We start from the raw sequence: 142,595 nt of genomic DNA, 5'->3' as shown, positions 1-142,595 counted from the left end.
TGTAAGTTAAGAAAACTGACAGGGTGAGGGCTTCCTATTACAGTTCATGTGCCAAGCGTCCAACTACTGTTTAAATAAATAAAACTCGACAGGGGAGGGTCTGAGCTGTGGGCCCCAACAGCCCCCAGGACGGCCCCCTGGAGCCCAGGCCTGGGCCTCCTGTCACTTCCAGCCAGTTCTCTAAGGAACTTGGTCAGCGGGAAGTCTCCGAATCTCCAAAGCAGGGGAGTCACAGCTCCTGATCTGCTTCCTCCAGGGCCCCTGACCTGCCAGGGCCCTTGGTCCCCTCGTACTGGGGCCTTGAGGACCTGATGCTCCCGGTCCTCTTACTCCTGTAGTGGCCTGGGCCTCTCTCAGTCCAGGCCTCGAATCCAAAAGTCCATCTGTCTGTCTGGAGACATAGCCTCTGGGGGCTCACTTGCCCCCTCCGTCACAGGGGAGGGAGGCGGGTGGGTAGCAAGCCCACTCCGCTTGGTGTGAACGCTGAGCTGGAAACTGGTGGTCCCTAGAGTGGGGGACTCATCTTCTTCTGGTTAATGAGGTCCAAGTAGAGGTCAGAACGGAGGAAGCGAGGGTACGAGTCCTTTTCCATCAGCCCAAAGATACGTTTTTGTGCCAGGTCAAAGCAGCCTCGAGTGATGCTCTGAAGGTTTTCCTTGGTGTGTTCTCGTGTGTAGGAATCCAGGTTTACCTATGGAGTCATAGAAGGGCACGGTCAGGGATGCCTGGCTGGAGACCAAGTACCAGGGAAACAGTGGGGCCACTCCGGCCTCTTCTGTACCACATGACATTACAAGGGGCCATAGGACCTGGTTTAGCGGAGTGCTATTGGGTGGCAGGATTTATGACATCTGAAAACTCCTAGGGTCAGGCTGCCGAGGGTCACGGGATAGCAGCCTTGAAATAGTTGCTCAGGGACATTGTCCCTCCAGTTTTCTATACACAGGTGAGAAGGTGCTTTCCTCGAAGCTGTAAGAACTATACCTGAGTACCCACTCACAGAGGACACTTGAATGGGCATGCACTTCTCTGATCAAGCTAAGACCCTCTTCATTTTGTGTGTGGCCCTGCATATGCGTGTGCACGCTTGCACGTGGAGGCCAGACTATAAAGCATGGCTGTGGTTTCCTCAGATACTATCCACCTTAACCTCAGGATCTTTCACTGACTTGGGGCTCACTGATTAAGATAGACTGGCTAGCCAGTGTGCCTGAGGGAGTGAGTCCTCCTGTCTGCCTCCCCAGAGGGTATTACGAGAATACACCACAAAAACTGGCTTTTTTGTTACATGGGTTCTGGGCCTCCAATTCGGGCCTTTATGCTTGCAAAGCGAGTGTACTTGGCCCCAACTGAACTAATGCCCCAGCCCAGACTTTTAGAGTGAGGATAATATCTGGAGCTGGTTGAGCGATCATTGGTAAATTAAACACACAAGCTCACCCATAAAGAACTCAGCATGTACCAGGCACATAGTAGGGCCTAGCCAGGCCATTTTTGTTCCGGGCCAGCATGCTGTTCACTCGCTCACCTGGCTGACTAGACATTAGTTTTCCCTTCTCAACAGAAAGGTTCCTGAGTCAGGGGCCTTACCTCCTTGCAAGCCTGGATGGCGATGAATTCAGCAAAGATCTTCTTGGCTTTTGCTGCCATCTTGGACTGTGATTTGACCTTCTTGAAGTCCTCGCAAGCCAGCCAGAACTCAAGGTTCTCCTCACTGAACTCAGTGCGAAGGAAGGCCTGGAACACTTCTAAGCCATCTGTGAGAAGACCAGGTCAGGGTGAGAGGCGCAGTCAGCCTTGCCTGCCCTTAGTAACCTACAGTGTACCTCCCTCCAAGAGCCTTGACACAGTGCATGATGGGAACTTAGCAAGAGTCCCCCTCATGGACAGCAGTGGGGCACTTGGATGCGGTCCTCCCTGTGAGTGTGTTGTTTTGGGCCCTGGCCTGGCTTTCCTCCTACCCATGCCTCAGTGTCCCCCTCTGTAAACTAAGGGTTATCCATCCAATCCCTCCCAGAGCCCCGTGGAAGATGCAGTGTGTGGCAGGCACACTTGGCCCAGTGGGAGCCCTCAGTACGTGGACATGTTTGCCTTTATTCTAAGAATATGGTCTGAGCACACAGGTCTCAACGGCTTCTGGCAGGCAGGGCCAGCTCCCGCAGGCAGGGCCAGCTCCCACGGGCAGGGAGGGCCTGGCAGGAGCCAACCCAAAGCCCAACTAAGGGCCCTAGTGTGCCCTGCTGTTCTCTAACAGGAGAGACACCTCCCGGGGACCAGGAGAGACAGTAAAGGCACTTCTGGCGGACCCTCTCCAGGTTGAGTTATGGAAAGAGGGGTGGAGTAGTGAGAAAGAAGGGGGCAGGGGGGCAAGGGGGGGAGACAGGGTGGCTGGTCCCTACTCACATTTGTGAAGCAGCAGCTTTTCCAGGGACTCGCTCCACTTGAGGGCTTCCTCCGAGGTAGGCCTGAAGAGTGAGGGTAGGAATGCGTAAGGACCTCCAGCTCCCACCAACCTTGCCTGGCTTTCTCCTCAGAACCACTACTTCTGGAAGGAGTTGCTTGCTGGGCACCAGCCTCCCAGAAGCAACAGTTTGCACTGCCTCCGTAAAGTAGGATCCAGTGGACAAGGCCCCTTCCCCAACCCTGCTGCCCCATCCTACTTTTCAAAAGTCAGTGATCACCAGAGTCCCTGGATGGCAGAGGGGTACCTACTTGAAGGACTTGGTTGTCTTGTCTGTCTTGCTGGCTGGCTGGGCCCCTGGAGATTCATTCCGCCGCCTGAAGATAGCCAGCTTATTCTTCATGTCCTTAGCTCTGGGGGGGGGGGGGGGCAGAAGCAGAGAAGAGGGTTGATGAGCTTGTCCCACACAACCCGGCAAACTTGGGTTGCAGGAGGCCCGTGGGCTGGAGCGAGGGGCACCTACTCCTTCATGGTGTGCCGCCTCTGTAGGTTCCCATTGCGTGTGAGGTACATGCCTCGGAGCATCTCGGGAGAGTCCCCCACCTTGAGACTCAGGATGCTGTGAAGTGCGCACCCTCTGGCTCCTGCCTCCCCACTGGGTTCCTAGGCTTCAGCAAAAAGTGGAGACTGCAGAGGGCTGGAGCTCGCACACTCGCTGTCTCTGGAATCCTAGCTGGGATGACTGGACTCCAGCACCAGCCAGGCTGGGACTCAGACAGGCGGAGCCAGGAAATGGGAGGGACCAGAGGGGGGGGCGGGGGAGCAGAGAAAAACAGCCCTGCCGGCCAACCCTGAGAGGCAGCGTGAAAGGGGCATGTGTTTGCAAAGGACAGCCCCTGGGGCCAGCCTCCGGCAGAAAGCCAGACCCAGTTATTTGTGACCCACCTCCCTTGTTGCCATGGCAACGAGGGGGGCAAATTGTTGGGCAGGGAAAAAAAGGAGGGAAGGAGGCTCTGCCCACCAGGGTGGCAGGACTGGCTATTTTTAGCCAAAAACCATTTTTAGCCAGGCTGCTCCTCCCAGAGGCAGATTTTAGCTTTCAGGAAACTGCTGGTGAGAAAAGGGTTAAAGGCTCCTCAACTTCATAACCCTAGCCTGTGGTCTCCAGCCAGCTACTGCAAGCTTCTCACTGGTATTGGACAGGGCCATCCGTTAATATACAAGAGGCCCCAAAAGAGGCTGGGAATAACCTAAAGTGTAAATACTATAAACTTGGGGTGTGTAGGGGGAGGGCATTTGACTATTTACTTAATTTCTATACATATTTAGTTTTGTGATTGAATATTTTTCTCATTTTAACTTTGGTCTCTATCATTCTGAGATGTAAAATGCTGGCTGAAATCAAAGATTTAAATAGAGAATTCACCAAAATCGCAAAGCCAAGAGGCTTAAATAATTAAACTTTCTAGATAGTTTGTGGCATTTCTCCAGAAGCTCTTCAAGCCTAAATGCCCCTGGACCCCTGAGACCCTGTGTGGCACTATAGCTGGTGGAGGCTGGCAGCTCAGCTCTGGAGACCCACAGCCTTGAGATCAAACCCATGTTCCCCACCCCATCCCTGCCTACTGTGACTAGCCCCCAAACTGCTCTGAGGGTCAAGCTCCCTGTTCATCTAACAAGGATGATACTCCTGCCACCGGCTGGGGTGCTCAGGACTTGGGGTGAAGGGGGGGTGTAAAGATAAGGCAGCCTGTGTACAGTGCCTGGAACAAAGGTGTTAGAACCTAAGCAGCTGCAGTCACACCTGTCCTGGGGGTTAGGAACAGTTGGCCAGAGGTGGGCCCTGGCTGTAGTAGGTTCTAAACCAGTGAGAAAAGGCCACGGAGTCCAGACACCAACAGCAGGCTGGCTCTCCCATCCTGGTTCCCACTCCCTTGCTACAGGGCTTGGATGAGTAACTAAGCTCTTCATCAGTCCGTTTCCTTTTTTGTAAAGAGAGGAGATGGCACATTAAAAGGGGCTTGCAAAGTAAGACTAAATGGTAAAGCTTGAGTTGGGTCATCTACGCAATGCACACGGGAGCCAGCACAGTGAGCACCAGCTATTGTGTTCATATCAGATGCACAGAGTCCTGTCTAAGCCTTGAGGAATGCGAACACCAGACGTTCAAAAGACCACGCCGACTTTTAAAGGCAGCTACGGTGTGTGGCTGTGGGGCAGTTCCGAAACTCTGGACACCCCTCTTCCCCCCCCCCACCGTCATCTAAATGCTCTCTCCTGGGTACCACCGGCAGCAGCTCTGGCATTGTATGGACACCTCCCCCTTCCCCTCCCATCTGCCTAAACTGCAGCTAAACAGGGAGTGTCCGTGCAGAGAATTGCTGTTTGTGTGTTTCACTGTCTCTGGCTACAGACTGACAGAAGCCCACGGTTATTGCTAAAAACAGGAGAGGGCATGGAAGCTGACATAATGGGGCTCACAGACCAGTGGACTCTAGCCAAGGGCTGTGCTAGGGAAGAGGGTCACTAAAGGCATCCTGCCCCGGAAGACTGCTGTCCTCTTAGCTCAGTAGCAACTCCTTATCTGTGGGTGCTACTGAACAGAGGGGCAGCCTCCCTCTGGGTGAATGTGTTCCCACTGCAGGGGTGGGGGTGGGGGCTGCCCCACAGACGTCTCCCTGTAACTCTGCCCTCCAGTCTCCAGGGACTTAAGCCTGAAGGTTTGAGGAAACCTAATGAAAGTGAACCTCCTCCTCCCCCTCCCCCACCCCCAATCCCTCACAACCCAGAGACCTTATTAACTGGCACCAGAAATAAACCTTCACAAGGGTGGGGAGCCTGGATTGGCTTGGCCAGGAAGGCTTGCAGAGCCCCCTCCTGGCCATGCAGCAGACTATTAGCTTTCAGGAACTCCAGAGAACTGTCAGTTCAGTTCGTATGCCAAGAACTTTTCTACATTGCAGCTTGGCTCAGAGGCCAGGCTGGGCCAGGTTTACATGGTTCCTGCCTAGCTCTGAGAAAATAAACGTTCGAGACCCTGATGATTTATCCTGGGTCTTCACTATCTCACTGTTCCTTAGTATCTGTTTGGGGGTGTGGGCGGGGCTGGAGTGCAATCCTTGCTTCCTCCCATGGGGGGGATGGGGGGGAGGCCAGGCTGGGGCAGGAGAGAGGGATGCCAGGAGATTTCCTGAGCAGGGGAATGACAATCAGAGCCCTCCCAACCTACATGTTCTTGCTCTTTCTCTTCCGGGAAGCTTCGTCATCATCGCCGAGGTCAGGCCCACTCATCTGCAGAGAAAACAGAAATACACCGCTGTGTGGGTATGCAGGGGCTGTGGCCCAAACCCAGGACACGGGGCTCTCTAGCAGCCCAATAAGCCCAGCGCTCCATGCCTGGCAGAGCTCCCAGATCAAGTGGTCGGCTCCTTCCTGGTTTGCTGGGGGACAGAAGCAGAGGGACAGTTGTCACTGGGAATGGAGCATCACTTCAGATGTCCTGGCTGGCAGGTGGACAGGGGCTCCAGACGGGCTTCTGCTGGGTGGTTTTGCCAGCCACTGGCCCTTTCTGATCTTCCATTCCTCTGTTTCCACAAGCAAGACCCTGATGGCTATAGCTCAGGACTCAGGGTCTAAGAAACCTGAGAGCGCCCCCTTACCCTGAAGCATTGCAGGGCTCGCTAGTGCTCTTGGGACCACATCCAAACTCCATCACACACCAGAGTATTCATCACAGGACCTGGCACAAATTTCACGTTAACACTAGTTGCCACACTGTCACTTGATCTCCAGGCCAGCACCTGTTCTAAAAGCCTTCTCCTCTGTCCCAGCCCCGTATAATTTTTGCTCTATTGTCCTCACTCTTGGGAATTCTCCTGGCTAGCCTTCCTCTGAGATCCAGCTTAAGGTAAGATGTAAATTGAGAGGCTTTGGTCAAGCGGTTTGGATGCCTCTGCAACCCAGGACACCTGCTGTGCCCTCTATATCTCTTTTAAGGTCCCTGCCACACCCAAAGGTCCCCTCTGCTTGACTCTTGAGTTTCCCATGGGAAGGCTCAACTAGACTGGTCACCTTCGTATGGCCAGTGTGGTAGGAGCACATATTTGTCAGATGAATACATCCTAGAATGGGATGCAGCCTGGGAAAATACATCCAGGAGTCCTCTCTGCTGGATCCAGGACCTCCAATGTCATCCCTAGGTCCCATTGCTGCCTGCAGATCTCACAGCCTTTGCACAGACTCTACCTCCTGCATGAGAGGCGCTCTCTCCTTGTACCCTCCATCTCCTCGTTGCCTCATACTCTTCATCTAGCTTCTGTCCCATTTATCCTCCTAGAAAGTCTATAAGTAAACAGAGGCTCTCTGTCACGTGCCCAAAGAACACTAAGCATTTAAGTGACAGAATCCGCCTATGTAAATCAAGGCCCGTCCAGCAGAGGGCGCAGCACTCAAGTGCCAAGATGGCTCAAGATGACCGGTTCCAGGGAAAGACTCAGGAAAGGCTGCCTCCTTCCTGGATCAGTTGCCATGCCAGAGCAGGAAACTCGTGTGTGTACGTGCACCCAAGGGTACACACACCACGTGGTGTGGGGCCAGCCCCGAGCACATGTGCTGCTTCCACCAACTCAGAAGAAGATTTGTGGTTGTTTTGGTGACAACAGATCCCTAGGGTCAGTCACCAGCCAAAACAGGCAGAAGATTCACCAGGATGGAGTCTTGGTCCCCAAACATGGACAGCCTTGGTACCCAAGGGTGCTCAGTGACCTGATGTCACTGCTGTCACCCCACAGAGACATGGTCTGCAGCTGTGCTAGCCTAGCTCAGCAGTGCCTGGAGCCCCCACCCGTGGGAAAGGGCCACGGAGCTGGGTTTCCTCCGATTCTAACCTCAGCTTCCGCACTTTATCAGTCTCACACAATGGGCCTGGGGACTGCTCCCGCCAGCCACCACCTCCCAGTCTCCTCACTGCTGGGAAATGGGTTCTTCCTTCCACCACTGGAGGTGGGGTGGGGTCATCTTCCATGGGGACTCAGCCTAGCCCAGAAGCTCTGAACTAGGGTCTCTTAAGAAACCTCAGCACTAAAAGGGGCCAGGGGACTTCAATCAAGAAGACCAAACAACAACAACAACAACAACAAAAATGGAGACAGAAAGGCAGGATCGAGCTGGAGAGATGGCTCAGAGGTTAAGGGCACTGACTGCTGTTGCAGAGGTCCTGAATTCAATTCCCAGCAATCACATGGTGGCTCACAACCATCTACAATGTGATCTTCAGGCATGTAGGTGTACATGCATGCAGAACAATAAATAAATAATTCTTAAAACAAAGGCAGGATCCTCCTGGACCCTAGTGCTTCTCAGATATCCTCACCGGCTGCAGCCTTGGGTTTTTGGAGGTACCAGCATGGCCCCCAAGATCCTCTTCTTCCAGTCACAACAAAGATGGCCAGGGGCCAGCTTGCAAAGGGACAGTTCCTTCTACCTGTCTCCTACCCCTCCTCCATGACCCTGCCCTGATGAAAAGTGACAGAAGTATGACCCCAGCGTCCCTCCCTGAACTGTGGCGGGGGATCCCCAGGGTCTGCCTGGCCTCACCCTGCCACCTCTGGGACTGAGAGCTCACAGTCTCTTGGAATAATAACTATGATTCCTATTGTCATTACTACTCTAATTACTGCCATGATTAAGAGTGTAGCTTCTAAACAGCCTGGATTTGAATCCTAGCTCAATCACATATTAGCTAATTGACCTTAGATGTGTTCCGTCTGCTTCCTTTATTGGTGAGATGAGGGTCACATCTGGATACACCTCATGGGACTGCGGTGAGTCAGCAAAGGCATAGAGGTGGGCACAGGGCGTGGCTGTCGATATACATCAGCCATTGCCAGTACTATGGACCAGGCACTGTGCTGAAGTCTATAGATCTGTTTGAAGCTTCACAATTCCAAGCGCCATTTGCTACTATTTTTTCTCAGCTTCCAGATGAGGAAACTCGGGCTCAGAGCAGTATAGCTTGCCTGGGCTCTTTAAGAAGGCAACATACAGAGACATTGCAGTCTGCCATCAAAGCCTGGTGGAGTCTGAGGGCGCCTCTGTGAGCAGGGCCCCAGCTGACTTCCTCTCTTGGTCCTAGGTCTGACTCCTGGGGTCATGTGTGGCTGCCAAGCTGGGTCCTGTGTGACCATGTGGCAGCAGTAGCCTGGGTACTAAACATATTTAGACATAGGGGATTTAGACGTAGGAAATAGCTTTAGGATTTTTGAAAATAGAAGCCTAGAGAGTGTTATCCCACCCTGGAGACAAAGGACATTTTAGCATCCTTTTGTCTGACCTGTGACCTTGGCCAGAGATACCATGACAACCCTGAAAGGGGGCAGAAAGGAAGCATAGGCAGGAGAGGGCCATCGCTTCTGTTTTCCTCAATGTCAAAGAATGGCTGACGTATCTAAGTCAGTGATAGCTCCTGGGTTCACACACAGTTTACCTGGCCAGGCTTCCCTGGAAAGCAAGGAACAATACCAGAGGCCAACGGCAGCATCCACTGTGCTGGGCCTCCAGCAGGGGGCGCCATAAGCCAGCTTGGCTCCACACAGGCTAGGCCCAGTGAATGATCCAGTGGAGAGCCTCATGGTCCGCCCCCCCCACCCCTCTTCTCTGGACCTCTGTGGGCGCCTGTGAAGTCACCACAGCGGCCTGTACTTAGAGTCACACGGCTTGGCCACACAGCAGCACATGTGACGAGCCTAGGACCATGGCAGCTCTGCCTGGCCTTCCTGGTTCTCGCATCATCACAAGCTCACTGCGCTGTGACTCCCAGTCCCATTTGACTGGTGCTCCAAGAAGTGGCTTGCCCTAGGTTTCAGAGCCAGGGGAGGAGACCAAACTGAGACTAGAATGGGTCTACTTGCCTCCACAGCTGACAACGTCACCCTCTTTTCACCTTGAGAAGGAGGCCCAAGCCATGAGGAGAACACGCTGCTGCCTCTCCCTCTGTCAGCCTCCTATCAGCATGGGATGGGGGGGGGGGCAGGTGTCCATGGGTAGAGCCACATGACTCACTGTGTGCGTTGGGACAAAAGAGTTTCAGCCCCTCCCACTAACAGGAGCACCAGCAGCAGGCATAGTAGCTCAGGCCTATAATCCTTGCACTTGAAAGGCCGAGGCAGGAGAAGTGTCATGAGTTCAAGGCCAGCTTGGATCACACAGTGAGTTATATGTTATGAAATATCACCTCGGAAAAGGAATTGGCAATGCTGTGGTGTTATGACAGTGAGAAAGGCCGGTGTGCTGCTTTGCACGTTGGGGTAAGACTGTGGTCATGCTTGCACCGGCCGTCTCCCCCTCTTTCACCATCTCAGCAACATGGCTACCATTCATGGAGGACCCACCAGGAAGTGAGCGCCAGATCCTGCCTTAAGGCCCCGCATCAAGCTACTTGACCCTCCCGGCATGATGTTATTACCATGACTACCCCAGTGAGGAAACAGGCTCGGGGAAGGCAAGGGCTAGCCAAAGGCCCTCGGCTAGCGAGGGATGGTGTGACACCAGGGGCTTGTTCAGTCTGGGCTTCAAGTCTTCTTGCCCTGGGTGGGTTTCTGACTGACACTGGAGGCTGCAAGCATCAGGGATGAAGTGTTCAGAGCCTGGAGAGTGGAAGTCACATAATCTAGAGTGGCCCCCACAGGCTAGGAACAGCCCCCAACTCTAGCCTGAGAAAGGAAGTGGTAAGGAGGAAGTGACGGTGGGGGTTGGGGATGGGAAGACACCAGTGGGAACCTTGGGCAACACAAAGCTGAGGCAGGAGAGAGCTGGTACAGACCTGCCGGATTCCCGGGAGGAGGGGGGCGTCTGTCTTTGGGAACTGGGGTCCCTGAACTGAGGGGCAAGATGGAATGCATTCACGAGTATGTGTTCACTTCTCTGTAGGTGAATATTTGTGTTGGAGCAAGGATGGTGGAAGAGACAGTACAAAAAGGGAGGGAGTTAATGGGCCAAGGTAGGTGGGTGGGCCCTGGGTCCTCAGCTGTCCTCTAGAGAAGAGTGTAAGCCTGCCCTGTGTGAGCCTGAGCCCTGTATGAGCAGCCTCAGGGACTGGTTGTGGATGGCAATGGTGGCATTCAAGCTTAGGCCAATATCATAATCCCTGGAGCATTTGTTTAAAACGCAGGGTCTGGGTACTAGGCCTGGAAATTCTGATTCCAGGGAGCTAAGCTAGGCATGAGAAGTCACAAGGTAAGACCACCTCCTGGAAGCTTACAGATGAGGAGACAGAACCATCCCAAAGCTAGGGGTGTTTACTCCTGGTATCCGGGGGTGGGGTGAGGCCAAAGTCCACGGTTCTTATGGCCTGACCACCTGACCACCTTCCTGCTGAAAGAGTCTTTCAAAATGCCAGGTCTGTAGCATTGCCAGTAGTTACAAAGCTGCAAAGGCTTTAAAAGGTCATGACCCAACTTAGCAGCAGAGTAAACTGGAATCCATTGGTGATGTCTGCCATGGGTTTGGCTAAGAAATGGCAGTAAGTGTGTAGTGTGCCTGTGCTCTATCCCTTGCTCTAACCTTATCCTCAGTTTATCCTAAATGTATCTGACCTTCTAGGTCCCACTGGGGGCATCTTTTCCTAGGTTTTCTGGAAAGTCCCAGGCCCTGGGGTCTCTCCTAAACTTGTGGATCTCTGGGCATCAGCTGTGCTCCCACCCTCCCCCCACCCCCCAGGCCTCTTACAGTTGTCATAGCAACAGTTTAGCATTGCAGATGCACTTCCAGTGAAGGAGCAGAAGTGGGGCTCCCTGAGGGCCTCTTCCAAAGTTGATGTCAATCAGGGCCCCAGGCCCCAGGCTCTTCCTGTTCACCCTCACCCACTCGGGGACACAGAGTGCTTTTATGCCCTTCTGTTTAGGGAGGGAAAGCAAGTCTCAGAGGAGCTGGTGACTCACTCAAGGCCACACAATAGGTAAGGAATAGAACTTAGGTTCAAACTGACTGCTGGATTTAAAGGCCGTGGTGTGGTTTGTTCCATTAGGTTAAGTCCCCGGCCCCCACAGAGAGCCCTTTCTTTCCCCTCCTCAGCTGAGATCACTGCTCCTGCAGCCTCTGCCCTGGCACTGAGCACAGGTCCTGGCACAGAGCAGAAAACCATAAACATTGATGTGCTTGTTTATAAACATTTGCATGAGGCAAATAGCAGAGTCCTTAAGAGCACTAGTCTCAGAGACAGACTCTATCTAATTCTGGTCCAGACACTTGTAAATTGTATGATCTGGGTCGAGTTATATAGAACCTCTCTGGGACTCAGATTTCTCATCTGTGAAATGGGCACAAATACTCTCTAGAGCACAGAGCTGCTGGCAGATGAATGTACTGGTGTGAATTGCTTAGAATAAACACAAAAGATGTTGTCTTTGTTGTTAGCTAATAGATGTCTAGTCTGGCCAGGCCTGGACTGTTAGTTCATGAGGTATCCACTAGCCTGCCTCTAGGTTGCCTAGAAACCTCTGACATCATCACTTGCAGCCACCAGGTGTGTGCCAGACAATAATAAGCCACCTCATATCTCTCTCTGTCTCTCCTCCCTAATACTCTCTCTGTCTATCCCTCTAACTGTCTCTGTCATGACTCACTCTGGCTATACCTTCTCGCCTTCTCTCCCTGCCCTTCTCACAATAATAATCTTTCTTGTGCCACACCTGTCACACAGCATGTAATTTATATATCATAACATGGACCAGATCTAAATTGTAATAATGTGTGCCTGTGTGTGTGCATGTATATGTCTGTGTGTGTGTGTGTGTGTGTGTGTGCACGCGCGCACACACGCTGGGAGGGGATACGTGTATGATTAGAGGATAAGCCTGGGTATCAGGCCTCACCTACTTTGTTTGAGACAGGGTCTCTTTCATCGTTTGCTGCTGCTGCTACTGCTGCTCGTACCTGTGAGTGTCCAGCGATTCTCACACCTCTGCCTTCTGCCTTGCCTTAGATTGGGATTATAGGGGTGTATTACCTTATCTAGCTTTATGTGGGTTCTGGGGAATCAAACTCGGGTCTTTACATTTGCAAGACAAGTGCTTTACTCCCCACCCCCCACTCCCCCCACCCCCAAGCTACTGTCTCCAAATGTACAATATTCTGGGCTAAACCACACCTTCTCTGTCTTCAGCAAAGACCATAGGATGATGGAGCTAGGAGAGACAACACAATATATGAATGTATGGATTCTCCTCCTTGGTACCTTGAGGCCTTAGTTTTGTCTTCCATAAAATGAGCAGAAGGTTCACTGGGAAGGCTCTCAAGGAGCAGGAGTGGAACAGAATGGCGGCTCCTTTCCAAAGCGCTAGAACTGCCCTTCATGTGCACGCCCTCCAACTCCCCCCACCCTGGGCCCTCTCCTCACCTTCCTGTGTCCAGTGAAGAACAAAGACAGGTGATGCATGGAGCCTCCATTACGACCCAGTTCCTTTTTGAGGGTGCGGGGTGAAGGGATGGCCCAGGACGATGTGGTGCCCTCGCCATCAGAGCAGTGTAAGGTGGTGTCAGAGGAGAAGCAGGGTCCACGGGCCTCCTGCAGCAGGCTGCCCTCGCTGTGCGTCCGGCGCCGCAGCGAGTTCTGCACACGCAACGAGAGGCCGCCCTCAGCGCCTTGGCCAGTCTCGATCAGGCTGCTGCGCTTGGCCTCACTGCGTTCCGCATAGTTGTCATCGCTGGTGTCGTCCTCCTCGTCTTCCTCCCCCTCTTCCCCCTCCTCTCCATCTTCTGCATCCTCATCCTCACAAGAGCTGCCCCCATGGGCCCCATCCTGCTGACTGTAGGCACTATCTAGCCGGACCTCAGGGATCACGAAGTTAGGTCTGGAGGCTGGAGGGACAGCTACAGTGGCTGCTGGTAGCTCCCCAGAGCTGGTGCTCTGCTCAGCACTGGCCTTTTCCAGTGGGGAGCCCTGGCTGGGAGGTGACTCCTGAGACAGTGGAAGGTTCTGGACAGCGGCAGATGGTTCTGGGGTGACAGGGAGCTCTTGACTGGGCAGAGGGTCCTGCCTAGGAGTGGCTTCTTGACCAGCAGGAAGGTCCTGGCAAGACGGGAGTTCTGTGGTTGGAGGGGGTTCCTGGCCTGGTGGGGAGTCCTTGCCTGTTGAGGTTTCTGGGCTTTGAGGGGGCTCTTGGCAGGATGCTGCGTCTTCACTGGATAGTGACTCTGAGCCAAGAGCAGTTTCTTGCCCCGAATCCTTCCTGGGTGGGAGGTCTTGTCCTGCTGGAAACTCCTGGGTGGGAGAGGGGTCCTTCCTGGGTGGGAGGTCTTGCCCTGGAGGAAGCTCCTGGGTGGGAGAGGGGTCCTTCCTGGGTGGGAGGTCTTCTCCTGCTGGGAACTCCTGGGTAGGAGAGGGGTCCTTCCTGGGTGGGAGGTCTTGTCCTGGAGGAAGCTCCTGGGTGGGAGATGGGTCCTTCCTGGGTGGGAGGTCTTGTCCTGGAGGAAGCTCCTGGGTGGGAGATGGGTCCTTCCTGGGTGGGAGGTCTTGTCCTGGAGGAAGCTCCTGGCCGGGAGAGGGGTCCTTCCTGGGTGGGAGGTTTTGTCCTGCAGGAAACTCCTGGCCAGGAGAGGGGTCTTTGCTGGGTGTGGGTTCCTCAGCACCTGGCCCCTTCCCCTCGTCCAGGGGCATCTCCTTCTTCTCATCTGCCTCTGTCTCAAACATCTGCAGCACAGAAAGGAAGAAAGGATGCTCAAAGAAGGAGCCTTAGAGATGTCAGCACTACAGAGGCTGATACCAAAGCCAGAACCCCATACTCAGTCTGAGAACCAGACGCGAGACTCCCTGGGCTGGGCTGTGAAATCTTCTGGCTTGCTACTTCTACTCTATGTCCAGCACACTGGCTACCAGAGGGGAAAGAGCCTCGTCCCGAGCTATGCTGGTCTGTACGGACCTCGCCAGGCCAGACGTCCCCCTCTCTGCATTAAAAGCATCACTGCCCTCACCTGCCTGTGTGTGAAAAGGGGACACCAGGTAGTCTCTGCCTTCATGAACCAGAAGCGGACCCAAGCCACCACGCGAGAACTGTCAACATGTGGACCAATCTTGAATCTCATCAGAGGGTCACTTCACCAGAACCAGCAATTAAAACAAGAATCCAAGTGAATCATTCCAACAAGAATTTGCTCTAAATGCTAAGTATATATTTGAAACCACTCAATTGGATGAAAACCAGAGCTTTCAAACGTTGCCCAACACCTGGAATGACCAGATGTCACAAGCACATGGAACCTCCCTGAAGGGTTATCTACCTAGTGTGGAAGAACCTCAGATTAAAAAAAAAAAAAATTATGAATGAGTTAAAAAAAAAAGCAAGAAAGGCATTACTTCCTCCCTTATACCCAATGGAAGGAGCCCTAGGGGCTCCTACTTGGTTCTGACGGTAGATTGCATTTGCAAAGAAAAACACTAGCCCCTAATAGGAGTGTAAGATGTTGCTGTCTCAGAGGAAGTAATGTCCAGAGAACATAGGAAATGGCGTGTCTGACTGTCCCCAGTGCTGCAGGCACATGCAGGAGGAAGCAGGCCTCAGGCCTGGGTGAGGTTGGGTTGTACTCAAGGCCTTGGAATGCAGCAGCTAGTCCTACTTAGAGCCCAGATTTCATTCTTCAAACAGCCATATTGACACAAAACTAATGAAACAGGAAGCCACACACGTACATACCCCAGGGAGCTTTAACACATGGGAGTGGATGTTCTGAGCGCACTGGTGCAGAGCCCTGAACTGAAGGTACTCAGCAGATGAGTTCTGACCGCTTGCTGTAGAGATCATGATAGCCATTTGATGGACAAGGAAACCAAGGCTCCACAGCAATGACCTAACCACTACTGTCCATTTTCCCAGAGGCAAAAAGGCCATGTGATGAGCACAGTGAAACTCCAGCTAGGCCCTCTCTCTCTCTCTCTCTCTCTCTCTCTCTCTCTCTCTCTCTCTCTCTCTCTCTCTTTCTCTCTCACTCACTCACTCTCTGGCTCTCACGCTCTCTCGCTCTCTCTCAATTGGGAGTGAAGTGAGCCATCTGTGGTTTCAGACAGCTTCAGGGTGCTACACACGCAGGTCAGAGTTCACACTGACACCTGGGAGCATCAGAGTAGATATAAAAGCAAACTGGATGAGACCTGTGTAGGTGCATGAAAATGCAAATGTCCCACCAGGTAGAGCAAATGGAAGCCTCAGAGGACTATGAGATGACCAGGCCTCCGGTCAGGGAGGATACCCCAGGCCAAAGACAGGCAGAGACTCCACAGAGCTTCCTGTCCTGGAGAATCCTGGAACCAGCCAGGAGGTGGCCATTCAGGGACCCCTCAGAACCTAAAGCATCAGTCATCCTAAACCTCCAGCAGCTTAGACCAGTGGGTCTCAACCTGTGAGTCACGACCCCCTTGGAGTCAAAAGAGCCTTTCACAGGGGGTGCATAAGACCATTGGAAAACACGTCTTTCCAGTGCTCTTTGTAACTGAGACACTACCCCTCGATTCGTCTCCTGGCAGGATGCCCACAGCTAGGACTGCAGCACTAGGAAGGTTGAGAGCCACTGGCTTAGACAGAAAGGCTAAGTTCAGAGAGGGGCAGAGGTTTTCCTAAAATTATTTAACAGAGCAAGGTAGAGCCAGTCACTAGGCCACCAAGTGCCCACTTTAGAAATGGAATGACCACTACGCACGAGTCACAAACCAGGAGAAAACAGGACAGAGAAAGAACTGTATAGGACTAGAGCATGGTGATGACAGGTGCGGTGTTAATGATGGATCTAGAAGGAAATTCTGAACTCAAAGCATGTCTTCCCTACAGAACTATAGAAGCAAAAAACACCAAACACCCAGGATCAAAGTTTGCTTCTATGATACCAAGCCCTTCCTGCTCCAGTATGCCGAAACTACGGTGCTGAGCTTCAGCCTCTCCAGGCTCTTCCCAAGCAGAAAGAGAGACAGGGCTCAGAGGATACTAAACAGTGTGCCTCAATGACAGCCCACAGCTACTGTGTACAGTTCAGAGGCTAGGCCAGGGCCAGGGCCATGGCCTAAATCTGGTTTCATTCTCTGCAGATCTGCTTCTGATCTTAACCTGAGAAGCAAACCCATCACCAAAGCTCAGCCTGAGTACTAAACTCATCACCAAGGCTCAGTCTGAACACCAAACCCATCACCAAGGCTCAGTCTGAGAACCAAACCCATCACCATCTTCCACGCAGTATCTGTATCAGAAAAAGCAAATTCTCCTGCAGCAAGCTCATGGTACCCCACATTTACATAGGCAGTCCCTTCTGACATAAACAGACCTCCACCTGCCTCATAGTCCTGGGGAAGGAAACAGCTGCTGAGTGCCCTCAGGGCCTGGTACGGAATGACACTAACAGAAGAATCAAGTAAAGTTCCCCTGTCCTGGGGGCCTAGGCCTGTCCCACAGGTGCCTGTTAACAGAGCCCACCCTGTCCTCTTAGGGAATGTGGGGCAACAAACCCCAAACCAGAAATGCAAGTCAGCCCGCCTCCGCCTCAACTCAGCCCTAGTCTGAAGCCAAACCAAACAAAACCAGGAGGGGAAGTGCTGCTGCTGCTGCTGCTGCAGGGTTGCCAGTCCCCAGAGGGCCCTACCCTGAGGGATTAGCTGGGAAGTCACTGGAGCTGAAGGGCTTTTCAGAGAGCCTGGTGGTTATGCGCTCCAGTGCCCCCCCCCTGACTTTGGTACAATGGGGCCCACTTTGTAGCTGTGCTACTCCACTGAGCATCAACCTCTCCTTTTCTGGAGCTAAGCCTAGGGAGGTCACATGGGTCTCACAGGCTATAGTCAGCTTCTTCACAGAGCTGAGCCCGGGAGACATACTGATACAATGGAACTTATTAGTGGTCTCATTCTAGAGACGGGGAGCAGAGGCCTGAGGTGGGGAGAGAATTACTGTCCCCTGTCCCGGGTCTCTCTCACACACACAGTGAGAGTCTAGAAGAAGAGGAAGCAGCTTGAGAGTGTGCCTGAGGCCTATCTACATAAAGCTGATGCTTTGCCGACAGGGCGCAGAACTCATCATCCAATGCCAAGCTCCCAGGCAGGATCTGCATGTCCTGTGGCCACTGTGGGCAGGTTTGGTGAGGCCAATGTTCCTGGAAGAGCTAGCTGGGGTGGCAGTGGCTGGAGGGCACACTCCAGAGAAGCTTACAGGAAACCTGAGAACCCCAGAGGTGTGAAATGGCAGGAGGGGAGATAAAAAGAGGGGGTCTTGGGGGTTATGGCAGGTATGGGTTACCCTGGGAAAGAATAACATGGGCAGAGCTATCTGTGTAAAACTTGCTCCGGACAGCGCTGGGAGGACATGGAATTGGGATACATGCACTCATTTATTCACAGGTATTGGAGGGCAACAGGGAGTAAGTCATATAGACTTCAAGGAAGAAATAAAATAAACGCTAGACAAGGTGGGGGTGGAGTGCTCTAGTAAAGGAAGTACAGATAGCTGGGGACGCCTGATTTAGAAGGAGCTGCAGCAGATTGGGATCACAAGAATCCAGCCAGGGTGACGGAGGGAAGCTACCCTGCCCTGACAGGGCATTAGATCTCAAGCACCACAGGCTGTTGCTACACTGCCCCATCCCCACCCAGAGGGTGTGCATCCCTCCCGGTAGGTCCTGTAATCCCTCCATCCATCATTTCTTTGGCAAGGCTGGAGCAGGGTTAATTCTGTCCCTGTCTCGCCTGCAAGCAGCCACAGGAAATGAGCCAGGCCCTCTAAATGGAGCCATTGCCCAGGGCCTAATCAAATCCTCTCCCAAATGCGATCCAGAGCTGGGAACAGGCTGAGCAAGGGTTGGCATCAGCGATGCCCAGAAGTTCCTGCTCATAGCAGCTGTGGCTGCTGACCTCAGACCCCCACCATCTACTAGGCTTACAGGGTAGTGGCGGGCTGCTGGAAGTGACCTGCCTAGTATCATTCAGCTAGTGTCACACATGGAGCTGTCTCTGTTGACCCCAGGCAACCTGGGGTACTCACGCTGATGATTCATCAGAGCCATCAGATGCCAGGCCTGGCAAATGCCCTCAAAAACCACTTCCCGCTCTGGGAGAAGGGGCTGCTGGTGTTTGCCTCTGTCTCAGGGTGGCCCTCACATAAGACAGAATGTTTCAGAGAGAGCACGGGTTGGAAAGCCAGGAGCCGTTTAGGCGTGAGATCTCTGGCTGCCTGTTTTTCTCTGCCACGGCGCAGAGAGGCCAGGAAAGTGCTTGTGGAGCTGGAAACTTGTCCGAGACTAGGATAAGCCCACGGAACTCTAGCCAGGCCGTGGGCCTCCAGACTTCACTCTTGCCCTGTGTTCTCTCTTCAAGGGCTTTGGGTCTTTTGGGTCCCCAGCTTCTAGATCTTTGGCTTTACTCTGACTTCTTCCATCTTTAGACACTCGGCCCACATCCACCTTCCCCCATCCAGCCTCAGCCGGCTCCTCTAGGACTCGGCTTTTAGACTGCCACCAGCTCAGCCCTCCACATCACTGTCTTCCAGCACCCCCTGCCCCCCACCCCCATCATCAGCTTCATCTGGGAGGACAGTGACAAGCCAGTCCTCACAGTGGTGACGGCTTTGGATATGGAACCTGCTTCATTCTTTCTGGCTGGGGTGCCTTAGGCTTAGCCTCATTCTGCCTGTTTCCTCAGCTAATATAACAAAGGAGTGCTGCTAGAAAGATAAATGAGCTCTCATGGATCCAGAGGGTAACACTGTGTGGCCATGTAAGTAGCCCCGTAGATGGCCACCCCCAATGAGGCTGGGCTTGAAACTTGCCCTGCTCCACCATAGGCTACTCTGCCTGTCCATCAGGGTATCAGTTCCAGGCCCTTCATCTTAGCCCCACACCTCCCTAATGTACCACCCTCTGCATCTTCAGCCCCACCCACCCCAAGGCTAGATTCCACGGGTTGCTCTTACCCAAAGTCCCTCAGAGCTCTGTGGCCAAACACTGTCCCAGGCCCATTGTGCTTTCGGGGCGGGAGGGAAGGACAGACATTAGCCAGGTTGTCACTCGGAAAAGCCCAAGATCATCACCAGCCACAGCCTTCAGTGTAAAGGAGAGCTAGATCCTGCTGTGAGGAGAAGCGGGGTATTGGGAAGACCTTGTTGGTACCACAAAGGGCACAGCTCACAGGAGGAGTACCAAGCGACACGGGTGAAATGCTCCAGGGAAAGCAGGTGGCATGCAGCTCAGAGCCGGAGTTGGAGACCACTTTCCAGATCTCCATTACAGGGGGAGGAATTCCCCCTCAGTCACAGTCATAGGGGAGAGGAGTAAGGGGAAAATGGGAGGGAGGGAGGAATGGGAGGATACAAAGGATAGGATAACCGTTCAGATGTAATATGAATAAATTAATAATAATAAAATAAAGAAATAAAAAAGAATTATGTAAAAAAAAAAAAAAAAAAAAAGCTCCACCAGCTTCGTGTATCCCAGATCAGACGCATTCTGAGTGTATTCCACCTCTGGGCCCCTGTATGACACCACCGCCAGTTACTCAAACAGAGTCCTGTACAGCATTCTCTCATCTGGATCTTTCACCACCATCCCACCCCAGGGCCAGTTGCCAAGTCCTCGGGGATGGTCCCTCATCAACCCTCAGGCAATCATCAGGCAAGGGTAGGCTGAACACAGGGGACAGAGGGCAAAGCAGAACGCTCCGTGCTTTCGGCTCAATTCCCAAAACTGTGCTAGGAAACAAAACTTACCATTTTTTTTTTTTTTTAAAGAATCCTTGCACTCTCTCTGCATCCATGTAACATTCTTAACCCCCCATCCAAATTGGGGGCGGAGCTCCCAGTGGCAGGCTAGATGCCTCTGGCCATTCTCTGTGCTATGCTGAAAAAACCGTCCTTGTGCAAGCCTGAGCTTACCACATCTCTGTTTAGAACTCTCACGTGACTCCCCAGCACCTCTCTAAGACCTCCATAGGCCTGGAAGAACCTAGGAGCCTCCATTAGCTGCCCACTAGGCTTCCATGCAGGGGGCGTGGCCTATCCTTCCTTGGTGGTCAGGCAGTACTTCTTTCATTTATCAGGACCAGGCCCTGGCTCACTCTGTGTCCCCTATCCCCTAGAGTAACTTTGAAAATGCTTACAGAGCCCAGCCATGTGCCAAGGCCTCTGCCAGGTACTGGAGCCAGGACTGGAGCGGCAAGATCCATCCCTGCCTTGGAGATGCCAGCTCTGTGAAGAAGAGACCTGGACCAAGAACCAGGCCAACCTCTCCCTGCCCCGACCCTGCCCCAGGGGCTGTGGGAGCTGAGGCAGCGAGACAGGTAGGTGAGGTATATGGAGGGGGAATTGGGGGAGGCAAAGGACTGGAGACTCCAAGATGCAGCTGGAGACAGTGTAGCCTCCTGGGGAAAGGTGCTGTGCTTGATGGCACAGGGGGTTGAGTGTGCCCCGGAACCCCAACCTCACTCTGAAAGCAACACTGGGCTCGTGGGACCATATCCTAGCTTATCCACCCTCTTTCCTCAGATTCCTTCTAAGTATTTGCCTTTTAATCTTTTGCAAGTTACTTGACCTCCAGGAGCTGCTTGTTTTCAGAATGAGACTAATGATCCTGACCTCCTGGGGTTGCTGGGAGCGAGTGAATACAAGCAAAGGTAGGTAGTGGTGGCCAGTGAGCAGCAGAGCTCAATTAACAGTCCCCAGCATCCCCATCATCATCGAGATCCATTTCCACTATCTACAGACCCTGATCCCCACCTCCACCCCCACCAGACCCCCCACCCCACCCCCAGCCCCTGCCCGCTGGCACCACCACAGCCTCAGCACTCAGTAGATGCTGTTTTCAAGGTAAGGCTCTAGTTCCCATACATACCTAGGCCCTGCCGTGTAGAGCCACCGCCAGTGCCCGGAGCTGTCTCCAATTGCACCTTAGAGTCTCTTGACCCATGCCATGCCTTTATCGCTCACTACCCTAAGAGCCCTGGCCACCTCTCTCATCTACCTCTGAGCTTCCATGGCTCCTGAGGCAGGGCTGGGTAGGGAGCGACTGACCTGATCCTTCACCTATGTCTCTCCCCCAGAGACCTGGCACCTCCAGAGCAGGGATGGATCTTGTTGGTCTTTGGCACTAGTACCTGGCACAGGCCTTGGTGTGTGACTGGGCTCTGTAGGCATTAGCTTGTGGAGTAACTCTGAGAAGTGAGGGTAAGAAGTGAGGGGGCTCCCATGCTCATGTTGCCAAAGCAGGATCTGCCTGGACCACAAAGACAGCAGAGGGGAGGCCCAGGAAGGGAGCCTAGAGCAGCCTAGAGCCCTTCAGCCAGAGGGAACAATCAGCTGGGGTTCACAAGGACACACAGGAGGAGGACCTGAGGCAGTAGAGCTATAAGCATGCACTCACAGGTACACACACACACACACACACACACACACAGACACACACACACACACAGACACACACACACCCTCCAATGCTATCTCTTTCTGTTACACCATCACGGTCTTTCCTGTCCTCTTTTGCTTTCTTTCTTCCTCCCTTCCTCCCAAAAATGCTTCCTGAGTGCAAGTACCATGCCGGGCAATAGTGAGCAGTGCCACAGTCAGGGCTCGTTCCTGCTCCTGGTGACTGACTGGTCACAGAAGGGCAGACTCTGAGCCACGGACCTAGAGACTCTCCTAACCCAGCTCCTTCCCAGGATCCACTTCAAATAAGGCTTGCCTGCACCATCCTATTCCAGGTTCATTAACCAGGGATTTAAAAAAATAAAAAAAAAAAAAAAGTTCTGCCATGTCAAGAAAACCCAGGCAAGGGCACAAATAACACTGTGCTCACCAAGCTGGCAACTCGAGACTAGGTGGGGAAGTTGGGGCCAATGCCTATCACCTAACCATGTGCTGAGGCCAATGTGCTACAGTGGGGTATGTGGAGGCAGGGCCTGGCGCATGCAGTGAATGGTGCCCACTGCTCACAGGCGGGCACCATGGGCCACTCTAAACTGCGCTTCACTAAGCGATAGTTTATAGCGAACAGGGAGCACTCCAAATGCCAGGAAAGATGGAACAGAAGTTCATTGTGGTGAAGAAGTGGGACAAAGCAGGGTTCAAAATCCTCCTTCCCCCACCTCTAAGATCAGTGCGCATGTGCAGCCTATTTGACCTCTTTAAAGGCTGGGGCTACCTTGTGTGTCAACTGTAGGGACTCAAATGCCAAGGCCCCACATGTTAGCAGCGCTTGGAGACAATCCACATGAGGTATGGGGCATGAGGCATAGGCCAGACTCGTCACAGGTGCTCAGTAAGCACCTACAAACCTTGCAATCATATTCTTAGTCCTATCAGCATCACCATCACTGACACTGTCAGCTCACGACCCAACACCCAGTTCTGCAACAGACCACTTAGTACATTCTGATCCTTATAACAAGCCTAGAATAGGAGGATTTGTAGCTAACTTAGCTGAAATCAGGAAATCAAAGCCTGTATGGAAGGTACCAGAATCAAAGGAGGGCACTGGTCTATGCCCCTAGCCTTCTCCTTGGTGAGCCCAGTCACTCCTCTGCTAGGCATCACTCTCCCAGGGTGTCTTCCCACTCAGAGGGGTCACATCTTGGCCTAAGGCATGGCCAGGGCTCTGTGAGGACTAAAAGTAGGAGAAGCAGCTCCATCCTCTTTCCAAGGCACCTGCCTTATCTGTCTGCATTGCTCCTCCACCGTCAGGGCCTGCAGCGCTGGGGGCTCTGGTGAGAAATACTGGAGGTCTGGAGTGCACAACTGGACATCAGACTCAGCTGCAGCATCCCCCCCCCCAACATCCCCCTCTCCCCCCTACCAGCTGAATGTCACCTTGACTGGCCCTCAGGCACAAGCCTGCCTCACACCCTTGAGTCCCTGACAGATGCACCATCTCTGGGAGGGGGTGATGCTGGGCCCCATTTGGGTGAGTCTGCTCCAAACTCATTTTCCAGCTGTCTTCACTATGGGACTCCCACCACTTTAGTCTTACACAAACCTGAACAAGTCATTCTCCCCTTCCAAAGTCTTCAGCCCCTGGAGGCAGCTAAACCTGCTGATGCTCGAGTGCTCTGTATGAGATGGTGCGTGCCACTTCCCCTCCCCCCAGCACCACAGCCCCCAGCCAGTCCCATTTAGTTATAGTATCGCAGATGCACACTCTCTCTGGTACTCTACACCTGGGCTCACACTGTCAATCATGTCACGAACACCCACCTCCTCCCCACCAACCTGAGCAGCTCCTATCCATCTTTCCAAAGCTCAGTCTACCCGGCCACATGGCTGCATTTGATCCTCTTGACTTCTGACAGGGTGACAATGTCCCACAGTGAGAAAGGCCAGTCTCTTTGATAACTTGAGCATCTCCTCTGGGTAGATGAATCTGGACTTCTGCATCACGCTGTGCAGAAAAATCTATTCCAGATGGGTTTCGGATTTAAAAAAAAAAAAAGAAAGAAACATAAAATGAAGACCCAGCTTATCGGTGGGGCTCGTGTCTGCAGAGTCAGACAACCCACAGGTCAAAAATACCTTTAAAAATATATATTTCATCTGTAGGGAAAACATATAGATTTTTCTTCTTTGTCAATAGTCCCAGAACAATATTGCCTAACAAGTCTGATAACCAAACCTACTGATGTCCACACAGATGGGGATAACTGATGGTATCTGACCCTTACAGCAGCCCAGACTTCACATTGTATTGGGTTTCATTTATTTATATTTTTAAAATTGTTTTGAATGTGTATGTGTTTGTGGTGTGAGCACACATGAGTTCAGGTGAGCACTCACGTGTGGGTCTGTGGTGGTATCGAAGTTGACCTTGTTATGTCTCCTCAATCACTCTCCACTTTATTTATCAAGGCAGGGTCCCCCTCTCTCTGAACTTGGAGCTCATTTTCAAAAGTTACCAGATTAGACTGTCTTACAATCAAAAACCACTTTCCTTCAAATATTCCCTGACAAGAATAAAAAGATAAGCCCCAGACTCTCGGGGAATGTGTTTAGCCAATAAGGAACACACATCCAGAATATTCTTTTTAAGCTCCCCACAAACCTGGAGGGTGGGGAGAAAGACATGATCCAATAGGAAAGTGAGGAAAAGGCTTGAACAGGCAGCGCTTTGCCAGAGGGTTATCCAAATGAGCAATTAGCATATGTAAAGTCCCACCGCCTAATGAGTCATCAAGGAAATGTAAATTAAAAGCGCAATTAGATATCACCGTATCTGATACAAATAGTCTTGCTGAGCACAGGGGGCAACAGGCACTGTCATACATGGCAGGAAAGCGGATGCGCTGGCATCATGCTTTGGGAAATTGTGATGGCATCTACCCAGGCTAATTATACACAGCTCTGTGAGTCAGTTATCCAACTGCAGGTGTATGTAAGAAAGATGGATGCACTTCAAAAGACGTGTTCAAGAAGGTCCTTGCCACACTATTGACTGGAGCCTGGAACTAGAAAGACCCAAAACACTGTCAAAGGTGGGATAATGGGTAAACTGAGGTATACGTATAGAGAGGCACACTAAATAGTAACAGTGAACTAAAAGGAAACTCTGAGGTGGCACGTTGATGAATCAGCATGACAACACTCAGGGAAAAAAGTCAGCAAAAACAAACATCTACTCAAGCCCATTTATACAAAGTCCAAGGTAGGCAAGCAATTAGGGAAAGAAATCAGGACCACAGTGACTGCAGAGCACACTGGGACATTCCCAGTGTACTGGATGGGATGTTTTCCTTATGGCCCCGGGTGGGTGGGCTCATTTGGTGAAAAGCCATCAGCTGCATTCTTGTCATCTTTCTCTAGTACACTTGGCTTCTATTTAAAAGTTCACTCTTTTCCCCTCCGAGACAGGGTTTCTCTGTGCAGTCTTGGCTATCCTGGACTCACTTTGTAGACCAGGCTGGCCTTGAATTTACAGCGATCCACCTGCCTCTGCCTCCCGTGTGCTGGGATTAAGGCATGTGCCACCACTGCCCCGCTAAAAGTTCACTTTAAAGACAGAGGAGAACCCTCAACAGCGTCTTCTCTGCCAGAGACAGCAGGCCTTTCCTCTGTAGGCTTGCCACCTTGTGTGCACGTTTCAAACACAAGCCAACTATCCGCCTCCAAACAGCTGTTGCCTGTGTGCCCTCATGGCGCTCTGTGTCAGTCTCCTGTCCAAAGCAGCTCACCTACATGGCTGTACTAGCAACAGCCGCCTATGGGATAAGACACCTGGTCCTCTGTGAGATGACCTGGAATCCGTGGGCATGATTCCTCCTCCTCTGAGAGTTTCACATTTGCAGCTCATTTGACCAGTGACGTTTACCACTGCCAGAGGGACCACAGGCAAGAGAGATACATGCTGTGAAGTGAGGTCACTGCCCTTAAGTCCAGAGTCCACACCCCCTACAGGACACCTTAGATGACCTCAAGAGAGGAGGAGGAGCAGGTGGCTGGTGCTGGAGGGCAATGTGTACAATCCTGGCAGGAATCACATCTACATCAAAAAGAAGTGGAGAGACTAGGATGTACTCTTGCTCTCTGGACCTCTACGCATGTGCGTCGACAGCCTCCCCACTGCAGGAAGCTCTCCTACAGCTCCCAGGCTGTGCCAGGCATTGGCAGTGGGCAGCCACCACATCTGTCTCACTCTCCCTTTCTTACCTAGCCTGGGCCTAAGATCGCAGAATGAACCTTTTTATGTTGACACCTCCCGGATTCAGAAAGGGTGTGTTACACAGAGGCTCTTAACAGGCAGGAGAGGAGAGGAGAGCGAAGGAAGGGTTGAAAGAAGAGAGGGAGGTAGAGAAGGGGAAGATGGAAAGACAGAGACAAAAAGAACAGAACTAAGATGCTATTTGGACCAACTATAAATTATAGTCCCTTCAGGAAGGTTTTCTGTCCTGACTGGACCATGCACGGTGCCTTCCATTCTATGGCCCCTTACCTAACCTCTTCCAGCCTTGTCTCAAGGTTTCTGCCAGCCATTTGCCACCACCACCACCACCCCTGCTCCCACCAAGAGGCTCTGCATAGCTTTTCCTCTATCCCTCTTCATGTCCCCCTCACCATCTACCACCTGTCTCCAGGTGCTGCTGCTATCAGATCAAGGCTAAGCTACCAACAAGTGACCGGGCAGATGGTCAGTGCTCCATCTAGTCCCCTGTAACTCACCACACAGCCCATTTCCCTAAGCTGGCGGGCCTGGGTAGTTCTATGGCAGCAGTTTGGATCATTGTGCCCAGAAGGGTGAAATCCTGGGCCATCTGCATTAGAGGGGACCAGCTGGCAGCTCTCCACACATCTACTGTTATGACCCGGACCATCAGAGAAAAAAGGCCACTAGGGAGATTATATTCCCATCCCTCAGTGCTTTGACCCTCAGATTTCCCAAGTGGCTGATGGTGCATTCTCCTTCCATCCCACTCTATTCACTAGTGATTGTGCGGAGGGAGGATGGGGGCAGGGACGGGTGTCAGCTCCCTGGGCCTGAGCCCAGCTGGCCTGCTGTGAGTGGCTCCAGCCTCCCTGGGCTTTGAGGGCTGAGCCATAAGCAGCCTTGTTTATCCCTAGGAGGAATGATGGTTTTCCCTGAGCAATGACATCTTAGAAACGGCAGACTCCACAAACAACAACAAACCTCCCTGGGTTGCAGCTTGCATGAGAAGAAGGCTTCTACCCAGAGGCGCCTGAGTAAGAGGCAGGAAGGCCAGAGGCGGCTTCTCAGCTGAGCCTTGCCTTAACCCCCAACTCTTACACCTAGGTCTGTAGAGAACCAGAGAATCCAGTGGCTGGACCGTGCCTAGCATTATCTGATCCAGTTCCTGGTTGCTCCAAAAAGGAAACTGAGCTAGAAAAAAAAAAAAAAAAATAGGTGAATCTGCCCAAGATTCACTGATCAGGTATGAAAAGCAATTGGGTCTCTTGGGCTTTCTCTACCATACACATTGCTTTTCCAGAGATCAGCAAGCTCCATCAGTAATCCTAAGGGTGCAAAAGGAGTGTGTCACTGTCACTGGAGACTTCAAAAGAGAGAGAGAGTGCTCCAAGGTGAAGCTCCTATGCCCTGAGATATGCAATGGGGAGAGGCACGGGCTGAGCATCCAGAGTCCTGGGTTCCATGTAACCTCCTGAGACTTTCCTTTCTCCCTCAATCCCAGCTCTATCCAGAAGGTAAACAGACTCTACCAGCTCCAGATGCCCAGAGACCAAATAGGAAGCAACATTCAAGCTCCCCAGGGATCTGACTGGGCATAGGCCCTCCCTCCCAGCTGTGCATCTTTTGAGAGACCTAGGCAGATCCCTGGTGGAGAAGCAGTGTTCAAGATCTAGCCCAAGTAATGACCATTTCAAAGTGGTCCAAGAAGCTGAGCTCTAAGACCCAAAAGTCCGTGCAAAGGATCAGGAGTGTTACAATGGATCCATCCAGGGCTGTACCTTCCACCACCCAGCACAATATGACCCCTGAATAGACTCTTTCTATGAATTTAAGTAAGCTAGAGTCAAAACTCCCCCTGCCTCACTTCCCACCAAAGCCAACCTTCAACTTCTTGGCCCTCTTAATATCACACTGATATGTAGAGACTAGAGATCCTCCCAAGGGGCTCCTGGCCTGGTCCTCTCCTGGAAGCACCCACTCTCTTGCCAGGTACAGATCTAAGATGGACAGTGAGTTGACCTGGATATCGGAGCATGACCTTCGGGGCGGAGGTGAGGTGGGGGAACGACCCCTAACTCATCAGGGCATCTCACCACCTCTCTCCAACCACACCTTGGGAGAAAGCTGGGCTTGTGGTGACTAAGGGATGAATAAACCCCACATCCCGCATAAATAGGACACAGGCAGCCACCAGAGGTGCCACCAGCAGCAGATAGATGCAGTCACTGCAAGTATGGAAGTTGGGTGAGATTAAGACCTAGAGAGAACAGAAGAGCGAGGCTTTCTTGCCCTATAGAACAGCGTGCAAGAAAATTGGGAAGAAAGGCAAGTTGGGGAGTAAGGTGCTTTCATTGATAACTAGTACCTACAATCAGGAGCCCAATGGACCGTCCTAGCTCAGAGCCCTGAACAAGGAGTCACTGTCTCGGTGGTCTCTATCCTCAATATGCTCCTGTTTCTCAGATGCTAGCCTGGGCCTGAGTGTACCCCACTCTGCAGCTTGGCTCCCTAGAGGCTCCCCGCCCTGGGCTAAGCCATGCCACATGCTAGAGCCGAAGAAGAGGGGAGGTGGCCCTTGGCTGGGCACAGAGGACTCAGAGGGACTGAGTGGAAACTTTGACTCTGGCAGAGATCCTGCCAGCGTCAGAGGAGCAAGCCGCGGCAGCTCTTGCATTGGTGGGTGTGCAACCACTCCAGCCACACTAACAGGGAGCAAAGTGGCCACAGCACAAAGCCAGACAATCAGCCTGGGTAGGAAGCAGTTCTCTAGACTCGCTAAGGGGCCTGATGGCCATGCACTAAGTCAGGAGTCTTGAGCAAACAATGGCCGACTCAAAGTGGAATCCTGTAGCTTGGGGCTGGGTACCAGCTTCCCATGTGTCCTGTCCTGCCCTCGCTTTTCTGGGAGGTAGAGGTCCTGAGCCCTAGTTTGGCTCAGTCATAGAACTGCTGCTTCAACTTAGCCAGGGCTTTCCCCCTCTCTGGGCTCAGGGTGCCCTTCTAGCCCAGGACTTAGCGTTCTTCTGGGACAAGAGTAAAGACATGGACCCTCTGAGCTGAGGACAGAATTGATCTCTTCCTGCTTACTTACAGGGGCTACCTCTGCAGGTGAGTGTGTCTCAGCTGGAACCAAGGGAGCAGGTGCAGGCTCTTCCTTTGGCAGGCATTGGGGTGGGGGTGGGGGTGGCTTTGAGCTCATGGGGCATACAGCAAGCCTGCTTGTGTTTCCAGACCTCAGAGACTAGTATTAACACCCCAAGGCCAACCAGTTTAGGACTCCAGCTCTTCCTCAGACAGGGGATCTACATAAGAACTGCCATCCCCAGTGCCTGGTGTGTGGTCAGCATCCCTGACACAATACCTAATCCTGCTGGCTAAGCACTCCTTCCCCGTGTAGTGTCCCAACTGGTCACCAAACATTCCTTGTCTCTCCTAGAAAGAAAAACTAGCTGGCTGGCTCTCAAATAGAGGACCAGTACACAGTGGAAGCCTGCCCCCTACCCTTGAGGGGTTACTAGCCCGAGACAGGCAGACAGACAGACAGACAGACACACACACACACACACACACACACCTCACCACAGTACACAGAACAGAACCGGTTTGGTTGCAAGATGTCTCTCAATGGCTGCCCTGGGGAAGAAACAATAGAAGCAGGGACATAGGATGTCTTGAACAAGACGACCCTCCCACTGCCCACCACCACCACCACTACCACCACACACACACACCTTTGTCATCAAGGCACCTACCCAGCACACTCCCGGCAAGGACCCAGGCAACTCCTAGCTGCTGCAGCTTCTGCCGGCCACCCGCCCGGGGCTCCACCCCGCTCCTCCCGAGGGCGGGCGGGCAGCCGGCCGGCAGTGTCAAGCGGCTGCCTTCCCCGAGACAGAGCTCCTTTGTGTCAGTAGAGCTATTTATGGACTTACCCAAGTTCCCCAGGGGAGAGGTACCTGCTGGGAAAAGCAGAACCAAATGACCAGGTTCCACCTCCCACATGGAGGTAGTGTGCTTTTTTTTTTTTTTTTTCAAAATCCTTGCATCACCCGTCCCTCCTCCTCTTCCTCCTCCTACTTGTCCTCCTCCTCTTCCTCCTCCTCCTTCTGCAAGTGCCCTTCCCAAACACACACCCGCTCAGCCAGCCGCCGCCACTCAGAAAAGAGGCTTGACTCTAGCTTCCATCAAACAGAAAAGTCTGTGATTTTTCCTAAACCACTCCCCCCACTCCCCACCCTCCCCCACCCTCACCCCAAGGATATCACAAGGAAGAGAGTCCTCCTCTAGCCAATCCTTTGGCAGAAAGTGTGCACTAATTGGAGCCTGGCTTGTACTCTCAACTAAAATTGCCTCCCTGTGTCCCTTGCTGCCCATCCGTAGGTCCCCAGCTGATGCCTAAAGTACAACTCTTGAGGAGGGGATTCAGCCATCCTTCTCAGGGGCACCCTTGACCCTGGGGTCCTCAGTGGACTCCACCCTGAGCCCCCAGCTACACACACACATCCTGAGGTCTCCCAGGGATGGGGTAGTGCAAAGCTGAGCAATAATCAAGGCTCCCCTGCCACACCTCCCACCCCTAAACTGCCCTGCCCCAGGGGAAAGCTGCAAATTGAACTCAGGGTCTTCCAGGCAGCACAGCTGACTGACAATACAGCTGCCCTCAGGGTCAGGGAGGGGTGACTTTGGTCTTTCTAGCATCATTATAGAGCACAGCTGGAAACACGTGTTTTTATTAGGCACCTGATGCACCAAACTATGGGGAGTCTGAGATACACAGAGGCTCTGAGCTTTATCCCCGCAGCACAGTGGCCAAGAAGTGCCTGTTACAGCAGCCAAAAGAGGAGCACAATGCAGACTTCACGAGGAGACAACGCTGGTCAATTCTAGCTCCAGCCCAAACAGGTTAAGTCTCCCTGAGTAAGTCCTTGCCTCTCTCTGAGCCTTGGTTTCCTCATCTGTAAAATGGGACCGAAAGCTGCCCATCTTCAGAATCCAGAGTGTTCTAAGAGCTGACTCTGTCTGGGCTTCCCTCTTTTGAACACAGACTATGTGCCCAGGCCCTGTGCTTGTAGCTTTGCCTGTATTACTTCATTTAATCTTCATCTACATCTTGAACGGTGGGCTCTCTCTTACCCTCCTCACACAATGAAGAATCCTGGGTTCACAGCTGCTCAGAGTTGACCAGCTCAGGCTTGAAGAGTCTGAGGTGCCCACTTTTCACCATGGTGCTTCCCGCACTACTGCCAGTAGCAACCTTGCCAGCACCGAGCTAGACCCTAAAGCTTGGCCATGCTGTCTTGTGTGGGCAGTGCTCCCACAGTAAGGCTGGCAGCCCACACCATGCTGTCCCCACCTTAGCAGAAAGCTCCTAGGATGGCGGCTCAGAAAGAACTGGACAGAAGGATCTCCACCCTCCTGTCTTCTCTATGCCTCACTCCAGCACCTACAAAAGATCATGGTATGCTATCTGGGCCTCTCCCTTTCCCTGAGGTGTCTCTGATTGTGGCCCTGCCTGTCCCAGCCCCTTTCTATCTCTGCCTGCCCATCTGTCTCTCTCACCGGCACAAGCACACATGAGCACGTGGTTATGAGAAAACCCTTAGCAGGGTCAATGGTGCAGAACATCTTTTGTGGGGACTGGTCACTTAAAAACTGTACACAGTGCTCATCTGATGGGGAGTAGAAGGAGCCAAGGCCATTCTTCCAGACAACATGAGTTGGGTTCTGCACTCACAAAGCCATCATGTGAGTGAGGCCAGAATTGGACATCGTGCTGTGAGGGGCGGCACAGCTCTGCCAACCCAGGACACTCCGGCCAGAAAACATTCACTCATGGGCTGAACTGTGGCATACAGAGGTAGGAGTAGAGCCCTGAGGAGCCAGCCAAGCCAAGCTGGGGAGCATCTAGGACATGGGGAGCCTGGGGAAGCCGCCGCTCCTTGCCTCTTGCCTCTCCATTACCCTGACAGCAACAGCAGAGCCAATACCCTTCTCACAGTATAGCCAAGCACAGGACTAGGGAGTCATGCTAACTTTCTTGAGAGCCAGCCCTTGGGGATCCTTTGCCATGCCTTTCCCACTTATAGCCAGTGAAAGGGGGGTAGGAAGGGGGTAAGCAATTTTCCCTACAAAACAGAGCAACTTTGTGGCAAGGCTCAGAGAAGGGATTTCTGACTGTCTAGTGCTCCACCCACTGCACTGCATGGTAGGCATTGAAGGCTCAGGGAGCAGTGACATCTAAGTGGCCCATGGGCACAGGGGCCAGCGCCTAGACAGTCAGGGCCCAGCCCGGTCCCATTTGCTCATCCAAAGAAACTTCAGTGTGCTGTTTCAATCCTGCAGAGTCTCTCTGTTCCAGAGCCTACGCGAGGAGCCTGAACATACATGTTCTGTCTTCTCCCACCCCTTTGCCCGTGGCATGTGTCCTCCAAACAAGGCACATGCTACCAGGAAGAGCAAGCACAGGGCTTTGTAAGCAGTAGGAGAGGATGTGACCTGCTCTGCTGTTAGGGCCCTAGAGGCAAGCACATGGCAGGGCCAGCCCCAGCCTGTAGCATCAGTGCCCATATGTGTCACACCCACTGCTCAGGCCTATGTGGAACTGGTTGTTTCTGTACCTACTCCTTGGGAGGGCTGGCGTCAACAGGAAATGCAGGGTGATCATATCTGTTGAGGAGCAATAGGAGGACCTAATGCCGGAATGGCCATCATGTGGCATTTACAGAGAGCAGGCTGAGAACACTTAATGCTTCTGAGGGCTCAGGACAACGAGGCACAGAAAAGTGACATGGTATAAACTGAAGTTCAATGAAAGAAAACCAAACAAACAAACAAACAAACAAACAAACAAAAAACCTTATCTGTTTTAAAGATTCTACAAGGCTGATGACTGATTGGAACTGCCCTGGGTACAGAGATTTGGAACACTGTAGCTCTGGAGCCGAATTATCTTGGATTCCTCCCCCAAACAGCCATCCATTGTCCACTTCTATCGGGTCAAAGTTTCTGACCATCAGGTGAAACCTTTCTGAACTACTGCCTCCCACCAACTTAAAGGTTTTGCAGTAAGCTACCTGATATTTTAACCCACAAATTTGAAAAGCACTTTGATTTATGACTTTTCTTTGGTCTTTTACTGGAGGAAAAAAACAAAGCAAGCAAACAAACAAACAAAAAGCTACATGAAACTATATTGGGGGCAATCTAAATCTGTTTTCCCAGACTCTGGCCATTCATTTTTCACTCCAGGATCAACCATCTCATGCCCCTTTGAGTTGAAAGCTGGTTTTGTGTTGAGTCCAGACAGAGTGGTTCTGAGACGCAGACTGACTGCATATGCTGCCTTCTTCCTCTGCTTTCTGAATGCCTGCTTTGCCATCAGCTCTTCCTCAGCGACCTCGAGCAGCATACCAGACTCTGCCTTGCTCATGATGCCAATGCTCCCAGCCACAGAAACAAGAAGCCCATGGGCTGCAAGTAGGAAGTCAAAGGTCACCCCTGGAGCTTTCTTGGAGCATTGCCACCAGCCCCCGCGCAAGCTTCTGCATCCTGCCTGGGACATGCTTTGCTGTCACATGCACAGTATGGGCCTGACCTTGGGTGGCTGTTATGGCTCAGTGTGGCCAGGCACCGTGCCATCTCCCTCCCTGGCTCCACCCAGATTGTCCACATGCTGGCCCAAGCGTTCAGAGTTTTAGGAGCAATCCTTGACGCACTATGCTTCTGCCAGCTCCTGGGCCAGGTTGTGTCCTGATGGCCTGAATTCCTGGGAACGGAGCAGCTACAGGCTGAGCAATGGGGAGACCCAGGCCTATGGCTGCCAGTAGTTCATTTCTGCATTCCACGACCACCCCCTGGGGGAGGGGGGCTGCCCACTGCTTGGACGGTTGGGCTTGAGCTCAGGCCATCCAAACAGAAGGTCCAGGGAGGAGGGTCTACAGTGACAAGATAACTTTTGCTGCTGCCTTCAAAAGTGAAGAGGCCCCCATTCTCTGAGCCTTGGTGGTCCCGTCTCCAAGATGAGCATTGGGCTTGATCTAGGTCAGTCCTCACAAAACTTAGGCTGCACAAAGGCATGGCTTCTCACAGGTCTGCAGTGGGGTAAGCAGTAGAACTGAGAGGCTTTGGAGACTCTCATGATGACCTTTCATTGCCATGTCTGAGCATGAGCTCAAAGGGCACATCCCACTGAATGGAAGCCAGGCCGGGCCAGGTGTAACAAATCAACGCTGGGTGAACATTCTGTAGAAGCAAAGGGCCCTGACTCAAATGGTCTAAGAAGGTCTGGTTTAAACCAGCCTTGACCTGGGAGAACTCACAAAGTGGCCCCCCACTACCTCTACAGTGGGTCTTGTAAGCTGGTTGGTCATTGGAACTCTTCCTTCCTCACTGCGCCCAGAGCTCAGTGTGGCACCAGCATCCAGCTATGGCCTAAGGCAGCCTAGAGCATTAGCCCTCTCCCAAGCCCCTCCCTCCATCCATAAATCACCAAAGCATGTAGCTCTCACCTCATATCCATCTGAGACAGTGCCTCATCTCTGGACTAAGCCACCATCACCTCTCCTAGGCAAGGTGAAAGGACAATAGCTCCAAAAGGGTCCCTGGTCCTTCGTCAGGAGGCCACTGTGATCTCCCTCCCACATGAACCCAGCCCCAGTAGCTCCCACTGCCCTTGGGACAAAGTTCAAAGTCCTCGTCACAGGGCTCGAAGGGGTGGCACCATTGGCCTCACCCCAAACCCTCCTTCAGCCTTATCTCATGATGCCTTCATCTTCCTCATTCCTGCACCAACAGCAGCCTGTTTTAAGGTCCACATCTAGAACAAGCCTTCCTATAGCCTGTGCCCCTGCCCCCTTTCCCAACATCCTTGACCAGCTGGCCAGATTCTCCTACAGAGCCCTCTGCCCCAACCAATGCTGAGCCCTGGCATGCTATTCATAATTGGCTGGTGTCTGTCTCTCCTCCAACTGTCCTTTCACCACACTTGACTAGTAGCTCGCCATGGTGATGAGGACTGTGCTGGCTGATGGCTGAGAGCCTGCCTGACCAACTTTCATTCACCATTCTTTGCCGTCAAAAGCCCTCCACTTCCTTCCTTCATACTCAACTCTGGCGGTTCACGTGACTCCAGAGAAGGGCCTGTGACCCAGTCCTCAGCCAGTCTATTCACTCATCCTACATTCTTCAGTGACTGTTGTGAGCATATGAGCCTACGTGGGCCTGTGGGACTTGGGCCTAGCACTGTTGCTGAAGATCATAACCTGGCTCTCCTGGAATCTTTACTGCTACCACCGAGGCAGTGAGGGGATGAGCCAACACATAAGTAGGTAGAACCAAGCAGTGGAAAGGGGGGAAACTGGTTCTTGGTGACCCTGGTCAAGGTCCTAATTCCAACCAACTATACACAAAAGCTGCCTTCCAGAATCCAGTGGGTGCCATCTGTGGGCTGTGGCCTTGGGTCACTTGCAGCAGGTGAATTCCTGGCTGATGTATCACCAGTCTGTAGCACACCACGCACTCTAAAAGTGTTTGCTCATTCATGCAGTCACTCAACAATCACTTAGCAACAAGAAAGTGACCAGATTGGCTCAACAGAAAGAATCATCTTGGCTGTTGTTTAGAGAGATGGCCAAGGGGGGCAGGAGTAAAGAAGGGGAGATTTGCTGTAAGACCATACAGGAGTCCCAGGGACAGGGATGATGCCTGAGAAGGGAGGCTGAGACAAGAAGGATAAATGAACCTTTTGAAAGTGTGAGCAAAACACATCTCTCCTCCCTGACATTGTTTCTCTCCGTTATCTGAACAGCAACAAGAATCCTAACCCAGTGGGTATTCTTTGGGATGGGCGCTGCACAGATACTTTAACCTTTTACCCACTGAAGGGCATCTGAGCTGGTCCCAAGTTTGGGTTACTACCAATAAAACTTCTTTGAATAAAAAAATGTAATAAAGTTGGAATTAAAAAAAAAACCCAGCATTGGACAGATAACACATTACGGCAGAAGGCAGGCACACTGTGTACTTAGTGTCACTATTATTAATTATTATTTGCAGTAGAGATTTCAGGAAGTAGAAATTGAACACAGGGCACAATTCTGAAAACATTTTATGGAAACGTCTTTGATCTGAGGGAGAAATTGGGTGTCTAGACTGAAATGGCTTAAGGAGTCAGCATGAAGAACAAGTTACTTGATTCTGGGGACATTTTTCAGTTCCAAAGATTGGGAAGAGAAATGCTGGTTGTTTTCATGGCGGGATTTGAGAAAGTCAAGCCAACAGTGCCCTTTGTACAGTAGTACAGACCTGGAGAGCAGGGAGCACACTCGGGCCTCTTAGAGGAATGGACTGTTGACCAAGAGTCCTTTTTTCAAGCAAGCTCTGACTCCAGCATAGGGCCGAACATTTCCAGTCTTATGAGAACTAAGAAAGCAACACACTCACTGACCATGCTGGAAGAATGCTTTAAGAAAGTTCTCTGCACAGTGACTAGAAGCCCAGAAGTCAAGGATAAAATGGAGTGCCATTAGAAAGTGGTGAACAAGGAAGTCACCTGTGTTTATAGAGATTTTCTGATCTAAGACATAATCAAGAGTTAAAGACAGCTTAAGACTCAATGGAACTAGTGTTTTTAAAACAGTGACAATGAGGAGCAATGGATGCAAATGAGTTCAACATCACCTAGGGACTACAGAGAAAAACAAAAGGAAACTGTGGGCCAGTTGACTGGCTTAGGATTGGTTGTAGGAGGGCAATTCTTTCAGCTCTGGTGTAGTGCCTGATACAGAAATATGTAAATGAAAACAATGGGGCAAAATATTAGCGAACTAAAGTCACGGTATAGAACTTCAAAGAAAAGGCTAGTGTGCAAATATCCTTCTTATATAAAGAGCTCTTTGTGAATAAACAATTCAGCTATAAACAGTTCAATGGGGGGAAAATGGACAAAAGACTTGAAGAGACTACTAACCAAAGAGGAGATTAAGTGACCAAAGGGCATGTAGATACATGTCCAGGAATGCCAGTAATCAAAGGGAGCCTTTTTTTTTTTTTAATGGGATATAATAGAGGCTGGAGAGATGGCTCAGAAGGTAAAAGCACTTGTTGCTATTACAGGGGACTTAGGTTTGTTTCCTAGCACCCACATGGCAGCTCATAATCATCTGTAACTCTAGTCCCAGAAGGTCAGACACCCTCTTCTGCTCTCTGGGAGCATGAGGCATGCATGTGCGTACACATTCATACACACACACACACACACACACACACACACACACACAAAATCAAATAAAATAAATCTAAATTTTAATGTAATATGCAGTGCCACTGAGGGTGTATGAAAGTAGAAATTCTCTTCCTAAGATGTCTGTTTCCTGAGAAGTAGGAGGACTTCCCATATTAAAAATGGAAAATCTCACACTGGGGTGTGCCTAGTATACACAAGGCCCTGGTTTTAATGCCTAGCACGAAAGGGGGCGGGGAGGGGAGAGAAACAGACAGACAGACAGACAGACAGACAGACAGACAGAGACGGAATGCCAGCAAGATGAGCAGCTCCAATTTGGTGGCATTAGAAACAGGCACAGCCAATCTGAAGAGTGATTCAGCTACCAGAGCAAGGATCTACTTTACAGACGCACACAATTTGACCCAGAAATCCTACTGCCCCAAATTAATTCCAACAAAATCTTTGTCAACAAATCTTTATTTTTAGATTCAGACAATAAACTAGACATGAACTGGATGCCCGGAATACTCCTAAGGATTTTTATCTCAGGACTTTGTAACCAGTACAGACTGGAAATGGCCAGAGCGACCAACTCTTGGAGATGATTCAAATACTGCAGGTCTCACCTACAAAATGAAGCCTCTGAAAAGCAGTGTTGTAGAATATCAGTCATTAGCAGGAAACATGGACACACCACACTGATAAATGGGGAAAGGGAGATTAAAAAACTGCACATCGCCCAACAGAGGGAACAGCGGTGTCTCTGATTCTTCTGCCTGCCTTTGGGACCCTTTCCTTTTCTTCCTAGTAGGCTGCCTCGTCCAGCCTTGATGTGAGAATATGTGCCTGCTCTTATCGTAGCTGGTTATGTCATATTTGGTTGATGTCCTGGAAGGCCTGCGTTTTTTTGTTTGTTTGTTTGTTTTGTTTTGTTTTTGTTTTTTTTTTAGGAGAAGTGAATGTGGGGTAGATCTGGGGAAAAGGGAGGGAGGGCAAAACTGGGGGGAGGGGAGGGAGGGGAAACTGCAGTCACGATGTAACATATGAGAGAATAAAGAATTTTTTTTTTTTTTAAAAACTGCACCCGGAATTAACCCTAACTTTCAAACAAGAAGTAGGTGTGGGAAGCAAATTTCTGACAGTATACACACCAAATGTTAATAATAGTTAACAGTGAGCATTGCAAAGGGTGAACATTATCTTTTCCTGGCTCATTGGTAGTAAATGTTTTCTCCATAATAAACACCAATTACAGGAATTATAATTCTTCACAACAGTAACAAAATCAACTGCACTGCACATATCAAAACCTGGCTATGCCCCTGCAGTAGAGGGTCATGAAGAGTCCGCCATGGATCAATATTGATTCTCTCTGCATTTGCTTTCCTTACTGGGAACCAACTCCTTGTTGGGCTTGTTTGGTTGGGGGTTTTGTTTGTTTAGTTGATTTTGGTTTTTCTTTTCTTTTTTTCTTTTTTTTTTCTTTTTTCTTTCTTTTCTATGTTTTTTTTTTTTTTCTTTCTTTTTTTTTCTTCTTTTGGTTTTTCGAGACAGGGTTTCTCTGTGTAACAGCCCTGGCCGTCCTAGACTTGCTTTGTAGACCAGGCTGGCCTCCAACTCGGAGATCTGCCCACCTCTGCCTCCCGAGTGCTGGGAATTAAAGGCACGCACCACCACGCCCGGCTCGGTTTTGGTTTTTCAAGACAAGTTTTCTCTGTGTAGCCCTGACTATCCTGAAGCTTACTCTGTAGACCAGGCTGGCCTCAAACTCAGAGATCCATCTGTTTCCGCCTCCTGAGTGCAGGGATTAAAAGCACACGCCACCACCACCTGGCCGGCAACCTACTTCTTGTCAAGCTTTGTTAGAGATGTCCTGCATACACCCTCCTCCACCATCACAGGGCAGGGAAGATGCAGGCTGCATAGGATGTTGTCCTATTTTACAGCCCCTGCCTGTCTCTAGAAAGAGCAGGAAAAGTGCTAGAGCCATGAGGTCCTTTCTCCCTCAGGCTGGCTCTCTGCAGACAGTACAGGAAGTGACAAGAGGACAAGTCAGCAGGGAAGGGACACCAATAAAAGGAAGGTATGGTGCTAAAGGCCAGCTGGCTGAGGTTAGAGAGAGGGGCACACTAGCCAGGGAGCTGCTCCCCGCCTGACAGGCGGCTCTCAGGAAGGCAGACCACATCCGGTCCCAGGAGTTCCAAGGCCCTGTGCACCCAAGGAAGCAAGAGAAGCCTCGTGAGACCTGAGGTGGCCCTCAGAAGGAGCAGGAAGGAAAAGAGGCCACCTTGTGGAACCTCCTCCCCAGGCTTGGTGACTTGCAGAACAGTCTTTTTTCAGCTCTAGGCCTCTGGGGCCTGCTAGTGTGGGCAAGGAGAGAGGTGAGGACAGAAGGCTCTGGGACCCTCCCAGATCTGAATTCTGTGAATCTGTGAGACTTCCTCAGAAAGGGCCTGACAGGAAGAGGAAGGGGCGAGGCATCCCCCACCCAGCTCCCAAGGAACCCCCTTCTCTTCTCCTCAGCAATGTTCCCACTGCTATTTTTAGAACAGTCCACAGGAAGCAGAGTGTCTCTGCCAAACCCACCCCCCACCCCCCCCACCCCCGACACACTCCGCACATGGGCAGCCAGGCTCCAGGTAAAACACCCATTCATTCCCTTCCAGCCAGAACGTGCCCAGAATTTATAGACATTCCCGACGACTAGATAAACGTCCTACATTATCAGCCCATCACCACAGGAGCTACCTGCTCAATTTCCATTATAGCCCAGGATGGGGGTTGGGGATGGGGTGGGGTGGGGGACTTCCTAATGATAGCATGGTTGATGAGTGAAAAGAGAGCTGCTTTCTAAGACCGGCCACATCCCCTCTGGCAGACCTTCGAGTTACCAACTATGTGCCCTTGGCTGAGTTCTAGCCTCTATTCTGGTCTCATTCTCCCCAAATGAGCTTGCTGTTGATCTCCTTGGGAGACAAGGGAGGTTTTCCGTTCCATATGCAAGGACTCTACAGTTTGTCCAAAATTCCAGTTACTTAGCATATATACGCTATATTCTCCACATTAAGAGATAGGATAAATATTCAATCTCATTCGGAAGTTTAGACCCAACAAGACAGGAAAAACACTTGCTTCAAACGAATGCAGATGGCCAAGTCACTATGAATGTAACATGTATAGAACTCATTGTTCTCATGATTGTCACATGGTTCTCCCTGCTGTATGTAGTTTGTCTTATACATGTATAATAAAATAAAAAATTTTTAAAAAGATATATGTGTAGGGTTTATGTTCCCAAAGACTTCTGGGAGTAGAGCGTGAGTCTCCAAATACATTTACCATAGAAGATGGCCATAAGTGGTGGTCTACTGCCTAGGCCTACACAACCCATAATATTTTCCAGCCAGGGTTAAGCTGGACCACTAGAATACTGTTTTCTTGCATCAATAGCACTAAGCCCAAATGGGGAACCACTAATGTGTGAAAATTTATCTTGAGATGCTTTGTCTGAGCAGTGAATGACAGGTATCAACAGCAATGGAAAGATGTCAGCAGCCTCTGAAAGGGTCTGCAGAAGACACTGGAAACTGAAAGAGGGCTGAGTGATCACCAACAGCTCTCTGGAAGATGACCCTGCAGGTTAAAGAATGTGTGTGTGCACAAACATGCATGAAGTCAAGCAAGAGTCCAGGGTACGCTGGGAACAGTGAAGGGGCAGAGGGCTGGCGGGAAAAAAAAAAAAAAATGAGTGGGGAAGTGCACGAAGCTGCTCCCCCCACCCCCCACCCACCCCCCACCCCCGGCATGCTGGGAGAGCAGCCTTGGCATGGGGAGGAAGTACGAAAGGGTTTCTCACATAGGTCTCTGCAATTAAGACCCTTCTGGTCTGAGCCCCAAACCCAAGCTGCTTGCCTTCTTCCTTCCTTTAGCCTGTTCCCAGAGTCTGAAGGAGCTGACTCCTGCGCGTCCTTCCCTCCAGAATCCCAGCGTCAGGTGTCTGGGTGTGGGTATCCCAGGGATGGCAACCATGATAAGGAACCAGCGTGCGTCCCTGAAGGGTCTAACTGCTCTATGCCAATCACTATGGTCATTTCCTAGTAGTCTACGCCCTGGTGGACCATGGACACCTCCTATATCAGCTTCCTCTTTTGTTTGTTGTTTGTTTGCTTGTTTTGTAAGGAAACAGATGATTAGAGATGCGAAGTTATCCGTAAGTGCTAGAAAAGCCAGTGTTCAAGTCTGAGGCTTCTGAATCCCTGCTTTGGTTTTCTTGAAGGCAGGGAGCTTTTCAAGAGGCTTAGAGAACCAAGAAGTTACAATCAGGTTTTCTTTCCTGGGGGGGGAGGGGCGGTGTGATGGCTGTGTGAGCACGGGCAGAGGGTTTAACCCTGACCAGACTGCTCTGTGGATAGAGTAGGGGTGTGGGCCTGCTGGTATCTGCAAAGCTGTGAGGCAAGAGCAGAACCTCTGGGTCAAAACCTCAGCTCTGGCCCCAGGGTTCTAACACCAGTTTGCTCACGACCTGGGCAAAAAGGCCACTTCCCTTTTTAAATCTTGTTTCTCCGTCTCCACTCTGGAGCAGAAGGAAGGGCTCCACTGACCAGATGGATTCAGTTCTATGCCAACTGTTGAGCATCTATCTCCTAAGGGCCAGCCAAGAGCAGAACAGAAGATGAATTAAGCTATGGCCTCCACTTGCTCTCAAGGAGCTTGCAGGCTTGTGGGTAAGGTAGAGCCTGATGCTCCATGCTATGTACGAACACACTCCTCTGACAAGCACAGTGTGGGGGGAGGGGCAGGGGCAGCCGCCTCAGAGGCAGGCCTCAGAAAGAGGTGCTATGCTCTGATGGTCTCCCTGGGGACTGCAGCCATCAGGGACATTGAAGGTGGGCAATGCTGTCCAGGAACAGCCTGCCCATGGAAAGTCGCAAGGACTTTTGGGAGGAAGGAACACCTTCACCCACGTAGCCAGAAGAGCCTGGATAGTCAAGCTGTGACCCGGGCTTTATGTTCAAGACTACCATGGGATTGCCTTTTAACAAGATGGTGACAGGCCCAGCCTTTCCAGTCCTTCCCAACTGGATGGAAGAAAACTGAAAGTCTTTGAACCAAAGACTTAGGAATGGCTGCCAGGGAAACTGGCTGGGTGACTAGCTTGGAGGAAAAAGAAAGGTAAGATAGGGCATAGAAGCAGGTTGCTCCCTGTTCCTTAAGAGTTAAAAAATGAAGAGAAAGATGGCTGTGTCTGAGAGTCAGGCAGTGAAAAAGGCAGTGTGCTGTCAGCCAGACCAGCAGTGGAGGGAGGAAGGGCAGGAGGTCTATGGAAAATTGTGGAGCTGGAGAAAAGAATGCACTGCAGCGAAGGGGTGAAGCGAAGGGGTGAAGCGGGGGGGGGGGGGGGGGGGGGGCTGAAATCTGATCCCTTTGATTCCCAGTTACTTAGGGTTGATTTCTTAAACCAGCAGATTAGTGAAAGCCAGGCCCAGGTTCTGGCAGCGGCAGGCCCTCTCCCGCCCTCCACTGGGTTAGGGTTAAAGTCTCAGATCTTGTGCTCAGACTAGCAGGCTGCAGGCCTGAGCTACCCCTCCCTGCCTCGGGCACCATTCCTTTACTGCCAGGGTTCCCCACGATGGTGACAGTGACCTACGATGCTGCTGAAAGCCAAGCCTGAGAAGGACGGGTACATAGCTCGGAGCTCAGCTCTGCCTTTCACATCAGATTCTTGTCAAATCCTGTGGAAATAGATTTTTTTTTTTTAAATGTCCAACCTGGACCACCACTTAAGGAAACTAATGCGCTACTGAGTGGCAAATAATGCACCTCACCTAATCTGTCCCCAAAGCACCCTTCCTCAGTGGGACTGACCAAGATGTCTGAGACAGCAATAGCTGCCTCCTATCCTGCTGGAAGCTTATGAACGGCCTTTCCTAGTCTGTCCCTCAAAACACCTTTGCATCCACAAAGGACAGTGGGCTAGGCCTCTTATCAGCTGTGTGACACAGAAGTTCTCGTTGTTTCATTCACAAACTTAGTCTGTTTAGGGGAGACAAAGCTCGGGACCCCACTGCCATCTCCAAAGTACATGCTCACTGTGTGTGTGTGGGGGGGGGGGGGTGTCTCACTATGGGAGGGCATGTCTCACTGTAGGTATGCACCCACATAGCAAAACTACCTGTGCTTCTACTCTTGAAGATTCCTCTTGGTGCCTTGGAGTTGGTTGTGATTAGTAAAGGCTTGGATGGCAAAACTCAGAGGGGAAATTAATAATAATAATAATAATAATACATGTACAAATAAGTATCACCATTCTCAAAAGGTCCATGTAGTTCCAGCTCCCAAAGGGCTAAAAGACTCAGGCATGACAGCTTATATGAAAGATGAGCATCAAAGGACCCAGAGCCCGAGACAAGGAATGGGATCCAAGAACACATAGGAGACTAAAAGGGGCACTTTGTATTCAGATCTCACAGATGGCTTTTCAACAATAAAGCGGTTGTGCTCCCATCCACCCAGCTCCTGGGCCAAAGACGCCACCCAAGACAATCGGCCCATCAGGAAAGAGGTCATTGTGTGCTTCTTAGCGTGATTTATGTGGCAGGGAGGAGCTCGGCCATGTTTCCTGTGATCATGGCTTGCAGAGGCAATGTTGAGAGCTTGTTCGTTCTCTTGGACAGCCGGGATGGACTGAAGAGTGGTGGCCACCGGGTCATATTTCATCTTCTCGGGCCTGTGACACCAAATTAATTGTCACATTGATTCATGAGGCAAGAAGGCCATTGGTGCTGTGGCTCACCACAGTCACTGAGCAAGCTAGCCCAGGACCTGCCAGGAATGCCTGTTCTCTTTCCCCGTCAGCTGGCAGGCCTGGGGGCTTGATGAAAGAATCTGCTCTCCTCGGGAGCTTATGGGGAGAACAGCCCAAACCCAGCCATGAGTGTTACGTTCAGATCCTCCGTTTTTCTGAGCCAAGAGCTCTTGTCTTCTGTGCCTATCTGTTGGACAAAGGTCAGTCCTCAGACCCAGGAGAGTCAAGATGGCGGATTTCCCAGACAGACCGATTGTCCTGAGTCTCCTGGTCCCCTTAAGGTCGTGAAGTAAGAGAATCAAATGAAATCAAAGTATAGCTTGCTGTCTGCTCAGTTTTACCCTGTGGGCTGATCATTGGCTGGCAGCGTGGTGCTGCACAGCCCTTGGACCAGGCCAAGCAGGACCTTTCCTCGCTGGGTTGGGCATTACCCCATACCTGCAGATCCACCCCATGCCCCCTTAGACTGACAATGCAACATGCCTCATTTTTCCTATGTTGGAAGGAAGATACATGGAAAATAAAGGACGTACTCTCTCCTAGACCAGCATTTAGGGGTTCAGGTGGCCCGGCAGTTTAGCAAACTCACAAGAGCACAGGGCTCTCCCCTAAGGGAAGGTTGGGTGGGCGAGGGGGCAGGGCTTCTCTGGCCTTGGCCATCACTGTCACTGCAGCCTTCTGTCTCTGAGCCCCCAGTACCTGGACCTACAAATACTCTCTAGCACATGGCCTTTGTCCCTACAGCCTTGGGATTCTGTCCTGCTGGACCTCTGCAGTTAGAAAAGGCTGTGTGAGCTACCCAACCCAGCGCCCCTGCTGAGAGGACAGGTGGTGGGCCTAGCTCTTATCACTGGGCCTGTGCAGGCTTCCTTTCACCTAGTCTTTCTGAAGGTTGCTAAGTTATAGCTAGCCCTGGCCCCTGGCCTCTGGCCCTTAGAAGCCCCACAGAAAGCAAAAACAGCAGTTCGCAGAATGCAAGGCCCAGGATTCCTTCTAGACCCCTTGGCAGGAGCAGGAGCAAACACAGGGGATCTCTATAGAGCCTGGGACTGGGGAACTGTGAACTTTCCCACCTTGGGGAAACTAAGCTTCACTGTTCCAGGGCCCACAGATATACCTCAAAGCTCAGCACTGGCCCTAGCTCTGGCCTCACCAGAAGAGACTTTATGATGGAAGCCTCAAACCTCACACTACGGAGACAGGAAGACCCAGGGAGTATGAGGGCAGATGGAGGTGAGTGAATCACCATTCTTGTGAGAGCCTAGGGTTTCAGTACCTACCATCCCAGCCCCTTCTAGAACAAGTCCCTACCATCCCTCACTTGGAGGCCTGAAAGGGGACCCTGACCACTCTCACAGCCTCTTGGCCCCTTCCTCGCTGCAATCTGATCCTGTAGACATGCACCCGAGGAGGTCTGTGACACCCTTCCTCAAGCCTTTCCATGCCCCCCCTACAGTATGGCTCTATCTTTCTCCTCAGGAAGCTGCAGCCACACTGGCCTCCCTCTAGTCCTAGGCACACCATGCTGATTCCTTCTCGTCGCTTCCTGTGCTGGTTCCACGGCCAAGGACATTCTCTCCGAAGTCCTTGGTCAGCTAGCTCCTTTCCAGCCCATAGGCCTCAGCTTAAGCTGTGTCTTTTCCTCATCGTGCCTCACACAGAGCAACTAGCCAGAATGCCCTATCTGAAGACATCTGAGATGTTTCTGTACAGACTCCCCCAGTGTGTGGCTGTGTATCGGTGCTGATTTATTTAGTGTTCTCTTCCTTATGAGGATGGGAGGACTGGGATCTTGATGGGAGCATAGTATCCTCTAGCAGGGATGCTAGCTAGCACAAAGGCGATAACCCCCTCCCCCTCCAGTATCCACTGAGTGAAGTAAATGTGTCCCGATGAAACAGGAGAGGGAAGGGTGAGATATCTTCCGGCAGGATGGGTCGCAGGCATTGTCCTCCATTAGAGGGACCTCTCCCTCCTTCCTGCTGTCCCCAGCAGGTGCCCAGGTGCCATTTAGCTTCCTTCTGCTTGAAGAGAGCTTACTTCAGAGTCTTCTCCATCCAGACTTCCTGGTACCAATCTGCACAAACCCACAGGGTCTCTCACACCCACTGTTCCTCCTGTTGCCAGTCCACATACACACTTGGGACCACTCCCCTCCAGATGACCCTAGGCCCAACATCTTGTTCTTCTGGTTTGGTTTTTTGTTTTGTTTTGTTTTGTTTTGTTTTGGGTCCAGTTGAGATGAGGTTACTGTGTAGTGGGGGAAGCCCCAAAAGGGTTAAGTTGCCAGAAGCATAGTCCCGCCCTTGGACTTGCTCAGCCAATCAGAGTCTGTCCTGATGAGGTAAAGCTTCTATCCTGGGTGGCAGTGATGGAGGTGACTGGCCCCATCTCCTGCTGGAGAGAGCCGTAAGGGTGAAGTTTCTGTGGAACCAGACAGAACTGGAATTAGCTCGCTGTCCACTCTGACATGACTGCCTGAGTCCACAACCTGTCTGTGTGCTTCTTTCTAAGACACTCAAAACAGTCCCTGGCATCTCGGAGACCCATCTCTAGCTGTCTCAGAAGAGATGACAAGGTGGCACACACCTCAGTGTCCACGGCTGGAAGTCACACCACCAGAGAAAACCCAGGAGGTTTCAGTTTCCCTGCCAGGGCCCTGGAATCTGGCAGGTGGCTACCGGGAAGAGGCAGGAAACAGTTGTTATAAGAGCTCAAGCAGCGGCGGCAACTGTAATAAACAGGGATTACCAATAAATGCCCTACATAGTCACGCTGACACACGGTGATATCATCTGGGGCCCTCCTGCATGCTGCAGCACCCTAAACAGCCTCAGGCTGAGCCTTGCAGGAACTAGCCGCTACCACCACGTCTATGTTGCCGATAAGAAGCCTTCTCTCCGGGAGGCTAAGTGCTTCTCCCACTACCACATGCCTATGCAGTCATTTTGATCTATCTGTTGCCATCTCTGCCTCTATCACCAGCCTGCAATCGCAAAGGAAAGACAGTGATGAATTCCTCCATAGAGCTCAAGATCCACCTGAGACCAGGGTTGGTTGGTCCATGCACTCTTCTCATCCTCAGGCCCCTGAGGACTGAAACGAGCCTACTCTGTTCAGAAGGTTCTGGAGCCCAGCCCAGAGGCACCTAGGTGGGTGATCAGTGGGAGGTAATGGATAGTCAGCACCTACAATGGACAACTCTCAAATCTGCAGGCATGGCCTCCAATGCTTGGATCACCACTCCAGTGTCCTCACTATCTATCTCCAATTAGATGAGGCGCCAGTCATCTTTGTGACCCCAGAGAATCTAAAGCAGCCTCAGGCACAGAGGACACATCCATCATGTGTATTTGACCAAATAACCAAAACCGTATAGATGAGCCAGACGCTGGCAGCTTTAAGCCTCACTGGCCACAGCAGGGACCAGCTCTGAGTGGATCTAATGAGAAGCATCACAGTAGAGCTGAGAGTTTAGCACAGAGGGCATGGACCATGTTCTCAAAGGCAGAAGAAAGGAGGATGCCCTCCAGGGACATGTAATGAAGCAAGAGAGGAGAAGAGTTCTAAAGAAGCGCAGGTACCGAGCAGCAGGAGACAGAGGCTGGTGGAACAGGAGGCAGATCATTTATTCCCACAGAAGAAAGCCTCCCAAGGGCTGAGGACGGGACTCATTTGATAAGAGTACTTCCCTGGCCCTGGGTTCGATCCCCAGGACTGTATAACCTGAGTATAGTGGGGTCACATTAGCACTTGGGAGGTTGAAGCAAGAGTGATGGAAAGTTCAAGGTCATCTTCAGGCACATACAGGGTTTGAGGCCAGCCTAGGCTACATGCAAGCCCTGTCTCAAAAGTATGAAGGTGGAGGCTGGAGAGATGGCCCAGTCGGCAATGCTGCACAGGCATGAAGATCTGACTATGTGAAAAGCCAAGTATGGCGCTGTACTCCTGTAATCCTAGGGCTAGGCAGGCTGGAACAGGCAGATCCTTGGAGCTCGACAGCCGGCCAGCCCAGCACAGTCGGAACTCCAGTTCCAATCTCTAAAAGTAAGGTTAAAAGGAACTGAAGCGGGTGCCTGACGTAGAGCTCTGACCTGCACACAAAGACACACACACACACACACACACACACACACACACACACACACACAGTGTTAGAATCCCTACATTGCCAAAGCACAGACCTGTTCCTCCCCTTCCCACATATGTCACAGAAAGTTGGGCAGAACTCTCCAGAGTGTTTTCCTAAGAAAGGTGGCTAGCCCCAGTCCCTGTGCTCTTAGAATCACAAAGCAGAAGGGACCAAGAGGGTGACTGCCAGGAGTGGTTGCCATACATTGTGCTGCAGGTAGCGCCACACACCTGACTGGTGTTTCTTACAGGCACCTTCTCCCCTGACCCCCTACCCCTATTGCTGTCAAGGGTCAGCATTGTGATGGAGAGGAGTATGGGCTGGGGTAAGAAGCAGTTGGGGAGGGAGTATAACTGCTGCTCAATGACCCCCTTTCTCCCTGGAGAGGCCCCTGGAATGGGGCAGGTTGCCTAGGCACCGTGTCCTCAGTTCCGTGGGAGGCAGTATTCACAGAGAGAACAGAGACAGAAAGGCATGGCAGCCAGCATTGGTCCAGCAGAACCTTCCTGCCTAGAAACATAAGTTGACTTGCTTGCCTTTATTTTTTATTTTTACTTATTTTATTTTATTTATTTGTTTGTTTATTTATTTATTTTGAGACAGGGTTTCCCTGTGTAGCCTTGGCTGTCCTGAACTCGCTTTGTAGACCAGGCTGGCATCGAACTTACAGTGATCCACCTACATCTGCCTCCCAAGTGCTGGGATTAAAGGCGTACACCACCATGCCCGGCCTGCTTGCCTTTCTTGCTCCTCCCATGACGGAAAATGTCCTTCATGGCCAGGCAGGGGGGAGGCCATCCCTCTGAAAGGTCAGAAAGGACGTTTGCAGTCACCCTGGGGTTGAGTACAGGTGGAGGAGAGTCATTAAAGCTGCTGAAGCATGCCTGGACTGATAAAGGGCTGGATGGGGTCGGATTTACCAGAACTTCTTTCAAGAAGCATTCTATAAGTGACTCATGAAATTCATTGTTAAAATTCCTTAAGAGGGTATGGAGGAGGTGTGGCTGGGTAGGGTTGAGCAGTGAGTAGCAAGATACACTTCCCCCTCCCAGGAGAGGGATTGCCTCACAAAAGCCAAGTGGTCCAGTAACTGCCTCCTCTGGAGAGTAGAGATGTGTAAGTCTGGGAAGGGCCCAGGTCTCGGCCACACAACACCCTTCCAAAGCTGTTGTAGCTGCGAGGCCCTCCTCCTGCTCCCCCGACAGCCACGCCTCTAACAGCACACTCACAGAGCTGGTGTGACAAGATGTCCAGGCTGTTGCCTTCTCAGGATGTCCATGTATTAGGGGTGAGTCAGGGGCTGGCACCTTTTCAGGGTCTCAGTCAAATAAACCCAGAGCCTCTCTAAAGCTAAGCCTGCCTTAAGGCATTCCTGCATGCCTGGGTGAACCTTCCTTGGAAAGTCTCCAAGGCAGGCATTGAGAGGCTGTGGCCAATGCTCTCCAGAGCCAGAAAATTCTGGGGTCAAAGCACAAAGCATTCTTCTCCCCAGAGGAGAGGAATGAAGCCCATGGAAAGGAAACAGCAGCATGGGTGCTGGGGCTGGGGGCGGGGAGGTGCTGTCCCACTGAAGAGGAAGTGGCCTATGCTGTGACTGCCCCCAGGGCAGATCCATGGGGTAAGGTAGCCAATTTATAGTCATTGTGACGATGTGGACCAGGCAGTGTCACCTGAGATGGGGTTGGGGAAACAGCGTACTCCATTTAGTGTTTGTTAAATGAACACCTACTACACAGTTGGTGCTACACCGTGAACTGTACGTGCTCTCTCATTTTATGCTTACAGTAATTCTTAAGGGAGGAACTACTGATGGAGCCATCAAAGCATGGGGCAACACAGGGGACTTGCCCGCAGTTACACCAACCAGCAGGACACCTTTCAAAGTCTAGGATGGCGCCGTTCTCGGACCCTTGCTTCCCTTGTCGGTTTGCTGGAGGGAGGCTGTTCACCACTGAAGGCAGCTGCCAGCACCACTTCCATGTGCCTACTGCCTGCCCCCTCTGCAAGGCAGGGGCACATGGCTCGGTAGCCCAAACATGCCAAATAGCAACAAGGCCCACAGGTTGGCAAACCCCAGGCCCCTCTCATTTCCTCTTCCCCAAGAGCTGGTAGAGTGACCACCTTGGCAGCTTTTGTAGCCTCCACCCCAATTTCCAAATGTCCAGCACTTACAGTAAAAAAAGATACCCGAGTGATTCACAATAGGCAAACCACTGTGCCTTGTGGTGGGCGTCTGAGTATCAAAGAAGAAGGCTGTTGTCCGGCACCTATCTCATCTACTCCCCTGGTACACAGCTGCACTGGTCCAGCTCAGCCTTCTCTGGGCATCTCCAATCCCCCTGATGTTCCAGCTAGCCAGCCCCAGGCTTCTGCAATCCAAAGTCAGTCCCCCCTGGCTCTGGCAAGCGTCAAACTATAGCATTCTACCACATACGTCCCCTGGATTATGTTTACCATGGGCTAGTGTTCACATTAGTGTGTTGCCTCTGGATACAGCCTATCCAACAGCAGAGGGGGCAGTTAAACCTTGCCATCAGCAAACCAAAGAGTGAAGCTGAAAACTGATGGGCTGTGCTCAGTTTGGCTGCGGCTCCCATGGCACGCAGTGCCAAACCCATTCCATAGACCCATAGCAAACCGTGAAGAGAGGCATTCAAACACTGACCTTCCACCAAGCCCACTGTCCAGGTCCAGGGGCTAAATTTAGGATGGCTCCCAGCTCAGATCCAAGGCTGAAAGGCTAGAGAGGCAGAGGGGGAAAGGTGGCAGCTGGGGCTGCAGCCTCCAGTGGAGTCCTTACCTTCCTCTCTGTGGGCGAAGCCGCGGCCAGCTGTTGCTGCTTGGCGATGTTCTCGGACAGGCACCAGCACACTCTCTTCTTCTGCTCCTGCGAGTGAGCCTCCAAAGTGAATAAGCACTCTGCCTTCTGATGTCAGGGAGAACAGAGAAAGGAATGGGTGGTCAGGGCTGCTCCCTGACTCAAGGGGCTCCAGGGCCCCAGCCCATCCCCTAGGCTCCAGAGGGCGAGGCTACAGCAGGGAAGGGAGCATCGCTAAGAACAGCAAAAGCACACCAATCTCCAGTGACGCTCAGAAGAGCAGGGAAGTGGGGCCATTTAGGAGCCGTGAGGCCACGGTTTGGATAAGGGAGGGAGGTGGGGGCTCTCTACACAGTGGAAGCCTGTGGAGAGCTACAGGCCAGAGGGTGTGAGGTCACCCTTGGAGCGGGCAGCACAAGGCAGTAGCTGGGGATCACGTGGGGACGCTAAAGGACCAAGCCCTTGAGCCAATGCTCCCCTCCCCGTGGATACAGGACTCTCCCTCCAGACCACAGAACCCCCGCTCCTTTCTCGTGGCACCCTCTTGAGATCACAGGCCAAGGTTAGCTGGGTCGGATGGGCATAGAAAGAGACCTGGAGTCCCTTCCCAAGGTGGAGGACTGCCAGTCACAGGCCCTGCTACAGCCTTAACACTATCCAGCACCTAGGCAGGGGTCTCTCATCAACTGCTGGACCATATCAGTCTGTCGCTTGAATCTTGCTAATGACAAATGCCTAGAAGGCCCTTAGTGCTGTGCCAGGTTAAGTACTGGCCTTGGTGAGCTCTGGCTGCCTAGAACAACTTTCACACTGACAACAGACCCAGGGTAGCTTTGATACAACACCAGACAGTCAGCCCCTGAAGGGGTTGGGACATTCATGGGGTCGGGGGTGGGGGGATAGATCCAAGAGTGCAGGGTCTTCAGAGACTTGTTGTCACTGTCCCCCTCCCACTAGCAGGTACTGGGATCAGAAGACGACAAGTTCTTCTTCATCCTGCCGGTAATGGTATCAGCTAAAGTGCTAAGAAGCATGAGCTGAGGAGAAAGAGCGTGCATTGACCCAGTCTCTCCACATTGCAGACCTGATTTGAATGCCAGCTTTGCCACGTCCTAGCTGCCAACCCCTAGAAAGTCAGAAGCTTTCTATAAAATAATGGCACTGTATCCACACTAGAGCTATACAGCAACAAGGACTGTCATACGCCCCAGCACACAGTAGGACTGTTACTCCTCAGCATACAAACCTCAGAGATGCCACCCTGTATCCACACTAGAGCTATGCAGCAACAAGGACTGTCATACGCCCCAGCACACAGTAGGACTGTTACTCCTTGGCATCCAAACCTCAGAGATGCCACCTTACATGCACACTAGAGCTATGCAGCAACAAGGACTGTCATATGCCTCAGCACACAGTAGGGCTGTTACTCCTCAGCATACAAACCTCAGAGATGCCACCTTACATGCACACTAGAGCTATGCAGCAACAAGGACTGTCATATGCCTCAGCACACAGTAGGGCTGTTACTCCTCAGCATCTGACCCTCAGAGACGCCGCCCCTCAGGGCAGGGACACCTCCCACGCTGTGGCCTCTCATGCTGCAAAAATACTGAGAAGCTTTCTTCCTAAAAGCTGAGAGGATGAGGTGTGGCAAGCCCACACTTGCACTTAAAAGTCAGGTCGCTCCACTCCTGCCTGATGCAGGGCAAACAGAGCCTCAAGATTCCCCAAGGGGAAGCCCAGTGAGCAGTGAGCCCTCAGCTTCCTGTTTTACCCCATTTCCCTGAGGGGGCAGGGGTTCTTTCCAGCTTGGAAATGACATTGCTCTACAAACATGGCTGCACCTGAGCCTCCCAGCCTTTCTCTTACCTCACTGTGTGGGCTTCTGAGTATCCTCCACCTAATTTATTGGCTTTATAATATATTCCATTATCTATGATCTCATTTTGATCTGGGAAATTTCATGAAGAAGTAGAGAGGGTGTGGATTCTTTGTTCTTATTTTATCTTATTTTTGTGGCACTGGGGATCAAATCCAAGTTCATGTACGTGCATGCTAGGCAAGCTCTCTACAGGATCTTATGTCCCTTTAGCTCAGGCTAGCCTGGAACTCACTGTGTAGTCCAGGCTGCCCAGGAAGACGTGATCCTCCTACCACCTCTGGACTATAGACATGTACTACCATGCCTAGTTGGGGTGGGGTTGTTCGCCCCCTTTATGGAAGGGGAAAACCAAGGTTTAGAGTGGCCAAGGAGTTCTCGGAGTCTGCAACCAACAAATCAGAGAGAGATACTGAACTAGGAAGAGGCACCTGCTGCGATTTCCTCTCCAAGCTCTGGGAGATGTCATCCTGGTGAGACTTCTACATCCCGGTGCTGGCAGGACTGCTCTATCTCACGGCCTGGAGGCAGCAGGAATGCCATGCCATAAGGAGGAGCCATACTTAGGTCAGGGGGACTCTCTGGCTGTGGTGGTCGCTAGCAGCTTTTTGTACAACTGCTTACTGGGCCAGCATGGCAATTCTGTCCCTGGAAAGGCACAGGAAAGCCTCTGGGGGAAGCCAGCCTCCCCACTCCTAATTCTCAGTTGTCCTCCACAGCATCATGTTCTTCATCAGCCTTATAAGGGAGCAGCTGTGGTCACTCTAGTTCACTGACACCCTTAAAGGGCCACTTCCTAGGAAGGCCATGAGGCTCTTCTTACCCGAGAGGACCACCAGGTCATTTGTAACGATGACATAGGATTCATACTGCAGCCAGCAGCTGAGCCCAGAGCCTTCCATGGAATCTCCTTTCAAAGAATGGTGGCCCCAGATCAGGGACAAATGACCTTATTGTCAGTCTCAGCAGCAGAGGGCAGGACTGAATTTGACAGCTTGAAACTAAAACCTGCTACAATGCCTCCGACCCTAGAAGACGTCCTTGGCACCTGGGACCTAACCCTGGGTGGGGTTCTGTATTAGATAGACAAACATTTTTGGGGGGAGGAGCCTGAGTTTCCAAGACTGTCTTAGCTGACAGAGGGTGGGGGTGTGGGGGGGAAGCCAGCTCCCTGAAGAGAGGCTAAATCCTTACCTGCCCAAATCTGTCCAAACTGTGAGGCCTCATTGCCTGCCCAGCTGGCCCCACATGTGAACCATCTGTCATAATTCCGTGTGCGCTCCAAATGACCCAGTTAGTCAGTCAGTTCCAATTCTGACTTCCTCAATGGCGTCAATAGCAGACTCCAGGGTCAAATCTGTAAGCCATCCTAAAGGGACCTTCATGCCGTCCCCTCAGAGGCATGGCCTTCTGACTGTGGGGTGCTTGGCCACACACAGGCTTCTCAGTTACATAAACTTGAGCCCACAACACTAGGTGGGGGACTCCTGGACTTGACCATGACCTCAAATCCAAGCAGACTCCCTGCTCCTCTTAGCTTCTTTAAAATCCCCCACTTTCCTTAACCTCCTTGCTCCTGAAGTTATCTTTGTATAAACCCAAACAGCTTCAGCAAAAACCGAAGCCTGTTCACTTGGCCGTGGCAAACGTGTTCCATCTCATCCTCTCCCAGTGAACCGAGGAGGCAAGTGGGCGAGGAAGATCCTGCTGCCACTCTGAGCAGTCCCATCATAAGGAGAGCCCGGCTGACTCCAGAACCTGGGATCTGGCTTGGTCTGCATGATCATGCAGGTGTGCTACTTGGGAAGGGAGATAGTCCACCCGGCTGGCCTTTTAAAAGCTCAGCGAGTCATTTGTGAAACCTCTAATGGGAGGTAAATGAATGCGAATGCCAGAAGCCCTCCCTCAGTTCTAATCTAATTACCAGTTAACCGCTCACTGAGCACGCTGGGTGCCAGGGGCTCAGGGCTTGTTTTAGAGGCATTGTCTTATTGAATCTCATTTAAACATTACAACCTTTCAAGTGAGACCTTACTGCCTTGTGTCAGGAATAAACAGCCTGCCCCCAGATCACTCAAGGAATGGCAGAGCCAAGATGCAAATCCAGCTCCTCCTCGGTCACCCATTGAACCAGCTTCTTCAATGAATGGAGTCAGCCCCACCTTACAAAGGAGAGAGCGAGGCTCCTGAGGACAATCTGGCCCAGGCTCTGAAGCCAGCTGTGGGCTGCATCTGTTCCAGATTTGCAAGGACTTGGGAAATACCTGTCCTTGGGATTAAGCCTATTTAGAGCAGCCAGGAATTGTGGTGATGGTGCACACTTTTAATCCCAGCACTTGGGGAGGCAGAGGTGGGCGGATCTACAAGTTCGAGGCTAGCCTGGTCTACAGAGAGAGTTCCAGGACAGCCAAGCCTACACAGAGAAAACCTGTCTCAAAAAATCAAAATCAAAACCAAAAACCTGCTTAGGGTAACCCTACTCAGAACCAAGCCGCGTTGCTCCCCAGGGCAGTTGTGGTTTTCTGAAGGCAAAGGGGGAACCCTTCTCCAAACCTCATATCCTCTCCAAGTTTCTTATGGGGGGGCCATTTGCATATCATGCAATGAAGACTAAACTATTCCGTAGATATTCTAACTAAGATTTCCTTGGGGTTGGGGGTTGGGAGGGGCAGGATCTCCATGGGACCCAGCACCAACTGTGTCAAGAACACTCAGGGCTATGAACAAGCAAGCAGTGTGGTCCTCCCTGCATCACAGGCTTGCCCCTCATTAATAGCAGCCCATTAAGAGGAGAGGCTCCCAGTTGCCCAAGAGATGCACTCTCCTGGTCTCTCCGGGTCGGATCACCTGGTGCTTTCCGGAAATTCAAGGCCTCAGATCAATAGTCTTTCCACAGTCTTTAGAGAACTAGAAAGGAGGCCTCAGGCGCCACTGGCAGGAAAACAAAACACCAGTCTGGCAGGAAGCTCTCTTGCTGTTAGAGAACCTGGAGCTGCATTTCAGAAGCTGGTGGAGCAGACTGGAAGCCAGAGGGACCAGAGGGGCCACAGGGCCAGAGGAGCACAGCTCTGTCACCCTTTCTCCCATTTCCACTTTACTCACTTGGCTCTGTTAGAACCAAAACCCCTCCAGAACTGAAAGGGTTTTTACCAGCCACCCCTGAGCCTGGGCTGGGACCCCCACAGCCCACGGGTCTCCTTTCAGGCATCTGAGTTCCCAGCTTCTACTATGACGCCATCTACTGCCTCTTGGCCACTCTTAGCACCCCTAAAACGAAGTTGTCAGCAAACTTTCTTGCCCCTGGGCTCTGAAAGATATATACCTCACACCTTAGCCAGGAACTGAAGGATTGCTTTCAATCCCAAACGGCACAGATTCCTTCTCAGAAAGGTATATTCCCCTGGGCCAGCCCTTTAGGTCATTCCCCATCTATATAGACAGGCTTCCAGGACGGTTGGCAAGACACAAGACAGCAAAGGGCAGGGATGGGCCTTGTTTGGACAGATGCCACATGTCAGTAGAACAAGGCTGGGGACAGAAAATGGCCCTGGAAACTGAAAAGAACTTGGACGGCTTGGTGGCTCTCAAGTTTTTCATCACCCTACCAAACCGCGTCGCCGAAGCAGAAAAGCTGTTTGTTCGGTTTTGCTCCTGAAAGGTACAGTTGTCTGAGCCTGCATGAGCTTCTAGTCAGAGATCATCAAGAGTGTCAGTCCCCCTCATGGGCATTGCTCGGAGCAAAGCACAGCCATGTGGTGGTGTGGTGTTTGCATTAGCTTGCATTGTCTGGCCCAGGTGAAGGAACAATTACCGCGCGGGGCCTTTGAAACACTGACAAGCCTTGGTAGGAGGGGTGGTGGGTGGTACTTCCTGGAAAAAAGAGGGTGAAAGAGGCAGGCGTGGGAGCTGGGTGATCTCCAGAAGATCAGGCTACTAAATAAATAAGCAGGGCAGTATGCAGCTGTCGGGCCACGCCCTCAGGCCGCCTACAGGTGCAGGGACACCGGAGGTCCCAAGTAGGGTTTCTCAGGGGCCATCCCAGATACCATCTGTTTAGCTGTCCTTTTACAGAGATAAGAGCAGGGCGGGCTGAGTTCTACAGAGCAGGAAACAACCCCTGACTTTGCCTTGGGACACTGCAAGATTATAAGGAGGCCAACTTCAAGCCCGATTTCCTCAAGTACCAGGTCACGCTCTACTCTCCTCCAGTTCAGGGTGCGGGGGGGGGGGGGGGGGGGGGTACTCACCTCTGCCAGGTACAGCACGCAGAATTTCAAGTCTTCTGAAGAGCCTTTGAAGGGAAAAGAAAGGAAAAGGAAGACCCACATTAGGATTGGCTACAGAATCAAAGCCCCGCCGGGCACAGCTAGCTATCTCACCAAGGAGGTTGCCTGAGGGAGGAGAGGGCAGGCAGTGTGGGGAGCAGAGCATTCTCTAGAATGGAGCTCACTGGCTCACTGGTTCAGGTGATGGACAGTTGAAAGGCTTTTGCCTGCAAGTCAGCCTGACTCAGGTAATGCTGGAACCCCATGCCCAGAAAGAGACCCTCTGACTGCTAATGGTCAGGTGCAGGAAGCTGTCTGCACCCCAGGAGGCCTTCTGTGGCCCAGAGTCCTTGCAAAAATGGGCATAGAAGCAGCACATTTGAGGGGAGGGGGGTGGTTCTCTTAAAAAATCCACTGCCTTTGCCATTTTGAAATTGAACAGGGAGCTATTTGATTCTTGAGTAGTCCTTGTTCTCACTAAGGAAAGCACCGGTCAGGGAGGTCCAGTCTCCAATCCCATCGCCATGCATGCTGGGAGATGGCTTTTTCAACATGGCCACACTCTCTAAGGGTTTCACCCTTGGTCTAGGATTGCAAACTTAACCAGTTATAATTGGAAAGAAGAGGGAGGGACAGCGGGTTGTTCCCTTCCCTTTTTGGGAAGACTCTTACTGAGAGAGGACTCCAGGTGGGAAGGAAGGGAACTCTGGGATGTGGAGACAGAGTGGCCAAGCATGTGGAGATGGAGATGTGCCAGTGGGCCCAGAAAAGCACAAGCAGCCAACCGGGACACCTGCCCTGCTCACTTCCGCCTCTCCTCAGGCCTTGGCCACACTCTCCATGAAACACTCATCTGGACATAGGCCTAGGAAGGGTGGAAACGCCCTGCACACCCAGTTGTTGGCCTAACCAAGCAGGGTGTCATTTGTGAGGAAGGTAGCCATCCCACATATGTAACAGCAAGCACTTGGAGTGTCAGGGACCCTGGAAGTACCACAGTGACTTGAGCCAACTGCTGTACCAAATGCTTCCACCAATCAGCTCAGGGGCTAAGAGTAGCTCCCTGGGAGAGTGCTTGCTTCTGTATTCCTCCTGACAACCAATGAGGAGGCATGGCTCCCAGCATCCATGGCTCATGTGACAGCATAGGACTCAGGGGTGAAGTCACTCAGTGGTAAAGAGGAAGTGTAGCCCAGGCCTCTAGTCCACACTCCATCACTGAACGCCATGCCTCTCGAATGCCAAGCACCAGCAGGGTCCCCTTCAAAGGCAAAGGAACTGTCAAACCAAGCAAGGTCTGTCACAAAGAGAAACCTACAAGGTAAAACCACAGACTGCGCATCAAGCCAAGCTCTAAAAGTACAGGCAGTAGAGACCTAGCCAAGGGAAGCCAGACCTCTTCAAGCAAAGGAGACACTTCCTGAGAGACAAGCACCGCCAAGCAGAACCAGAACAAAATGTCCCATAATAAATGGGGGTCCACTCTGGACTAAATCTTCTCCCTGCCTGGAGATGGGTTGAAGAGGGAGAGAGCCCTGCCTCAGAAATCTGCAGTGTTTAAGAAAATGGATCCCCAGGGGCTAGAGAGCCAGCTCAGAGGTTAAGAGCCCTGTCTGCTCTTCTAAGGGTCCTGAGTTCAGTTCCCAGCAACCACATGGTGGCTCACAACCATCTATAATGAGATCTGGTGCCCTCTTCTGTCCTGCAGGCAGAACACTGTATACATAATAAATAAATAAATCTTTTTTAAAAAGGAAGGAAGGAAGAAAGAAAGAAGTGGATCCCCAATGTCTCTATGGATTCCTTGTGTTAGTGAGATGGAGAGACCAGGGAAGGGATTCATTTTGCTTAAGAAAACATACTGAGGGGTTGGAGAGATGGTTCAGCAGTTAAGAGCACCAGCCGCTCTTCCAGAGGATCTGGGTTCAATTCCCAGCACCCATTTGTCAACTCACAACTGTCTGTAACTCCAGTTCCAGAGGATCCAACAGCCTCACACTGACATACACACAGGCCAAACATTAATGCACATGAAATAAAAATAAATAAACCATTAAAAAAAAAAAAAGAAAGGAAAACATACTGAGATGTTTCCTAGCAGACCCTAGTCTATGGGAGAGCCACTGTAATCCACATAAGAAAGTAATAGAAACCTGGGTTTGGGGAGCAGGCAATGAGGGGAGCAGAGGTTCTACATGTACAGAGTAGGACAGAGAGAGGAAAAACTTGCAGAGATGGGAGCTGAGGTTGGGGTCCTTGGTCAAGAAGCCATTGATGAATGACAACTCCTCTGTGCTTTGACACCAGCCCTGCCCTCCCGCCTTGCTGCAATGCTGCAAACTCTCCCCGGCATCTGTTCCATGTCCCAGCCTTGTGCTGGCAGCAGTGTGACAGACAGCAGGACGGAATGGGACCTGTGCTAAGTATGATTCAGAGCCTTATAAACGAATGACAACCCAAGGGAGCTGAGGTGCCTGGGAGGACTGTCCACAGCTCTGGAAAACACTGTGGAGAGAACGTCCACCCAGCTGGAAGAGAGGGACACTGAGGCAGCAACACCGCAGTTTGCCTTGAACTACACGAACTGCCTCTGCTATTCTGCAATTCATTAGGGAGTCTTCGGTCCCAGAGTGGGCCTTACTTCCCACCATGTAATGCATAGACCATGTAGGAGGCTCCCTAATTATGGCTAGGTGGAGCCCAGAGAAGGCTCTCTGGTCCATGTCTGCCCATCTATCCTTTACCCAGAGAGTATCTTACTGCTGGTTTGAGATTCACCAAACCTCTAGTAGTGGAGGCAGGCCAAGAGAGCTCTTGTCATCAATCTCGACATACAAAGGCAGGGCCAGGGTGGGACAACAAACTGCATGAGCAGTAAGTGGCAGAGCTGAGATTTGAACTCAGGAAGAAAGCTACTCCCCATATCTGGGTTTCTAATCTTTTATCATACTTCTGCCCTGCCACGGGCTTTCTGCAATTCCACCCAGCTGGGAGCTCCGGAGTGGAGAGGCCTGTCCCTCAGCTCTCACTGCAGTGGCCAGAACGGAGACGGACATGGAGGACAGCTTAGAAAATGTCAAGTAAGCATTCCAGCAACTGGGGCCAAAGCAGCTGAGTTTCCAAGCTGGCAGCCTGGCTCCCCAGTGTGCCTGGAGAGCCCGTGAGTCAGATAGACATTTCCAGGTCATGTCTAAGAACAGGCCAAGCCAGAAAGATACACTGTGGGCGTGATGCTGGCCGCCTGGGAGGCAGAAACACAAAGAGTAGCAAAACTAGCAGGCAGCGGTGGCAGGAAGAGACCACAATGGGCTCCCCCTAATGCCCCCCTCCCCCGCCATTGACTGGAGATGTCCCAATTGTTAGCACCAGCTCTCCGGCCTGTCCCCATCGCATCTCCATTCGGTCCTGATGGACATTGGGAGAAGCTGGCAGGAAGAGGCTCCAGAGGAATGACCGCTAGTCTGGAGCTTTGGGGTGTGGGGAGATACCCCAGCTCCAAGCTAAGGCAGCACTCCTGGTCTTCTTTTAGCCATTCAGTGTTTACAAGAACAAGCATCTGCTGGTCACCTGATATTTGTCATGCTCCCTACTGAGTCCTGGGCAGATCCAGGCCCTAACAAACAGGTCACAAGAGAGTCAGTCCTTGGTCCCATAAGTAGGGTAGCTTCTGCCCTGCCAGGGAGCAGCACTTGTCAGCCCCAGCTTGGCCAGGAAGGCTGGATGCCTTCTTTGTCTAGTACCTTTATGGCCCTCTAAATTGGACTCTGCATACATATGACCTGATATTGAGAAGAAACCTAGGAGCCTTGTGCCATGGTTAATCAAAGACCATTCTGCCACCAGGGACTCTCTCTCTCTCTCTCTCTCTCTCTCTCTCTCTCTCTCTCTCTCTCTCTCTCTCTCTCTCTCTCTCTCTCTCTCTCTCTCCAGGGTTTCTCTGTGTAGCCTTGGCTGTCCTGGACTCACTTTGTAGATCAAGCTGGCCTTGAACTCACAAAGATCTGCCTGCTTCTGCCTCACAAGTGCTGGGATTTTAAAGGCATGTGCCACCACGCCCTGGTCCAAATGTATCTCTTAAAGGCCTCCCTTGTAGTAGTGGGCCTCTTTGCTGCATATGGGAGGAGCCAAGAGATGGGTCCCACAAGTGCGTCTGGCTGCTGCGCAAGGGACACTGGACTTTGGTAGAACATGAAACCTATCTTAGGAAAGCAGGGGCAGTGGGGGTCATGGAAGGTGGTGACACAAACACTCCATTTGGTGTCTGGAAAGAAATCTAAGCCCTGGACCATGTGGCCAGAGTGCTCCTGTCACTTAGCCATTTCCTTCCAGCTCAGCAGCTCTAGGATTCCCAGAGGTCACTCTCAAACTCTCTTAAGTCTGTGGTCTACAAAGGAAATCCCATACAGGTACACATCTTTCATGGCAACCAAGTCCATAGACTCTCTCACGTTCATAGTCACCTTGTCTGGGATGTGCTGCCTGGGCCACCCACCCTTAGCTCTCATGTAGCTGTCCGATTATCTACAGGCAGACACAGTCCCAGCCCTAGGACGCCACATCTGCATGCCCCTCAGTCTCCTGGGAGCTCCTCTCCACCCTTGACTCATATCACCCACCCAGAATATCACTACCTGGTAGAGGAGAGAGTGTCTAAACCCTTCAAGCATCAAATTCAGGCTCTGGGGGACCCATGAAGGGGAAACCCAGCCAGCCCCAGCCGGGTAATATGAATACTAGCCAACTTCTCCTAGGAGCCCCACGGGTTCCCCCTGGGGGGTGTCAGAGATGAAGAGGGAACTCAAAGGGCTAACTGAATCCTTCCTTCACAGAGAAACTACGAGGGGGAAAAAGGAAAAGGCCCGCAGAGGTTACAAACGTACTATGACAGTAGTGAAGCTAAGTCTGGGCTCCCAATGCTGAGACCACTGCTCTCTCTACCCTCCAACCCCAGATCCACCTGAAAGGCGGCCAGCTAGAACAGCCCTCACCCCGCCCCTGACCCCCACGCCCCAATTCTTTTCCCTCCTCCCATTTAGCAGGAAGCTGAGTCAGTGAGGGTCTTGGCTTATGGCCCTGGACCTTCAATGCGTATAGCAGTGAGGGCTCAGGTCCCCAGGGACCTAGTGTAGTACTGCACACTGCTCTGCTCTAGATGCACATTTAGTTTAACCAGGTACCAGGTCAGCTGAGCTGGGGGCATGGCAGGGAAGGCAGGATGAATATACTCGGCATCCACGTGTGATTATGTGCGCACAGGGGAAGGTGGGAGGGTAGCAGGAAGCCAGGACTTCCCATGGGGAGGCCAGCTCTGAGGAGGCAGACCAGCATAGTGTGGCCAGGGCGCCAAGCACATGGGATGGCTTTGCAAACAGTCAGGAAGTTGTCCTGGAGCAAAACCCGCCAAAACAGAATTCTTTCACCGCTAATATTTTCCTCCTGTGCCCCTGCTGCCCAGAGCTCACACAGGTCTGTTGTTGTTTGCATAATCTGGGAGAGGAAACCGAGCCCCTTTCGGCTGAGACCTCAGGCGCCAAAGCCCACAAGCTCGACAGATACTCCCAGCTGGCTTTCCGTTCCCTGGTTCCCAGTGGAAAGTTTGGGGTTAGAAATTCCCAGCTTGCTGCTGCTGCTGCTGCTGCTGCTGCTGCTGCTGCTGCTGCTGCTGCTGCTGCTCACCAGGCCCAACCAGGCATGCTCCAGCTTCCTGGGGGGTCTGGCCAGGCCCACACAGTCCATAGATAATTGTCAAGAAGCCCCTACTGGGGACCTGTTTGGAACCAGGCACTTCACATGAATGACCTAACTTAACCCCATAGCCTTCTCAAGTGCTATTATTTTCCTACTTAAGAGAGAGGAAATGGGCTCAGAAGTTACTTAACTTCCCAAGGCCACACTAGAACTGAGGGGCTTAAACACAGGTTCAAGAGTCCAAAATGCTCCCGAGGAGAAGGCACCTCCTACAGAGATCGAGGTATAGCGATGGTGGCTCACCATCCTAGTGTGCAACACATGACAGCACGTTCTCAGGTGCCCCGCCCCACTGAGTCCGGCAGTCAGCTCTCTAGAAACTCCCTAGCTGGACTTCAAGCGGCCCTCGGGTTGTCCAGGATCTTCTTACCCTCCTGTAGTTTCACGCTCTGGAGGTAGAGGGGGTTTCTCAGGACGTCGCAGCGGCCAGGCTCGTCCTCCTTAGTGAAGAGCAGCAGGTCCGAGTAGGCAAACAGTGTTACCTGTTCAGGGAGAGAGCAAACACAACTGTCTGCTTTGCTGTCCCAAGGATGCAGGGAACCACAAGGCCCGCTGGAGGTCCAGGAAACCCCCAATCCGTGTCAGGCAGACCCAGAAGGGACTCCAAGTGTGATCCTGCTAGTGACAGAGGCCTGCTCTGCTGTGGGGGCAGCTGGCTTTAACCCTTCGTTTTCTATACTTCCCCTGTTCAAAGTAGAAAAAAAAAAATTACAAATAAACCAGAAGAAACAATGGCTCTTGCCCTCATAGCTCTGTTGGTTTCTCTATGGCCATAGTCACCCCAGGCTCGCCTCACTTGAAGGAGCCCTACTCAGGCCCTGGGGTATCCCCAGACCACACCCCACACCTGGCTCCCTCAAGCTCCTTCTATGAGCTCTCTGTAGTGTGAAGGGAAGGAGCATGTACTATTACCAAATTTCTTGCAGCTATTTTTGTAGTGCACCAATGAGAAATCAGTTCAAGAAAACGGTGGTTACTAACATTCCGATACAGGCTTGTACATAACAGCTAGTCTCCTTTATGCTCCAAAAACAAAATAAAGGCTATTTGTAGGCATTATAGGTAAACTGACAGATGTGCTGCACATATTTTTAGGCTAAAAAAAAAAATCCACTTGGCTCTGTATGTCCACTAAGGTTTACACTGCTCTTTTCTTTGTCCTGCAGTAGCCTTTCCTTAAGGTCATAAAATCCTGCTTCAGTTTTAATAATAATAATAATAATAATAATAATAATAATAATAATAATAATAATAATAATAATAGCTGGAGAGATGGCTCAGCGGTTAAGAGCACTGACAGTTCTTCCAGAGGTTATGAGTTCAATTCCCAGCAACCACATGGGGGTTCACAACCATCTATAATGTGATCTGATACCCTCCTCTGGTCTGCAGATGTACATGCAGGCAGAGCTCTGTATACATAATAATAAATAAAATAATAATAATAATAATAGTTATTACTATTATTATTAATGATAGTAAAATAGTAATAGTTCCTCTTCAAGGGGCCAAGTTTGGCCATCTCTTCTGAAGCTAGAAGAGCCCACCAGAAGGCCTTGCCTCACCCAGAAGGCCACAGTGAGTGTATGATTTGTTAAGCATGTTTGAAAAGCCAGTGGGCTGACATTTAGCTAGCACGCTGTCAAAGGGGATCCCGCAGCCCCACCTCCGAGGCTCTTCTACAAAGATGCATGAATATATAAATACGAACATAGAAGGATGTTCCCAGCAGCACTTCTATAACTAAAAAAATAAAAGCCTGCCATGGTTGTATATATCTAAAACATGCCGACAGGCTGGTAGCCAAGCAAGAAAACTGGGCTATGTGCGCATACACACACACACACACACACACACACACACACACACACACACACACACACATACATATATACATACATATGTGTGTGTGTGTGTAGATATGTAGCTATAGATATATTCAAAGGCCCACTTGCCATCTCGAGTGTCACACAAACAGAGAAGCTGGAAATAACTGGAACCACAGAGACCATTCAGGATGTCCTTAAGCAGGGATGTCCTTAAGCAGGCTATCTTAGGGCATACCTCCCCTTCCAACAGGTCCCAAGCACAGAAGCTCTAGGATCTTTGCCAGAAGGGATCTTTATAGTGAGCCCTGCCCAGCCCAGCTCCCAGCTGCTGAGCACCTATTCCTGCACTGTAATGTCCCCACCTAAACACCATCTGTCACTGCCCCTTACTGCTCAGAGAGGCTAAGTGACTTCCCCATGGCTACACAGTGAGGGTTCATGCCCCTGCCTGCTCCTAATGTTCACGTTAGACAGAGAGCTGGTATTGTGAGTACAGCAGAGGAGACAGTACAGTCAGTGAGCGTGGGAAGGAAAATGGTGGAGTGTTTCAGAGGCTCAATGGCAATGTATTGTCTGAGGAGGGTTTGCAAAGCCCAGCAGCTGCTATTCTAGGCAAATCCTCATGTTCCCACAAAAACATGTCCCCCAGTCAGGGAAGGTCTAGCTGTCACCTCCAGACCCATTGGGAAGCTGCCAGAGGAAAGGTTAGAAGAGGTCTCTGTGAGACTAGAAAATTTAAAAAAAAAAGAAAGAAAAAAAGAAAAGCCTAGGGCTGTATTAAGACTTGTGGGAGGAGCCACAATAAGGTGAGAAAAGCCACAGGCCTCTGCCCCAGCCTGGTTCCCAGAGCTGAGAATATGGTCTAGACAGGAAGTGATTAAGGCATGAGAGAAAATTTCCCCCAAAGGTCGGTCAGGCAGAGGCCAGGCCTGGCACAGGGCTGGCGGCAAAGCAGATGGCGGACATGCCAGGGCAAAGCATGCGGACCCTGCTCTCCAGGAGTCCCACAGTCTGTGAAATAGTGACTCCCCCAATCTCCATAGTCCAGTTACCTGCTGCCTTCTACCATACCGAGGCCTTGGTGAGGCTTCCACACACTTCTAGAATACATATATGTCCCAGAGTTCCAAGACTTAGTTCCAGAATCCTTACAATACTTCTCCCAAGTGGGCCTAACTAAAGCCTTCTCCTGGGCACCCGGCCATGGGGCTGAGGCTATAGACAACACCTTGACGCTTTAGTTAATGGTAAACCTGATGAGTCAGTGTGAAAGGGAGGGTGTGGCATGAAGGACTTCGTAGTACTCCTGGAACCTAGCAAAGGTCTGGCTGAATCCTCCATGACCAGAACTGTTGTCAGGATGTGTGGATAAGAGGCTGTCATGACTGACTTTGTGGTGCATGCCTTTAATCCCAGCACTCAGGAGGCAGAGGCAGGCAGTACTCTGAGTTCAAGGCTAGCCTTTATGGAGGCCAGTCTACAAATAAGTTCCAAGTCAGATACACAGATAAAGCCCGTCTAAAAAAAGAAAGAAAAAAGAAAAAGGCTGCCGCAAAAGTTATTTCTGGATGGGAGGGGGCAAGGCAGTTTGTGCTGTGGGACTGCAGCAGCTCCCTAGCATTACCATGCTCAGAGAAGAGACGTGCTAAAGAAGCAAGAGAGAACATTCAAGAAATGCAGAGCTTCCAGCTACTTAGCATGTTCCTGCTCGAGGCTCTGCTGCGTGGAGAGGCCACGCACATCCATTCAGAAACCCATTCCCAGAAACTCTGGGAAAAGCTGTTCCCTGGAGAATGACCCAGAACTAACTAGAATCTGTGACTTCCGGGGACCAAAGGGTGCTAAGAGTCTCAGAAGCTGGCCGGATGTACAGTGGTAGCTGCTTTCCATTTTCAGTGTGAGGAACAGGAGATGGTACCAAAGCCCTCCCGGGCAGCTACTACCCTACTCGAGGAGAAGGGAGGCAGTTACTTTTCTTGCCGTCAAATTATTTCCTTCAGTGGTAAAGGGGGGAGTCTCTCTTATTTCTCAGTTTCCAAGATCCAAGAGGCAAGGATGTGTGTGTGTGTGTGTGTGTGTGTGTGTGTGTGTGTGTGTGTGTTGGGAGGAGGTGAGGGGATGCGGGGTGAACTGTGACAGCAACTATAGTTTGGTTTAACAAACATACTCAAAGTGCCAGGGATCACAGAACACATTGCCCAGTCAGAGAACCAAGTGCTAATCCTGGCTCCGTTCCCTACCAGCCTTGAGATTCTTGGGTCCTGGCTCATGGCACAGTCCCGCCTCAGTTTCCTCATTGTGCCTGCTTTTCCTCTCCTCATGTGAGGATGCTGCAGGGATAATTGGGACTGTGCATGTAGCATACATCGGCAGCGAGGATATACAGTCAATGCCTAATGTTTGTGTGTTTAATGGTGAGCAAGACAGGAGAGAGTAAGTTAGACATACAAGTATATTCTAGGTGGCTGATGCCTCTGATTGACTTCTTCCGGGCACATTAAGTATACAGTTGCACCTCTCCAGCTCTGACCCTGCATACCCTACCTGCAGCCACACGCTTAGGCACCAAACCCAGCACCAAGAGACTTCTCACTCTTACAACTGAGATCCTGTCTCCCGTTGAGATTTCTCTCCATTGAAGCAACTGGGAGGTAGATAAGCTGACGTCCAGTAAGAAAGCTCTCCAAAGAGAGGTCCAGAGTGACATCAGCAGTCCCAGAGGTACAGGAGTTGAGCTCCATGCAGTTGTAAGATGAAAAGGCCCTGGCAAAGGCCTCAAGGTGCTCACATGTGCTGCAGTGAGAACGGAGCCTGGGGTTGCAAGGAAGGTTACAAGTTAAACTAGCAGTCAGGGCTTATAGTTGGGTATGAGATAGCCAAGATGGTCAGGGAAGAGGAAGGACAGGGCTCTGGGCCACTGACAGCAGGCCACTGGCTCCAGGGACCCCTTAAAGCATGTATAAAATGGCATTGTTTTTTCATATACCATTGATTCTAACAGATTAAATTGTAAGCAAAGATGGCTTCTAACAAGAAGCTTTGACACTCTAGGCCACTCCACAGACAAGGAGGCAACCAAAAAGACTCTAACTTGGTGGCTGGGGTGGAGTTAACTCCCTTTGCCATGGTAAAGCTGCAAGCTGATCCTGCAAATGAGAGAATAATCTTAGCATAATTAACAATCCTTGAGACACAGGCAAGGTTGGAGGGTAGGTGGCCAAGTCAAGTGACTAAGAACTAGCAGAGTCAAGGTCAAAGCTAAAGGCGGAGATGAACACAGCAAGGCTTCAACCACCCATAACTGTGTGGGCAGTATATGAGCAGTCTCCCTGGTAGGCCCACGAGGACAGGCATAAAGAATGGGGGCTCTGGTTGGCTTGTCCCATGACAGCCCAGAGAATTAACCAACCTCAACAGAGACTGTGTTGGCTTCTGTCTAGTTTCTGCCATTGCTTCATAAAACCTAAACAAAGGAAAGACAATGGAGTTTCTCCTCCACTGGGACACATACACACACACACACACACACACACACACACACACACACACACACACTCGGGAGATTAGCTTCTTTTTCCTCAATTTTTCACCATTCTGAGACCTTTCTTAATAAAGCTTACATTCTGCTTTCCATGCTTTTAAGAGGCCTCATCCATTAATGTTCTTTGGCCTAAGACAACAAACACAGAGCTACTGTGCCAGGCTGATCTTTGCTGACTGACTGCACCAGCATCTCATGCCCCTGAGTCATGCACAAGACTGTGAAAAGTCCCATACCACTAAAACAATCACCAGTCATCAGCATGAGAGGCACACACACAGTCTCCCCAGGGAGCCCACGTAAAAGGGACAGTACTCACGTGGAACACAGGTGTTCCGCTCGTTTACAACGAAACAAAAGTAAAGTCAACTTCCTGTGCTAGCGCTTGTCACACTGAGGGCCCAGAATGCTGCTGCTGCTGCTGCTGCGAGGGGCTAGCCTCAGACCCTGCCCTCTGCCTCAGACACGCGCAGACCCCACTGCTCTGACGGAAAGACTGATGAGGAAGACAGAAGTCACCAGAAGCCAGTGACAGAGCTTCCTGTTTCCAAGCTTCCTGATCCTTCCAGGGATCCAAGTGGCCATTCATCCTGGCGGAGCTGCCCCACCTGAGCTGCAGCGAGCCCTGTGCCCTCACTCCAGGGCCTTCTGGTAGCACAGCCAGATGCCAGGGCTCCAAATTCTGCTAAACTGTGTCCATCTCAGGACAGAGCTGGGACCTGGCCAGTTGTCGGGATTGTGTGGGTGAGAAAAGTTCCCCAGCTAGAGATAAGCTGGCTCCCAAGAAGAATGACAGAAGGCCTACCCCTGACCCCTGACAGGGCTAGAGCTGGGGGCAGGGGGAGATATGGAGGGTGACCACACACGGAGTCCTCAGAGAGGGGTCTAGGGTTTGGGGTCATAGAGAAAGACTCCAACATTCCTGTAACAATTCTCTTTGGCTAGACTTTCGTCTTTGGGGGAAACTTCTCTCAGCTGGGATAAGCTGTTATCTTCTCTCCTCCTGAGAGGAACTCAGGATAAATAACATGTCTTTTTAGGGACTAGAGGTATGTTTTGACCATACCAATGATCACAGGCAGTGAGAGTGCCGTTTTAACTAGTAGGCAAGCAAAAAGCCAGGTGACCACTCAGTAAGGCTTTTGGAAGAGTTTCCGGTTTCCACCCACAAGGCTGTCCAGCTCACCATGAGTAAGAGAGAAACTGAGGGCAAGAGAATCCAGGAAGAAAGCCAGCAGGGCTGTGCGGGCCTTACCTGGGAAGCTTTGTTCCTCCCCTCATAGAGCAGCAGTTCTTCCGACAGCAGGAGGGTCCGGGCAGGGTTACAGAGATCTAGGGGCTGAAAGCCAATCACGCTGAGTGGGAGTGCAAAGGGCAGCTTGCCAAAGCCAGATCAGAGGGAGAAGACAAGGCTGCCCACCCCCCCCCACCTGGGACCCCACACACCCCTCACATGTACTCTGGAAACAGACTCTACCCCGGCTCTGCACACCCAGGCCTGCCAAACGCGCTGCTTCTCTCTACAGGAAGTTCAGGCACATACTCAAGGCCTTCGCAGCCCTCTGGTGCCCGCCCCCACACCAAGCTCCTGGGCCCTCCCAGCTTTCCTCTGTCCTGTATATGCCTCAGAGGAAGGTCTCTGCTGTCAGGCCCAGGAGGCATCTTGAGGGCCCTGGGCCAAGAGATTTATTTGGCCACTCAAGTCTCTTCGAGGCCAGGAAGGTTCTCTGCCTTGCCCAGGTCCCAGGCTGAACAAACTGAATCCTTCCCCTCATCTGTTTCCTCAGCAACCCAATTCCCACTTCCCACTCAAATGTCTCATCTCACCACTCTGTCTCATCCAGCTCCAAGAGCACACCCAAACTCTATCTGACCCACCCAGAAGCACCTATGCTTGAGGAACGTATATTTATCATGTGGCCCCCAAGTCCCTGACCTCAAGCAAAGGGCTGGAGAAAGATAATGAAACAAGCATCACCTGCACACCACAGAGGGGATAGAGCTTCAAAAGGAGGCAACCAACCTCTTAGGGATGTGTAAACAGATTGATGGGAAACAAAGCATGTTTAGTCATCAAGCCAGGTTGGGTGGTCTCTGGTGGTAAGGGAGGCCACCACAATGAGGAAGATGTGGGACAGCAGCCATGTGGAGAGTACTGGTTAATGCTTCATCTTGGTGGGTACTGACTCTAATTCTTTGTTTTGCACATTGTTATATCATTTTTTTTTTTAATCTTGAGTCTCTCTCCTCTCTCTGTCTCTGTCTCTATATCTGTCTCTCTCTGTCTCTGTCTCTCTGTCTCTGTCTGTCTGTCTGTCTGTCTATCTGTCTCTCTCTCTCTCTCTCTCTCTCTTTCAAGGCAGGGTTTCTCTGTGTAGCCCCAGCTGTCCTGGAACTCACTCTGTAGACCAGCTGGCCTCACACCCAGAGATCTGCCTGCCTCTGCCTCCCAAGCTGTGCACCACCATCTCCTAGCTTGAGTACGTCACAATTTAAAATTATTCCATTTTTATACTTTTAAAAACTAGTTTAAGCTGGGTGTGGTGGCACACACCTTTAATCCCAGCACTCAGAAGGCAGAGACAAACAGATCTTTGTGAATTCAAGGCCAGCTTGGTCTACATAGTGAGGTCCAGGACAGCCAGGGTTATATAGAGACCCCTCTCTCCCCCCGCAAAAAAACTCACAAAACCTAATTTAAAATATTTTTAACATTGTGTTATATTTATGTATGTGTGTGCGCACACACATATGTATATGTGGAACAGGCATGCACACAAATACACATGTGTATGTGTATATGTGGAAACAGGCATGTGCATGGCGTGGGTATGCAGGTCAGAGGACAACTTGCAGAAGTCAGCTCTCTCCTTCCACCTTATGGGTCCCAGGGATCAGACTTGGGTTGTCAGGCTTTAGCGACATACACCTTCCCCCGCTGGGGCCAGCATGCCAGCCTTAATTTGTAATAAAAATTAAAAGACAAGATCAAAAATAACCAGGCAGGTAATATGCACCTATAGTCCTGTCTTTAGGATACTGAGGAAGGAGAATGGTGAGTTGGGTCGCCCTGAGATACACAGGTATCTAGAAAGCCAAGGGCTGTGGGGATGGCTTAGTGCTAGTGTGGGCACGGCAGGAGCAAAGCCTTGAGTTGGGTCCCCAGCCCTACATGGAAAGGAAAGTGTGGGGGGGGCATGGTAGAAAATAAGAGCTTTTTACATATAAAAATGTGTAAACAACCTAAATGTTCATATAAGTGACATCTGAGTAGCAGAAATAATAAAGATTTGGAAGAAAGAAATGTAGAGCATTTTCACTACCCACTCACCATCTAATGGCTGTCTAAGCTAAGATCCTTAGTATTGTGACTACAACAGCAATGAAAATACATATGCAAGGATCTCTGTCTAGGGTATAGAGTCCTTTGAACATGTGCTCAGAAGTAGTATAGCTGGCTCACATGATAATTACATACTAATTTTTTAAAACCCTCATATTGAAAATGTGGTACATATGTGTAATGGAATTGTATTCAACCATGAAAATTAATTATAGCATTTGCATAAAAATGGGCAGGTAGGTAACCCAAACTGAGAAGACAAATAAGTATAGTACATGCTTTCTCATGTGCAGAATCTAACTTTACATGCTTTTGTGTGTTTGTGTGTGTGTGTGTGTGTGTGTGTGTGTGTGTGTGTGTGTGTCTAGGTCTAACCAGAAAAGGAACCACAAGGAGAAGAGAGTTGTAGAGGAAGGAAGGGGATAGAATATAGATGACATGAAGGTAGAAAAGAGGCTTTAATGGAAGGACAAGCACGCGAGGCAGGGGTGCAGGAGAAGAGGATGGGGAGAAGGATAAAACAATAACAACAAATTATGTTTGAAAATGCCGTAACAGAACCAAAGACTTTGTATGCTGATGAAACCACTGACAGGAACAGGGGAAGAAATGAAGATCTGAGAGAATAGAGGGAAGATGTGTGTGGCTCCTATATGCATTCGCCTGAGTAAACGGTCTAGCCACACAAGCTCTCCCTCAGTCAGTTTTAAACATAAACTGCCTCTGGATGAGGCAGCCTCCATCACTGTTAGTGCCAGACTTTGAGGTGCACCTGTCCCAGGCCCAGATAATGAGGTGGCTGGGAAGGAAAGCTAAGGACCCTCTCATGGCTCCACATTTTTCTGTACAGCCTTCTGGAAACTTCTGCTTCCCTTCTAATCTTCAGAGTATGGAGCCATTTTTCTGTCTCCGAAGGAGGCCTTGGATCCTGGATGAAGCTACACCCCCAGTCCTGGTACCAAAGCCCCTGACTAGCCTCACTTCCTCCTGGGAAGCCCTGGGGCGTGCCACAGGCTCACCTGCACAAAGACGGGGAACACCAGGACTTTGGGGGCCAGGGTGACATAGGTGCCGTAGCTTGAATGTGGAACGTGCGGTCTCAGAGCTGAGCGATCTTGGTAGCTGCTGTGGCCCTTCATTGTCTGCACTGTTTTCATAAGCCGAGACTTCTTGCCCAGGCCAGTGTACGATTTCCCTTTAGTGGTAGTCCCTGGTTCTGTGGAACAGGCAAGGGACGGTGAGGCACTTTCATTATTCCTCAAAGGATGGCCTCCATAAGAACAGGGAACAACATCCATTCAGTGAACCCCACCCCAGCCAGGCTCAGCCTCAGCCTGAAGGAATCCCGAGGCAGGGAGGGAGAGAGAAACAAGCAACCCCAGAGCTAAGATGGAGCCACCAGCCCACACCTGGGACAGGGGAAGTTACTCCCACTGACCCAGGCTCCACAACGAGGTTATCTACTTATCAGCCTTGACAACCAAAAAACTGTCTGGGCACGGTGACACATGCCAAGAATCCCACACTTCAGAAACCTGACACAGCAGGACCTGAAGGCAGAGTGACCTAGGCTATAGGACATAATCCCATCTCAAAACAACAACAACAACAACAATCACAATGCAACAAAAACTCCTGTCTAAAACTTCAGGTCTAACCTCACTGAGCCAGCAGTCTCACATGGAGCAGAGAGGTGACGTCACAAATGACAGGGCACACACGCATCCTCCTCTTGCCATACCACCCCAGATTGCCCCCTCATCGCCTCCTAAGCCTTATGGACAAAGGTCTGCTTCCTGCAGTGGCAGAGACAATGTGTTTTGCCTGTGTACATCAGGGTCCACAGCTTCCACTAACCAAGGTGGCAGGAGCCACCTGGCCACCACCATCAATTTGTCGAGAATAACAAATGGCACTTGCTGTGGGTGCTCTGGGTGCAAGAAGTGGGAGTGAGCCCTGGTGATGGGGCTCACACACACACACACACACACACACACACACACACACACACACACACACACACACACGTAGGCTCCTTCCTAGGGTTTCTGGTGCCGGGGAAAACCCTAAGGAGCTGAGCCTGGGTCTCAGAACCCAGGCTTCCTCTAGCTTTCTGCAACCAGTGAGCAGGTGGCCTGACCCAGCTACCTCTTGGGGAAGCTCCCCACCAACGCAAGGCCACTGTGCAGAGGAAACAGCCTGGAGGGTTTCACACTTGCTTCCTCTCCCCTCTCCCCCCCCTCCGCCACTGGCCCCTCATACCCCACAATGCCCCTTCTCACAGAGAGGTGAGAAAAACAAGTCGATTCTCTCGCCCCCCCCCCCCCAGAAGTGACCAGCATCACAGTCTGGCTGTGGCACTCAAACCACTTCCTGCCTGTTCAAGGGTGCCTTAGATGCTACAAAGAACAAAAACCGAGACGGGGACAGGGGGCACAGATGCAGGAAAGACGTCCCACAGCTTTTCCTGTGATCTAGCCCTGGGCGCGGGGGTGGGGGGGGTGGGGGGGGGAGCTGGGGGGAGGGGGTTGACGGGTTGTCTGTGCAGCAGCCTGGCCTTCCACTGGGATAAAATCTAACCTGTGTCTCAAGATCGACACTAGATTTAAATTGGACAAGACACCTTGAACGTGAGCGATGACTTTCTAACTCAGAAGCTGACTGTGGGGCTCCGAACGCTGTGCAGCTGGGCAACACAGAGCCTGACTTTTCCCTATCTGAGACAATTTGCTCTGCTCAGAAGCAGAGACCAGAGACCTTGCTGTCTCACTTGGTCCAGGCAAAAGTCAGATAGAAACTCACAAAAAGGTCCCATGAGAAATGGGGATTGGAGGGCCAGGCTGGTATGTGAGCGCAGGATGGGTTATCTCAGACACTAAGCCAGCCATCCCTGGTAGCATAACAGAAAAGGCCACTGGGCCTAGAAGCATACTGTGAGTGAGGACACAGGACAGTCACAGTACAAGCCTGAACCAGAGATGGTAAAACTGTGCAGGACTGACAACCAGAGTCTGAGGCTGTTTGGACCAAAATGAAATAAGGATACAGTCCACAGTGGAAAAAAAAAAATTTAGGTGCAGGCTCTAAGTCTCAGGCTTACAAGGGATTTCTTTTCTTGCCTAGGCCCAGCTGCCCAGCGCCATCAAAGAATCTTCACCTCAGACATCAAGAGTCACAAAGCAGCCACCTGACCCATCTCTGTGCTGCCAAAGAGGAGCGGACTGATTGGTCCCATTTTCCAGGGAAGCAAACAGAAGCCTACCTAGAGTGCTTGGGCGAGTTGCCCAAGGTCATTCCAGCTGGTAAACGATGCCAGGCATGACTAGCCCAATCTAGGTGACAGACACTCCCTAAAGCTACACTGCCACACACCCCTGGGGATATGGGGCAAGGGGTGTGGCTCTCCGGAACTGATTTTTCCAAGTTATTCTTTTTTAGAACAACCCAGATTGCAGCCCGGTTGCTGAGCCCCATGAAGGCAAACTTCCACCTGTCACCTCTGGTGATGACGGCTGGCCTAACCCCGTATCAGCCCCATTTCCTCCAGCACCTGTTTCGCTGACCAGACATAGTAATTACACGGTTCCGCTCCGAGCTTCCGAGGCGAGCCCTGGCAGCCCTCTGGCTCTGGCAGTGGTGAGTCTGAGGCCATTCTGCCTTCACAGGACAGCGGCCCTGGGGCATACACCAACTACAGCCAGACAGGCACTCCAGGCTCTAGAAAGGCCTCAGACCCCTGTTCGGTGCAAGATGGCTAAACTGTCCCTGTTCCTGATATTCAAAGCGGGATGGCTGAGGACTCTATCCTGAAAGGCTGCCTCCTGGCAGACTAGAGGAGTCAGATGCCAGCACCCTGGTAGCAGCAGCCTTAGCCTCCAGATAGCCCCACGTGTGTGTAAAGGAAAGCATGTGCCTGGAATTTCACTCTTTCTGAACTCAGAACTTGGGGCTGCAAAGAATTAATCCATGGGAATGGAAAAAGATATCCTTTGATACAAAAAGGATTACCGGGATGAAATATAAGTGATACAGGGACTAGGGAGATGGCTCAGTTGCTGAAGTCTTTGCTGCACTAACCGTGTGGAACCCAATCTAATCCCCAAAACCTAGGTAAAAAGCTAGGTAGGCATGGAGGCAAATCCTTGTAATCCTAACACTGAGGAGGTTGAGACCAATAGATCCCTAGGGCTCACTGGCTGGCCAGCCCTGCTTAATCAGCAAGTCTCAGGTCCCATTGAGAATCTGTCTCAATAAAATAAGGTGGATGGCTCCTGGGTTTTGACTTCTGGTCTCCATATGTGCGCGAGCGTGCGCACACATGCATGCGCACACGCATGCACACACACATACACACCCCACAGATCTGGACAGAAGGAATTCAAAACACTGCCACTGTTATTAACACCAGCTGTTATTAATCCAGTAAGTCTCTTCCTTACTTGTCCCTTCCCCTGAGGCTTAGGTGACTGTGCTATTCTTGGCACTGCATTTTCAGAGAGGAATAAAAGTCCAGACAAAGTTTGGGACAGGCCACAGAGGCTTTTGGGGAAAAGGATCCCAGCCCACAGGCATATGCCTACACAGGTGACACATCTCTCCAGGTCCCTTCCTCAGTGATTTGGCTTTAAAACCATACCAATAACCGGAGTCATTCTCCTTAGCCGCTCTGCCAAAGTTCCACCAAGTTTCTGTTGCCTGACAGGCCCTGGGTCTGATGCTGGGCCTGAAGAAACACTTCAAGCTCAGCCCTGCCCCTAATAAAGTCGCCATGTAGCAGTGACATATTTACTCCACCCTAATGTGCCCATTAAAAGCTTTTAGACACTGTTGAATCACTTTCAGGCTCCTCCCCAGAAGGAGCTCAGCTTTCATTCCGGCAGGCTAGGCCTAACTACCCACAGGAGCCAGCAGGGAGTGAAAGGTGGTGTCTTCCATCAGCAATCCTGAGCCTGTTGGGAGCCCCCTCTCCCCAAAGGCCCAAGGACCCACTTTACAAATCATACCACTAATGGAGGGAAAGAGCATAGAAACAAATCTGAGAGAAGATGGGAAAAGCCACTCTCCAGGAAGGAGGCCAAGGGTGTTCTGTAGACACAGAATGTTCGTCACAGCCAAGGTGGGCCTCGCAGGCCACATGGCTTCCCAGACGAGCTGGACTTTTGGGTCAGAGCTCTATGGCAGGTGTGTGAGGGCCTAAGGGCTGGCCCTGCCAAGTCCTGAACAGAGACCCATCTTCCAGGCTTCCTGGAGAAGTGGTTATTTTATGCCAGCTTCCATTTCTGGCCAGAATGTGCAGGCCAAAGGAGAAGAGTTGGTTAAACAGCAGTGACATCTGTGTGGCTCAGAGCCTTTCAGCATGTAGGCACCCTTACACAACTCTTTTCCCCTATACTCCTCCAGTCCCCCGACCACAACCCCGCCTGCCCCCACCCCCAAGCAGAAACAACTGATCTTATTTTATAGGTTAAGTGAGGAGGTGGTAACTTGCTCCAACCCAAGGCCTCACAGCTCAACATTCCACGACTGCATCTCGTGCAGCTTCAAGCATGGTGTCTAGAGCCCCTTATGGTTGCTTAGCAACACTGGGTAACAGCCAAAATAAATGCCAAGCACCCGTCTCTTGGATGGGTCTTACCATACTCTCTACCACCTCGGTTCGGACTTGAAGAACACACACACTCCTTCAGTGAGCGAAAGAGGGTACCAGGGAGGAGAAAGGGTCCGTATCAATATGCTAGGAAACCCCAACTCCATCAGAAAAAGCCTCTGAACTCAGACAGGAAGTCAGGTCGACCTCAGCTATCTCTCCGGGCCGAGAGGGCTTAGCCTCATGGACATCTCACCTTCAGGGATGGCATCCTCCTGGTACATAGGCCGCAGCAACTGCAAGGGAAAGACAAGAGACTCAGCTCAGTCCCAGGGATGGGACAGAGCAGACCTACAGCTAGCTGCACACAGGCCTGGGGGACAGGAAGTAGAGTGTCTCAGGGCATGAGGGAAGCATGGTGGTTCCCTTAAGGAGAAGAGGTGGAATAGAGCTGAAGGAGCTCCATGAAGCTGTGGCTCTTTGAGAGACCACAACTTCCTCCATGGCAGCTTGTTCCAACATGTATTCCATGATCACAGGACTGTGATCCGTGTGTCAGCTTGGGCGCTAGCAGCCATACCATAGAGGTCTCCTCACAACCCAGTTTTCTGCTTTGGAGACATCCTAGCCTACCACAGGGGCCACAGTGCCCTTCTACATCCAGCTGCCCCTACCTGGCTTCCAGGATTCAGTGGGGCCAAGATAATGTAGTTGGGGTCGGTGGGCGTGGTGGCCCGGGACAGCGCAGGCAGCGTGTGCTGGCCACTGAGTTTGCCGATCTCAGTGTAGCGCTCCCAGCCACCAAGCAGTAGCCCGTCAGAGTTGTCGCACACCAGGTGGCAGCTGTGGCGCTGCTCGGGTCGAGCTGGGGCCCCGTGAGTACAATTCTTCTCCCTCTTGTTAGGGGGTGACAGGAGGTCGTGTGTGGACTTGCAGGAGGCCCGCCGCAAGACTCCACCATCTGGCCCTGGCTTGATCTGGGGGACCACACGCCACACGAGCAGGATGATCTCACTAGGGCAGCTCCTAGAAATTCCACAGAGAAGTTCAGACTTGGGGAGACCAGAGTCAGTCAGGGTAGGAAGTCTGCAGGGCAGAGGACAAGCGGAAGAAGCCAAGGAGGAGCAAGCGAAATACAATTTTCATGTCATTCCAGAAGCAGACTCAAATGGACCATTATGGTGTCACCCCACAGAGTCAAGGAGTTCAGACATCTTACAGAATAAACTTGGAATTGTGCAATTGCATCTGCACCATTTGCACACCCTTAAGCAAAGGGTTTAGCCATTCAGTAGCAGGGAATAATTAGCTGAAGTGGGACCGGCTGCCCAGAACCATGGAAGGAATCGAGGGGTCTGCTCAGAGCATCTTTCCTGCTGTTTGCTGTGGGATCAAAATTCATCTGAGCCTGAACCTTCCATTTCCAGGCCAAGAAACGCATTCCCCGAGGAGCGATTGTAAATTGCTCACAGCTGGGCAGAGAGCAGAGGCGAGCAAGGCAAGGTGGTGTGCCCAGGGCTGGGTGGGGAAGATACGCCACCAGCTGAGGTTTCTGCCGCCCACTGCCCCCTGTCACCGGATCTCGTGTGCCAGCTCCACACATTTCCAGTGCTCCACGGGCCTCTCGTTCAGTTGTAGCACTGTGTCCAGCTGCTGCAGCCCTGCCCTCTCCGCTGGGCCCCCTGCAAGAACAAAGAAAAGCCACTCAAGGACCACTGAGGCCTAAGACTTCCTCAAAGAACCTGGAGTCCTTTGCTTCCCTGGTGACACTGGACAATCATTGTCCTTTTCCTCTCTATTGCTCCATCTGAGAAAAGAGGTGCTGAACTAGGTAGCTCCCAAAGGCAGCGCCCTTTGCTTTCTCCTCTCACTGTACTTGCACCTCCACCCCCACCACTGTCCCTCTCCAAGGGTTCCCTGTAACAGTAAGGAAGTAATATCTTTCTTGGCAGGGGAGGTGGCCGGGGAGAGGCCTGGAGGGAGAAGGAACATATATGCATATGAATATAGAAGCCAGAGGACAACCTTTGTACAAGTGTCTTTCCTAGGGCACTGTCTTGGCCTGTCTTGGCTTGTTTTGTTTAAACACAGGGCTTCTCACTGGCCTGGGACTCATCAAGTGGACCACTCTGGCTAGTGAGTCAGTCCAGTGATCAATGATTCCTCTTTCTCTGCCTCCCTAGTAATATAATTACAAACACAAACCACAATGTCCATAATGCCTTTTTTTTTTTTTTTTTTTTTTTTTTTTTTTTTGGTACAGAGGACCAAATTCAAGTCCTTATTCTTATTTTGTAGTTTTTGCTTTTTGTTTGTTTTGTTTGAAGGTTTTTCTTTTGCTTTGGTTTGGTTTTTGGTAGTGTATGTCTTGTCTGTCTATGCGTGCATGCGTGTGTGTGTGTGTGTGTGTGTGTGTGTGTGTGTGTGTGTGTGTGTGTATATGTGTGTGTGTGTGTGTGTGGTGTTGGGGAGGGACAGAGTCTCATGGTATAAGCCAGGCTAGCTTTGAACTCCCAGCAATCCTCCCTGCCTCTACCTCCTGAGCACAAGGGTTACAGGTATGAGCCACCACACCCAGCTAGGAATGTTCACTTCTAAGTGTTAAATGGGCTTGCAGATGGCATGGAAGCTCATGAACGGCTTTCACCTCCCTGGCAGCCATCACAACTCAAGTTTAGTTCCTCTTCAGGAATGATCAGGAACCAAAATACAAAACCTTTTTTAATTTTGATAAAACAACCCCCCCCAAAAGGCTCTATTTTCATAAACCCCAAATTCATCTGTAGGTCATTTAAAAATATTATTCTTTTCCTTTTGAAAGCCCAGGCTCTGATCCAGTGTGAGCCTCCCTGCCCCCTCTTCCCTCTCCCCCCTCCAGCTTCAAACAGTCTGCAAAGTCCAGCTGCCCAGTGGGAGGGCAGGGCTGGCATCCTGTGCCGTTCACTTACCAGAATCCACAGCCTGCACTCGGACGGGAGAGTCACAGCAGATGGTGAAGCCAAAGCCATCTTTGCCCCTCGGGATGGCGATCTAGGACACAGCCCTGTCCAGTTACTGCAGTGTTTCGAAGATGAGAAGCCTATAAACCCCACCCTGAGCCACCTTCCTCTCCATGAGAACCAGAGCTGAGAAGGAGCAGCCAGCCTCTTTCCATTCCTCCTTAAGACCCGGCATCTTAAAAATGACTTACAGGCCAAACAAACACAGCACTGAGAGCTCAAGCAGAGGGCAGAAGGGACGGAATCTGGGAAAAGGATAAACCTTTCCTGTCTTGCTCCTAACAGCCCCAGCTCTTTAGCCGACTGGAGTTGTATCTCCCCTCCCCACTGAAGACCAGCTGCCTGCCTCACACTCCCAGCTTCCTTTCCCACGGAGGTCTTGGGACTTAGCCCAGGGTTTGCCTTGTTCTACAGATCCAGAAATAAAGCCACGCCGAGTGGCTGCCCTCCCTGAGCACCAGAAAGGGAAAACTAGCACATACTCTCTCAGCCGATGGCCGAGTGTCAACGGAAGAGCACTGGGGTTCTCCGACACATACAGGCTTGATCAGAGTCTCCAGGCAGCCAGAAAGAGTTTGCAGGAGAGGAGGTAGTCATAGGTAGAGCCAAGGCCTTCTGGATAAACCTGCACTAGTCACAGCTTCAATCTGCCATAATGGGCCACTGCCCCAGTTAGAAGTTCCACCAAAGGACCCTGCAACCTGGGCACTCTTTGCAGATGAACACTCTACAGCCCAGCTCCTGCTGTGTGTCGTGTGCTGCCGAGGTACATGGGACAGGGGCCCCGAGGGGGAGTGGCACTTGGTCTCTGGCTCCTTGAGGGGACAAGCCCACACCAATCTCTTCAAAGAAAAGAAGCCCGTGGCGAGCAACAGAGAAAGTAGGGCTGTACAACAGTCAGGCCTGTGTGACCCAGACCTCATGCCTGTGCGTGACACGAGTTTAGCAAAGGCTTTGTCAGTTACGGCGGTGACGGCATCTCACCTAAAGAACGTTTCCAACTGGGGCTTTGAAGATGGCTTAGCGCACTGATTCTCAACCCTTCCTAATGCTTCGGCCCTTTAACACAGTTCCTTGTGCTGTGGTGACTCCAACTATAAAATTCCGTTGCTATTTCATAGCTGTAACTTCGCTACTTTTGTGAATCATAAGTATCTGATATTCAGGATATCTGATATGTGACCCCTGTGAGAGGGTCCCTGTGAAAGGACCCTCCTAAAGGGGTTTGCGAAGCACAGGTTGAGAACCACTGGCTTAGCAGCTACGCGCACAACCACTACTCTTGCATAGTCAGCACTATTCCCAGTTCTATTCCCAGCATCCACGTCACGTGACTCACAATCACCTGTAACTCCAGCTCCAGGGGGACCCAACACCTCTGTCCTTCATGTACATATACCAATACACACATAGAAACATAACTTTAAAAAAAAAAAAAAACTTTCGAAACAAAATCTTCAAAGAAACAAGAAGAATGATTCTGTATGAAGTGTAGCCCATCGGCTCATTCGGATTGCTAGGTCAGAAAACAGCTTCGGAGAGACATCCCTAGGGGAGAGAAAGATCAGGGTGGGTCCCAACCAGGCTCAAAGAAAAGGTGCCCTGGCCAGGGAGAGGAAGAAAACAGCTCAGCAAGCCTAGGATAGGTCAAGGGCACCAGCCCTATGCTGAGCCTGCTGTCTCTTAGAACTGAGCACCTGTATTCACCTGCTAGCACCCCAAGGCCAGGCAGGGGAGCAGGCAGGAGCCCAGGGCGGACCAAAGGTGCCTGAGGCTCTGGTTCCCACCAGGCCTGGGCCTGGATTCAAAGCAAGTTTGTAAAACAGGAAATCTGACAGACAAGGGGGAGGGAGAGGGGAGGGCAGGAAAATACCCAGTTCCCATAAGAATTCTGGGAAAACACACAGCTAAGACAGGAAGAGAAGGAAAAAAGTGGAAAGAAAGCAAAACAAAGTGGGAAGTGAATGTGGAAAGCTGGAGGGACAAGAGACCATGTACTGCTAGGCTAACAGAGGCCCAGAGAAGACAGCAGGAGCCGCTGTGTGGGATTAACAGGGGCAGTGTGTGTGTGTGGGGGGGGGGGCTTGCAACCCACCCTCCACGCCACACAGAAACCCTTCTAGCCCTGAGCCAATCCTACACACCACGGGGAGCTGAGGGTGACTCCTGCTGCCTGGAGGGTGAGCCCAGCTCCCAGGTCTGAAGATGAGTGTATCTCCACATTTTGGTGCTCTGGTCCAGGCAGGGACAGGAGCCTCTTCACCCCGCAACCCTTAGTGCGACCCCAGAGAACAATCCCAGCCTACTGGCAAGCACAGCAGTGGCAGGAGAAGGAATATTTAAAAAACAAAACAAAAACAACAAGAGCAGTTCCTGCCTTACTCTGGGCATCACGACTTCTGAGCACACAGAGGGTAGTGTACAAACAGTCCGTCCATCACTACACCCCAAGGAACACAGTTTCAGAAAACCCATTTTACAGAGGAGGTAATCAAGGCCCAAAGCGAGGGAATGCTCCCCAGGCCTCCTCTCTGACCTTGGGTTTGAGGAGGGGGACATTCCCCTCCTGACTCTGGGACTTCAGCCGTCCTGGCAGGTGATCCTTTCGCTTGCCTGTCAAGGGCAAGCTCTGCCACTGCTCCTGTGTCTCAGCCACACCAGCCGCTGCCGAGTGGACGCCTGTCCCTAATTGGCAGCGTTATTGGCCGCGCCCTAGAGGTGGACAGCAGACACAAGCCAAGCACTTCATGGGATCATCCTTTTACTCGCACAGGCTTGTTTCTGTTTCGCTACTCCTGCTTTGGGGATAGGGCACTGTGATTTTTCTCAAGGGGACCAAGATGGACTAGAGCTCTGGTCCCATAGGAGGTTTACTGCACTCAGTTCTGCCCCAGCTCCTGGTGTAGGAGCCATCTTACTCTGAGCCCAGACCTGCGGTCCAGCCCATGTGTGCACCAGGTCTCAATCTGACCACCAGCACATCCCAATCTTCTGGCTCCTTGGCCCAAGGATACCTGGGATTTCATTACCTTCTATCTAGTGCTCACCCTGCCTCACTGCCTACAAGGACTGCTCTGTCCAGCTGCAGCAAAGCAAGGAGCACACGTTAGAGCCAACAGGGCAAGACCTGAGAGCAAGGGATGTTGAAAGGAACATCTGGATACCCGAGCGATTGGGGGGTGGGGTACAGGGAACCCCCGTGGGCTTCTCCCCGGGACCTACACACTAAGGAGTTAGAACCCAGATTCTAATGAGAGCCTTCTATGTATTTTAAATGCTCCCTCCAGCTTGGACACTACCCAAATCTGGGTATCTTTTAGCTTTATCCCTACCCCTGACCCCTATTCCTATTTTATAAGAAAGAAACGTCTAGTTCTAGAAGAGTCTTAGGGATAAGCGTGACCATCACTCCCGGCTCTGCCCTGCCTCCCAGCCCAGGAGCTAAGAGACAGACTCAGTGAAGTCAGACTCCAAAGCCACAGGAATAGGGAGTCACTTCAAGGCGTCATGGCAGCAGGGAAGAAGACATATGCATATTCATATATCATATCTCACATAGTAGCACACGCCAATGCACACAAAGGACATAATGGGTATGGCTGCCCCCCAGAAGTAGGAACGTCAGCAGTACACAGTTCTTGGAGTTACTTAGCTCCCTAGCCCCAAACCACCGGCAATCTCAGACCTGATATGTCCTTAAAAAACAAAACAAAACAAACAAAAACCTCCTCCTAGATGATAAAAGGGGAAAAAAGCAACTAAATCATTTCATCAAAGATCCTGCAGTGCGTAGGACTACACTCAGAACCGGCCTCAGCTGCCTGTAACACAGTAAGTAGCATACTGGGTCATGGGTGTCCAGCCCTTGCCTCTTACTCCCCACACCATCAAAATGTGCCTACAAAGAACAGGGGGAGGCATAGAAGGCCTTGTGGAGAGAGAAAGAGAACAATTCTATATGGACGAGCCCTGCCCCTGACTCCCAACATCACACAGTACCCCAGGGGATCAAGCACCCACCTGCCGGTAGCGGCGTTCTGAGCACACCTTGCAGAGCCCATTGAAGCGGTTCATGGCTGTGGGTCCTGCCTCGGCTGCCTCCCCATGAAAACCCAGCTCTCCCTCCCCCCCAGCAGTGGGAGCCCACACTGCGCGCCCCGTCAGCCTGGCATGACCGCCCTGGGAAGCCCGCCCCTCAGAAGAATGGCAGGAAGTCACCTCTCACCTCCCCAAGCCCTGTCTGCGCTGTGTGCCTCTGCAGATAAGCCCGAAGGCTTCCTGAAACCTCAGAATGACAAGGAAGAGGGAGAGTTTTATATTAAAATTCCTGTCAACTAGTTAGTATTCCTCAGGCCTGGCGGGGAGAGGGTGCCTTTGTTCTGGCTGCATTCTCTGCCCTGGGCCACTCTGTGAGTCCAGTGTTCTCACAAACACCCCTCACTGCCTCCTAGAAGGAAACTCAAGCAGAAAACACACCCTGTTCTGTAGCAGCATGCCTCGCAGCAAATCCCAGGGTCCCCAGGAGCAAATCCAGGAGACTAACCCAGTGGGGACAACCTGGGATGTCCTGACCACTGTTCCCATAAACAAGCCATCTTAAGCCAAGGGATACCAAACATCTAGAGATGGATGGGCCCTCAGGAGCTACTTAAGTCAGCCTCTTCATTCACAAAAGTGGGCTGTGTGGCAGGGCTGGTGGCACACAGACCATATATGGTCCAGTACGCAAATGGGCTCGCGGCCATGTGGGTACCTGCATCAACATCGTAACAACAAAGAAGTGAAGGCCAAAGGGGGTTACAGCAGAATGCCAGGTTAGAAGCCAGGCCCTGCACTCTGTACCTTGCAGTCCCAGAATCAGGTCTCCTGAGTAGCACAGCCTGAGCCAGCCCCCTTGGCCCTCCTAGGAGCCCTTGAAGAAGCCCAGATGCTCACTCATGTCATTAGAACAGAGGCCGTCCCTTGACTTGGCTGCTAAGTGACCATGGGCAGGTGACCTACACCTCTTGGTCTTTCAAATAGAGGATCTGAATAAGGGGCCTCTTATTCCCCCACACCTCTCCCAGTCACTGTCTCTGCTGGGCACTGTGGATATCTTCAGATGTACAAGTCCCCAAAGCCAGTTCACCTCAGAACAGTGTCCTTAGGGGCCTGGGACAGTATGCAGAATCTAGCAAAAAGCAGGTCTTTCACAGGCCACCTAGAGACCTGCAATGTTGATATCTGGGTAATTCCCAAATGTGACAAGGATGGCTCTACTGTCACTCCCTACTCACAGAGAGTGGGGAGATCTTTGGAACAATCCCTGAGGCTAGAGGAAGCTTCTAAACTCCCAGTGAAACCATAGAAAACCATATCTGACAAGTTACTATGATACTAAAACAGGAGCTGGGTGTTTGTACGGGACACACTGAAATTACTGAAAATGAAATAAAAGTTGTGGCTCAGTTCCTTGGTCTCAATTTCTACAGCCAGGTGCACAGAAGCAGCTGGCAGCAAGCAGCTCCTATGGCGAGTCATGATATTCTGAATGAGATGTTCCACAAGGGACTGAACCACGGCTCTGCCCCAAAACCCAGCACCAAGCTGGGGTCCACACAGGTATACCTGCCCCATACTGTATGAGGGAATAGATGAGTGTACAACAGCACCCAAGGGGCTACATGCCATACAAGAGGCCAAGGAGCATGCCAGCACCAGCATCATGTCTTATCAGGGAGGACAGAGTGTGGCATGGTGCACAGAAAGGAGAAAAACACACTCTTTTCAGAGGCTCTGCCTGCCTCTTGCTGACTGTGGCCACACTGACATCACAGCCTTAGATCTATAGGTCCCCTTATCTGTAAGGTGGGGTGGTGACAACCACCTCACAAGAGGTGAGTGTTAGATCACAATGGCACCTGAGGGGCTAATTGTGCCCTGTGAGTTTGATTTTCCTTCTCCTAGATAAAGAAAACCATGAGTCACCATGGCAGGTTCTCCAAAGAGATCGAATGAACTTTGGACAGTTCTTCCAAATCCCATATGACGTTCCTCCCTAGATGCAAAGCTGGTAGGAAGACAATTTCAGGTTCAGGGGCCATGACTGCTTCCCACCCTTAGCAGGCTTAACCTGCAAAGATGACTTGGCCATGGTTCTAGGAGAAAAAGAGATTCTGGGGACCTGGGGGAGAGAGGATTCTCTTTCTAGAGGGGGGAAAAAAAAAACCCAGAAGGATCCAGTCTCCTGCATTTCCTGGCTCTTTCCCACCCCTGCAAAGTCATGAATAACCAAGACCCCCGTGTACAGGGCAATTTCCAATGACACTTCTTAGAAAGGTTACACTCCTCCTTCCCAAGGCATGACTTGCTGAGTTCCAAACACTAAACACCGCTTGCCCTCTTTCACAATCATTCCTGAGCTCAGAGGCTGACAAAGCGGGGACCAGAGACCCTGGAGCCACGCTCAGATTCCACCAGTCCGAGCCAGGAGTATCCCCCACCTACCTGGAGTTTCTCCCCATCCTCAGGGTCCCAGCCTCCTGGCATTCTCAGCAGCACATCTGGAAGGTGAAAGACCTGGGTCAGAAAGCTCCTACTGGCATGAGGGTCCATGCACAAGCCAGCCAGGGGTGGGACTGTCGGTGCCAATCCTGGCTTCCAGGATAGGAGGAGGCCATGGTTAAGAGCAAGCAGAGGCCTGGTAGCCAGGTAAACAAAGTATCATGGGGGGGGGGGGGGTTGGGAGGGTTGGGGGGCGGTTCTGAGACATAAAGCATGGGAAGGAGACTCTTGGGAAGTCAATGAAGCTTCTGTGAGTGAGGCAGAGGAGTGTGATCTGTGTAAATCCACGTGGCACAAACTCTGAGGGAAGCCCACCATACGGCAGTGATGTCCTGGGCAGAAGTAGCCTGCAATCCTATAGGCACTAGCAAGAAGCTCGACGGAGGCAGAGGCTGAGGCGTCATTCAGGAAGGGTCAAGGAGCTTCACGGGGCTTGTACACACACCTCTCAGAGGGTGGAGCCGGCGCCTCGCCACCTTGAGGTGCTTGGTCCGGCCCAGGTCTTCCCCTAGCAGATAGTACCAGCCACTGATCTCCTGTCGTGAGAGAAGGAATGATACAATCAGACCAAAGAGGCAGAGGGCACAGGTCAAGGTACCACTAAGCCCTCAAAAGAGCTGCAGCTGGACATCATTCCTCAGAGGCAGGTGGTCCAGCCTCACTGCCCCCAAGGTTGTCACCTGCACCTCCAGGGAGCCTTCCCTGATGCTCTGGACAGAAGTGATTGTCCCTCAGCCACTTAGGTCTAGAGGACAGCTATGAACCTCCCTGCTTCCTGGACTCCTGCTTACTGAGCCTGGTAAACAGTAGGTGCTCACTAAGTATTTGTTTCCAGAACAAAAAGGAAAGAGTAAACAGTAGTAGAGAGGCCACAAAAGACCCTGTGCGGTCTCCGTAAGAAATACCTTTCTGAGGGACACTGGAGCCAAGACTGCAGCCAGGAGATCAAAGGAACCTCTACACAGCCATCTCTTGACTTTGTTTCAGGACACAAAGCTGAGTGGCAGGGCTTCAAACCAGGCCACGAGGACATTTCTCAAGATGTGTGAAAGAAGTGCGTGCACCCCTCCTTATTAGGAGCTTCCGGGTTGAGGCTGCAGTGCCAAGTAAGGCAACTGAGGGGAATGTCATCACTACCAGTGCTGCCCACTCCATCTGAGCACTTCCTGCACCCAAAAGACAGATCAAGAGGGCTCTTGTAGAGGGGCACCAGGGGTGCCTGCTCCCCTCATCTAGAGCAGGTTGGGAGTACCCTACATGCCACATGACTTGCCAAGGTCCCTCATGGCATCATGGCATCCACCAGACTCAGCACTTCCTAGGGGACCAAGGGGCTGCCAAACTTCTCTCTGGAAGGGGACTCAAACTTTTAACCAGGCCACCAACAACAGTAGCTGATAATTTAGGCTACCAACACCTGCCTCAGTGGGACACCATGTCACAGAGATCAGCTCAACCCAAACATTTCCAAGTTTAGCATGGCTGTACCAGCCAGGGCCTAGGCAGGCTAATGCTCCAGCAACTTCCTGTGAGCTCACCTTATCTGGAGTCAAGAGTGACCTCACCCCAAAGCTCATGCAGCCGATGAGGGCACGTTGCCTAGGAAAAGAGCAGAGAGTGAGTCTCCCGCTGTCTGTTCAAGGAAGTCCTCTGTCAAATGTTCTACAGTCTACGTGTAGCTTCCTGAAGATCACTTTCACCTGTTTGTGTTCCTGTGTCCTTCCTACTTTGTGAGGTGGGCAGAGGAGGTCTACCCAGTTTCCAGAGGAAAACACCAAGCTCAGCTGGTCCCTTTCCCAAGGACACAGAATACTTAGTTGTCAGGGCTGAGGAGACCCAAGCATCCTAGGTCTGGGCAGATGCTGCACTCTCTGATGCCACAGGAGCTTGAGTGACCTTGAATGTTTTAGCTGCTCTAGTACTGGCTAGGTAAGAGGGGGCTGTCCCCATCAGAGACCTCTCAGCCACCACCTCAGCTGCGGGCGTATAGCAAGAGGAAAGTTATGGGACATCAGCTCACATAGCTTTGCCTCACATCCAAGCAGGGCCTTAGTGGTTCTCACATGGCTGGAGACCAAGTTCCAAACAAAACCAACACACAAAAGTCACAATGACTGGACTGTCAGCGGGGCAGGCAGGCATGAACCAAGGTCAGGCCTCATACATTAACTGGACTAGGGTGAGGGTTAAAGTTCAAGCTGGGCCTCTTGAGTAACAGAAATTCAAAGAGCTCAGAGAATGTCCAACCATCAGGAACGGATTAACAGCTTTTAATGACGGCATCAATTAATGCTAATGAAATGGCAGCACTTGCTATTGTCAGAGAAAAGGGTGCGTCCAAAGCTGCTATTTCATGGGAAACAGAGCCACAAAAGACCAACAACCTCTGTGTCTGGTAGATGGGATTGTTAGCAATTTTTGTTTTCAAATCTTCAACAAGGAAACAGTCACCGCTTTTGCAATTGAGGGGAGAGGGGCATAAACATATTTCTAAGTACCTCTATCGTACAGCATTCTACTTGACCCTGACACTTGAGCCTTTTTTTGAGTTTTTGGTTTGGTTTTTCTTCCTCTCCTCTCTTTCTGCAGCTCCCAACTCCAATTCCTTTGTAGATTGGTTTAATTATTATTTATAAACAGTATGCAAGCCGGGCGTGGTGGCGCACGCCTTTAATCCCAGCACTCGGGAGGCAGAAGCAGGCGAATCGCTGTGAGTTCGAGGCCAGCCTGGTCTACAAAGTGAGTCCAGGATGGCCAAGGCTACACAGAGAGACCCTGTCTCGAAAAACAAAAAAAAAAAAAAAAAAAAAAAAAAAAAAAAAAAAACAGTATGCATATTTAGGCTGGAGCTTAACGCCGACGACAACCCAACCTTCACTATCTGCAGGGCCTGCATAGGTGGAGGAATCGGCCTGTCTTGGGAGGCACAGTGTTAAAGCCAAAGACGCAAGTAGTAAACTCCCTGCAGATGCACCTCCCAGGAGGCTGGCCTACCAGGCCAATTCTCAGCAGCATCTTAGTGCCACCTACAAAATCTGCCTGAGGTTTTGAGCTGTAGAGTTTATGCCTAGATCCAAATCCAGTTGGTTCAAGGCAGCATCTGGGCACCGGAGTCCTGAGAAAGTTCTCCAGGGGTTTTTCAAGGCATCCACCCACAGTCAAGCAGAGGTCAAGAAGCCTCCATAAATACATATTGTTTGGATTCTCCGGAAAGGTGGCAGCTTGCCACCTAATAGTTGTAAGCACAACAAAACTAGCTTCTCCCAGGCGCCCAAGCCAAGTGAGGTGCAGGGACACAGAGCACTGTGGACTGGTCTCCAACACTGGCCATCTGCCGGCCAACCCATGTTCCGAACCACAGCCACAGGGCTGGGACCTCAGAGTTTAGACAGCTTATCTCTCTCCATGGCATCACTTGGTCACTTCTCCAGCTGTGGCTCATGGCTCCTCCTCTCTGTCCCCATCATACAAGGCCTTGGTAATAACTTGCTCAAGGTGCGTAATGCAGTCACCCTAATTAAACACCTCCACCCTCACCTTCCTACCCCACTGTTCTGAACAAATACTCGTTCCTCTTAAAAAGGGGCCAGAGTGGCCCTAGTAGGCTAGACTGCCACAGCAGCAGACACCCAGACGGCTGCCACTGGAGGACCAGCCTTTATAGGCTCTACCAACGTGCTCCCGGTAAGTTTGTTTTTCTCCTCAGCATGTTTGGGAGAACCTTGGCTGGTAGCGGGGTGATGTACACTCTGAATTCATGCTGTACATTTCCTGTCTCCAGGCTGGGGCTTTCGTTGTAATAAACACTACCTCGCCCTTCACTGCTGTAAGCAGAATTTTTATTCCCTGGTGCTTAGAGAATGCTAAATGGTTAATAGCCTCCCTTGAGCTTTGCTTCCTGCTAAGGGGCCTCCAGTGATTTCATGATCGTTCAGGCAGAGCAAATTGTCACAATTAATGTCCACAAGCAGGAACCTTTTTCTGAGTGTTCTTCAATTAGCTGCTTCTGAAGGCTGCTTTCGCAAAGCCTTCGGAGGAAGAACTGCTTGTATAAGCAGGCTGAACACATGGCAAGGTACCAGCCAGCTTACCACCTTGGGCTGGTGCAGGAGAGGCTGGCACTTTCCCTCTGTCAAGAGGCTCTGGAACCACGCCTTGGTCACTGCTGACTGCCAAGGCTTCAGCTCCAGGCTTCTGCACTCAGCTAAGGCTTGACAAATGGGGGGCATCCATCATGCCCATGGCTGGCAGGCACTGGGCAAGGAGCCCCAGTGTTAAGGAAACAAGACAAATAGGCAGGAGTTTGAATAGCAGTTCAAGACAGCAATACGGGGCCTGGCACAAGACTGAGTGAGATTGACAGATGAACAGTGCGGGCAACAAATTGTGAAGGCTCAGGAGGCAGTTGGGTTGGGAGGCTTGCAGGAGGTCTAATGAGCTGGGCCAGAAAGACTGAGAGGGAGGGCATTTCAGGGAGACGGGACAACCAAGTACAAAGGCCCAGTGTAACTTTGCAGAGCACACAGCAGAACAGTGCTCAGCTTACCGCAAGGTGAAACTCATTACGCTTTCTGGGGGAAGGCACACTAATTTACTCGTTCGAGAACCTTAAACTATTTTGTATGATAGGGTTATATAATTTAATCTTTATTTCTAGTCCTATGCCTTAAGCTGAGTACATGTCTTTCTGTTCACTTTTTCCTTTGTGCTACATACATGACCCGTCGTTAGTCAGAAGTTTTCTGATGTTAGGACACACTGAGGCCCTGTTTGTAAAAAGGTTAAAAGAGAGGTTGACCCTAGAGTATTGAGGGTGGTGCCTACCACAGGGCAAAGAAGACCTTCCATACACACTGTGTTCTTTAAATGTATATATATATATATAATTATATATGCTTTCCACTTCTTTCTTTTCTTTCTTTCTTTCTTTTTTTTTTTTTTTTTTTTTTTTTTTTGAGACAGGGTTCCTCTGTATAGCCTTGGCTGTCCTGGAACGCTCTCTCTGTGAATCAGGCTGGCCTCGAACTCACAGAGACCCGCTAGCCTCTGCCTCCCGAGTGCTGGCATTAACGGCGTGAGGCACTGCCGCCTAGCCTTACATGTGCTTTTTTTCTTTTCTTTTCTTTTTTGTGATGGGGGCCTCACTAGAGCTGTGGTGCTCACAGGCATGCACCAGCACACCTGACACTTAAGCAAATTATACACTCATTCTTTTCTGTTTGTTTTTGGTTTTCGAGACAGGGTTTCTTTGTGTGGCCTTGGCTATCCTGGACTCACTTTTGTAGACCAGGCTGGCCTCAAACTCAAAGTGATCCACCTGCCTCTGCCTCCCGAGTGCTGGGATTAAAGGAGTGTGCCGGGCTCATATGTGCTTTTCTTAAATCTATTCACTTCCATCCATAACGGTCCTTTACACTGATGAGTCAAATATCTGTCTTTCAGAAGAACAACTGCATTTCTCTTCTCTGGCTACGAGTTCAGAAAGTGCTATAAATGATATCAGACGTTTCAGTTTGGCTTCTGCTTATTAGCCAACAGGAATTCCAAACAGCTCAGCTCCACATTCAGGATTGCCACTGTCTGAGTGTGATTACGTCTTTATGGTTCTGTTTCCTTGCAAGTTGTTGCATATATAATATATATTATACTGATGAAGCATGAAAACGTGGGGTTTGCTTGAAAACGAGCCACTAGAGGAGGAGGAAGTGGGCGGGGCAGGGAGAAAAAAGATTGAGCACATATTGATAACAGATGAATGGGGGCTATGCATCTCTGGGGGTTGACAGCTGCCTTCTATCTTTGCTTCTCTTTGAAGAGGTCTATAGTTTAGTTTTGTTTTTTAAGTTTATCAGGCCACTTTATAAAAGTGGCTGTAATTTTTTTTTAATACTCACAGAACTTTGAAATTTAAAAAAAAAAAAAAAAGGCCCTAGAGATGGCTGAATTTTACAGAGAAGGAAATTAAGGCATAGAGCTGGGAAAGGCTGGTCCACAATCTCTCACAGCCAATGAGAGTGGCTCTCCATCAATGGCTCCCCTTCCAGGATTCCGTGTGTCTGTGATGGGTGGTGTATGCACACAGATGTATAATGTCAGGTATCCTGCTCTGCACCTTATTCCCTCAGGACAGACCCTCTCACGGAAGCTAGTGCTGGGCAGGCAGCTAGAAAACCCCAGTCATCTTCCCATCTCTCACCCTGCACACTGCGGGGCATTATAAGCTTGTAGGCTGCTGGCTTGGCTTGCATGACTTTTCACACGGGTGCTAGAGATTCAAACTCAGGTCCGCATGGTTGCACAGCAAGTGCTCTTGCCCACTGAACCATCCCCCAGCCCCATCAGCACTTCCTGGTACACCTCGTCTCTAGTAGGCATCTATAGGCGCCACTGGGAGGACCTCTCTCCCTCTTGTCGCCTCCGGGTTTTAGGATGCACCCACTGCACACTTGACTAGATCATTTATAGAAAGCTACACTACCTGTGTCGAAGAAACATTCAAGGTTGGAGGAGCAAGACACTGACAGGGAAGGAGAGCTGCTTTGCGGTCATTTGTCATGTACAGGAGGCAGGCCACTGCACTGGGATGTGACTACAAGCACAAAGATTTGGCTGCTGACTGCCTGGATTTGCAGCTGACTTTTTTCCTGCCCCTGCATTCCAGCTGTGTTACTCTGGATACGTTACATAACCTTTCTGTGCCTGTTTTCTCTCCCATAAAAGAGCAGAGAGGGGATTAAATTAGATGAAGCATGCCATGGGCTTACTGTTCACATAGACTAAATTCATTAAGTACCAGCTGTTATATAACCTCAAGGTATTAATGCCTTCATGGGTGTTTGAGAGAATAAATCAGAATCCTCACCCCTCAAAACCTGCATTGAATGGGATAATGTATAGAAAATGCTTGACATGGAGAACAGCTCAGTAAACGTTTGTCGTCCCCCCCCCCCAGCCCCCCAACATCCCCTAATGGCCTTTCACGTTGAGAAGTCGAATGTCTGTCCTTCAGGGAAAGACAATTTGATTTGGGAGTGTTCTCCAGAGCCAGGGTTTCCTGCAGCTGCTGTCTGTCTGCTCCAGCTCAGAGCATTTCAGAACACTGATAAAGAAGAGTCTGCTTAGGACATCGCCACCACTGGAGGCTAAAAACAACCAGCCTGGCGCTTACAGCCTTGATGGAGCCATGTGCTCCACAGGCAAGCCTGTCTGAGCCTGCCCTGGCCCTCTTGAGCTTAGGGCTGGGACTCTGACCATGAGTCCGGCTGTGTTTTATTTAATAAAGAATCTCACTTTCCCAAAATAGGCAACTAGCGGAGACAGTGTCCTGATCAGGCGGCCTCGCTGGGGGCTGACTCATTTTCCCCAGCCTCACTTTCTCTTCCAAAAATGTGACCCGTATTGCTGGCTTTTCCAGAAGCTCTGCCTGCCTGCTTCCCACAGAAGGCTCAGCTCCAGCCTTCACCTCCACCAAGAGCTTGCTGAGCGTCCCTCTGCTTCTCTGACATTCCTCTGGGCATCCTTCAGGACCCCTGATGCAGCTTACTGACCCTCCAAATAGAGGCCCTGATACTCAGTGCATCCTGGTGGTGTGTCTCATTCTTTGTTGGACTCAGCCTAGCACCTAGTAAGTAAAACACCTGTTATCAGTGTGATAGCCCCACATCAATCCATATCCACCACTCTCAAGTCTCTTTCACTGCTCCTCCAGAGAGATATATGAATGCTCAGTACCTAGAATGTTGGTTGCCAGGCAGTGGCAGATGGATGGATGGGTGGGTGAGTGGATGGATGGACGGATGGATGAGTAGATAGTACCCTGAGCATCACTCTGTGATGAAAAGTAGATTCCATCAAAACAAAAACTCTTGATTCTCAAAGTTAAATGGGACCCCCTATAAAAGCATGTTAGCTAAATGGGATTTATGTTTCCAGAAGGAACGCATGAGTTAGGGTGGAGTTCAATGGCAGAACATTTGCCTGGTGTGTACAAGACCCTGGGTTGGGTTCAATCTCCAACATGGTGCATATACAAAAAGCATTCAACACCCCTCCCCCCAATTGTCCAGGCCTAGGCTGGGGAGCTGAGCTGATTTTCATTCACGTGGTCCCCTTTTAAATACATTCAGCTCCATTCTGTGCTTGCTGGACAAGGGTTGCTGGCCACCACGTCTCCCAGATTGTTTTACTGCATGAGCCGCACGTTGCTCCTGATCCAGTGGGCCTCAGCAGGCAGTGATTTCCTTCACAGCCAATCTCTAGGTTGCTCGCCTACTGCATCCCTGACCCCACACCACCATAACACCTACCTTTCATTATTCACAACCACAACTGCCTCCTTTGTCCCCCCACTGCCTGCAAGATCAACCACACACACACACACACACACACACACACACACACACACACACACACACACACACACACACCCTCTTCACACCTAAACCATGAGGCCTCCTCATGGCAGCCTGAAGCTACCACAACTGCCGCTGCGTCCTCAGTACTTCCCGCTTACTCATGCATGCCTGGCCCAGAATGTTCCCTCCTTCTTTCTTTGTCTAATTCTTTTTTTTTTTTTTTAAGATTTATTTATTATTATGTATACAGTATTCTGCTTGCATGCACACCCGCAGGCCAGAAGAGGGAATCATATCACATTACAGATGGTTGTGAACCAAGATGTGGTTGCTGGGAATTGAACTCAGGACCTTTGGAAGAGCAGGTGGCGCTCTTAACCACTGAGCCATCTCTCCAGCCCCTCTTTGTCTAATTCTTATTCTCTTATTGAAATGGGTTCAAAATCCCATTTATCCCATGAAACCCTCCAAGTCACCTTCCCACACTTACTCTCTCTTTCATTCATCCTGTTCTATTTGTGAGGTTAGTATGTATTAGGCATGCATGTGCTGGGTACTAAGGATAGTAGTAACTCAGAGCAAAGTAGGCCCAGTGATAACAGTGCACGGTGCCCAATGGAACTGGGTTACACGCACGCTGTTGCTGTAACTTATCTCCAGACACTGCCTAGGGTCCCTTCCTAGACAGTGGGCACCTTCTGAGCAGAGTCTCTGTGTGTGCTAATTGGCATCGCTGGGGGCAGGGGTGGGGTGGGGTTAAGCCCTGCCCTGTTGATACCAAGAGTTCAGCAAATGTTCGTTGACAAGGGTGTCTTGGCCTCCCCTTTGTCATCACCTTCACGTGATAGAGACTCAGTGTGCCAGCCTCCTACAACTCATTTATCCCGAAGGCATGAAGTAAGTCCCTGCCTGCTGTATGCTGGCACCTCTAACCGAGAGAAGCTTCTCGGTCCAGCTCAGCAGGTGTCCTCACCTGGTCTCTCCAGCCCTGTTCCACACGGTCACCAGAAGACGCTTCTGATCGCCCTCATCCGGGACAGGACTAGGAAGTAAAGCAGAGCACCAGAGCATTAGGAGGGCCCAGGTCTAGGCCAGGCTCACAGAGCTGGCCATGGTTACAACACAGCTGAGAAGCAATCGACACAACTGGCTAGATACAGTGCCACGGGATGGGAGATGCAGCCTCACGTGCGTAACAGCGTTTAGACTACATCGTTAAGGACAGAAAGGAGGCTAAGACACACCATTATAAAACAGCCCTGCGTTGTAAACACATGCAGAGGTGCACGCCCACGTGAATGGAGGGATCTCACAAGAAATGCATCAAGGCATCTCTGTGAGTAGGAGGGCTCTGAGTACTTTCTGCTTCCTTCTTTCTATTCACTCATGTTGTCCAATTTTGCATAAATATGCAAAATTACCTTGCGAAGTGGGGAGAAAAGGCAAAATATTATGATTCATTCTCACTCACAGGAAAAGACTAAATGTCCATGACCTTCCCATTGGCCCCAGAGTATCCAGCGATGAGGAACAGAAATAACAGTAACGGCAACAACAGCAGCTCCCCCTCTGATGGGCTCTGCCCCACGTCCCACTTAAGAGTCCCCAGCTCCCCGGGCAGGAACTATTATTAACTCCATTCTACACATGAGGAAGCTGGGGCTCAGAGAGGTTAATGAGTTTAAATAAAGGGGGAGGGGGACGGTGAGCAGGTAACACCGCCCTCAGCTTGGAAAATTCCTTCTATTGAAGGTGAAAACTTGGCCAGAGGCAGTGGGAAACTGGCTACACATTTCGAGGGGCCTGCCAGCCCTAAATCTAGTTACTGTAGTTAGGAGAGCCAGCCAAGAGACACGTTATCACTGTGGGCCTCCCTGCTGGGTCCAGGCCAGGGATACAAGGACACGGGGAGATGAGAAAACAAAGGCATCCTTCAGAAGTCACTGGTCGTTCTGTTTTAGATCTGTGTCTAGATCTGGCAAACAGAGATCTTTCCAGACAGACCCTCCCTGCCTCTCCTTCTCAAGGGCCTAGCTGTTCCCGACTCTTACATGAAGAAGTGCTCGCGGAAGGCTGGGTTTCTGCAGTCTGGGATGGTCTGCGTCTTCTGGCAGCACAGCTGGTTGTCTTCTGGGATCAAAGAAATCTGGAGCGGAGAAAGTGAAAGCATTAGGTGAGCATGGAGCCACACAGTCACTCAAGCCCCGTGGCTAGCTCTGAACAGCTACAAACTAAAGGCTTCCCAGAGTTCTTCAAACCGGCCTGGGAGAGGGCTGAGTGGTGTGCTCTTGTATCACAAACATGGAACCTGTGGCCAGTGGGATGGACACCAGGGCAGGGAGTCATGGCACTGGTATCAAGAAGGCAGCAACAGGGGGGCGGGGGTACAAGTTCATCATCTTTACCATTCTCTCAACCAGGAAGGTCTCACCAAAGCCAAAGGCCTCCTCCCTTCTAAGACCCCAGGAGCTCCTTGGCATCTGTTCCCTCCCACAAGGGGCCCAAGGCCATGCTTTCACTACCCGTACTGTCTTCCCTAGGCCCAGGCATCCAGCCTGGGGCCCAGCTCTTGGCAGGAAGGGCTTCAGGAAGTAGAGGGAAGAGAGCATCAGGCCTGCACTGGGCATCTTGGCTGCCGCACTCTGAGATGTCCTTGGTCTTTGGCTTCCTTCCTGTCTCCTTCACCTCTGTGGTCCTCTGCATTCACTGCCAGGGTCTAAGCCAGAAAGACCTCCCAGCCCTCAGAGAAACCCCTTCCACTCTCCTGCCCAAGCCTAAAGGTTCGGCCTCTAGTTCAGTGGGGAACGGGATGAAGGTACTACCCTCCGTAAGGATGCTTGTGACCCCAGCATGGTCACAGGGGCCACTGTGTGGATTGCCAAGATCACCTTTAAGAGTGTAGCTCTTGCCCAAAGCCCTAGGGAACATGTCAGTCAAAACAAAAAACAAAAACAAACAAACAAAACAAAAGTCTAGGCCAGCACAGAACCTCATAAATGCCCAGAGACCCAGTGAATGAGGTGTTGGTCACTACCTCAGGCCCCAAACCCACAGGTGTGCTTGGACCTTGAGACTGCACCCCAAGGCGTGGCTCCCCAGGACCCCACACCTGCCTACAGTCCCATCACATACCTTCACATAGGGATCACAGATGCCAGGCTCTTTGATCATCAGGCCTTTGCCTTCTATGACTAAAAGAGAATGGAAAGGTTGGTGGGGGGGGGAGTGAGTAGGGGTGGGGAACATATACACATATGTCAGCACAGGCGTGCTCTTACTAATGGAAAGATATGAAAATATAAGGCAGATCTGTGGGCAGTGGGATTCTGATCCTTACCCCTGGTCTCTCAGTTGACATGCTAACTAATGGTTGTTACCTTTTCTCTGCCTGGTGTCTGCCACCCCCCACCACCCCCATGTTCTCACAGTACCCTCACCGTGGTATAAAATGGAGTGCATCTCACTCCCCAAAGCTTATAGCTGGAGGGGAACTTACAACGTACTCAGTCTAAACCATCACTGAGTAAGGGAAGAGTGACTGCCAGGAAGACCCAGAACTATAGGAAACTTGTGTAGAAAAACAGAGCAATGGAAATGGCGGTTAGATTAGACCCCATGTCTCTTGACTCCCAGTCCAGTGCTCTTTCTACCTTCCAGGATGGCCTCCAGGGACAGGAGCCCAAGCCGCATAGAGCACTGTGCTGTGCAGTGAACGGTGTCACAGAATGGTCACAAGCTCGGAGTCCAGAGGCAGGCAGACCATACGTGAAGCCAGCTGCACCATTTACTCTACCACCATGTGTGTTAGAGCGAGTACTCCGGCTTCATCAGACTGAACGCTCTGTGTCCCCAAGAGTTTGTGATGATATTCACCCCCTTGACACTTACGCTTTTAAAATAAAGAATGTTTCTAAAGTGCCCACTACACTACCTGGCCAATAAGTGACCATTCCACAAAATGTTTGCTAAGTAAAAAGAAGGAATAATGCTGTGGAATGGGTCAGTTAGTAGAGTGTTTGCCTAGCATGCATGAGGCCCCTGGTTTGATACACAGCACTACCAACAAATCAGAGGAGGAGAAGAAGAAGAGTGATTATGATAGAAAATAGATAGATAGACAGACAGACAGGAAGGAAGGAAGGAAAGAAGGAAGAAAGAAATGAGACAAGTGCTTGCCATAAAGGTAAGAATGGGTCTTCTACCTGATGTCCCCAGGAATCAGGTGATAGGTCTTACAGAACGCAGATTTCTTGTTTTCCTTTGTGTTTTGTTTGGTTGGACCCTGGGGTTTGGCTCACATACAGCCCTAGCAGTCTCGGGCATGAGGCCTGGGAAGCCAGGCTGGAAGGGATGAAGAGCTGAGGCTGGGGAAAAGCCAAAGCAAACTACACAGGACAAATGGTGTGGTGGGGGCCAAGATGCATTTTGCAAAAACTGTTTGCACAGCTGGAGAGAGACCCTGGCAGAAACGGAACACCCCTCTTTTGGTCCTTGGGAACTTCACGTTGGGCCCCTTAAGGCCAGGAGCAAAGGACCCGGGCGCCTGCTGTTCTCTGTCCTGTATCCTAGCTACTGTTCTCTGAGAGTCTATCCCTCCCATCTAGGGTGTGGCTTTCCTGGGCAGGAGCCAGGCCCGGTGACCTCCTCAGGGTCTTCCTGACTATCCATGGCAGTAAGGTAGCCCCAACCACACCCTCACTGCACTCTTGGCATGGTGGGGAAAGCAAACCTCAGGCCATGATAAGGACCCCAAACTGGGAGCAACAAGCAGCCCCTGGGGGTGGGTTAAGGACAAGGAGTGACTCCTGGGCAGGAGCGGGGTGAGCAAAGCCAGCCTTCCTTCCTGAGGCCCACTGACGTCCTGGTTAGGTACAGCGCTTGCAAAATCAAGAGGGAGAAAAGGCTCATTTTAGGAGGGAGTTGAACAAAAGAGGAAGGTTATTGCAGACACGGAGCAGCAGTTCCTGTGCAAAGGCACAGAGGTACCAGCAAAGAGGCTACATGCTTGAGGAGCAGACATTCCTGAGGAGTAAGGCACGTGGTGGGTAGAATGGGGAGGAGAAGGAGCCTAGAGAGACAGGTGGGGCCTTCCAAGCTAAGCTGAAGAGTCCAGACGCCAAGAGCTACAACAAAAGCATGGCAATACTCCTATGCTTGGTGGAAGGACAGAGGGATTACGTGGGCAAATCAAGTCCTCCCTGGCAGCCCATAACACCACTTAGACACAGGGATGTACTTCCTTCTTCTTGGTGTTCGCAGCCCATCGCGCAATGCCAATGCCCCACCACTAACTGCAGTTCATGGCTTTCTGCTTTATCTTACTAGGCGTCTGCACTGTGTGCTGGGCACTTTACCAATCCAACTCAGCTAAACATGAAACGACCCATGAGACGGTGGCTATTACCGTGTGAGGAGAAAACTGAGCTTGCTCGAGTTTACTTAGTGAGCAAAGCCTGCAAGCCACGACTCAGATTCTAGTGGCCTGTCTCCAAAAGCTAGGGCCTTAACCATAACACTGCTCTGCCCATCACTGTGTGAATAAACTAAATAATGAGTTGGGGGAGGGGGGAAGCCAGCAGGGAAGCTAGGAAGGCTTTTCCGTGCTTTGCTTGGCCCGAGTGTAGAGGTAGCTCCAACCTGCTGAGGATACAGGTCCAGTAGACAAACTCAAGACGTTTCAGAGTGAGGACAAAAAGAGCCCCCACTTTGTCAGTGGACAAATGGCAGAAACGATGCCATAGTGACACCGTGCCCCATCCAGCTCCAGGCAGGAGGGACCGTCCTCCTCCTCCCTTGCTGATGCTGTACATAGCCATACTTACTGTGCAGCAGCAGAACCCGGTCCTGGGCATCAATGGACAGCTTCAGCTGACCTAAGGAGACAATGAAAGAGACGCCTTTACCTCAGCTCCATGTTGGGGAAACTGAACATCAGTGATAAGAGAGCTCTCCTGTTCATGTGACGCTGTCCAAAGACATGCATTATCTCTGATTGTAAGGGTCTGTGTCCTCTCCTCATCAGGAGTGCCTTCCTTCTACAGTGGCCCCAGCCTGACAGATGCCATTCTGGGGACGGGGAGCTCACCCCTGCATGAGGCAGCCCAGACAGTGGACAGTGTCCAAATTAGCAAAGGAGGAAGATATAAGAAACTGCCACAGTCTGCCACAAGGAGGACCAGTTGCCGTTGCTGGTATTATCCACTGGCATTTATATGTGTGTATCCTTCAAGCAGGCTCCTACTAGAGACAAACTACCCACATATGCACACAGGCTGCTGAGAGAAAGGAACCATGGACACTCCTGAGGTGCTGCCTGTAAAATCATCTATAGCCAGGCATGGTGGAGCACGCCTTTAATCCTAGCACTAGTGAGGCAGAAGTAAGTGGAGCTCTGTGAGTTCGAGGCCAGCCTAAACTACAAAGTGAGTCCAGGACAGAGAGACCCTGTCTCAAAAAAGAAAACAAACACAAATAAATTGATAGCTGTGCTGGGGGGTGTTATGATCTGGTTCTATGTGGGCTGGTGTGGGGATATCATTGACAAGTTGATGTTTGGTTGGTTGGTTTTAGATTGTTATGTGTGTTCTTGTTTTGTCTGCATGTATGTATGTGTTTGTTTTGTCTGTATGTTTGTCTATGCTTCCTGTGGCACCAAAGGTCAGAAAAAGGCTTGTGATCCCATTGAACTGGAGTTATGGATGGTTATGAGACACCATGTGAATACTGGGAACTGAAAGAACAACAAGTGTTCTTTTAAATATATATATATTTATTTATTATTTATACAGTATTCAGCCTGCATATGAGCTAGCAGGCCAGAAGAGGGCACCAGATCTCATTAGAGATGGTTTTGAGACACCTTCTGGTTGCTGGGAATTGAACTCAGGACCTTTGGAAGAATAACCAATGCTCTTAACCTCTGAGCCATCTCTCCAGCCCACAAGTGTTCTTAACCACTGAACCATCCCAACAAGTTTTTAAAAGGGACAAATTGCACAGCAAAACACCTGGTGTGTACACATGGATGATGGATGGGTGGATCAATGGATGGGTGGATGGGTGGATGGATGGATGGATGGATGATAGGGGAGATGAAAGGAATGGAGGATAGGAGGAAATCAATTAGGGGAAGAGAAAGATGATGGTTGACCTGTTCTGGGAAGCAGATGATGACTGGGGACCTGAGTTTCTGACTTCTCCTGTTTTTATTTAAATAAAAGAAAAATAAACTGAGGCTTCAGCTTAAGATAAAGAAATGGCTCACTGGGTAAAAAGCACTTATATGCAAGTGTGAGAACTTGAGTTCAGACCCCAGAACCCACTTAAAGACTGGCACAGTAGTGCATCAGTAATCCCCGTGATCCTGTGGGAGAGAGGAGGTGGAAACAGAGTCCCAAGAAGCCTGAGGGCCAACTAATTTGGTGTACGCATTGGAAGACAACAACTGTCTTACTAGGGTTACTGTTGCTGTGGTAAAAACACCATGAGCAAAGCAATCTGAGGAGGAAAGGCTTTCTTTAGATCGTACTTCCACATTGTAATCCATCGATGAGTCAGTTCAGGAGTCTGTAGTCAATTGGAGACAGTGGCCATGGAGGGGTGCTGCTTATTTGCTTACTGACTCGATTGCTCCTCATGGCTTGCTCAGTCTGCTTTCTTATAGAGCCCAAGACCATCAGCCCACGGGTGGCCCCACCCACAATGGGCTAGTCCCTTCTCCATCAATTACTAAGTAAGAAAATGCCCTACAAGTTTGACTGAAGCCCAATCTTATGAAGGCAGTTTCTCAACTGAGGTTCCCTCCTCTCAGATAACTACAGCTTGTGTCAAGGTGACATAAAACTAGCCAGGCCAGTAAGGGCGCATGCTTCAAACAAAATGGAATCAAGGGCCAGCATCCAAGGTTGTCTTCTGACCTCTACACATGTGTCTTGGCATGTTTACCCCCACACTTGTGATATACGTGTATGTATACACATATATACATGTATGTGTATACACAGAGAGAGAGACACAGAGACAGAGACAGAGGCAGAGAGAGGGCGGGAGAGAGAGAGAGAGAGATTAAAAACAAAACAAACAAAAACCCCTCAAGTCCTGCTCACAGAGTCACACCCATCACTCCCCAGACACATCAAAATTTCTGAGTCTAGCAGTGTCCTTGAAACCTCAGACACCCACAGGACTCCATCCACTCAGGGACATCAGCTAAGAGGCCAAGAGCAGGGCCTCTCCACATATGACCCCTGCCTCGCAGTCCCCTCCCTCTGCTCTGTCACCTCCAGGGAGGGAAGTTAGCTTCCTGTAGTGAGAATCTTTTCTCTCTGATGCTCTGTCTAAATAGGCTGTCGGTAACTCACTAACCTGATTTGGTCCTACCAGCTGTGGGCTATCTCCTCAAGACCCAGAGTCCTCCAGCCATTCCTCTGCCACAGTGAGACACCCTGTCACTATCCCAGCTGTTTGTCTCTTTGTGTGGCCTCTAAAACTGTGATGGTTCTGAGCCTTGGGCCTCATTACTGGCTAGAAGACAAGCAGGTAGCTTTTGGAGAACAAAAAGAAGAGATTCCTGTGCCTTGAAATTTTGTATGAGTCTCCCAAGCACAATAATCTGGAATGCCTCGATCCTTACACTGGTAGAATGCACAAGCTATTCAGACTCTAGCCTCTGCCCATCAGAATTCTTACTGTTCCCCTGACCAAGTTGCAGGCCTCAGAATCCCAGGAGGCCCATTCTAGTTCAAACCCAACTGCCTACTTCTCTCCCAGGACAATGTCCATGGCTGGGAGGCAGGGCTAATGATGGGGTTACTGCACTCCAGGCTGTGATGAGTTGATACTGGAGGGTGATGTGGCCCTGGGATGAAAGGCTGCGTGGGAACCCACAGGATGGTTATCTCAGGGTCCCTAAAATTGCTACTCTCAGGCTCCATAGTGCCTAGAAGTCTGCTGCAGATCCCATGCCTGCTTCATGGTGGGCTGGGAGAGGAAGGTTTGAAACAGACATGGCCAGCAATCATGGGGCAGATCTCACCAACCTAATGGCATCTAGGTCTAGCATGAAATGTTATTTGTTTGTTTCTGAAACCACGGCCAGCGCAAAGTCAGCTCTGGCCCAAACATGCTCCACTTCGCAAAGCAAGCCCTTAGATCTGCTACACTGTACTGCACCAACAGTAGCCCTTCCTCGAAATGGAGACATATCCCCCCCACACAAATGATCATCAGTTCCACTGGGCAAACCTATGAAAGACAGGGGAGAGCTGAACACACAGGTTTCTGTCCGTTGCAGGCTCACAGCCTGGTAGATTAGACAGGGTTATGGACCAGGCCAAAGCTGGAGCTGAAGTAGAGAAATGGTCCTAGGTCACCTTCCTAATGCTGCAGCCCGTTAATACAGTTCCTCACGTTGCGGTGACCCCCCAACCATAGAATTATTTTCACTGCTACTTCATAACTGTAATCTTGTTACTCTTATGAACAGTAATGTAAATAATTTTGGAGCTAGATATTTGCCAAAGGGGTTGTGACCCACTATTTGAGGAACACAGTCTAGGTCAAAGATTGACCCCAGGGTTCTGATGAGTCTACAAGATCTGCCAAGGAGGTCTACTCAAAGAGAGCTGGAGGACCCTTTCCCATGTAGCAGCAGAGACCAAGGCAGGCAGCCAGGCTCCAGGCTCCTGGCCAGGGTCCCTAGGCTCACACGTGAGTGTTAGATCACAAATGGACCTTACTTTCTCCCCTGTCTTCCCTCCCAGTCTCCTCTATCAAATGTTCAGTACTCAGGGACCCGGAAGCTATATTGCCCAAGCTCCTCATTGGTGGCTAGTCATACCTGACATAGTCAGTGACTTAGACCCCGAGTATCCAGAGTATCCCCAGAGCCAGGACTGGAGACCAAAACTCTGCCTAATTCAGCACTAGAACCCACAGTTCCCCGGCAGGCACCTCCTCCACCATTACAGGACAGTGTCTCATACCTTCACTCTGAAGCCAAGAGAAGGGTAACAGGCATCATGGCACATGATTTTAATCCCAGCATGTGGGAGGCCGAGGCAGGTGGATCTCTGATTTCAAGGCCAGCCTGGTCTACATAGTGAGTTCCAGGACAGGCACGGGTACATAGAGAGACCCTCTCTAAAATAAAGCAGAACAAGAAGACTGGCTGGCCGGGTCAGCAGGCAAAATTACTCACTGTCTAACCCGACAACCTGAGTCTGACACACAGAGAAGGAAAGAACCGAGTCCCCTCAAGTTGTTCTCTGATTGCCACACCCATGCCACGGCACCCATGCACACACACTCACATGCACACATCACACAATAACAACAACAATAATACATTAAAATTAATTTAAAATGAAGGAAGCCAAAAAGAGTGCCAAAGAGATGGCAGGTTTCAAAAAGCATCTAGTCTAAAGAAATGAACCACTGGGAAAAGAGAAGACGGGATGAACCCCAAGTCTTCAGATGATCTGAGAAAAAAACAAGCATGCTATGGGCCCCCCCCCTTCATTTTTGCCCTTTGCAATAGTCCTATTTCCTCCTCACACTCAGGGTATGGCCTGAGAGAGTGCCTTGGAGCCTTGAGGCTAAGAGCCTGAAGTCATCACCTCAGGGTTGTGGAAGGAGAGGGAGGGGGACCTGGAAAGGACAGTTGCCATGGGACCATAGCTGGATACCTTTTCTATCTGCAGAGGATGCTGGCAGTGGGTGCTAAAAGAGCCTATAAGGATAAACCAGGGACGCGGGGCCCAGAGCCAAAGCAAGAGCAGACAGAGCCCCATAGGCTAGGGATGATGCTGAAGAAGTAAGCTTAAAAAGTTCAAAGAGGGCAAAATCCCTGCACCCGGACTGAGGGGTACAGGCTTGCTGTACACTGCACAAAGAAAGTCGGCCAAAGAGATGGGACCACAGGAGGACAAATTCTCTCAGGATATAGTTCAGAGAGACCAGCTCAGAAAATAGCAAGATGTGGGCTGCACCCCATTGCTGCGCTCCAGAGTCAGCAGACGCATGTCCACAAGAGAGCCCACATCACTCTGGGTTATGAGGTCAAGAGTAAAGCTATGCAGTTCATGTAAAGCAGCAGTCATCCTCAACAATTCGCTCCCAGGCCAACTGCTCACTTAAGAACCGGTCATACAGCCCGGCGTGGTGGCGCACGCCTTTAATCCAAGCACTCGGGAGGCAGAGGCAGGCGGGTTGCTGTGAGTTCGAGGCCAGCCTGGTCTACAAAGTGAGTCCAGGATGGCCAAGGCTACACAGAGAAATCCTGTCTCAGGGGGAAAAAAAAAAAAGAAAAAGAACCATCATGCAGAACTGGAGAGGTGGGTCAGTTGGTAAAGTGTTTGTCCCTCAAGCATGAGAACTTGAATTTTACCCGGGAGGTTAAAGGCCCTAGGTTCAGACCTCAGCTTCTAGGATGGGGAGGGGGGCCATTTAGAGGGTGCCTAACAGGTGGGGAATGGCTGTAGGTGTCTGGAACCCCAGTACTGGGGAGGCAGACTGGGTGGAGTCTCTGGTGTTTGCTGGCTAGCCTAGACAAGTCACTGAGCTTCAAATTTAGTGGAAGACCTGAGTCAAAATAACAGCAACTATAATGTGGAAAACAATAGGGGAAGATGCCTGACATGCTGGACTCAGAGACTTCTGGTCTCTATGTGTGCATGCACTTGACTACACAAGTGCACAGACACAGGTAGATACATACAGAGAGAGAGAGAGAGAGACAGAGACACAGACAGAGACAGAGAGAGAGAGAGAGAGAGAGAGAGAGAGAGAGAGAGAGAGAGAGAGAGAACTATCACATGTTAAAAGCCACAGGAAGATGGCTGGGTGTACATAGAACGCAGCCAACTAGCCGGGTGTGGTGACACACGCCTTTAATTCCAGCACTCGGGAAGCAGAGGCAGGAGGATCGCTGTGAGTTTGAGGCCAGCCTGGTCTACAAAGGGAGTCCAGGACAGCCAAGGCTACACCGAGAAATCCTGTCTTAAAAAACAAAAATAAGACAAAACAAAATTTACAGATTCACCCTCTAGGTGTGAGGACTGTCTGTACACAAAAGGATGGTTGGAAGGTGCCAAGTCAGCTCCTAGTCCCCTGCCTGTGCCAGCTACCTGATCTACACAGTAGCCCTGGTCCAGACTCAGAGAGGACCAGGGATACCAGGCAGCTCTGTTTTCTGTCCTCTGATAAATGATGGGCAGGTGTCAGGGCCTGGGAGCCACACGGCGCTTGGTCCTCAGCCCTGGAGAAGTCCAGCGTCTGCTGGATTGGAGGGGAAGACATGATTTCCCTTCAAGTTCATCTGCTTCCTTTCTGAAGAGGACCAGTGCACCAGCCAAAGAGCCTATGTCATAAACAGCAGGGTTACTGAGCAGAGATAAAAACGCCGATGGGTCCCACCGCTTCGCGTGACTCCATGCTTCCTGTGACATGTGATGCTGACATGCTGTACCAGCTGTTTCTCCTTCCAGAGACGCTGCTCGAGCCAGAGTTGTCTTCCAGTCTACTCAGCACAAACTCATCAACTGGCTTTCAGGGCTTCCGCTGAGTTCAGTTCCTGCTGGGCGTTCTGAAGGGAATCTCAGCTCTTCCAGGAAAGCCAGGGGAATTACACTCTCTGATCAACCACCACCATCATCCAACCTGGACTGAGCCACACTGCTCACAAAGCCATCAACCCTGCAGGGCTCAGAGCCAACATCCCACGGGCCACAGCATGACACCTCAGTGTCAGAGCCACAGGGGAGAAGGCAGGCAACACTGCTGGATGTTCACAAGGTACTCAGAATGCCACTAAATGCTTCTTGTTGCTTTTACTCCTCATGGTAACGCCATAGAATAGCTACTGTGTTGAATCCTCACTAGGCAAGCTAAGTGAAGGCTAAAAGTTGAACATCCAGGCTACACAAGCAGTTAAGTGGTTGACGTTTGGGCAATCAGACCCAGGGCATCCACTGTGGCTGGCTCAACATTTATCTACAAGGTCTTTGATGCTCCCTCCTGTCAAGAAGTAGAGCCTAGAACTGTAGCAATGGCTGGGCGGTTGTAAGCACATACTGCTGTTACAGAGAGCTCCGTTTCCAGGACCCACTTCAGGCAGCTCAAATTTCAAGTAACTCCAAGGGGATCTGCCACCTTCTTCTGGTTTCTGCAGGCACTGGCTTTCGTGTCCACATGTCCCCATACGTTTTTAAAAGTAAAGACTAGGGCTGGAGAGATGGCTTAGAGGTTAATAGCGCTGGCTGCTCTTCCAAAGGTCCTGAGTTCAATTTTCCAACAACTACATGGTAGTTCATAGCCATCTATAATGAGATCTGGTGCCCTCTTCTGACACACAGGTGTACTTGTAGACAGAACACTGTATACATAATAAATAAATAATCTTTTTTAAAAATGAAAAACTAGTTCATCCTTCCACTGTGGAGTGGACTTAGGTACTTCTAATTGAGTGTGGTAGAAGTAACAATGGATGACTTGTAAGAATAGGATATATTAGGCATTAAGGGTCCTTTTTCTTTCCTTATTTTTTTTAACAGCTAAGTTGGTTCTTTAGCGTATTTTATGGAATTGTGTGGAATTGTATTTCATGGAATCAGGTAGCCAAACACTACTACCCCTCTCCTGGAAGAAATTTCAAACTCAATAGCAACCATTCTCAATTGTCTTCTTCCCCCAGGCCCTGTCAATCAATCATTCTCTTTCTGTTCCAATGGATTCATATATTCTGATAGTTGATATAAAGAAAATCATACAGTATATGTGCTTTTATGACTGGTTTCTTTTCACTTACCATAATGTTTCCAAGATTTACTTATGTTGTAATATGTATCAGTACTCTGTTCCTTTTTATGGCCCAATAATATTCCATTATATGGATATACCACATTTTCTTTATCCTTTCATTTTACGATAAGTATTTGGGTTATTTCCATTTTGAAGCTACTCTACGTGTAGCTACTGTGAGCATTTGTGTACTGGTTGTTTTGTGCCCAACATATAAGCCCCCATACATATTTGTAAGCACATTTTCATTCCTTTTAGATATAAGCCTAGGAGAGAAATTGCTAGGTCAAATATTAACTCCGTCTTAACTTTTAACAAAACTACCAGAATCTCTTCCTGTGGCAATGCCTTTTACATTCCTACTACCCATGTACAGGTATTCAAATTTCTCCTTATTTTAATGTCTCAACATTTATTATTTATCTTTTTATTTATAGGTCAATTGTGCCTTCTTTGTGGGGGTCTGTTCATTTGTTTGTTCCTTATGTTGTTCTATTGTTTTTCTTTGTTTGTTTACCTATTTTGACTTGTTTGGCTTTAAGGGGATGTATTTATTTATTTATTTATTTATTTATTTATTTATTTATGGTACTAGAGATCAAACCCTGGGACTCACACATGCTAGGCAAATGCTTTTTTATTTCGACAGGGTTTCTCTGTGTAGCCCTGACTGTCCTGGACTCACTTTGTAGACCAGGCTGGCCTTGAACTCACAGAGTCTCACCTGCCTCTGCCTCCTGAGTGCTGTGATTATAAAGGAGTGCACCACCACACCTGGCTATTGGGCAAATGTTTCACTACTCAGGGGCATTTCAAATGTGCTTCTGCTTTTCATTTGGGGACAAGGTCTCACTGACATGCCCTTGCTAGGTCTGAACTCATTATGCAGCTCAGATGGGTCTTGAGCTTGCAGTCCTCCTAGGGATCCAGGCTGTACCACCAGGTCCAGCTCTCGCCGTGTTTCGATGGGCACTTCTCTAAAAGCTAACATCACTGGACATTTCTTCCAGGCTAGTCACTGTTAGTATATTGTCTTTGGAAAAATGTTAATTCAAATCTTTGTTCATGGCAGTTAATAGCTAGAATATACAAAGAATTGCAAAAATTAAATAACGAAAAAGCCCCAACCCTGATAGTTAATAAATAGGCTAATGAAATAAACTGAGAATTCTCAAAGGGAGAAACACAAATGGCCCATAAATACGTTTTGAAAGTGTTCAACATCCCTAGCCATCAGAGATATGCACATTAAACTACTTTGAGATTCCACTTTACTCCAGACACAATGGCTATCAAGAAAACAAAGGACCAGTCTTGAACAAGACTTTTTCTATGGCTCACAGGACACTGTGGAACAGAGGGCGGAAAGAAAATAAGAGCCAGAAGACAGGAAGGAGGTCTGTGAAATGCCATCTTCTGGGCAATACACAATCATTGCAATCCTAGACACAATACCTTCGGATGTCTAAACCAGATCTATACAAAGTGGGCCCCTCAGCAGACAGGCATGAGTGGAAGGGGGCTCAGGGGACCCTAACCTTCACTGCAGAACTCCTCACTACTGATAGATTCGGGGAGAGAGGAAGTCATTGCCTTCCGTTGTGCCCATTGGTGACCCCCACCAGGTTCCAGTGGACAGGTCCTACCCAATGGTCACACGGATGGCCCTGGTTAAACTAGGTGAGTCTCAAAACCAAAAAGTTCTGAACCTAGGAGAAGAGCAGGGAGGGCAGAGATGCACTGATAGAGTGGAAGGAAGATTTTAAAAGGTTGGAACAGAGAATAGTCAGAATATATCCTAACATGTATGAAGTTGACCAGCAAGAAAATTAATCAGGGGGCTGGAGAGATGGCTCAGTGGTTAAGAGCACTGGCTGCTCTACCAAAGGACCTGGGTCTGTAACCCCAGTTCCAGGGGTTCTGACACCTTCATACCAAAGTGCATAGGCTAAAATTAAATAATTTTTTTTTTAAATCAGTATAAAGGAGAAAAACTAAAGTAAGAAGAAAAAAAAAAAGAAAGAAAGAAAACAAATGCTGGCAGAGATGTAGGTGAAGAGGGACCTTTATTCGCTCCTGGAGGGAGTGTAATGTAGCACATCCATTATGGACACCAGCATGGAGGCTTCTGACAAAATTAAAAATAGACCTACCAGATGACCAGTGGGCCACTTCTAGGCGTACACCCAAAGGACTCTACTTCCTACCACAGAGACCCTTGCATATCTGTTTCTGTTGCTCTGCTCACAATAGCAAGGAAATGAAATCAGCCCTAGAGGTCCACCAAGAGAGGGGCCGATAATGGAAACAGGGTACGTGTACACAATACAATTGTACTCAACCAGAAAGAGAAATTATGAAAACTGCAAGAAAATAGAACGATCGGGAAATCATTGTGCGGAGTGCTGTAATTATAATGAAGGGTCAGAAAGACTTATTCCTTCTCCTCCGCATGTCCTGGCTTTCAGTGTGTGCTTGTGTGTGTGTGTGTGTGTGTGTGTGTGTGTGTGTGTGTGTGTGTGTGTGCGCGCACGCGCCTGTATATGAATATATATGTGAGCATGTGTATGGATATAGGTCATAAAACTAGAGCAAGAACCAAAAAAAAGGCAGGATGTGGTGGCGCACCCATGTAATCCCAGCACTCAGAAGGCAGAGGCAAGTGGATCACTGTGAGTTCGAGGCCAGCCTGGTCTACAAAGTGAGTCCAGGACAGCCAAGGGTACACAGAGAAACCCTGTCTTGAAAAACCAAAAAGAAAAAAGAGCCATAATAGAGGAAAGAAGACGAGGGATGGGGCAGGTGGTAGAATACGTGTGACTATGGACTATGGACAGAAGGATGCAGGGGCAAGAGGGGAGGAGCAGGGAGAGGGGAGGAGCAGGGAGAGGGGAGGAGCAGGGAGAGGGGAGGAGCAGGAAGAGGGGAGGAGCAGGGAGAGGGGAGGAGCGGGGAGAGGGGAGGAGCAGGGAGAGGGGAGGAGCAGGGAGAGGGGAGGAGCAGGGAGAGGGGAGGAGCAGGACGAGGGGAAGAAGGGAGCAGGAGGGTCAACAAAATGAAACCATGTTCAGAATATCATACTGAACCTAACACTTTACACATGATTTGGTGGTGGTGGTGTTGCTGCTGCTGTTGGGTTGTTTGATTTGGTTTGGTTTGGGTTTTTTGAGACAGGGTTTCTTTGTGTAGCCTTGGTTGTTCTGAACTCACTGTGTAGACCAGGCTAGCCTCAACTTCACAAAGAACCACCTGCCTCTGCCTCCCAGAGTGCTGGGATTACAGGTGCACATCACTATGCCTGGCTTATGTGTGATTATAAAAATAAAAACATTTTAGAAAAAAACATACAAGTAAGTAAATAAATAAATAATAACTATGCCTGCCAGATGGCCACCAGCATGGTTCAGTGAGTAAAAGCACTTGCCAAGCAAGACTGACAACCTGAGTTCAATGCCCAGAACCCACAGTGACAGCGGAAAATAGTCCTTAGACCTCTATACCTGCACCATGGCAGACATAAATTCATTCTCTCTCTCTCTCTCTCTCTCTCTCTCTCTCTCTCTCTCTCTCTCTCTCTCTCTCACACACACACACACACACACACACACACACACACACACACACATACACACTTTATACACGATAATAATAAAATAGTAAAACTTTTTCAAACTACCAGAAAATCTTGTGTCCATTTTAAATTGGTTCTCTGCCCTTCTCTGGGGTTCTTTCTCACTTTCACATTGGCTTGCTCAGGAGGAAGCCAGCTGCCTGTGGCCTGTGCAAACTCAAATGGCCCTCTGAAGAGGACAAAGTGATGAAAGACAGAAGCCTCCTAACAATGGGTAGCAGGGAAGGAGGCCGCCTGCCAGGAGTCACGTGAACAAGCCTTCTCTTGAGAGGGACCTCCAGCCCCACAATACCTTCAGATAACAGAGTCCCTGGCTAACATCTTGGCTTGGGGCCCTGCAAGAAAACCCTGAGAAAAACCATTCCTCTCAGCCACTTCCAAACTCCCGACTCACACACAGTGAGATAGAAATTGTCCAGTTTAGCTAATAAACACTGGGATAAATTGCCTCCACAATTAGGGCAATTAAGTCTGATCTCAATTCTGAGGTCATTTTTTCAGTTTTAAGAATTGAAAAAATCCAAAACACAGTATTAAGAAATACTATTAAAACTGAGAATGGAAGACTCTTTGTAATTTGAGGTCTGATTTCCATTTGTGGGGGGGAGCTTTTCAAGACAGGATTTCTTTGTGTAACAGCCCTGGCTGTCCCAGACTCACTTTGTAGACCAGGCTGGCCTTGAACTCATGAAGAGCTGCCTGCCTCTGCCTCCCGAGTGCTGGGATTAAGGAGTGCCCTGCTCCCGATTTTCTTAATTAAGTGCTTATAGGGAGGCTGAAGAGATGGCTCTGCAGATAAAGCACTAAATTGCCCAAGCCCAAGGATAAGGTTTGGCGTCCCAGAGTCTACATAAAAAGCCAAGCAGGCAGAGCAGCTGCCTGTAATCCCAGCACTTGGGAGGCAGAGACAAAATTTCCCCTGGCATGTTAGCTAACTAGACTAGCCAGATTCTGTGAGCATTCAGTCCGGCCAAAGATTTGCTTCAGTTAAGTAGAGAGCACCTGAGGAAGACAACCAATGTCAAATTTGGGCCTACACATATGTACATGCACACACATGTACACACACACATGTACACACTACATGTGTGTATGCACAGTACACACATATCTGTGTACACAAAGTATACACACATGCACACACCACATATGTGTGTACACACATGTACACACACACTACACACATGCAAAAAAAAACCTGATTTGTAACTATTCCTGGTTACACTCGAATGCAGAGTTGTCCACACTAACCCCAGGACAATCAACACATTTGTTCAATGTTTCATCCGCAGACCAAATGGTTTTCCATTGTGCTCATGTGCACACACTGCTAATGTATGTAGAAATTCACGATATTCTGTCTTGTAATGTTTTTCCTTTCATCTTACTAAAACTTGTTTGTTCTGTTTTTCTTAAGACAGGGTTTCTCTGTGTAGTTCTACACTTCCATGGCCAGGTTATAATAATTTTTAATCATATAAAAGTCATATAATTTTAAACTGAAAATGTCTACCTTACAAACTTTTTTTTTAATAAACTATAGTATCCTTATCTGTTTCATACTGCAACTTTTTAAAGATTTATTTATTTTTATTTTATGTGCATTGGTGTGTTGTCTGCATATGTGTGTATGCACAGGGGCCAGATCCTCTGGAACTGGTGCTATAGACAGTTGTGAGCTGCCACGTGGGTGCTGGAAATTAAACTGGGGTCCTCTCAAAGCAGTATTCTTAACTGCTGAGCCATCTCCTTGCCCCTACACTACAACATTTTATCTGTAGTAATTCTAAATGATGATATCTCTTATATATACATACATATATATACAGTGTGTGTGTGTGTGTGTACAACTTTATGTCACAAAATAGGATTTACAATTTTTGTTTTTTAAGTTTTACATTAGTGGTACTTTTTTAAGTGATCAGACAACATTTTCCAGAAGAACAAATTGAGTGCAGAAAACACAGATAGAAAGCATGGAACTGTGAACAAAGCATGAGTTTCCATCAGTCTACAGTAGGAATTGTCATAGTAACACATTTCCGCTTCACATGTAAAGTGTCCAGTATATTCATTGTATACCCAGCATATGATGACACTCCCGCTGAAATGACAAGGGAAGAAGGGAGGGGGAAAAAGACATATAGAAAACACCTTGAGGGTGGAGACAGCACAATCCCTGAGGCTGCTCACTGCTTTCAGAGCTCCCAGGTCCAGTTCCCAGCACCCACCTTTAGGGAGTTCACCACTTCCTGTAACTCCAATTCCAAGGGACCCCACGCCCTCCTCTGGCCTCCACAAGCACATACATGGTACACTACAAGGCCAGAAAGATGGCTCAGTGGGTGAGGCATTTGCTGCCAAGACTGAGGACCCGAGTCTGACATGTGAGACCCACATGGTAGAAGAAGAGAACTGACTCCCAGAAGTCACCCGCTGGCCTCCTCATGCACACTGTAGATGTACATACATGTACACACACACACACACACACACAAATGTGGAAGTTTTTAATATGTCAGAAGAATGAGAAAACATCCACCAGGACTTCAGACTTGGGGATGACAGACTCACCAAGGGGCTCACTAAGGAGATCCAGAAGAGCTAGGCAAAAATATTTAAAATCATCTTCTCAGAGCTGAAACAAGATGCACAGCAGAGGGCAGGACGCAGGGTAGTGAATGCAGGTCTGTGGAAGCCTGGCATTTTTCCCAGGTTGCTTTTCTACTTGGGTGTCTCTGAATCCTGGTGATGAGGAGACCAGGATCCCTGACTAAAAAATGAGGTTCTTTTGAACCTTTGCTTTCTGCACTGGGACCCTAAAGAGATCCCAAGGCTCCCTTGGAACAGGGTGAACGACAGCCAGACACAGATCCTCCAAGAACAGCAGTTCAGTTTCAAATAGTCTCAGTTCCTAACACTGAATCAAGATGACCCCAAGAGCCAGGCACGAGACACGCACCTGTCGTCGTAAGTTCAAGCTCAGCCTGGGCTGTGTAGCAATTGACACCCAACTTGGGCAACATAGTGAGACATTGTCTGTAAAATGAAAGGCTGGCCTGGGCTGCTAGTGACCCTGGCACCTGATGGGCAAAAGAAAAGACATTGTTATAAGGCCTGAATGATGAGAAAAGATGGCACCGCCATGCCTGCCCTTTGCAGCAAACTCTGAACACCTAAAGGAGGAAGGCACAGTACGGAAAGACAACGGATGGGAAAAGACAGGCCAGGCAAAGGCTGGATCTGGGGAGCTATGTCAGTCCGGAAAATGTGGTCTGTATCTCTACTAGAAATAAAGAGAAGGCTTGCAACAGCCGAAGAGTACATAATGAAAGGTACTACTCTCCAGAAAAATAATAACCATAAATCTGTGTATTCTTAACAGAACTTCAAAATATACAAAGGAAAGGCCGACAGTGATGATGACAAGAGATTGACAAGTCCATAACCACAGCAGGAGTGCAGCATCCTTCGCTCAGTAACTGATAGAATAAACAGAGAAAATAACAAAGATGCAGACTACCGGGACAGCACGATGGGCAAGCCTGGCCAGCGCTGACACACTAGGGAAACGCTGCACCCACCAACTACAAGATTCTCTTCAAGGACACACGATGGTCTTGTAATACACGATGGTCTGCTGGGCCAGCAAGCAACTCTCAATGAGCTGCAAAGAACTGAAGAGTATGGTCCAGGCCAAAGCACAGAATAAACTATGAAACCATTGCCAAAGCTGGGGGCTCAGTGGCACCTGCCTGTAATCTCAGTACTCAAGAAGCAGAGGAAGGAGAATTTCAAACTTGAGGCCTGCCTGAGAAATATAACGTAGTAATATCTTATCTTAGTAAAAATAGGATCAGAGACATGTGCTGGTGTTGAATAATTATTATTTAATATTTAATTATTACTGTAATAAATCAGCGGTTACTTCTTCACCAGTTACATACCCAAATAACCACAAAGAGAGACTAGGCTCTATTTAAGAAGCCTATAGCGCAATACCGTGCAACAATTACTCCATCCTAATCCTCCAAGTTAGTATAGTTTCCTCCCACTTAGATTTCCCACATTATGTTTGCTTCTTACTCATCTCCTAGGTCTGACTCATTCCTCCTGGTCCTCCCCCTCTTCCTGCTCTTTCTCCTCCCCTCACTGGACCAGATGTCCCACCCTATTCTCTGTTATTGCTCAGCATTGGCTAGTTGGTTTTTATTGGCAATGCAGAGAACAAATGGTGACATGTTTACACAAACTTGAGACAGGAGATATTTAGACTAAACATCACAGTTCAATGTCCAGATTGAAACCAGAGCGTGGGGTAGAGAAATCAGCATTTGAACGAATAAGGGTGAACGGTACACAGTGCACAAGAACAGTATGCCAACAAGATGGCCATGTGAGAGGACCAAAGTGAAAGCCAGGTGCTTACCTGAGCTAGTGTGTGTGTGTGTGTGTGCGCGTGTGTGTGTTCATATATATTATATATAAATATGGGGATATATCTATGCATGTGTGCCACACACCATAGTTTTTTTTAAAGGACTGAAAAAGGACATACATAGAAGAACTGAAAAAGAACAAAGATCTAGCAACAGACAGAAACATTGAGAAATTTCTCAATACGCCCAAGCAGATGGACTACAAATGACAGTAAAACAAATCAATGCTGAGGACTCTGCCCAGCAAATTATGAGCTCTGGAGAAATGGATGGGTTTCTTGAGCCAAGTCTAATGAGTCTGCCCGGCTCAGGGCAACAGGGCTGGAAACAAGGGCCGATGGTAGTTGGCAGGGACACGTCAAAGGCCTCAAGTTCAGAGCCTGACCTTGTTCTGCCCAACACAGGGAGCAGCTGATGGGCATCTGTGCCCAGCTTCGTTCTCAAAACAAAAGTGAATTCATTTTCTCTGTGGTTTCAAAGAAAGGAAAAAAAAAAAAAAAAAAAAGCAAGAGAGCATGGCCCTAGTTAATACCGCTACCACAATAAACGTGGAAAAAGAAAGAACGGGCCAGCAAATGTATGCCATCCCTCATGGTCCTCTCTGCCCTCAGAAGCATGCTTCCCTCTGACGAGCCAGGCTCTGGCATGCCTCTAGATTGAGCCTACCTTGGGACTGTTCCCATAGCTGTCAGCTCTCAGGCTCAATGAGAGTGACAGTTCTAAAGAGAGATGTGTGGTATCACCCATGACCATAACTACCTTTAGCCTTCAGAACTCATGCACGGCTGCTCATCACCTCCCAGCCCAGACACCCTGGAGGAAAGGCAACCTGTGTTCTCTCCTGACCACTTGCCATTTCCAGGATGCTAGAGGCCCCAGGGAGGGCAAGAACTTGCTCAGAGACAACCCAGGCAGGTCTGTGATGCGGCTTATTGGGCAAGCTAAAAATTTGGTATCCTTTCAACATTTTCTCTAAGTATCCAACATTTTTGTGAATTGGATTTTTCTATATAAAAATAACTGTACCTAAAATTCACATAGAAATTCAATTAACCCAGGACAACCAAAATAATATTGAAGAAGAATAAAAGTAAGGGATTTATACTTTGGGATTTCAAAACTTACTACAAACCTTCAGTAATCAAGTCAGTATGCTATGTAGATGATAACAGAACAGCCGACCAAGAAGCAAGTCAGAAGGTTCAGAAATAAAACATTTCTATGGTTGCTTCCTTTAAAAAAAAAAAAAGCCGTTATTTGTTTATTGTAACTATGTGTGTGTGGTATATATGTGTGTGTGCACATGCAGAGGACAAAGAAGGATGTAAGGTGCACTTTTTTATTACTCCCTGTCTTGTTCCCTGAGACAAAGACTCTCTATGAACCCGGAGCTTACCATTTTTGTAGTGGTTCTTTGTTTTGTTGTGTTGTATTGTGTTTATTTAGGACAGGGTGTCTATATATAGTCCTGGCAATCCCAGTACTTGCTATGTAGACCAGGCTGGCCTCAAACTCACAGAAATCTGCCTGTCTCTGCCTTCCAAGTGCTGGGATTAAAGGTGTGCAGACCATGCCTGCAGTAAGAATTTTGGTTTCTTTAAAAACTTAGTTATGTTGCGTGATTATGGTTTTGTTTGAGTCTCAGGTATGGGATGTGGGGCTGCTTCAGATTGTCCACAGATGCTAACTGTGGTTTGCCCCATGCTCTGACAGGGGCGTGGTTTTTTTGTTTTGTTTTATTTTGTTTTTGTTTTTGTTTTTGTTTTTTGCTAGCTGCAGATAGTTTGCATTTGGAATTCTGGGGACTCTTGAGAGAGGATATGGGTATAAATTCTAGAGCCCAGAGAAGGACAGAGGATCTCCAAAGAAAGGCTGCTGCTGACACAGTTTGATGAGAAAAAGAAGTTGAAGATATCCTGAATATTAAGATGTGACTTGCAAGCCAGGTGTGGTGGCGCACACAAAGATGTGACTTGCAAGCCAGGTGTGGTGGCGCATACCTTTAATCCCAGCACTCAGGAGGCAGAGGCAGGCGGATTGATGTGAGTTCAAGGCCAGTTTGGTCTACAAAGTGAGTCCAGAACTGTCAAGGATACACAAAGAAACCCTGTCTCATAAAACCAAAAATAAATAAATAAATAATAAATATTTGACTTGCCCCGAAGGAGCTCAACACCCCTAATCAGCAGTAGTCTAGAGAGGTCTATGTCCCTTTTCCCCTCTTTCTCTCCTACCTAGTGTTAGAGAGTTGGAAGAGATTGGGGTGGAATAAGGGTTGGAAGGGAGGAAGATATAGCAAACCCAAATAAAATAGCTTTTAAAAAATACACCTATAGCCGGGCGTGGTGGTACACGCCTTTAATCCCAGTACTCGGGAGGCAGAGGTAGGCGGATCACTGTGAGTTCAAGGCCAGCCTGGTCTACAAAGTGAGTCCAGGATGGCCAAGGCTACACAGAGAAACCCTGTCTCGAAAAACCAAAAAAAAAAAAAAAAAAATACACCTACACATGCCACACATGCCAGTTTTATTGAGTTTTTTTTTTTTTTTAACTAGGCTGGCAGCCAACAAGGGCAGTGGTCTTCTTGCCTCTGGGTTGCACCCCCATCCTCCAGTGCTGGGGTCCAGTGCTACACGTCCAAGATACACGTGAGGAAATAGGGAACCAACTACAAGTTTCCTCAGACCTCCACGCTTGTGCTATGGCACATGTGTAAAACACACACAATAAATAAATGTTTTTTTTTTTTTTTTTGGTTTTTCAAGACAGGATCTTTCTGTGTTAGCCTTGGCTGTCCTGGACTCACTTTGTAGACCTGGCTGGCCTCGAACTCACAGCAATCTGCCTGCCTCTGCCTCCCAAGTGCTGGAATTAAAAGTGTGTGCCACCATGCCTGGCCCATAAAGAATATTTTTAAATGGAATAATGCTATGTGCTACAACATGAGTAAACCTTGAAAGCACAAGTAAAAGGGGTAATTTATAAAAGAGCACATATGCTCCATTTACATAAAAATCTCCTCAACAAGGCACACGTATTGAGGCAGAAAATATAGTGGTGATTGGTTGTGGTTGACGATTAGGAAAAGTAAGCTAAAAGGTACAGTGTTTCGAGGGTGATGAAAATATTCTAAAATCAATCACAGTAATCGTTGAGTAACTCTACATACATGCTCAAAACCATGAAGTTGTACATTTCCAATGAGTGAACTGTGCACGTATGTGTTCTATCTCAGCAGAGCTCTTACCCAAGTATTAACAAATACCCTAATCAAAACAGGACGTATGACCCTGGGAGGTACAACCACAAACACCGACTATGACTTCTTCAAACTACACCAAATTACACTAAAGAAGGAATAGCTGGGTTCTGGCTTCAGCTTGTATATACCTTCCCTTGAAGTCAGCTAAGTTTCTCAGAAGCAATGAGGGAGTCAATGAATAAACAAGGTTGTGCTCATTACCCCCCACACTCTGTGTGTGAGTGAGAGAGAGAGAGAGAGAGAGAGAGAGAGAGAGAGAGAGAGAGAGAGAGATTCTTCCTCTAGGGAATGCTGATGGAAATAGTGTTTTGTTTTCCCAGAGATGCCTCCACCTCCTTTAAACGTTTGCAGCAGGGTCACCAGCTTCCTCCAAGGTAAAGCCCACTATGGAAGGCCAGGGGCCACCTGGTATGTTGGGGAGAAGCCAAAGAACTAAGAAACTTAAGCAAAGGTATTTGCATCAAATGGTACCCACATTGGCTACAAAAACTGACCTGGAAACCATAGCTTCCAAGTCTGGGTCAAGTTGAAAATACCTCTAGGATGAAGTCTTTAAAGGTTAGATTCTCAGGGTCCGTTCAGAGTTGTTGAGTCATAGCCTCTGGGAGAGGGTCCTGGGAACCTGTGTGCTTTCAGAGGTGGAACATAACCCAATGGGGTAGAACATTTGCCTGGTGTTGGAGCCCTGGGTCCAATCTCCACTACCACCACAACAGCTACACGTCCAGAAATGCCTCTGGTCTGGTTTGGTAAGCACTAACAGGAATGGCTACGGACCCACAAGCGAAGAGCATTCAGTGCCCAATGACAAGTAGCAGCCAAGAATAAGGCCACCAAGGTAAATGGCACCCCAGGAGACACAAGTATTGCAGGAAACATTTCTCAGGCATTCAGATTACTTTTTTTTTTTTAATCCAAGAAGAAAACTGCATAAAAAGAACAGGCGGCTCCCCTTTCTCCCCAGTTCCTGCCTGTTTCCGGCACACTCAGGTGACAGCCACGGGCCCATTTGATAGACATCATTCCCAACAGGAAGCTAGGACAGGCTGGAGGAGCCATGCCCTGCTGGGGCTGGACCCTCCCCTGCCCCAGTCTGAAAGAGAGTTTAGTTGAACAGAAGGACACAGAGGAGATGCAAAGAAATATTCCCTTTACACCAGTGGTGGAAAGGCTGCTTTACAAAACTGCACACACGGAATGACGTAACTTTTGTTAAAGTTAGGAAGGAGCAGGTGAAGATAGCTAGAACAGTGTAAACTAAAACAGCTTTATTAACTTTTGAATTGGGACCTGGAAACGGTGATAGCTCCCTTGCTCCCTTGTCTCAGAGAACCCTGTGTCCCACTGGAATCAATAGGTTTGGGGACGTTAAATGCAGCAATGCAGGTGGCACACTGGGCACAAGTTGTACACCTAGCCAGTGTTCAACAAGCGCATGTCGAGTGTGAATGTGTCTTTTCATCCCCCCCCCCAGCACATGTCGAGTTGAATGTGTCTTTTCATCCCCCCCCCCCCAGCACATGTCGAGTGAATGTGTCTTTTCATCCCCCCCACCACCCACCACCACCCAGCACAGGGCCAGTGAAGGCCACGGCCAGACCGCAGCCCATGTCTAGGAATCACCCTCACTGCTTTTCCATAATGACTCCTTCTGCCCCTGGGGACAAAAAAGGGTTGCAAGCTTGTGAAGTGTCAAATGTGCTATGCTGGAGGATATGCTGGAGGATGAGGAAGCTAAGAACCCTTCTTGAGGGGCTAATTCCTTGTGTGCTCTGCTTTTGAAATCTGAGTGAAGTCTGGTTCTATTGCAGTTACCACTCCAACTCCATAAAGAAAGCTTACGCAAGTTAAAACAGCAGCGGCCACCAGGTCTCAAGCCCAGCGAGGCCTAGAGAAAGAGCCTCCTCTCAGCTGTTGTCATTTTGCAGAGGAGGAACAAGTCCCTTCTGACATGGCAGAGAAGAAGAGCTGTGCAGGGCTGTGATCTGGGGAAGGCGTGCAAGGCCAAGTTTGCACAGGCTTTTGGGACAGCTGCTGTACGGCTGGCATTTGGGGCTAATAGGGCCTACTGTCCCTTTCTGTTACCCTCAGCCCTGAAACTCTCCTAAGGTCTGTCTTGGATTAGAGACTGCTCCCACCCCCACCCCCCACTGACTGTGGGTTAGATATCCAACGGGAAGAAGTTTGATTTACAGCCTCCGAAAGGGGACCCTCAGGAAGGCAAGCCCGGGCTAACCCTTCCATCTAGTCCTTGAGCCAAAAGGAGCAGGTGATAGAGCTGACACAGTAAACCAGACCCTGATTTAACCTGAGCGCTGGCTAATGGGGAGCTCCGTGGTTACAAGGCAGACCTCTCTGAAAGATGAACTGGGCCATGATTATTGCAGCCAAGTGAGGCAGAACCAACTGCAGCTGGCAGCGGGCAGCAGGTGGTGTCCATTGACTTGCTGTGCCTGGAGCCTGGAGGAAGCACGCAGAGAAGGTGTCCGAAACAAACGTGAAGAGCACCTGCTCTTGCAGCCTCCCTGCTACGGCGGAGGGGGGGGGGGGGGGCGGGGGAGGCGGCGTCTCTTTCAGACTCGGATTGCCAAGAAAGCGGTCTATTGGCAGCTTGTCCCGTAGGCACTTACCAAAGGTGGTGAGATAGAAGGACAAGTTCGGGTGGGCGCGCCGGCTCCCAAGGGAGACGCGGTGCAAGGAATGCTCCATAGCGTCCCTGTTGCGACCAGGACAGGAGGGCCTGTCCCAAGCGGTGGTTGTGTGGGTGCACGTAACCCAGGCAGCAGGCTCAGCCGTCCCCCCACCGCACTAGTGTCTCCCGGGTAGGCGGGATCCCGGGCCCAGCTACACAGCGCGTTGGAACGGCAGGGCGCGCCAGCCCCTGATTGGCCCGCGCTGGTTTGAATGGGGAGATTTCCACCTGACCTAGCTGACGCGGGCCAGATCCGGGGGAGGCGTGGGCTCCTGGAACAGGGAAGACTGCCACCAGCCACCAGAGAGGTAGCTCCTTCCTGGGTGATCCCGCAGGAACTCCACCTCCAGCAGCCGCACCTCAAGCTGCAAGTACCAATTCTACTATGGCCCTGCCGACCGACTTGCCCACTTGAGCAAGCCCGGCCTGCTCTCCCAGCTCCCCCAGGCTGCAATTAGTTAAGTTCGCAACCGGCTTTGAAGCTCAGACCTGTAATCGCCAAACCAACCTAGAGCGAAAGATGTCCGCCCTATGGAGTGGCCCATGAGGGGATGGGAGCGTGAAACTGCACATAAGACAGGCCGCCCAGCACCAGCCTGGCTTTCGAGCCTCTTTTTGCATGAGAGCAGCTGGCGCAGGTCCAGAGAGGAGCAGCTTGCTCCGTCCAGCCTCGGGCCTTCCCATCTGCAGCCTGGCGCCATCAGACAGAAGAAGAGCAAGGCTCGCCATCTGCAGACACAGTACAGGGTAGGGCCTTTCAATCTTCCCAACCTGGCGCAGGAAAGGCAGATAGAAGAAAGGTCAACGCTTGCATGGATTTGTCGGCAAACATTCATGAGACACCTCGAGGGGGCGGTTTCGCACCAAGACATCTGCTCTGCAAATCGTACTGCCACTGTGGGAAAAGAAAGCTGTTGGTCTCATGCAAACCTAAAAATGGGAAGTGTCAGAGTCTGTTGCTGGTCCCCTGACTTCATTGCCAGTGGATTATTTGTGGCTCTGTGAGCCGCTCAAAACAAGATGAGAGGAATGCAAGAATGTGTCTGTAGTGCCAGGAGCAGAGCTGAGCAATTCACACACATGTCTAGACGTCACAGTAAGTCGAAAAAGTATTAGCTCCAATTTGCCAGGGATAAATCTGAACGTCAGGCAGAAAGGGAAGGCAGCTCGCCCAAGATTTGAAGAGCTAGAAACAAGCAGAGCCGAAATTTGAACTCAAGCCTGTCTGCCCCCAAAGACCATTACCCTTTATTCCCCCCTGGACTCCACACACTCTCCGTGGCCAAGAGCAAGTATGGGCAGCAGACCTGCCTTTATGAGGACAAGAAATTAGAAGCCCTAAGTTTAGTTGGCTATGGGGAGAGGGGTGGGGTGGGGAGAGTGGAGCATAAATCTACCCGAGATTAGCAAATACACGGCCAAGTGTAGATGAGCCCCACACCACAAAGACGACTAGGTTATTTGAATGCTGGTATTTTGCGAAGCTCTGCCTTACTCTCCACCATCCCGTCCCATCCCGAGCCATGAACACTACTACCCTTAGCAACACCAGCCTGCCATCCTAGCCCTGACCCACCGGCAGACCGACTTACCTGCACCCTGCATTTGGGCACGTCTGATCTTCCTCCTAGGTGGATAAGTCTGGGTGCAGGCGTCTTTTCTGCACGGGGAAGTATCCTGGTGTGGCCACTCCATCTGGCCAGAGAAAACAGGCAACTCCAGCTTCAAACAGTGGATGCAAACAGGGAACTGAGCTCCAAAGTGCTACAGATCTGTGGAAGCAGGAGCAGAGCAGAGGTTAGCTATGCCCCCTGCAAGGAGTGCTCAGTCCTAGGGAGAACTAACATAACAATACATCCTGAACACACTTGCCTCATACAAATCTGCATACTCCACATGTGTGAGCACACGTATTATATGTGCTCCTGATGCACAAGAACACACATATGTAGCATACATGTGTATATAAGACACACTCCAATATACCAACTGCATATACCCTATCCATGGGAACATATTAGTTATAGCCTGGCTTTTTAAGAATAAGAAATATTTGAGTGCCGGGTGGTGGTGTGTGCACGCCTTTAATCCCAGCACTCGGGAGGCAGAGGCAGGTGGATTGCTGTGAGTTGGAGGCCAGCCTGGTCTACAACGTAAGTCCAGAACAGCCAAGGTTGCACAGAGAAAACCTGTCTTGAAAAACAAAAAAAAAGAAAAAAGAAAAAAAGAAAAAGAAAGAAAGAAAGAAATATTTGAGTTTAGAATGGAGAGGTTACAAAGCAAGTCCAGGACAGTCAGGGCTATACAGAGAAACCCTGCGGGGGGGGGTGGCTAAAAAGGCTTTTGGGGGGACATTTTCATACTGGCTAACAGAGTAACATAACTTCTTGCCCGATAACCAAAGTACTTTTGAAAAATAATAATAAAAGGTGCCTGGACTACTATGATAGTCAGTTTTAGTTGTAAACATGGTTAGATTTGGAATCACCTGGGACAGGAGTCTCGGTGAGGAACTGTCTAGAGGGATTTTCTTGGTTGAGGAAACCGGGGTGAGGAGACCCACCCTGAGAGTGAGCAGCACTGTTTTGTTGGCCAGGTCCTGGACTGGGTGAAAAGGAGAGAGACCAAGCCTTGTCAATCCTTGCTCTCTGCTTGTTGACTGTGGAAGCCACGTGATCCGCTGTCTCTGACCCTGCCCTGTGGCTTCCCTGTAGTGACAGACTGCAGCCTGGAACTGCAAGTAAAAGAAACCCTTTCTCCCCTAGCACGACTGTGCCTGGTATTTTTATCAAGGTAACGCGTAAAGAAACTAAGACAGACTACCCAATGTTAAATAATATTTTAATAAAGCCATGTCAGGAGGGAAAAAGAGATAACCAATGGATTAGAATAAAAATTCCAAGCAAACATACTTTATTTAGAAAACAACAAAGCAGATTTATTTAAAAAAAAAAAAAAAAAAGTAGAAGGGTAAGTCTAGATCACATGAACATTTTCAAAGGAAATAACAGAGTTCAAAGGGGGAAAAGTAGACTCAAACAATAAAACCAATGTCTGGTTTTTGAGAAGACCAATAAAACAGAAACCCCTGTAAATAAACAAGAAAAGAAAGGAAAAAAGATAGTATGATATGAAGGTAACTTCTTAATTATTTAAAAAAAAAAAAAAACAGGGCTAGAGAGATGGCTCAGCTGTTAAAGGCTAGGCTCACAGCCAAAAATTAATAATAGTAATAATAACAACAACAACTGTCAGTAGCTCAGCTAGTGGAGCACTTGCCTAGCGTTCACAAAGCCCTGGGCTCAATCCTCAGCACCAGAGAAACTGGGTATTGTGCTGATCATTTGTAATCCCAGCATCTGGAAGACAATAATAAGTTCCAGGCTATCGCTAGCCACACAGACATTTCCATGCCAGCCTGAGCAAGAGACCCCCATCTCTTAAAAAAAAAAAATAGTGAAACTTTTTTTTTTTTAAGATTTCTTTATTGCTAGACACAGTGATGCACACCTGTAATCCCAGGATTACAGGTAATCCTCCGGGAAGGCAGAAGCACGTGGATCTCTCTGAGTTTGAGGCCTGTCTGGTCTACAAAGTAAGTTCAGGATGGCCGAGGCTATACAAGTGAAACCCTGTCTCAAAATTTTTTATTCATTTTTTTTTATTTTATGTGCATGTGTATGTGCACCATTTGAGTGCCTCATGCCCACAGAACCAGGAAGAAGGCATTGGGTCCCCTAGGGCAGTGGTTCTCAACCTTCCTAATGCTTCTCCCCTTCAATACAATATGGTTGTGGTGACCCCCCCAACCATAAAATTATTTTGTTGCTACTTCCTGTCATTTTGCTGTTGTTATGAATCATAACGTGAACGTCTGTGTTTCCCGATAGTCTTAGAAGACCCCTGTGAAAGGGTCCTTTCACCCCCAAAGGGCTCTCCACCCAGAGATTGAAAACCACTGCCTAGAGCTGGAGCTACTGAGGGTTGTGATCCACAGAACCTGGCTCCTTGGTCAGAGCAGCAAGTGTTCTCAACCACTGAGCAATCTCTTCAGGCCACCAGGATAACCTTTTGTATCGTTTTTAAGTTCAAAAGTCTGGGGGAAATAGATGACTTTTAGGAAAGAAAACTTGAGGAATGTCCAGGTGGCAGGGGGGGGATGGGGGGGGCAAGAGGGGGGGTAGTGTTCTGCTTACCTAGAGGTCTGTAGTATTTACTAAGTCATCAGCCAGAGGGAAAAAGAAAACAGGAAACAAAAACAAACTTCTATGTGCAAAATTCTAGGAAGCCTAAATAGTTTCACAGGCCCGCTCTCTAAAACCTTCAAGAAACAGAAGAGTCCGATGCAATTTAAACTGTTTGAGAACAAAAACAAAAACCTGGAAGATATGTCAAATAAAAATAAGGACAGGGGCCTGGAGATGGCTCAATGTTTAAGAACACTGGCTGCTCTTCCAAAGGATCTGGGTTCGATTCCCAGCACCCACATAGTGGATCGCAACTGGCTGTAACCCCAGTCTCAGGAGATCTGATGTCCTCTTCTGACCTCTATGTGAACAGACATGGTACAATGACATGCATGCAGTGAAAACACCTCTACACATAAAATAAATGAACCTAAAAAATAAAGACAGACATTAATGAAATGGAAAACACACCATAGAGAAAAATCTATAAAAGGGGGTAAAACTGGGCCAAAATGCTCCCAGTTTTGATACATCTCTTAGAAAGAAAGTCCATTATAATGTACAGTTTCTCGCTGTCTTAATATTGGTAACTCCTTTAAATAGGCTATAGGCCAAATAGAATACATCTGTGCCACACCACTGGTTTGAAATCTCTGCACAGACCAACCTGACTCACAAAAATGTAAATGCAAAAATCCCAAATATGCACAAGCCAAAGCCGACAGTTTATTCATGGTCAAGTGGTATTTCTCCCAGGAATGCAAAGATGGTTCGAATTTAGTAAATGTATTACTTGGGGTTTGGCAACGTACAGCTTAACAAGCCAATCCAGCTGTTTTTCAGTCTGTGTATAACAGGTAAGCGAAGAGTGGATACGACATTTGTAAACGGATGGGTAAGAATAAAAGCAAATGAGTAGCTTCCCTGGACATCGTGGTAACATGTCTGGGACCCCCAGCACTCAGGAGGCTGAGGCAGGGGAGCTACAGTTTGAGGCCAGCCTGGAGCTATATAGTTTGATAGGCTACTTCAGGCAAATAAATACTTTTCTATTGTCACTGAGAACAGAACAAACATTTATAACTGAAAAGATGAGTTAATGACTAGTGCTGTAGCTCAGTGGCAGAGCACTTGCCTAGCATGTGTCAACCCAGGCTCAGTCCTGAATGAAGAGGAAAAAAGTTAAAAAAAAAAAAAAAATATTTGGCAAATATGAACAACAGCAAAAACTTACAAACCAATAAAGGCAAATACACCAAAGACTGTGAATTGCCACTTTATAAGAAGTATAACTAATACATAAAATACTAGGTTCTAAAAGAATGAAAGAAATCATTCTGTTTGCCTTTAGGAAGCCCAAGCATTTGTATTGATGTGTGAAGCAATAAAGGTGCAAAGTTGTCACCTGAATCAGGTTGCTAAACCAGTAAATGAACAGTGGAAAAATAAGAAGGCAACTTCCAGCTAGAGATCCACTCCAAAGGGCCTTCTTTTCACACTAACCTCCAATGCTCAACCAAAATAAACTAGTAGGACTGCGGCCACCATGGCACTAGCACAGTATGACTCATTTCAAGGAGGTAGAAGCAGAAAGATTCGGATTTCAAAGTTATCCTCGGCTACATAGTGAGTTCCAGACCCCCTACAGCTTCTGGGATACAGAAGACTGTCTGAACAAACAAGCAAACAATTTTCAGTGCAGCAGCTGGGTGTGGCAGCACAGACTTGTAATCCCAGCACTCTGGAGGCTAAAGCAGGAAGTTTGCAAGTTCAAGGGCAGCCTGGCCTGCATAGTGAAAATGTATCTTTAAAAAAAACAAACAAACAGGTAAACAAGTATTTAAAGATTTGATGCAACCAGTGTGTGCTGCTCGTCATTAAGATTGAGCTATACACTGGACACTGGGAATATAGAAATGATAGGATATCAGATGAGTGCTGCAACAGAGAAAACAAGAGTGGCATTTGGAAGCACACAATAATACCTCGCTTAGTCTTGGCAGACCAAGTTGATAAAAGAAATCAGAGAAGAATTCCCAAAGGGAGTGACCTGGAAGGTGACTGAGTCCAGCAAAAGTGGTGATGAAGTGGTTACAGGAAAAAAAGAACAAAACTTATAAAGACCATAAAATAGCAGAAGCATCATAGATCGGAAAGTAAACAATAGGACACATAGGAGTTTAGAGTGGGAGGGACGGAGGGGTGACATTTAGCAGGCTAAACAGAGATCGTATGGGACCTCACACTTTAAGGAGCACAGGGACCTGGGCTCAGTGTCAGAGCCCTTGCCTAGCGTACATGCAGCCTCGGGTTCGTTTCCAGCTCAATGAAACAAAACAAAACGAATAGGAACGAGCTTCAGGCCCTGAGAGCACAGGGTGGTCCCTGACAGATTCGAGCAGGACCCGGCAGGCTTTCCGTCATCTTTTATAAAGGCCTTTCTGGCTAGAGTTGGCAGAAGGGAACCGTGAGAGAGGACAGTGTGAGGGATGGAAACAGACCGCCCTCTAACAAGGTCCTTACCAGACTAACACACAGGAGTGCTCCCAAAAGAATGGAAGGCGTGTCACTTGCAGAGCTTGGTGACCAACAGGAAGATTGAATTCAAGAAATTCCTGCCTCAGAAACAAAATGTGCAGGGGTATCCTTGACAGAGATGTAGTGGCCTGGCAGGAAGACCTGAACCAAGGGAATCGAGCTCCTGTGAGGCGTGTCCTACTTAGGGTTTCTTTTCCTGTGAGGAAACATCATGATCAAAGAAACTTGGGGAGGAAAGGGTTCGTTTGGCTCACACTTCCACATCATAGTCCCTCACTGAAGGAAGTCAGGGCAAGAACCTGGAGGCAGGAGCTGATGCAGAGGCCCTAGAGGAGTGCTGCTTACTGGCCTGCTAATCATAGTCTCCTTAGCTGGCTTTCTTATAGAACCCAGGACCACCAGCCCAAGGATGACACCACCCACAATGGGCTGAGTCATCGACCATCCATCAGCAATTAAGAAAATGCCCCACAGGATGCTACGGAAGCATTTCCTTGTTTGAGCTTCCTTCCTTTCAGATGACCCTAGCATATGCCAAGTTGACATAAAACTAGCCAGGACTAGTGCCAAGGGTGACTTAGTGCTCTAGGACCTAAGTGAAAGTGGCAAGCGAGCAACTGGACATTCTGGGCCAGAAGAAATACTTAGGCTAGAAGTATTGCTTTAGGAATTCCCAGGAAAGCCACAGGCATGGATTAAAAAGTCCAGAGATAATGTTCCATGTGAGAGGAAGTCTCAGGGTCTAACCACGCAATGTACCAACTGAAAGGACAAAAATAGAAAGACCAGAAAAGGGAGATGAAAGATCTGCCATTGAGAGGTCAAGTAGGTTAATAACTGAGAAGCACCCATCGGATTTAGCAACAAGGCAGTCACCGTTGACCTTCCATCCCAGAGTATAATCCTGAGAGGCAACAGGTCCACATGAATGAAAATGTGGCCAAGTCATTCTAAAAGGAAAAATACTCTGGGCTCAATGCCAAAGAATATTCTGGCCTCTTCTCCCCCCACCCCCACCCTCCTCACCACCATCTTATTCTAAATTTAACTAGCTGGAATGCTTGGCTAAGTGGTGTTTTGTTCACCCTTGAAACGGAGGACCTGCTTTTTAAGAGTGTGTCTGCACTTCATCTTCAAAGTGGAACACAGTGTCTTTGTGGCAGGTTGTCTACAGGAGCAAATGCTGGGTGCTCTAAGTGCCATGGAGGAACTGGTATTTGCCTCCAGTAGAGAAGTGTTGGTGACCTAAGTATGCAAACAGCACCTAAGTGAAAACTGAGACCCTTCCCTGCCCCCCCCCCCAAAAAGTGATTTCAAGTGTGAGCCGAGAGGTACAGCTTCACCGTGTAAAATACTAAAGCACCACCGACCAATAGTGAAACAGGTAACTTGAGGTCAAAGCCTTGGTAAGATCCAGGAAGACAGGGCAGTGCCCTCAAACTGCTCTCTCCTTGTACTTGCATTGCAAGTCCTTTTAGCCCTTGGAGGTGCACCCCTTTTCCTGCCCTGATTAAGAGCACCTGGCTTGCCATAGTCTTGCATTCCAGAGTGTTCCAAACTTAAAGAACAGTGTAGATGGCTGCATCCAGCCAAAGTGCAATATCGGGGACTAGGTTTCCCCTTTCATCTGAAGTAACTAAATGACCAGGGGAAAAAATGAAACAATAGTTTCCAAGACCTGATAAAAGGCTTTATAAGTCCCAAGAAACTGAGGATAGGGGGAGCCCTATGACCAGTCTTCTGCCACAGGAGGTCTTCCAGAAGGGAGAGAGGCCTAAGGGCAACTCCAACCCCTGAGTTAAAGCCTTTGGGAGGCCGAGGTAGCTAGAGTCCATGGGTAATAGAGAGGAGACAGCCACACAAAGAGAAAGAGCCCTCCAGAGATCTGCCAGGGGTCCTATCCCAACCTTCTGCTAATACCAATGCCTCCTGGGTATGAAGAAAGTACCCCATGGATGACAAAGAACTACCTAAAAGGATCAGAGAGAACAGTCTTTGAAGCATGCACAGAGCCACCAATAGCTTTTCTTCTCCTCAGGCCAGAATGGGAAGACTTCCCTCCACCCCCACCCCCACCCCCCCCCCTGCAGCTCATGAGGCCCTGGGTAGCATACCCGGAGGGGTCTTGCTGCATTTGTGCCCTAGAGTCAATGCAATTCTGGCCCCATCTTAAAAAGCTTAGCAGCAAGACCCAAAAAGATCAAACTGTTTCTTTGTAACTTAACAGCATCCCAGAACAAGCTCAAGGTTATTTATAGGAATACAAAAATATCCAGCACCCAGCCAGGTACTAGTCATGTCTGAAGTCCAGTGAAAAGCCGCCAGGCATGCAAAGAAGCAGGAAATATGACCCACGGTGAGGAGGAGCATCAATCAATAGAAATGAACCTGAGGACGAACAAAGCTGGTCCACTTTGTAGACAAAGACACTAAAATAATCAGTGTAACTGTATTTTATATGCCCTACAAGCACTTTAACAATGTTATTGTTAGGATATAAACAGGCCCCAAAGGCTTATGTGTTGAAGGCAGGGTGCCCAGCTAGTGGTGCTGTTGGAGGTGACTCCATCATGAAGTCTAGCCCCATCTGTGGGTTGGTCCATTGATGAGTGCATTCTGGTTGAGTTATTGGGAGGCGGGGCCTGGTTGGGGGAAGTAGGCCACTGGTGCATGCCTTTGCCTTTGAAAGGTATATCTTGCTGTTGGCTACCTCCCCTCCTCTCCCATCCCCCCCCCTCTCTCTCCTCCCTCCCCTCCCCTGTCCCTCCCCCCCCCATCTCCTCCTCCCCCTCCCTTTGGCTGCTGTAAAATGACCTCCTTTCCTCTGGCCCTCCCTTCTACCATCACCTACATTACCTCACCACACAGGCCCAAAACCACAGACCAAGTAGCCCCGGACAAAAACTCTGAACTCATGAGTCAAATAAATCTTTGTTCCTTATAAGTTATTTCCTCAGGTATTTTGTCTCATCAACAAGAAACAGGTAAGTGAAATACTGACTACCTGACTTGGGGAAACACAATGTCTGAAATAAAATAATTGTGCAGGATTAGTAGTGTATTCGGCACTGTAGAATAGTGAACCTGGAGATTAAAACATAAACTCAAGGGCTAGGCGGAATAGCTCAGTCAGTAACGTGCTTGCTGTGTAATTACACATGAGAACTAAGTTCGATCCCAGAGCCCTGTATAAAACCGGACAGGGTACATACACTGCACATGTAATCCTGGCATGGAGGGGTGGGGCGTGGAGACTGGTGAATGCTGGAGCTCTTGGAACAGCCAGCATAGCCTACTGGGTCAGCTCCAGGCAAACCGAGAGACCCTGCCTCAGAAACCAAGGTGTCAGCACCTGAGAAACTGCACTGAAGGTTGATTTCTGGCCTCCACAAAGAAGGCACACACACTACCCAGATCTAGCCAATGGACAAGGCATTCTCCACAGTTGAGTGGAGAGTGGGGACTGACTTTCACACGAACTCTGGTGCCCCATATTTGACCATGTCCCCTGGATAGGGAGGCCTGGTGGAAGGATAGCAGGCTACCAAGAAGAGACTTGATACCCTATGAGCATATACAGGGGGAGGAGGTCCCCCAAAGTCACAGTCATAGGGGAGGCAAGTAGGGGAAAGCGGGAGGGAGGGAGGAATGGGAGGATACAAGGGATGGGATAACAATTGAGATGTAATATGAATAAATTAATAACATATAAATATATTTTTAAAAAAGAAGGCACACATATGTGCACATGCACATGAACACGTGATCACACACACACATACACATTTTTAAAAAATAGCTCATCAGGAAGCTTCAGGGCAGTTTCAAACTCCCTGATGTCTGTCACGGGAACCCTGAAGTAAGTAGGGGGCAGTGGATTGTATTTTTCCAAATTTGAAGAAGTTTTAAGACCACAAATCCAAATATCTCAATGAACCCCGAACAAAAATATGAAGAGGTCTATGTAGAAGTGTTATGATGAGATGCCTCAAGCTGGTGAATTGGGGGGGTGGGGGTCTCAGGAGCAGCTCTCCCAACAGCCCATGAGTAGAGAAGCAGAGCTGAGAATGAGGGTGGGGGCTCCAGTTTTTGTTGTTATTGTTCTTTGGGGTTTGGGGGGTTGTTTGTTTTGTGTTGTTGTTGTTGCTGTTGTTGTTTGAGACAACAGAGTCTCACTCTATAGCCCTGGCTGGCCTGGAACTCACTATGTAGACTAAGCTGGCCTTGAACTTACAGGCATCTACCTGTCTCTGCCTCCAGAATGCTGGAAAAAGAAACAAAATGTCAACTAGAAATTTCCACTCAGCAGAAACACCTTTCAAAACAAAAATGAAGTCCTTTTCTCAGATTTGTAAAAGTTGAATGAATGCAACTTCTACATACACACTTAAGAGACTATTAAGGGTTTTCAGGCTAAGAGAAAATGACATACTTCAGTCTGCATCTACTCAAAAGACTGCAGAAAACGTTGGAAATGCTAAGTGTGCTTGTATAGAAGAGAGTTTTCGTATTATTTAAATCTTTTTTTTTTTTTTTTTTAAAGAACAATGAAATCAAGATAAGGAACTGTTGGCTGAAAACACCCAGGGCCCCCAGCCTCCCGGAACACCTGCTGAACTGTTGCCTTATCCAGATTGCGATGAGGTCACCACAAGGGGCAAACTCCAGGGGAACCCTTTGCAAGTTAGTGTTTACAGCCATGTGGGAATCTGGCCCCACGTATGGGAGGAAATACTGCAGCCCTGATTAGTAGAAAGCACAACCACCACTACTTCCAGCTGTGGCTCCGCTGGACCCCACAAGCTGGACCGTGGGGCTGCGATGGTAGAGCCTACCTCTGCCTCAGTGCGAGAAGAAACTGAGGCACAGTTCCGAGGGCGGCCCCAGATCACAAAGGGCAAAGGCCATGGTACCCACGGAGCGCATCCTTCGGGAACCTGGTTTTGCTGGAGCTGTAACAGAGAAGTGACATGGATCCCCTTGCTCCCAGATTGCCGCCCGCCACTTTTCCTGCCACCGCGTCTCAAGTGAAAGCTGTGCATTGGTTGGGCTGTGACAAAACACCATAACCGCAACTCAAATTGGGTAGGAAAGGGTTTATTGGGCTTACACTCCCACACTATAGTCCATGACTGAGGAAGCCAAGACAGGAGCCTGGAGGCAGGACTGATGCAGAAGCCATAAGGGATGGGGGTGCTACTTACTGGCTTGCTCCCTGTGGCTTCCTCAGCCATCCAGCCCAGGGATAGCACCACCCACAATGGGCCGATCCCTCCTCCATCACTTGCTAATTAAGAAAATGCCTTACAGGCCAGCCCGTGGCCTGATCTTATGGATCAAGGTTCTCTCCTCTCAGATGACTACAGTTTCTGTCAGGTTGGCATAATTCTAGCCTGTACACCATCTTTCCACTCAAGAGCATGAACTACTTCAGTCCAGCGACTGCCTGCTGCCTATTCAGCGCCTGCCTCGGACTCGGGTAGGGTGGGACGAGTGGGTGTCTAAGTCCTGCCAGGAAATTTCAATTCTATAATCGGCATGTAAGACAACATAGATTATGAATAGCCACAGTTGCCCTCAAATAATCCCTTATGTCGCTCATAAAACCATGTGGTTTTACAAACAGAAGGGCAACAGTGCATTTGCCTTGCCCATCTTGGCCTCCATTTAGAGGTACTGGGTGGGGTGGGAGGACTGGGACAGCTTCCATCAGCTGCAGTTGTTCTCTCTGTTGCCTCCTCCTCCTCCCACTCGTGTTTTGTGTTTAACCCCAAACATTGACTGGATCCCCACGAGTGAAATGCAGCCTTTACTCCACCGCGTAAAGGTCTGATGAATGAATTCTTCTTTCCTTCGACTGGCTCTTCCCCCTGAACTTTGCCTTTGCTGGTGACAGCACCTGGTGGGATCGGGCTGAAAACAATGACTCTTCGGTCTCCTCCCTTGTTCAATGGTCATTCTTCTGCCCTTTGAACTCCTACCGTCAACGGCCACCCACTACTCCAGGCCCTCACCACCTCCCCTCTTGACGTCTAGGAAAGCCCCCTAACCAGCATCACTGGTCCCTCTGCGGTTCATGATTCAGGTGGCCACTGGATCACCATTTCCTGAAACAGCAATTCAGTCTTATCACAGCCAACATCAAGAGCCATCACGGCTTCTCCATTGGCTAGCTGCTAGTGTCCAGATCCTGCATAAACTATCTTCAGCCCTGCCTCCTACTCTTCCCAGAAGAATTTCACTCCTTATCTATTGCCCAAATTTGTCCCACTTACATCACTCTCCTACTGCTCAAATGCCACCCACCACAAAGCCAGAAACCCAGTCTCAAATGATGACATCCCAACTGACCCCTTCTTCTCACCACTGTGGCTCTCCTTTTGTGTGACATATCTCACACTGCTAGTTCAGCAGTATGCTGCAGAACATGTGGGGACTGGAGAGCTAGCTTAGCAGTTAAGAGGACTGGCTGCTCTACCAGAGTCCCAGCACCCACAGGGTGGCAGAACCATCTGTCACTCCAGTCCCAGTGCCTCTTCTGCTCTCCTTGGGCACCAGGAATTCACGTGGCACACAGATATGCATGCACGCAAAGCACCCAAATATATTAAAACTTTTTAATTAAGAAAGAGAAAGAAAGGAAGGAAGGAAGGAAGGAAGGAAGGAAGGAAGGAAGAAAGCCAAGTGTGGTGGTGCAGGCCTGTAATCCCAGCACTCAGGGAGGTGGAGGCATGTTGATCGCTGTGAGCTTGAGGCTACCCTGCTCTACAAAGTGAGTCCAGGACAGCCAAGGCTACACAGAGAAACTCTGACTCAAAAGGCCAAAAAAGAAAAAGGAGGAGGAGGAGGAGGAGGAGGAAGAGGAGGACAGACAGAGATAGATAGAGACATAGAGAGAGAAATGCTGGACACGGAGGCACATGCCTTTAATCTCAGAGAGGGGAAACAGAGGGATGCAGATCTCTGTAAGTTTGAGGCCAGCCTGGTCAACATTGTGAGTTCCAGAACAACCAGAGCTACATAGTGAGAACCTGTTTCATAAAAGCAAAATAATAATAATTATTATTATTATAACAACAACAGCAACAACAGGAAGAAAGAAAGGAAGAAAGAGAGAAAGAAAGAGGACATATCAGATATGTGTTTCACTCATTCACTCCAGCATGTATTATTGGGCACGTACAATGTGGCAAGCACTCAACCAAGTATGGAGACAGGCAGTGACACTCTGGGAACTCATAGCCTGGCAGTAGTGTGTGGCAACAGACAAGCTATGATGCTCACACCCCATAGAGACCATGTGAAGAGAAGTAAAAGAGGAATTTCATTTTTTCCCCCAATGTTCAGGTGGGGAAACAGCTCATTTCCAAATTGAGGAACATGTAAGCTGAGACCTAAAAATGAATAGAAAACAGCCAAACAGGAAGGAAAAAAGAATGTTCCAGGTTGAATGGAAAGTACCAAAAAATCCTAAGTCTGGAAATAGCACAGGACATGGCTCATTAGAAAAACTCAAAATAAAAACAGTGGAGCCGGGCCCGGTGGCACACGCCTGTAATCCCAGCACTCTGGGAGGCAGAGGCAGGTGGATCTCTGTGAGTTCGAGGCCAGCCTCGTCTACAGAGTGAGTCCAGGACAGTCAAGGCTACACAGAGAAACTGTATCTCAAGAAAGAAAGAAAGAAAGAAAGAAAGAAAGAAAGAAAGAAAGAAAGAAAGAAAGGAAGGAAGGAAGGAAGGAAGAACATGGTTGGAGCACACAGAATACGGCAGACAAACAGGATAAGGCCTAGGGCTCTGCCCTGTGAAGCTGTAAACCCAGTGAGAAAGACTGTATTAATCGCCCGTCACAGGAGGATTTTAGGTGTAATACAGCACGCTCACATGTCAGAAGATGAGAGAATAGGAGGCAGCAGCATAGAGCAGGGCTGAGGCACTAACCAGGGCACACAAGGCTGGGCCAAAGGGACAGGGTGGAGTGGAAGGGTTCAGACGCTACAACTAATATGATTTGGCGGCTGGCTGAACTGGGAGGGACTAAGACAAGAAAGGACAAGATCAGAGAAGCTCACATACACGGGACCAGTGCTTTACCCATAGCAGCTGCTCAGCTAACAATTTGCAGTGGGGGCTGGTGAGATAGCTCAGTGATGGAGAGCACCTGCTGCACAATTGTGAGCACTGGGGTTCAGAACCCAGCACCTACAGAGCACACCAGCGCCAGGCTTCCTGCAGACACCTGTAACTCCACCTTCAAGGGGTCTAATGCCCTCCACACGTGCAACAGTGCACATATACATGTGCGTACACTCATCCAAGCAGATAAACACACACAAAATAAATCTTTTGGGTTTTTTTTGTTTTGTTTTGTTTTTGTTTTTTTTTGTTTGTTTGTTTTTGTTTTTGGTTTTTCAAGACAGGGTTTCTCTGTGTAGCCTTGGCCATCCTGGACTCACTTTGTAGACCAGGCTGGCCTCGAACTCACAGCGATCCGCCTGCCTCTGTCTCCAGAGTGCTGGGATTAAAGGCATGCGCCACCAAGCCCGGCTAATAAATCTTTTTTTACATAAGTCTTTTTTAAAATTTTAACTTATGTGCATTGGTGTGAGGGTGTCAGATCTTAGAGTTACAGACAGTTGTGAGCTACCATGTGGGTGCTGGGAATTGAACCCAGGTCCTTTGCAAGAGCAGGCAGTGCTCTTAACCACTGAACCATCTCTCCAACCCCACAAAATAAATCTTTTTTTTTTTTTTAAGATTTATTTATTACATATACAGTGTTTTGCCTGCTTGTACCCCTGCAGGCCAGCAGAGGACATCAGATCACATTTTGCATTTATTTATTTATTTATTTATTTATTTATTTATTTATTTTTAAAGATTTATTTATTATTATTGATACAGTGGTCTACATGTACACCTACAGGCCACAAGAGGGCATCAGATCACATTATAGATGGTTGTGAGCCACCATGTGGTTGCTAGGAATTGAACTCAGGACCTCGGGAAGATCAGTCAGTGCTCTTAACCTCTGAGCCATCTCTCCAGCCCAGATCACATTATAGATGGTTGTGAGCCACCATGTGGTTGCTGGGCATTGAACTTGGGACCTCTGGAATGGCAGTCAGTGTTCTTAACCACTGAGCCATCTCTCCAGCCCCCACAAAATAAGTCTTTAAAGGAGACTTTACAACAAATCAGTGAGTGAGAGGCAGAGAAAATGAATGGATAACTTTTAGCAATCCCCTCCAAGGCAGAAATACCTCGTTGTTGCTGCTGTTGTTGTTTTGATTTGGTTTGGGGTTTGGGTTTGGGTTTGGTGTTTTGGATTTTAGTTTTTCGAGAGAGGGTTTCTCTGTGCAGCCTTGGCTGTCCTGGACTCGCTTTCTAAACCAGGCTGGCCTCAAACTCACATAGATCCACCTGCCTCTGCCTCCATGAGTGCTGGGATTACAAGCGTGCCGCACCACGCCCAGCAGAAATCCCTTTATACACAGTACAGACTCAAGAAAAAGTCAGGATACTTTGAGACAGGATCTTATTATGTAGCCCAGTCTGGCCTCAAACTAGCATTTCTCCTGTCTCCAACTTCCGAGTGGTGGGATTACAGGTGTGTGCCACCAAACTTCACTCTCTGTGTTTATGTTTTAGATGTATTTTATGTTCTGTGCATAAGTGCTTTGTTTGCATGTGTGTCCGTGGATGCAGTGCACCAGAAGAGGGCGACAAATCCGCTGTAACTGGAGTGACAGAGTTGTGAGCCCCATGTAGGTTTTGGAAGACTAGCAAGTACTCTTAACTTGCCATCTTTCCAGTCCCCTCTCCCTGTGTTTCTTTTTTAGTCTCTGTGTAGGAACACACTTACTACAGTATGTGTGTGTCTGTGTGTTTGTCAGGGGGCTGGGGGAAAGGATCAGAGTATAATCCACAGAAATTAATTCTCTACTTTCATCATGTGGGTCCAGGAGATTAAACATAAGTATCAAGCTCACTTATTACCCACTGAGCTGTTTCACCAGCCCATTCCCTGTCAGTTTAAACAGGTGAGACCTAGTCAGGATACACGTCGGCCCACTGATGGTTCTACACACCTGTAAGTCTCACCCTTGGGAAGCAGAGATGAAAAGAATCTCCAACCAGAGGCTGGACTAGGCTATATGCAAGACTGTTTCACACACACACACACACACACACACACACACACACACACACACACACACGAGGGGGGGGAGAAACCCTGGGCTTCATAATTGTGAGGCAGGCGACAACCCCAGCGTATATACTCACACCTGGTTGTGGGGAGAAGGGAGAGTTAGTACCTTGGTTTGCCTTTGGTATTTTCATCCCCCTAAGTCTGTCCTGATGACGTCAGAATCATCGCTAGCTTCCCCAAATCCAAGGCCTCTGGATTCCAGAATTCCGCACATTCTTGAAATGGTCCTTTTGGTGGGAATCTAAATCATTGAGATATGTCCATTCATTTGTCTGCTATGTATTCACTGCCTCCCGTTTGTCATTTGTAACCTGGGGCTGTAACCATGGCAACAGGCACAGCATCAAGGAGCGACCAGTCCCCTCACGCATTTAAATTGGACCCCATATATAAATTAGAAAATGTATCTTTTCCTTCGTTTACTCTTAGAAAAATGTCTTTGTTGTACAGACACTGGCCACAAACTAATGTAATACCACCACCTAGTGGTCCCAACTGTTGAGACAGAGCGACCAGGGGAATTTTCCCTGCAGAGCTCTTATTTCCAGGAAATTACTTCCTACCACTTGAACCCTCCCTTTCTTTTTCTAGATAATAAGAAAGATGGTGTTGTGTTGGTTAGTTTTTGTCAATTTGACATAAGCTAGAGTTATTTGGCAAGAGGAATCTCATTTGAGAAAATGCCTCCATCAGATTCAAGCCTGGAGGCAAGCCTGGAGGGCATTTTCTTGATTAATGATTGATGTGTAAGGCCCCAACTCACAGGGGAGTGAGTCATCCTGTGCTGTATAAGAAAGTAGGCTGAGCAAGCACTCCATAGCACTCCCTAACAGTCTCTGCTTCAGCTTCCTGCCTTTAGGTTCCTGCCTTGAGTTCCTGCTGACTTCCTTCAGTGATGGACAGCTGCCAGCAAGTGTCTGTAATCCCAGCCCTTAAGAGACTGACTCGGGAGACTTGATATGATTTTTGAAGCCATGCAGCACTGGGGAGAGATAGAGAGACCCTGCTTCAAATCAACAACAGAAGGAGTTCATTACTCGGAGTTATTCTTCCAACACAGTGCTTCTCAACCTTCCTAATGCTGATATTCTTTCATACAGTTCCTCATGTGGGTCTCAACTCACATTTTGAGAACCACTGCTGCTGTAACACCTAACAGGTACTTGGGTGTTAAATAAGCATTTGTTCATTCGTAACAAGCACATTAGTTTCGTAATCCAATACTTTATGGCAACAGAAAGAAGGGGAAAAAAGCAAAGCACAAATTCTTTCAGATTCCTCTTGGCTGCAAAAAGCCACTAATCATTTCCATCTAAAGGCCAGGGATATTTCTGTCCCTAATCTAGCAAGAAATTCTTGTAAGCATATTTGAATAAACTGATTTTTTTCAAGGGTCATTGGTGAAACCCTGACCCCCTCCCACCAAACCCAGCGAGTTTTCTATAATCCAAAAATGAAGAACAGACTCTGTGGCCCCTGTGGCCAGGACAACACCCAAACTGGACTCTGCCTTGAGAGACAGTGTGGGCCTAGCCTGTCTGAAGGTACTTACAATGACCACTCCTATATACAGATAAGCCTGGGCCATGTGTCACAAGGAAGGGTGCTCAAAAAATAAAGTGAACCAACTCACAGCAGCCTGTTTCTAGCAGGCATCATAAAGTGACAACTGAAAAGAGGACTGATGACTATTTTCTTAGAAATTTTAGCCTCCCACAATGTTTCAACAGACCAAGCTTCCAGTTGCCCTGTCAAATATGGAAAACGAAGCCCAAGCCTTCCTTCTGCCCTGGTGGCAGGAAGTGGCAGTTAGCAACAGTTACCTGGATCATCCTGGCTTAGAACACTGCCATGGGGAGGCAAGAGGATCTAAGAGGGTGCTGCCCCCTTGTCGCTCCTGTTTATTTATCCTTCCTTTTTGCTTTATGGTCTCTATCTCAGTTTATATTAAAGAGCCAGAGAGAAGCCATGGGGGGGGGCTCTACTTACTGATGTTTTTCAGAATGGACATATAGTTAACTGCCTTCTGCTTACACATGTTTATACCCAAGACTAGGAAGTTTTCAGCTTTGGTCAAAGAACCTTCTTCAGTTGTGGGTGGTGGTTGAAGTGTGGCCTCATAATGGTCACAGCACTGAGAGAAGACTGCTGAGTGCTTGGTCCCAAACGGGACATCTATGACACTCCCTCCAAGGCCCAGGGAAATCATGGAAGAGGGAGTGGATGGACTGTGAGAATCAAAGGATAGGGGCGAGGGGACCACTGCCTTCTTGATAAGACATGGCCGTCACAATGGTGAACAAACAGCAGCTGGGATGCCTGCATGGGGCATGAGTGACTTCATGCAATGTTGCTGGAAAGAAGAGGCAGCCGGTTTGGCCTTCTACTTTGGTCTGTTGTAAGATCATGTTTAAGCTGTTCTTCCAATCAAACTATACTTGGGATAATGGAATAATGGATGAGGAAAAGTTTCCATTCAAAGACCTCTCAGGCCCAGTCCAGAGTTTGATTATGGTATGATGAGAGAAGAGGTTCACTATGGATGATGAGAGAGGACGTCCACTATGGATGATGAGAGAGGACGTCCACTATGGATGATGAGAGAGGACGTCCACTATGGATGATGAGAGAAGAGGTTCACTATGGATGATGAGAGAGGACGTCCACTATGGATGATGAGAGAGGACGTCCACTATGGATGATGAGAGAGGACGTCCACTATGGATGATGAG

At 49.7% G+C, this 142,595-nt stretch overlaps 2 protein-coding genes across 6 annotated transcripts in view; both read right to left on the bottom strand.

Annotated features, from left to right (window-relative positions):
• The window catches only part of LOC127203986 (regulator of G-protein signaling 3-like), a 30,718-nt gene extending 584 nt beyond the window's left edge, over window positions 1–30,134 (bottom strand). Inside the window, exons 1-7 of one of the 4 annotated variants that reach the window (XM_051162944.1) lie at window positions 29,968–30,134; window positions 12,795–14,087; window positions 5,631–5,692; window positions 2,713–2,814; window positions 2,404–2,465; window positions 1,591–1,757; window positions 1–691 (exon numbers count right to left, since the gene is read on the bottom strand). The exon at window positions 1–691 is cut by the window's left edge and continues 584 nt beyond it. In XM_051162944.1, the coding sequence (XP_051018901.1) occupies window positions 506–691; window positions 1,591–1,757; window positions 2,404–2,465; window positions 2,713–2,814; window positions 5,631–5,692; window positions 12,795–14,087 (1,872 nt within the window). In that variant the 5' untranslated portion in view covers window positions 29,968–30,134 and the 3' untranslated portion in view covers window positions 1–505. Of the gene's footprint in view, window positions 692–1,590; window positions 1,758–2,403; window positions 2,466–2,712; window positions 2,815–2,924; window positions 3,171–5,630; window positions 5,693–12,794; window positions 14,088–29,787; window positions 29,939–29,967 lie in introns of those variants that run through there. The other 3 variants (XM_051162935.1, XM_051162960.1, XM_051162952.1) reach the window with 3 other exon arrangements.
• Window positions 30,135–45,898: 15,764 nt separating this feature from the next.
• Window positions 45,899–123,049, bottom strand: LOC127204010 (regulator of G-protein signaling 3-like). Of its 2 annotated transcripts, XM_051162968.1 has the most exons (18): window positions 122,865–123,049; window positions 100,928–100,978; window positions 98,238–98,296; window positions 97,157–97,251; window positions 96,079–96,147; window positions 88,290–88,350; window positions 87,197–87,287; window positions 86,695–86,750; window positions 80,158–80,239; window positions 78,786–78,891; window positions 77,884–78,235; window positions 77,466–77,505; window positions 72,642–72,838; window positions 69,535–69,618; window positions 63,280–63,391; window positions 57,144–57,187; window positions 50,997–51,122; window positions 45,899–46,488 (listed from the first exon to the last, which is right to left on the bottom strand). In XM_051162968.1, exons 1-18 carry the CDS (start codon window positions 122,941–122,943, stop codon window positions 46,381–46,383), a joined length of 1,812 nt encoding a protein of 603 aa, XP_051018925.1. In that variant the 5' UTR covers window positions 122,944–123,049; the 3' UTR covers window positions 45,899–46,380. The 2 variants fall into 2 exon arrangements, with proteins under 2 accessions (XP_051018925.1, XP_051018930.1); XM_051162973.1 differs by lacking the exons at window positions 86,695–86,750; window positions 87,197–87,287; window positions 88,290–88,350; ... (3 more) ...; window positions 100,928–100,978; window positions 122,865–123,049 and adding an exon at window positions 84,229–84,383.
• Window positions 123,050–142,595: the final 19,546 nt, after the last annotated feature.

This window comes from Acomys russatus, chromosome 2 (assembly GCF_903995435.1).
Source record: "Acomys russatus chromosome 2, mAcoRus1.1, whole genome shotgun sequence".
Classification (NCBI taxonomy): Eukaryota; Metazoa; Chordata; class Mammalia; order Rodentia; family Muridae; genus Acomys; species Acomys russatus.
The sequence above is the reverse complement of the archived record's forward strand: the minus strand, read 5'-3'. Positions and strand labels throughout refer to the sequence as shown.

Coding starts and splice junctions, on each gene's coding strand:
- LOC127204010 (XM_051162968.1), bottom strand. CDS start 122,943: ATGGAGCATTCCTTGCACCGCGTCTCCCTTGGGAGCCGGCGCGCCCAC. Junction 97,252..98,237: donor TCTGTGATCCCTATGTGAAG/GTATGTGATGGG, acceptor TCTCCGCTCCAG/ATTTCTTTGATCCCAGAAGA. Junction 63,392..69,534: donor GGAGGAACAAAGCTTCCCAG/GTAAGGCCCGCA, acceptor CTCCCTGAACAG/GTAACACTGTTTGCCTACTC.